The sequence below is a fragment of the Pleurodeles waltl genome, chromosome 5 (assembly GCF_031143425.1).
Source record: "Pleurodeles waltl isolate 20211129_DDA chromosome 5, aPleWal1.hap1.20221129, whole genome shotgun sequence".
Classification (NCBI taxonomy): domain Eukaryota; kingdom Metazoa; phylum Chordata; class Amphibia; order Caudata; family Salamandridae; genus Pleurodeles; species Pleurodeles waltl.
The window spans coordinates 1,825,076,882-1,825,221,060 of NC_090444.1; positions in this window are offsets into that span (position 1 = coordinate 1,825,076,882).

Here is a 144,179-nt window from a genome sequence, read left to right on the forward strand (position 1 = left end):
GGGAGTGACCACTCTCCTGACCTGTACCTCCCCTGGGAGGTGCCCAGAGCTCCTCCAGTGTGCTCCAGACCTCTGCCATCTTGGAAACAGAGGTGCTGCTGGCACACTGGACTGCTCTGAGTGGCCAGTGCCTCCAGGTGACGTCAGAGACTCCTTCTGATAGGCTCCTTCAGGTGTTGCTAGCCTATCCTCTCTCCTAGGTAGCCAAACCCTCTTTTCTGGCTATTTAGGGTCTCTGTCTCTTGGGATTCCTAAGATAACGAATGCAAGAGCTCATCCGAGTTCCTCTGCATCTCTCTCTTCACCTTCTGCCAAGGAATCGACTGCTGACCGCGCTGGAAGCCTGCAAAACTGCAACATAGTAGCAAAGACGACTACTGCAACTCTGTAACGCTGATCCAGCCGCCTTCTCGACTGCTTTCCTGGTGGTGCATGCTGTGGGGGTAGTCTGCCTCCTCTCTGCACTAGAAGCTCCGAAGAAATCTCCCGTGGGTCGACGGAATCGTCCCCCTGCAACCGCAGGCACCAAAGAACTGCATCACCGGTACCTTGGGTCTCCTCTCAGCACGACGAGTGAGGTCCCTTGAATCCAGCAACCCTGTCCAAGTGACTCCCACAGTCCAGTGACTCTTCAGTCCAAGTTTGGTGGAGGTAAGTCCTTGCCTCCCCATGCCAGACTGCATTGCTGGGAACCGCGACTTTTGCAGCTACTCCGGCTTCCGTGCACTTCCGGCGGAAATCCTTTGTGCACAGTCCAGCCTGGGTCCACGGCACTCTAACCTGCATTGCACGACCTCCTAAGTTGTTCTCCGGCGACGTGGGACTCCTTTGTGCGACTTCGGGTGAGCACCGTTTCACGCATCCTTGTAGTGCCTGTTTCTGGCACTTCTGTGGGTGCTGCCTGCTGCTGAGAGGGCTCCTTGTCTTGCTCGACGCCCCCTCTGTTCCCTGACGCAATTGGCGACATCCTGGTCCCTCCTGGGCCACAGCAGCATCCAAAAACTTTTACCGCACGATTTGCAGCTAGCAAGGCTTGTTGGCAGTCTTTCGGCGGGAAAACACTTCTGCATGACTCTCCATGGCGTGAGGGATCCGTCCTCCAAAGGGGAAGTCTCTAGCCCTTGTCGTTCTTGCAGAAACCTACGCTTCTACTGTCCAGTAGCAGCATCTTTGCACCCACAGCTGGCATTTCCTGGGCATCTGCCCATCTCCGACTTGCTTTTGACTTTTGGACTTGGTCCCCTTGTTCCACAGGTACCCTCGACTGGAAATCCATCATTGTTGCATTGCTGGTTTGTGTCTTTCCTGCAGAATTCCCCTATCACGACTTCTATGTCCTTTGGGGAACTTTAGTGCACTTTGCACTCACTTTTCAGGGTCTTGGGGTTGGGCTATTTTTCTAACCCTTACTATTTTCTAATAGTCCCAGCGACCCTCTACAAGGTCACATAGTTTTGGGGTCCATTCGTGGTTCGCATTCCACTTTTGGAGTATATGGTTTGTGTTGCCCCTATCCCTATGTGTCTCCATTGCATCCTATTGTAACTATACATTGTTTGCACTGTTTTCTAATACTATTACTGCATATTTTGGTATTGTGTACATATATCTTGTGTATATTTGCTATCCTCATACTGAGGGTACTCACTGAGATACTTTTGGCATATTGTCATAAAAATAAAGTACCTTTATTTTTAGTATATCTGTGTATTGTGTTTTCTTATGATATTGTGCATATGACACTAAGTGGTACTGTAGGAGCTTCACTCGTCTCCTAGTTCAGCCTAAGCTGCTCTGCTAAGCTACCATTATCTATCAGCCTATGCTGCTAGACACCCTATACACTAATAAGGGATAACTGGGCCTGGTGCAAGGTGTAAGTACCCCTTGGTACTCACTACAAGCCAGTCCAGCCTCCTACAGTGACCAAATGGGTCATACTGTTAATTGGATTGTGAAATTGATCTAACTCTCCTTTGGCACTCAGGCATCCTAAAACGATCTATCCAAGGAGTAATGATAAGAACAAGAGCCCAGTGTTCCATCAGAGGATAGTAGAGTGAGGCTGGTTAGGTCCAGAAGTAGGGGGATCTAGAAAAGTTCACTTTAGGTTAGTTCACTCCTAAAGCCCAGTCCCTGGAGCCCATGTGTTGGAGGATCAGCGGAGTTCTGGAGATTCATTAGAGAGTCATAATAGCAGAGAGTGAGTATTAATAGGGTTGCACATTGTAGTGGCTAATGCTTAGCTGGTGGTGTTTTGTGGAGATTGTATGGTGTTTTGCTGAGATATTTTGAATGATGTGTGTGTGTGGCTTTTCGTACAGAGAAGTTGAAGTTGTTATCGGGTCCAATGTGACCTAAGATTCGGGGATAGTATTAAAAAGTGTTAAAGACACTATATTGTAATTGTTTGCTAAGTTTGGTGGTGCTTGTCGTGAGGTGTCGTTGACAGCACAATTGAGATAGGGACATTTACCTTTGTGTGAATGTGAGGTGTGGTTGGTATAGTGGATCCTAATGTACAGCAGGAACCTGTACCAACCTGATTGATACCCTGCAGATCGAGGTTTTTATTCGAGTGCGTGGTTGCTTTGACCCATGTGTGAGTAAATACTGTTGATTCTTTAGTGGAGCAGACAGAACTCAGAACTTACTTGTGTTGTATTTTGTTAGGCATGTTTGATGCTGAGAAGAGTGTGTGCATGAAAACTGTAAAGGAGGGTTAGCTGCTGCAGGAAGAGAAGTTGACATCCTAGTGTGCTGGTATTGGTCAGTTGGTGTGGTGCTGTGCTGGTATTGGTTACCTATGTCACAGGGTGTTGCGTTGTTATTGGTTGTTGTTGCTGAATGAGAACTATGGGTAAAGAGGTATTTCCTGGTCCAGAACGAAAATTTATTTGTGAATTTTGGTATTTTGATGGGCAAAATGAAGTGTTTTAGGGCTATACAAGATCTAATTAGAGGCAATGTGACTATACCTGTTAGCGAGGGAGAAGAGGCACCACTTGAAGATGCTCCAGGTCATTATATGAGATCTAATTATAGGCGATGTGACTATACCTGTTGTATGATAATAAATGTAGGGCTCCATACAACTATGTGGCTTAGTCAGTGGCACAAGATCACAAACATAGAAGTTTCATTGAGGTTTCCACACTATGGGACATTTGATCTGCAATAATTGAAAATTTGAGGAGAACTTTATGAGGTGAAACCACCCCTAGACCTGCACAGTTTGAAGTGCTCAGTGCTTGGGAGCATGCATCTCATGCCACAGAAAAAGAAAAGTATCACGAAAGAGCCCCAAAGGCAGTGCAAACTTACAATTATGCTAAATAGGATGCTGAACAAAAGAAGTGGAGAACTGACACGATAGAGGAAGTTATGCTGTATCCAGCCTTGATAAGTGATGCATTTGAGAGGGAGAAGTAAAACAAAAAGAAGGGGAAAGCGAGAAAGACAAAGGAGCCAAATGATATGAGTAGGATCAGCGATAGTGATTTTTGGTGACAGCCTTTTGGATGTGTTGCTCAGAACGCCCACCTTTGTATAATGAGACCAGAGTTGAGGGAGGAAATAGTGCCAGTGTTGCTGGGATCTTTGGAGTACCTACTGCACCAGTAAATATTAATTCTGATCCGGTGGGAGTCATTCACAGTGAGAGTGAATCATAACTCGGGAGAGAGTTCAGGGATTTCTGCCCCTGTTAACTCCACAGGCCTTAATGCTCCAGATGCACTTACTGTCTAGGTTCCATTGGTCACGTGGTTCCTATGTACAAGCCTGATTGACCAGGAAAACAACTTAAAATTTGGCTGTCCCTAGTGCATTAAGGCCCATATTTATACTTTTTGACGCTAAACTGCGCTAACGCAGTTTAGCGTCAAAAAATTTAGCGCCGTCTAACGCCATTCTGAAGCGCCATGCGGGCGCCGTATTTATGGAATGGCGTTAGCCGGCGCTAGCAGACCGGCGCTGCCTGGTGTGCGTGGAAAAAAACCACGTAGACCAGGCAGCGCCGGCGTAGGGGGAAAATGGCGTTAGGGCGTCTTAAAATGGGGCAAGTCAGGTTGAGGCAAAAAAATCGCCTCAACCCGATTTGCGCCATTATTTTCGACGCCCAGACGCCTTAATATGACTCCTGTCTTAGTAAAGACAGGAGTCATGCCCCCTTGCCCAATGGCCATGCCCAGGGGACTTATGTCCCCTGGGCATGGTCATTGGGCATAGTGGCATGTAGGGGGGCACAAATAAGGCCCCCCTATGCCACCCAAAAAAAATTAAAAAATATACAAAATTATACTTACCTGAACTTACCTGAATGTCCCTGGGGTGGGTCCCTCCATCCTTGGGTGTCCTCCTGGGGTGGGCAGGGGTGGCAGGGGGGTCCCTAGGGGCAGGGGAGGGCACCTGTGGGCTCATTTTGAGCCCACAGGCCCCTTAACGCCTACCCTGACCCAGGCGTTAAATAGTGGCGCAAATGCGGGGTTTTTTGGCCCGCCACCTCCCGGGCGTGATTTTTGCCCGGGAGTATAAATACGACGCATTTGCGTCGCCGTAATTTTTTTAGACGGGAACGCCTTCCTTGCATCTCATTAACGCAAGGAAGGCGTTCACGCAAAAAAATGACGCTATTTGCCCATACTTTGGCGCTAGATGCGTCTAACGCCAAAGTATAAATATGGCGTTCGTTTCGCGCCGAATTTGCGTCGAAAAAAACGACACTAATTCGGCGCAAACGGAGTATAAATACGGGCCTAAGGCCCATATTTATACTTTTTGACGCTAAACTGCGCTAACGCAGTTTAGCATCAAAAAATTTAGCGCCGTCTAACGCCATTCTGAAGCGCCATGCGGGCGCCGTATTTATGGAATGGCGTTAGCCGGCGCTAGCAGACCGGCGCTGCCTGGTGTGCGTGGAAAAAAACCACGTAGACCAGTTAGCGCCGGCGTAGGGGGAAAATGGCGTTAGGGCGTCTTAAAATGGGGCAAGTCAGGTTGAGGCAAAAAAATCGCCTCAACCCGATTTGCGCCATTATTTTCGACGCCCAGACGCCATTTAAATGACTCCTGTCTTAGTAAAGACAGGAGTCATGCCCCCTTGCCCAATGGCCATGCCCAGGGGACTTATGTCCCCTGGGCATGGTCATTGGGCATAGTGGCATGTAGGGGGGCACAAATAAGGCCCCCCTATGCCACCCAAAATAAATTAAAAAATATAAAAAATTATACTTACCTGAACTTACCTGAATGTCCCTGGGGTGGGTCCCTCCATCCTTGGGTGTCCTCCTGGGGTGGGCAGGGGTGGCAGGGGGGGTCCCTGGGGGCAGGGGAGGGCACCTGTGGGCTCATTTTGAGCCCACAGGCCCCTTAACGCCTACCCTGACCCAGGCATTAAATAGTGGCGCAAATGCGGGGTTTTTTGACCCGCCACCTCCCGGGCGTGATTTTTGCCCGGGAGTATAAATACGACGCATTTGCGTCGCCGTAATTTTTTTAGACGGGAACGCCTTCCTTGCATCTCATTAACGCAAGGAAGGTGTTCACGCAAAAAAATTACGCTATTTGCCCATACTTTGGCGCTAGACGCGTCTAACGCCAAAGTATAAATATGGCGTTAGTTTTGCGCCGAATTTGCGTCGAAAAAAACGACGCTAATTCGGCGCAAACGGAGTATAAATACGGGCCTAAGTGCCTTAGGTAATGCTGCTGAAAGTCCCACTATAAGGGGATTTGTTCCTCTGATCCCAACAAACATAAATTCCCTGTGTGCAGCAAGTGCAGATTCGACTCCGAATCAGACAGGATGTGGTCCCACAAGAACATCCCGGGGGATGTCAAGTTCTGGCACACCAATATGGGAACCACCTTTAAATGCTACTATTAGTACTCATAGAGAAGGGAATATGCCCCTGTAGTGCAATGTAGTCTTAGCACTAAGGAAAGAGATAAGTGGGTAAATGCTTTTAATACTCCTTCGAGTGATAGCAAAAGCTCTGAGTTGAGTCATGGAGTGATTCAGTCACCAGTAAGAACAAATTTCTTGGATGTTGTTAAATTAAAATTGGAATCGGCTGAAATTATTAGTGGAATCTTGAATTGGCTCATTTACACTCCTATCAAGAAAATCTAATTATATTCTTATGTTAGGAATGTGACCAGATGTGCAGGGCAGGTTTATGACAGACTATCCGGGTTAGCCTAAAAATAGGTGGATTTGAATAAAACCAACACCTTGCAGAAGAGATACCGCATATGTTTCAATGAGGAAGATACAGCTGGTACGAGAGCTTCAGCAATGAAAATACAGATTAAAGAATGAATGCAACAAATTCAGAAATGGAATGAGCTAGACAAATGGTAAAGTAGATGGTCGCGAAAGAATAAACTGAAGAGTCAGATGGAGCAACCATCCCCTCCTGTAGAAGGAGAAGCGGGTGCTTAAAATTTTCCATTGTGAGAAGTACCCAGTGGAGGCTAAGTCCATGTGCCGTGGAGTAGGAGCGATTTTTCATCATTCACTAATGACTTTCTAAAATTGAGAGAAAAGCCAGTAGAATGGTACAAGCAGGTTGAGTGATTTGTGAGAAGGTTTGTGGGTTGATTTGAATACTTTGTTTGATATTGTGGTTCCAAGTCACTTCTGGACAGAATGTAAAATAGCCAAAACCTTGAAAACCAGTGACAAAAGGCCAGTCGCCTTTAGTGATGAAAATGTATCAGTAGGTGATGACATTTCTGAAATCTAAGGTGTCACCCAAAGATGTTGATTGGGTTACGTGTGACAGAGGAACTCAAGAACCCAACAAATTGATTCATGCTTACTATGAGAGATTGTTCCAGGAGTTCAAACATTGAAGAGGAATGGAAACGCTTGAGCCTAAGGATATGGGACATTTTGTGTAGAGGTTTGTGATAGGATTGAGACCTGAAATTAGCATGATTTTGTGTTGAGGGTTGTGGCAGGATTGAGACCTGTAATTAGCATGATGATCCAACAGCATTTCATTTGTTGCCTGAATAAATTGGTTGATGAGATCTTGAGATATGCAAAGTATTGTAGTGATGAAATAGAGATGAATCAGAAGACATTTAAGGATAAACTGATGGCTGCACAGATAAAAGTTTCACAGAGAAGTAGTCAGACTCAGCCTTTTGTAGAGAATTTCAGTCCTATCAAAGGAATGTATCAGCAGGGAGCTCCTACAATGCAAGGTAGGGGTCGACGTGTCCTGATTAACCCTAGAACTGGAATGGATGTGGTCAGTTTGAAGAACACCATCCCTTGCCACTATTGCAATAAATTGGGGCATTAGAAGCAAGAATGTCATCTTAATCTAGCTAATCAGATCCAAAATTCAGGATTTTCACAGCCCCAGAATAATAATTCCACACAGTCACAAAATGTGAAGAGATAGAGTGCAGAATTTCAATCAGCCACAAGCCCCAGTGATGCAGGTTCCACAACCTCCGATGCCACAGCGAAATGCATATGGCCCCAGACTGAACTTTAACCAAGTTCCACACATGAATCAGAATGCTTTCTAGGACAATAATCCATTCAATCTTGTGTTTGAGACACCCAAGAATTATGGCTTCAATCAGTCAGTCCGAAGGTGCCGGGGGGGGCGGGAGATTGCGTACTTGGCGCAGTCTTGGCAGTAGACCAGAGTGGTCCATTCATGGAGGTAAAGTGAATGGCCACCCTTGGTCATTATTGGTTGACACTGGTGCTACCTGCTCTACTCTGAGAGCAGTAGAAGTCCCAAACCTAGCCCTCTCAGGAAAAATGATCCAAGTTGTAGGAGTTGCGAATAAGCAAATGACAACCTCAGTAACAGCAGAAGTACCTGTAAAAATAGGGTATTTTAAAAAGAATCACCAATTTGTGGTTTGTGATTTCTGTTCAGCGAGTCTTTTGGGGAGAGACCTCTTTTGTGAGCTTAATTGTGTCATTTACTGCACTCCGAAAAGTGAAGCAATGCAAACTCATGATGAAGAGATTGCCTTTGAACTGGCGAGTGATAGACTTTACGCTGCATTGTTCATTATGATGACCATTGATGATCTGCCTCCAGACCTAAGAGAGACAGTTAAGTCTAAGGTTTGGAACTTTTCATAAAAGCCATAGGCTTCTTAAACGATGTTCAACCTGTCCATATTACAGTGAAACTAAACATTGAGTATCCAAGAACACCACAGTATAATTTGACACCCAAGATGATTGCTGGGATTACTCCAGTAATTGAATCCATGATTCAGCATGGCATTTTGAAGAAAATAATGGGGAATCTATGTAATTCACCTATATGGAGCTTGCAGAAGCCTAGCTGTAAGTACCGCATTATTCAGGATTTGAGAAAACATGAACAATATTGTTGTTCTCTCTTGTCCCCTGGTACCGAATCCAGCTGTGATTTTATTTCAGATTCCATGTGAGGTTGAGTGATTCACTGTCATTGACCTATGTCAGGCATTCTTTTCTAAACTGTTGCACAAGGAAAGCCAGTTCCACTTTGCATTTCAGTTCCATTATCATGTCTTGGCGCCAAGTCCCACAAAGATACATGGAGTGTACGGACATTTTCAGCCAGATTCTCAAAAAGAATCTGGAGTCCTTGTCATGTCCTGCAGTTCTGCCCTGGTGCAATACATTAACGACCTGTTGGTGGCGTTGAACACCCAAGAAGCGTGCAAACAAGATACCATTGCATTGTTGAACCACCTGGCTGAGAATGGACATAAAGGGGGTCATTATGACCCCGGAGGTAGGTGATAATGTGGTGGTAGTACCTCCAACAGGCTGGCGGTACATACAGCCACATTATGACATTGGCAGGTTGGCTGCAGCCAACCCGCCAATTTACCGTTCCTACCGCCATGGCGGTAGCAGCCGCCGGGCCCGAGATAACAATCTCCAGCCCGGCGGCCGCTATTGTGCTGCCGCTGGCATTTTTAGCCTGCCTACCGCCATGGTTTCCGTGGCGTTCGCAACACCACGAAAACCATGGCGGTAGGCCTACCAGTGACAGGGAATCCCTTCCCTGTCACTGGCAGGAGGCTCACCCACCCCCCCAAACAGTCCCCAGATGCCCCCTTATCCATGCTCCCCCCTTCCGATTCCCCACCCCCATTCACGCACACTCGCAGAAATGCACCATGCATACACACACTCACTCACACTGGCAAATGCGCATTCATTCACACATGCATCCATTCATTCTCGCACACATCCGTACACACATTCACACTGACACGCAGACATGCATTCACATTTCCATTTGTACACGCATTCTCACAAATGCATACACCCACGCAAACACACATTCGCATTCACGCACACACTCACACATTCATGCACACAACCCCAAACACACACACAACACCCTTCACCCCCTTCCCTGTCGGAAGCCCAGCTTACCTGCATCCAGGGGGTCTTCCGGCAGGGAATGGCACGGGCGGTGCTACCGCCAGCAGCGCCTGCCAGCAGAACACCGCCAAGCCGTATCATGTGTCATGATATGGCTGGCGGTGGTCTACTGGTGTGGCGGTGCTGGTGGTAGCAGCGCCACCTTACCACCATCTGCCAGTATGGCCACAGTCGGATTTCCGCCCTTCTTGTGGCGGAAGTCTGACTGTGGTCATAATTTGGCAGATGGATGGTAGCTGTTGCGACGGCCTTTTGGCGGCCGCCACCGAGGCAGTAGACAGCTTATACTGCCATTGTCATAATTAGGGCCAAAATGCCCCCAAGGAAGTTGCAATATAGTCAGAAAGAGTTATAATACCTTGGACACCACATTGAGAAGGGAGTGAGGAATGTGTCACGAGAGAGAATTTCGTCAATTCCAAAAATGAATCCGCCAACCTCCTGGGGGGGAAGTCAGGATGTTTCAGAAAATGGTAGGCTACTTTTGTGAGTGGATACCCAGACTTTCTTTAGTGGCCATGCCTTTACAAAGGCTGACACACATGGATGTGTATGATACACTACTTTGGGATAATGATTGCTTGATTGCCTTCCTAGAGCTGAGAGAAAGTCTCTGTCATGCGCAAGCATTGGGAATGCCTGGTTACAATAAGTAATTTGCACTTTTCTGCACTGAGAGGGAGGGCTGTGCTCTCTAAGTGCTTACACAGCTACACGGAAATGCCCAAAGACCAGTGGCCTACTTCTCCGCTACTCTTGACCTCGTAGCATCTGCACTACCAGGCTACCTTAAAACAGTGGCTGTGACTAGTGTCAGCATAGAGAGGTGTGACAAGGTTGTTATGAGTCACCCACTGACTGTCTTTGTTCCACATTCTCTTGAATAGTTGTTAACGAGAACTAGAACACAGCACTTGACTAACACCTGCCTTAGCAGGTATGAACAATTTATCCTTGCGGCTGAGAACGTTACTGGAATCCTGCTACTTTGTTCCCTATACCAGACAATGAAAATGATGATTGTGAAGTGGAGCATGACTGCCTTATTGTCACTGAACTATGTAACAAGCCAAGACCAGATATACAAGACGAGCCACTATCTGAATTTGATGTTGTATTGTTTGTGGATGGCTCATGTTTAAGAGCCAATGGAGGAAGTTTAAAAGCTGCGTACGCAGTGTTTACATTTTCAAGGGTTACTTGAAGCTTCCTGGCTTCAAGGAATAGTTTCCACAAAAGAGGCTGAATTGATCATTCTTACTAGAGCCTGCTGTGTTTCAGACCAGCTGAAAGTGACAGTTTTCACTGATAGTGAGTATGGCTTTGGTGTTGTGCAATGGCTTTGGACAGTTATAGTCTCAGACGGGGTTAATGACCTCTTCAGGATCATTAACCCGTAATGGTGAGCAAGTGAGACAGCTCCTTGACGCATTACAGATGCCTGCTCAAGTTGAGGTGGCAAAGTGCTCTGCACACCGCATTGGAAATGACTATGTAACATCAGCAATAGGTATGCTGATGAAGTGTCAAAGTATTGTGTTCACAATGTCTGTATTCTTAATGGAGAATACATAAATGAGGGAATGGATGAGATCAACTACAACCTTGTGTTAAGAACTGCAGATACATGGGAGGAGGTGAAGAGGCTCCAGGAAGACGTGTCAGGGGAAGTACAGCAAAATTGGGTCAGAGCAGGTTGTGTTAGGAAAGATGATGACATTTGGGTTTCGGTGGATGGAAAACCTGTGTTGCCAAATAGTATGCTGCCCTCAGTGACTAGACATTTCCAAAGTCCTGCTCATGTAGGGAGAGATGCCATGGTTTGACTGTTTATGCAAAATTAGTTTAATCCCAAATTCAGCTTGATGGCTGAAGTGCTGTGTCACAGATGTGCTGTGTCATAGATGTGTTGTGTGTCAGCAGAACAAGGACGGAAAGAGAACTGCAGTAAGACTCAGTCACATAGGAAGATCAGGAAGTCACTCCAACATGGTGTAGCTGAACTGCATCAAGATGCCTGTGTGCAACGGGCTGAGATATGTCCTGCTGGTTGTGTGCATCTCCTTGCATTGGGTTGAGGCATACCCAATCGGATGAATTGACAGTCCCACAGTAGCCGAACTATTGTAAAGAAAACTTACCCCTTGTTTGGGTGTCCCAACTTTTCTAGACTCAGACTGAGGGACCTATTTTAACAATGAGGTCCTGAAACTATTGTGCGCAGCATTGCAAGTGGAACAAAGACTGCATTGCAGCTTTTGGCAAGAAGCCTCTGGCATTGTGGATGAAGTGAAAGCCACGCTGAAATCCAGGCTAGCTAAAACGTGTGCTTCGATATCTCTGAAATGGCCTGATGCTTTGCCTCGTGCGTTGAAAAGTCTTCATAGTGTGCCTGATTGGTGGACAGGACTGCGGCTCAATGAAATAATCATGGGCAGAGCAATGAGACTGCCAGCTTTACCTACAAATACACTTGTGAACATTACAAATGATATGATCCTGTATTGCTGCAAAGGACTAGTTGACAGGGTGCGTTCTGTTTCTCATCTGGTGACTGGGTCTTGGTGAAGAAACATGTGAGGAAAACATGTTTGTAGCCTCGTTGGCATTGGCCATATCAAGCCATCCTAGTGACAACAACAGCAGTTAAGTGTGGTGGTCTCCCCAACTTGAAACATGCTTTCCATACTTGCAGAGTCAAGTGTCCCCTTGATGTCACAGCACCTCACCCAGACATTCTGGTCATGACAGAGAGACAGTGGGAGCAGGTTATTCAAGCTTGGGGACTAGGGAGAGCCTGAAACAGCACATGCCCTGTCTGAGGGAGGGGTCTGGAGAAATCCACAGCCAAAGCTGAGACAGAAGAGTCTCCTCCTGTAGTAGTAAATAAGTCAGATTCAGATTCAGGCCCTGATGAAGGATCAAGTGCTGCGAGAGAGCAAGTGGGAGCTAGAGACCATTGGGTCATGAGACAAGAAAGGGAGAAGCTGAATTTGTTCCAAAGAACATGTACCTCAGACTGCCCAAAGGACACTGAGAAATCTGGTCTGAGCAAAAGTGAGGATGATTGGCTTGCACCAAGGAGATCAAAAAGAACTAGGATGCCCTGCCAGAGGTACTCTTCACCTGAATGGACATCCTTGGCTGCCAATGACGGAGAGAGAGAGAGTTTTGGAAATTTTGGGATACGTTACAGATCCAACTGAACCTCCTTGAACCGAACATTTTGTTTGAACTTCATTTGAATTTCCTTTACTATTTGATAGGTTGAGACATTTCATCCTCAAAGTAATCATTAGTGAATTCAAACTGTGTCTTATTTAGAGACATTTGCATTGACTTTGTTAGAGAATTAAGAAGTGTACCGAGGCCCGAGTCTGCTGAAGGAGCATAAGGTTGCCTCTTGGAAGAACACAGAGTAGGGCTAGTGAAGACTCACAAAGATCTTGTAAATAACATTGTTGCATTTCAATGCAAGGACTTTGTTTTGCCGTTCGCACAAGTGGAAATCGACAGAGAAGACTCTGCTGCTGCTGTGTTCCACTCAACGGTCTGATTCTAGCGAAGGATGGAAACTAATTCTAGTAATAGTGAAAATCACAATAGGCATAGGTACATAATAGTAGATACATTTATCATTGTAGTTATATTGCTGATTGTTCTTCTTGTAGGATTATCCTCACCTACATCTTCCACAATAGTTTATCCTCTGCATAGTGAAACCCCTTTAAAATGAATCCTGTAAATAAAAGATTGCACACATTAGATGATAAATAATTATATGTAAATGCATCTAGAGGAGGCTTTTCTTTAAATGCTTATTTTAACTTGCTTTATGAATACATTGACATGATGGAGGCGAGGAATTGCTATGTGTGCACGCAATCGCCAGCATCAGCTACAGAAGGTATAACATATCACCATATTCCTTTGACATATGGTGTCACTTGTTGTCTTTTGCTGAGCTTGTTGTATGGAACAGGATATTTACCATACTATTTTTCAAATTATGGCCCTCAATATGAACATGGCGGTCCGTTCCGCTCTGCCAGCGGTGGCAGTAGAAACCACCAACAGAGAAGCTGGCCGGACCGCCAAATAATGAACCAAATGAAACACAGGCATCCCACCCACCGTCAGGAGAGGAGTGCCACCGACCACGGCAGAGTCCGCTCACAGGCTGTCGGAAAGGCCCAACCCACCCATCAAATTATGAAGCAACCTTCCGCCGCCAGTTCCGGGGCGGGAACCACCACCACACAAAGCCAGGAGGAAATGAACCAAATATAAGTAACCACGCACTTGAGTCCCCAAGAACGCGCTGCGGCAGCCGTGGATAGAGAGCTGCAGATCATGCCAGCCCTGCTCCTTGCCATGTACCTCCATGACCGAGACCGCAAACGAAGATGACGACGGTAAGTACTGCAACCTACGAAACAAGGGAGGAAAAGGCACAGTTACATACCCACCCACGCCACCCACCCTGCAGCGCCCCCCAACCTTTCACAGCAGCACAAGTCATACACCCCACAGCAAGAGGTACCTACCTGACACAAGGCCAATCCAACATGACCATAGTACATATAAATGCCCCACACCCATAACAAATGAAACAAAAGACCAGGGTTCAATGGCGTGCAGCCCAAACACAGGCCACACAGAAACTTTAATATGAAGCTAAACGAGCCAAAAAGTCTAAACAGGGCCAATGGCCAGTCTGTATGTCGACAATTGCAATGGGCCCAACCTGACTCCCACAAGTGCATGGTACTCCACCTCATGGGGCACCATATGGGCATCCAGGCACCTCACGGAAGGGGGTGGGGGTGGTGGGGAAGGGGATTTTCGACGGGGTGGGCCTTAGACTTTCGATTGGAAGGTGGAGGGGGTGGGCTTCTCCTTTGAAGGGGGTGGGGGCTGTTTGGAACGGGTGGAGCCAGATGGCCTTGGTTCAGTCCGGGCCTTTTTACTATCTGGGGAAGGGGCACAGGAATGTGAAGGGCAGACAGGGGTGGGCTGTGATGTGGAAGGAGCGGAAAGGGCAAGGAGGTGGGCACATTTGGGGACAGGACGGGGTGAGCCAGCGGGTTGGAAGAGGTCAGCACAGGAGAGGAATAGTTTAGGGGTGGGCCTGGATGAGGGCGTGGGAGTGGAGGCAGAGGGAGTGGATGTATGTGGTGTAGGGGTGCTTGTAGTGGGTGCAGGTGACTGCTCAGTGTGCTGTTGTGTGGTGGATGTCTGATGGGTGGGTGTCTTGGTGCGTTTGTGTGTTTTTGGAGGAGGGGGGTGGACACAGTGGGAGAAGACAGACAGCTGTTGTGGATGTATGTTGTGTGGGTGTCTGCAAGTCTAGTGAGTGTGCTGCATGTGTCGACTACAGTAGTTGTGGTGAGTGCAGGTGTGGTGTCTGGGGTGCATGTATGGATGTCTGCTGTTGTGGTGAATGCAGGAATAGGCTCAGCAACAGTGACTTAAGGTGCAGTGCCTAGGGTGTGCATGTAGAGGGGACAGACAGGGAGGCGGAAGAGGTGGGCACACTGGGGGAAGTGGACGTTGTTGTGTGTGCAGGTGTCTGTTGGCTGTGTGATTGCTTGTGGTGTGAGGTGTGGTGCTTGTGTTTTGAAGTGTGCTTCTTGTGTGTTGAGTGGGTGCTTAGCCGGTTGTAGACCCCCAATGTCCGCACCTCCTTGGCGATGGCATGCCAAAGTGCCCTCTTCTGGTGGGCACTGACCTAAAAGGGTGACACAGAAATGGAACACAGAGGTTAGGCACTTGCACAATAGGAACAGCTGGCTAATCGTCCACTATGGGACGGACTGTACTCTCAGACTTACAGGACAGTCGCACGCAGCATGCCATGAACCATGGCCCATGCAGACTCAGAGGTGCACACATATGTCCAATCAACACCATCCATCACACACACTCAGTGCCCTCCCAACCCAGACTCACCTGTACCTCTGGCCATCCGTACAGTTTCACATACAGGGGCAGGGCCCCGTCAACCAGCTTCTCCAGCTCCTCCTGGGTGAAGGCAGGGGCCCTTTCCCCTGCAACACGAGGCACTTCCATAGCCAGAGGCAGGCCACAGCAGTACACAGAGTGGAGTACCTGTCCGCGCGAGATCAGGGAGTCAAGTGATCAAACGATGACGAACGTGCGTACGTTCCGCGGCGGTATGTACCGTCACTGCCGGCGACGATCATGCTACACCAGGATTCCCCATTGGCACCCATGTTAGCCAATGAGGTTGCGAACAGCGGTAAACACCTCCTTACGCTGTGACGTCAACAGCTGGCGGTATGAGGTCACTTCCACAATGAAAGGGCCGATCCACAGTCGGCAGACATTTTGCCATCACCTACGCATCTAGAATTAATTACTACTCACAATGCAGGCCCTACTAGCCACATGAAGCACCTAGGCCTCTGTCCATTCAGTATAGTAGCACACATTAATTACTCTGTTCCCTCCTTGTGATGCACATGTATATCTGTCGGGTAGCAGTTATTGTCGAGACACTACAATGAACAATGCAGTGCACAAATGATGACATGTGTGCCTATGTATGTGTGTCCATCACTTCTTTTTGTAACCCCTCGTAGGTACCGACCCTTGAGGCGCGGAAGGTCACCATCTGTATACAGACCACTTGTGGATATTGTGGAGCGTCACATCATAATCACTTACAGACTCACATGTGCAACTATTCAGGACCTTTGTGCATTACTGGATCCTGCACTAACTCCGGTAAATCGTAATCAGCATGCCATTCCAACTGAAGTGCAGGTGCTCTCCACACTCCATTTCCTGGCCACGGACTCATTTCATGGGTGTTGGTTTTTCACAGGCAATGTTCAGCATGGTACTGCCAAGATTTCTGAATGCATTTGTCCGACATCTGCAGTCCTATGTGAGGTTTTCCAAAGTGCTGACCTACCTGCCATCAAGTCTGAATTCTATGCCTTTGCCAACATACCTCATGTGATAGGTGCCATAGATAGCACCCGCACACCGATCATCCCCCCAAAAGTGAGTGAACAAAACAGGAAGAACTTTCACTCCATGAACATCCAATTGGTATGTACTGCAGACCAGTACATTTCACATGTGAATGCCATGTTCCCAGGCTCAGTCCATGATTCCTTTGTGTTGAGGAACAGTAGTGTGCCACAGAAGATGGAACAACTACAAGAGGACAGAGGGTGGATCATAGGTAAGTGTGCCTGTCAGTAACTAACACATTGTAGATAAACAGCCTGTCTGACTAAGGGTCATTCCAATGACTTCTCTGTATTGCAACATTTTCTAGGTGATTCTAGCTATCCAAACTTGCGTTGGCTCCTGACACCAGTGAGGAATCCCAGGACGGATGGACAAAGGAATTACAATGAGGTCTATGTAAGTATTAGGAGGGTAATAGAGCAAACTATAGGTTTCCTGAAGGCTAGATTCAGGTGTCTACATATCTCTGGGGGTTCCCTGGCCTATGGGCCTGATAATGTGTGTAGAATAGTGGTGGCCTGCTGCATGCTCCACAACGTGGCAGTGAGACATTCTAGCCCCCTCCTGGAGGTGGAGGGTGCTGTAGGTCCTGATCGGCTACCTCAGAGAGGGAGATTTCAGGAACCAACTGATACAACTCTACTTCCAGTAACTGTGTGGGACTTAGGCCTGTCATTGGGGTTAGTGACTACTACTGTCAGTGTGATCAGTCATATAGGGTGGAGTTGGCAATGATAGGCAAAACATGGCCCACTTCTGCATGGTACTGACTGAAAATATACGCATTTCCTCCTTGCCACCATATGGGCACACAGGACTCCCATCATGCACAGATTCAACAATAAAGTTGTTCTCTGACAGTTGCATCCATACTCTACTTGGTTCACAATTTAACACAGGCGACAGTGTTACAGGTGTGAAATGTGTTTTATTGGTTGAGGTGAGTGATTTGTGCAATTTACAGTGATGTGAAGTCGTAAGGGTGGGGTGTCCTCAAGACCAACATGGTGGCAGCCTTGATGGGTCCATCTTGTCTAGCAGTATTTCATCTTGCCTCTCAGCAATGTGTGGTTGGTGATTGGGTGGGATGGTTGCTTTGCAGTTGTTGCAGAGTTAATTGTTGGAGGGGGCCTTGTTCTTAGCTGGGGTTCCTGTGCCATAACGTGGCCCGAGGGTCCGTTTGGGTGCCTGCTGTTGAGCTTCATAGGGTGACATGGTGGGACATTGTGTTTCCTGTGTGGGTAGTTCCTGGGATGTTTCTGCTGATGGGGTGATCTGATGCTGGTTGTCCGGTGCTGTTGTGGGGGCCTCTTGTCCTGTGTGGGTGTCAGACTGGGTTTTGACCAGCTGCAGCAGGGCTCCTGCTATGGTGGCCATTGTGGCATTGAGGTCTTTACATTGCTCCATGGCCTGTTGGTGTTGGTCCTGCTGCATCCTCTGACTGTGCTCCAGGGTGGACACAATCTGTGCCAAACTGTCATGGGTATGTTGGTAGGCCCCCATTACCTCAGACATCACGTCCTGGGCTGCTGCATCCATCCTGTGGCCTCCCCCTGGCCCACTGCGACCCTTGCACTTGCCCTAGCCCCCTGTGCCTGTGTCCCCTGCACAGGTCTGGCAGTACCACTTGTACTGGGACCCTCGCCTTCCTGCATGTTGGGAGTGGGAGACTGTGGCCTTTGTACCTGTGTTCCACCAGTCTGTGCCCTGGGTAAACTGGTGTGGGTACGCCTGCCCTGGGATGCTGGTCTTGACTGGGTGGTAGGGGTGACAGTGGTTTCCTGGGTGGGGCTGCTGCATGGTGAGAGTCCAGGACTGTGTGAGGGGCCTGCCTGCTCATCGGTGTCCAGGGATCCTTCACCAGTGTCCTTTGAGGTGCCTCTGTCTCCAGGGGGGGCACTGGCACTCCTTGTCCCGTCCGTGAGGGTGGCATAGGTGGATGTGCCTGTTGGGGGACATAGACATGTATGTTACATCTGCATGAACGTTTGAGGTGTACAGAACTGGGCTATTTTGTGCTGCTGTTACTTTCAGTGGCCTGCCCGGGTGCCGTTGTGAGGTTGACGTTGCATCCTTAACTCCCTTTCGGTGAAGCGTGGATGTTTGGGGGGGGACAAGTTGTGTGTGGGGAATAGTGTTGGCCCTGGAAGGAGGTAGGGGTGCTCTTCTGTGGGTCGGTGTGCGTGTCCTGTATGCTGGCGTTTGCTGTCTGGCTCTGGTGCTCTCCGTCTTCTTTCATTCTGCTTTCGTTGCAAGGGATTGTGGTGTGTGTCTGGGGGTGTCTTATGGGGTTCTGGATGTGTGTCAGGTGTGTGGGTCATACGCCTATCCAATGTGTGCACTTCTTGCTGTTGAGTCAACTTGCCGCCCATGGCAGTCGCAGCCGCCAATGATCGTCCAGCCTCCACTGTCTGCCGAGGTGATTTGTGCATCATTATTTGGAGGGCGGGATGTGGGTGTGCTTGGCGGTGGCAGGGTGGGGAGGTCTGGGATTCCCACCAACAGAGTCATGGCGGGGAGTAGTGGACTGGTGGTTTTTGGAGGGGTTGGGTTTTTCGTTCATTATATGGCGGGTTTCCATTCACCTCCAATGGCGGGATTCTGTTCACCACCGACACGGCGGTCGGCGGTCTTTCCCGCCGTGTTCATAATGACCGCCTATGTCTTGGTGTTTGTTGAAGTTTCTTTCTTGAAACATTTGAAAAATTATTTCCATGCTGACACGATGGAGACAGTTGATAGTTTCCTTAAATCACTTAAAACACCAGATGCAGCTTACACTCATAGACACAAAATTACATGTTCCTTAGCTGAAGTTGAGAAGAAATGTTTGGAGTCAGTAGAAGACAGAGAGAGCAATAGATGAAAGAGAAAAACTGGATGAGATCAAAAGTGTAAAGGACAGTTGGATGAAGAAGCGAAACACAGAGATTTAGGAGTCATGCCAATATTTCTTTTAGATTGGCAACATAAAGGGAAATTATGTGTGAATAGGATTTAATCTTTCCTTAACAAAATGTTCATCTGTAACAGTGAGTGTGACTATGATTTCAAATATGGAGATATTTGGCTTGACTTTTGGGAGTGCGTGATCCTGTTATTTCTGGAGTTTCTTTTGTTTGTGAGGATTGACTTTATTTCAAATTGCCCACAGAAAGTTATGTTAGATGTTATTTAGGTGTGGTTTCCCAAAGATATATCACGTGGTGAATCTGAATGATCCCGAATGGCAAATGGAACCCAGAACTAAATGAGGTGCAAGTGGTGCTGAAATTGTGGGAGATAATTTTGGTGCAGTGATTCCAAAAGTGGGTGTGATCTTGAATGAGCTCAAGTTTAGAAAGTTGTCCACCATAGTGGATAAGTTGCCCATGAGCACCGCAAGTTCATTTTTGGCTGTAGATACTGAAATGATAGCTATGAGATCTATTGTTTTGCAGAATCATCTTGCGTTAGGCATTCTGCTCGCCAAGGAGGGCGGAGCCTGCCAGATGCTGAAGGTTCAGCAGTGTTGTACCTACATACCTGATAACAGTAAGGATCTGAAGGCATATATTAAGAACATATCTGGGTTGAAGGAGGATTTGAATGAGTTGGAAGCAGCTGGTGCTTGTGAAGCAAATAGAAATGGGTTTGCTAGTTGGCAAATGGTTTGGAAACCTAGGAAGTGGAATACTGGGTTTTGTCATGAGACTATTGTTGTTAATTGCCCTCTGTGCAATATCTTTGGCTGTGGCCTTTCAGGTATTCAAGAGAGTGAAAGCCAGATGGGGAATGAAAAGAAGAAAAGGAGGAGAATGGATGTGGAGTTGGAAGAGAATCAGTGTAGATACTATCATGACATGAAGCGCCTGAAGGAGTCTAGACGGAAAATGAGGAACACTACAAGGTTTTAACTGGCCCATCTGATAAGATCTTATCCTGACTTTGATGGCTTGATTCACCATCAGAGAGGGGATTGGAGTAGCGTAATTTTGGGTTTACCCTTGTATGCCATAGAAAGCATAACAACATGTAACTGACATCATATATTCTGTGTGCCTTAACATTTTTAATGTAAAGTGACGCACCAAAACAGATTATTAATAGTGCATTTACTGTAGAAGACCAGAGATTCATATATGAACGTGTTCTAATGTTTAACTTTAACATGCAATTTTGTAGTTCTCATTCACATTTACACTTAAGTTATATTGCTCGATTGAAGTTCCCATATATACTGATGTTTTCATTTATAATTGTTGCATTTATTTTGTATCTGTAAAGGTGTGCTTATAATCATATATTCTAAATGTGCATTGACTGTTTCACTAAGTAAATATGACCAAAGGCCTCAAGCATCTGGTTTCTTGTGTTTAACCTTCAACATGAAGTTTTGCTTATGCTGCAATCTCCCTTTCCTTGCAGGTGTGTGTATGTGATTCCACAGTTATTGAAAGGAATATTGTGTATTAGAGATACAGTATGAGGACTGGAAAGATACTTTGGCAAGGACAAGAGGCGCTAATGAACCAAGAATATAAGACTCCTTTGTGTGTATCAGAAGCACAGAGACACTCAAGGTCATCCTCGGAAGGGAGATGTGAACGGAGTTGCCAATTTTAGCTATGAGAAGATGGAAAACTACTGGTTTTGATGACATGAATTTCTCAGAGGTTCATACCTTTTTATTTTTATTCTCTTTGTGTGGCATTATGCTATGCAACCTTCTCTTGGAGAACTGCTACTGAAGTCTCCATTATGCTAACACCTTCTTATGTTCCCAGGACTAGCTAGGGTTTCCTAACTTTAGTTTAGTTTAGGCTTAAAGTTAGATTACTTTAGATTTACCCATGCTGCTTGTACACGGATCATCAGATTCTATTCCTTATATTTTGCATTGCCTCTACTGAGATTCTTGGATGCCTTATGCTATTGCGATTTAACCTTATTTGATGCTTTGGTTCACCTTTGGTGATTCTGTACTTTTATAGAAAGTTTTTTTGAGATTCACTTACATTAGTTTGGCCCTTAATTTGTAACAAAACCCATTTAATTTTACCTATTGTCTCTTGGTCCTTAATGAGTGACCAAAGTGGTCACACTTAATTGGATTGTGAAACTGAACTCTCCTTTACCACTCAGGAATCCCAAAAAGATCTATCCAAGAGATAATGGTAAGAACAAGAACCCAGTGCTCCATCAGGTCCTAAGCACGTTTGTGATGTGAAGTTTTCTGATATTTTTAGAGTGCCTAGAAATATGTCACTTTGGTGGTAGCACTGCTGTGACAATTCACGTATGAGCTGGAAATAACATCCCTGAAAGGATGGACTTATCACCGGCAGAGCTCTTTGGCTCTCTTTTAACAGTAATGCTACAGTTATAGCAATGATAATAATATCATCTCCAATTTAGACGCAGAAATGGTGTCTCCATGTGCTTGCTTTTTCCACATTAAAAGGCAAATATTTAGCACAACTCTTTCGGGGTGCTGAGAGATATCAGCGTACAGATACGGTATTAACATATTTATTGATGAGGTATAATCAATCTTCTGTGCATTTAAAACAATTCAAATGCATGGAAATCAACATTTAACATGATTTACTCACACAACAGCCTTCCAAAATGGGGGTGATGGTGTTCAAGCATCAGGAAATCTTTAAAACCATTTCTCTGTGTTTTCTGCCTATAGTTCTTCTCTGGTCTGTTGCATGTTCTAAGGTTAGATTGATGGAGGTCTTTTTTCTATGTTTACTTCTGAGTTTATTCTATGGCATATTTTGCCTGCGTTTTAGCACATACAGAGTGTGCACTCATGGAAAGATTTAAACACAGCTAACAAAAAAACAATATGTTATGTTACTTTGTTACTGCATATCACGCTTCTAGGATTTGTGCAGCATTTTAGCAATGTGGTAACACATGAAGGGGCGAAATACACTCATCACTGTCAATGGTTGTAGTCCAGCTGTGTTGGTTCTGGCGGTGGTGATGGTTTGTTTGCATTGGCGTTGGCGTTGGCGTTGGCGTTGACGTGGTGTCTGGTAGGATGGCTCCTAGACAAATGTCGGTATCTCTTACTTACGGTGCTTGTTCCTGGCATCTCTACTTGTTTTGTATGCTGTGACATACTGTTTTTTAAAAAAACAGTTTTTTTCTGGGAATGTTTTGAGAATTCGCATTGTGATATTTGTGGGACTTGTGTCCTTTTGTTCATTTTTAGGGTCGAGCTTGTGCTAGCATGCGCTTGTGCTTGCGTATCGCTTGTGAGACACTGTAGTAGTTAGAAAAGGGCTCGGAGCCCCGACCATATCACGTCAGTGTCTTTCATTGGTTCGTGGGCTTGCCTTTTTTAAATCTGCTTGCGTTCATTAGTGGAAGGCATGCATATATCATGCCTTTTCCAGTGGCTAGCCCTCCTCGAGTGCAGCAACCAAGTACTGAAAACATGCGAGGCTCGCTGTTTCCCGTCCGGTTTGTGGACTACATTTTATCTTTTTTCGCAACGCGATCTCGCTTAGGCAGAAGTCGCGCGCTCTGCATGACATCGACCCTGTTACATAGTTAATTGCACTTTTGCCGGTTACGTTTACAATTGCAGTTTTGCCGATAAATTTCACTATTAGTGAACTGTAGCAGCGCGATTGTGCTTTTTTTTCCATTTAATGTGGCAAGAAAAGTCCGGTTGGGAGTTTATAGCTGCTAATAGCTCTATCTCAGAGAAGTGCTGCTACCTCACCTTTGGTGGCCATTTTGGTGGTGCTGTCAGACTTCGCTGATTAGCGGTCTATCTCTAAGTATCACGGCCCTATTTAGGATAGCCAGGGAGCATCCGTGTAGCGCCTAGGTTGAGTGCTTGTTTCTGGCATCACTACATGTAATGTGTGTTGTGCTTTTATCCGGGAATCTGTTTTGGGCTGAAGGAAAACACACGCGTAAGTGCTGCTTCCTTGCTATTGGCGGCCATTTTGGTGGTGCTGTCAGTGTTTGCTGATTAGTGGTCTAGCTATAACTACTACGGCCCTATTTGGGATGACAGAGGAGAGGACGTGTGCCAAAGGCAAGCCTGTCCACGCCCCTGCATGTCCTGCCAGGCCGCTGGGCCAGGAACACTGGTCCTTTTTCAGCCAGAGAGGCAGATATACAGCTAACCAACGCTTGGCACTGCAACCTGCTTGCCCTATAAGTTGCTAGGTCCTTGATCTGCGGGTGAGTCCACTGATTTGTAATGGCTGTAATTACTTGTCAACCTTCTGCTTTCTTGATGCAGTGTTTGGAACTAATTGCCGTACTGCAATGTCATTGGTATAGACAGGTCATATTAATGAATTCCATTTCTTGAGCAATAATTGCTGGTCTCCTTCTAGGCACTGGAAACATCTATTCAATTGTTTTGTGTGATAACAATTCAGATGCCCTGTTCCCAACTGACATGAAGCATTACTAGCAGATATAATTACACTACTTCCTCAAACTACTCCATTATTGGTAAAGACAGACAAGATAGGACAGGTGGAGGGAATGCTATTTTATTTAAGAACGATTATAAGTGCAAAATCGAAGAACTCCCTTTCATGGCCTGTGAGGCCTTGCATTTTGCGCTCTCTCTCACACATAAATTCACACTATCGGGGGTTTTGATTTATCTGGTACGCTGTGAGTTGATGTGCTTCCACTCCTGATTTAGTAGGCCCTCACATCTTAAGATTTGCTACCTTCACTCTGCTTGGTGATATTAATATCCATCTGGAAGACCCCAGGCGTAGACAGGGTACTACTCTCATAGAGGATCTTGGCATCCTCAATTTGACTTTGTGTAATTCTGCTCCTATTCATGTGGCCGTCCATTTCATGCATCTATTCTTTTCCAACATGAAGGATCTGACCACAGACCCTCCCCTACCGTTACTTTGTTCAAATCATGTATCCGTACCATTTAAAGTCAGGATCCCGGCTTACCCCTCAACAGCACAGCCAATGCTGTTGATTAAATCCAGGAACCGGTCCAATGTGGACGTTCCAGACTTGAATGGGCAACTTCAAAGCACCAGCCTGCTTTAAAGCAAATGGCTGACCTGGATTAGGGTCAGATTCATTTCTGGCTTATGTAGGTCGTGTGGGTAATTGTAGTGGCCACAGTAAAATGTTCAGGTTCGTTCCGTCCACCAGCTCTCTGGTTTAATGACATGCTGAAGTATTAGAAAAAAACAATGCAAGGCCCTGGAAAGACTTTGGAGAAAGTCTTATGATGAGGAGGTTGAAGCCAATTCTAGACTATCTTAAAAAAAATATCATGGGCTCTGTAGATCTTCACGAGCAATGTTCTATTCTGATAAAATTTCTAATGCTGAAAACAGTACTAAGGCATTCTTCAAGCTGGTCAAAGAACTACCTGACCCCAGTAAATCGTCTCCCTCACCCTTGCTCTTTCTTTCATTGTAAGGATCTAGCCATCTTTTTCACCAAAAAGGTGGAAAATATGCATCTCCATCTTGTTAAAGATTACATGGAAGGAGTACATTCTGCTGACACTGGCACTCTGAATCTTACTCAAGCAGGGCATATTGACACTCTGATTAATCATGGTTCAGTACCTAAATGAAGTCATGGCCCCTTTTTGACACTTCTACCTTTAGGAAATTTTTCAATCTATTAAATCAGGATCTCTGTTGGATCACCTACCTCCCAGCAAGCTTAGGCTGCTGGATTCAAACCTTTTACTGGTAGTAATGGATCTTCTCAACTCCTCTCTGGGAGAGGGGTTTGTCCCACAGAAACGGAAGCATGCTATGGTTCTCCCACTTTTGAGAAAACCCAATCTGGATTCATTTGTTGAACTTTCATCCTATTTCTTTGTTACACACTTTCTACAAAATTTTGGTGAAACATGATAATGCTCAGCCTACTTCTTTTGTGGAGGCCCAAAACCTTCTACATCTTTCTCAGTTGGGGTTGAGGGCTGGACACAGTACTGAATCCCACCCCCGATGGCATTACTGAGCACCTGAGACCACACCTAGATGAGGGCAGAACAGCCACTATTACTCCGTCAGCCCAAAGGACTGCCACCCAAGCCCAAATCCTTTTTTTTTTTAAGAATTGCTCAGTTGTCAGTAGTGCGGTATCAAACAGTGTGAGATATTGTTCATCATATGGCACAGAAAACACCATTTGTACTATCGTTGCAATCATCAAAGCGTGGTACATGCAGTCTTTTGGCACATAATTTCTCCCAGGGGACACAGAGCATTATGGAGAACATATTTTATCCATGTTAGAAATAGGGTCTTTGGTTGGAAGTCATGTTACCCCCTGTCCAAGCAAGGATCCTCACTCTATTCGGGTAAAGGAGAATCACTTTTGGTTAACCCCCGCTCACCCCCTTGGTAGCTTGGCACGTGCAGGCGGGCTTAACTTCAGAGACCAGGTGTAAAGTATTTGTACCAACACACACAGTAATAAATTAAAAATACCACAAAATGACTCAACACAGGTTTAGAAAAATATCCAATATTTATCTAAACAAAACATGACCAACAATGACAAAACTCCAACATACACAAGTCAAGTTATGAATTTATAAAGATTAAACTCAAAAATAGCGCTTAGAAACACAAAATGCTTCGATGAGGTGTTAACACGGCATTGTGACGGAGTCGTTCCCAATAATCTGATGCCAATGGCGCCGGGAACGGATTCACACAGACCCTCAGGTACAATACCTTAGTAAAGTGTGAAAACAAACCGGTGCGCGAAGTCTGGAATCGTGGCGTCGCTGGATCTGACGTGGCATTGGTTCAGGTGCTGTGAGGCGAAGGAGCTGAGGCGTCACAAAGAGGTGTCTGGTCCTTGCTGCAGAGCGGTGGAGGTGAGACGGCATGGGTGCAAAGCATTGAATCTGCGCACTTCGGTCGGAGTCGATATCCGGTGGTCACAATGTGGTGGGGCCACTTCCACGGAGTCGTGGACTTCGGCGGGGCTGCAGCGATGCCGTGCCGGCGAGGGTCGTCGCACTCCAGGGAGGACCACGTAGTCAGTTGCAGGCGGCGTCACGGGATTTGGCAGCGGTGTCGGTCTGGAGTCGTCCGAAGTTGGTTTTCTTGGATTTTCACTAGCTTCTCCTTTCAAGGGCCCAGGGACTGAATAGGGCACCACTTGTCAGGGCACGAGTCTCAGCAGAGAGTCCAGGTGCTTGTAGAGGAAGTCTTTGATGGCCCTGAGATTTCAGAAAATGGGGCAAGCTCAGTCCAAGCCCTTGGAGATTCTTCTCAAGCAGGAATATACCATCAAGTCCAGTCTTTGTCCCCTTTCACAGGCAGAAGCAGCAACTGCAGAATAGCTCCACAAAGCATAGTCACAGGCTGGGCAGCACTTCTCAGCTCTTCAGCTCTTCTCCTTGGCCGCGGTTCCTCGAGTCCAGAAGTGATCTTAAGTCTGGGGTTTTGGGTGCTCTTCTTATACCTCTTACTGCCTTTGAAGTAGGCCTACTTCAAAGAAAAAGTCTCTCTTGTTTGTAAGGTCCTGCCTTGCCCAGGCCAGGCCCCAGACCCACACCAGGGGGTCAGAGACTGCATTGTGTGAGGGCAGACACAGACCTTTCAGGTGTGGGTGACCACTCCTCCCTTTCCCTCCAGCTCAGATGGCTCATCAGGATATGCGGTTACACCCCAGACCCCTTTGTGTCACTGTCTAGAGAGAGGTGCAAACAGCTCAACTGTCAAACTGACCCAGATAGGCAATCCACAAACAGGTAGAGTCACAGAACAGTTTAAGCCAGAAAATGCCTACTTTTTAAGAGTGGCATTTTCAAACTAACAATCTAAAAAACAACTTCACTAAAAGATGTATTTTTAAATTGTGAGTTCAGAGGCGTAAACTCCACATCTCTATCTGCTCTCAAAGGGAATCTGCATTTGAAAAACGTTTAAAGGCAGCCCCCATATTAACTTATGAGAGGGATAGGCCTTGCACAATGAAAACCGAATTTGGCAGTATTTCACTGTTAGGACATCTAAAACACATTAGTATATGTCCTACCTTAAACATACACTGCACCCTGCCCATGGGGCTACCTAGGGCCTACCTTAGGGGTGCCTTATATGTGAGAAAAGGGAAGGTTTAGGCCTGGCAGGTGGGTACACTTGCCAAGTCGAATTGCCAGTTTAAAACTGCCCACACAGACACTGCATTGGCAGGTCTGAGACATGATTACATGGCTACTAGTGTGGGTGGCACAACCAGTGCTGCAAACCCACTAGTAGCATTTGATTTACAAGCCCTGAGCACCTCTAGTGCACTTTACTAGGGACTTACTAGTAAATCAAATATAGCAATCATGGTAAAGCCAATCAACAGTACAATTTACACAGAGAGTATATGCACTTTAGCACTGTTTAGCAGTGGTAAAGTGCCCAGAGACCTAAAGCCAACAACAATATGTCAGAAAAAATAGGAGGAAGGAGGCAAAAAGATTGGAGATGACCCTGAAAAGGGAAAAAGTCCAACAATCTATGACAACATTTTTCCTGTGCACCACAGTAGTTGCTCCACCCCCCCCCCACGCCCAGACCTTTTCCCATTTGTGCAGACAGACCCTTCTGAGTTACACTGTGTGTTGAGCCCTTTGGCACCAATCAATATCCGCCTCCCAATCAGCCCCCCCCCCCAATGCTCATGCAATGTTGTATTTGCCATGCCCGCTCCTCCAAGCCCTAATCTTATCCAGATTAGACTATGTTAACATGTTGTAGTTGGGGACTGATAGACAATGATCCAGCCACTGCAGATAATTTAAAATGGCTGCACTTGGACACACTTACCTTTTTGCTCTGACCCGGGAAACCCTTATTTGCGTAGCTGTGTGCATTACATGACTATAATAATAATCATAATCATAATATTAATGTCTGTGTCTCATTGTGCTTTAGGGTCTAGTTGTGCTTGTGTCTGTGCATCAGTATTTTCTTCTCCTAGTTTGTCTGTTGGTGTGTCCTTCTCCAGTTGCCTATGTCTAAGTCTCCTCATCGCTTTATTCTGAGGTCCATATCATCCTGCCACAGGGGAGTTTTTAAGAGAAAGGACAGCCATGACTTCCCCATCATTGTCCCTTTGCCACTAAAGCTTTCTGTGTTGGTAGTAATTTCTTGGGTGCCGGATCCTGGAAAACCTATCAAATTGCAAAGTGGTGCTCTAATGGGTGTGCCTTTGGTGTATCCCAAAAAGGGAAATGCTCCAATGGTCGCATCTTCCTTTGGTCCAGACTCTCTCTGCGGATGCCCTGAATGGTGACAGCATAATATATGTGTGGATATGCCTTAAGTTCTCCCCAGGAACTGCCTCCTGGACTCCTCAAGGATATTAAGTCCAGTTGTGTGCTGCAGATGCTGGCCCTTTCAAGTCTATTTTATTATGTCTGGTGTAATCATAGGTTTCTCTGAGAATAAATTATTTTCATTTACACTCTATTGTTGATTGCATTAGCACACCTTAGCTTATTTTCCATCTTTGTGCAGTGAAGCTTACCACTGCCATAACTTGTCATAGCTTTAGTAGGAATGTAATCCTCAGGTCTATAATGTGGTGATTGTGATCTGTTAGGGATCACATTCATTATATGTCTGGTAACATTCTTGACCCATTCCAACATTCTGGCACAGTATGTGCTTTCATGCACTACACAATTCTGACTGAGGGTCAAATATATTAAAAGGTCATGCAGTACAATGCACCAAGACAACTTGCTGCACTGTGTGACAGGGAGATGGCAGGAATGCAAGAGTATTTACTAATATTAGTTCATTCCTTCTCTCTGTCTGCACTGGTGCACTGACTGCAGCCTTGAGCCAACACAAGCACCTTTGCACCATGGTGCAAGGGTGCCTGTATTATATCCAGGATTGTTTTTGATAATCAATCAATCAATCAGGATTTGGAGAGTGCAGCTTATCACCTGTGAGGATATCCAGGCATTAGGATCTTGCTGCGATCAGTCGGAGAGCCAGGTTTTGAGTCCCTTTCTGAATTCAGTGAGAGAGGATGCTGTTCGCAGATGGAAGGGTAGGTCATTCCAGGATTTGGCAGTGAGGTAGGAGAAGGAGCGGTCTTTGCTGTGGCATGATGGATGAGGGGAGTGTGAGTTCCTGAAGTGGGGATGGTGTGGGTCAATTTGGGGAGGTTGAGGATGAGTCTAGCAGCTGAGTTGTGCATCATCTAGAGTCTCTTCAGGAGTTGGATGGTGATTCCTGCATAGGGTGTGTTGCCGTAGTACAGTCAGCTGGTGACTAGGGCTTGGGTGACAGTTTCCCTGATGTTGACGGGGGGCCACCTGAAGTCCTTTCAGAGCATGGTCTGTTGGTGTGGTTGTGGGTCGGAGTTCTTAGGGCCACCAGATGTTGTTCCATGGGGAGGTGCTGTTTCCAAATATCAGCACTTCAGTCGTGTCTGTATTAAGCTTTAGGCTGTTGGTCTTCATCCATTCAGTGACGCTCATCATACAGCTGTGGAAGTTGGTCCTGGTATTGGAGGGGTCATCTGAGAGTGAGAGGATGAGCTGGGTGTCATCTGAGTAAAAAATATTGTTGAGGCCATGGGTTCTGCTGATGTTGGCCGGGGACGTAGTTGTTGAACAGGGTGGGGCTGAGGAATGAACCTTGCAGGATGCCACAGATGATGCTCTTGGGTTCTGACGTGAAGGGTGGTAGGCAAATTCTCTGGGTTTGTACTGTGAGGAAGGATGCAATCCATTTGAGGGGATCTTCCTGGATCCTGATGTGGCGGAGTCTCTTGATGAGGGTGTGGTGGGATACGGTGTCGAACGCTGCAGAGAGGTCAAGGAGAATCAGGGCTGATGTGTATCCCCGGTGGAGGAGGGTTCTGATGTCATCGGTGGCAGTGATCAGGGTGGTCTTGCTGCTGTAGTTGGCCTGAAATACGGTCTGGGAGGTGTCCAGCAGGTTGTTTTTCCCCAGGTGTTTGGTGAGTTGTTGGTTGATGGTCTTCTCGATGACTTTGGTGTGGGAACAAGAACTGAGAGATAGGGCAGTAGTTCTTGAGATCCCTGGGATCGGTGGAGGGTTTCTTGAGGAGGGGTCTGACCTCTGCCTGTTTCCATTGATCAGAGAAGGTGGGCGTGGTGATGGATGCTTTGAGAATGGAGGTGAGTTAGCTGCAGATTTCCTTGCTTCCAAGGTTGAAGAACTCGTTGGGGCAGGGGTCGTGAGTGCTCCAGAGTGGATGGAATTCATGATGGCTGAGGTGCTTTGTGTGGTGAGCTGTGCCCATGCAGTGACTGGGGGTGGCGTCAGTCAGTCAGTGTGAGGAGGTTGTGGAGGTCTGTGGACACCTCCTGCACAAAAACAATCCTCTGAGGCTTTTCCTCTTTCCTTTTCCTCTTTCCAGTGTGTTGCAGAATGCAGAACCCATAGAGGAGAAATAATTATATTTCTACTTGCTATGCCTCCACTGGGAACGCCTACCATTTTGACACATTCCCAGCTTTATTAGTGTTAGTAAATCTGGGAATGTGCCAAAATCCAGGGGTCGATGAAAGGAAACACCCCGGCTCCACCCATATGTGTGAACGCAGAGCCACGCAAGCCAGCTCTGAGTGGCATAGTAGCGCTCACTTAAGGGCTTGTGTTGCCTTCCATCACCTTGCATGTCACAATGGCAATGCAAGCCCTTGACAAATATGGCACTCGATTTCTCATAAGAAAAACAGCGTGGAAGTTTGTAGCAGGGGATGTATATTTCAAATGAAAATATGCAAACAGAGGGGTACTTGGAAGAGCAATTACATTTCAAAGCTACAAGAATAAGCAACTGTTGCAAAGAATATGCATCACTGAGGGAGGATTCATTTACAATTCCCCCAATTGAAGATCATTTATATTCATTTAATGAACTCGATCACACTCTAGCTACCAATGGTTATATGGCTCCTCTTGCCCATATTAGACTTAAATTCCTGAAGATTATTTGTGTAAATAATGCAGCTATTAGTATTTACATTTACCTATACTGGTCAAATCTGTTGTCCAATATCAATGAAAAGCAACATGAATCTGGTCCCTATTAGTGTTTAGAGGGCTGGCGAAGCATCACTGCTGACATGTTAAGTTTTTAATGCAGCATCTCATCCAGGCTGGCTTTGATGCTGGTGGCGCCCAGTGCTACAACCATTTTTGGCACCCTCCACCCCAAAGACCTCCTTCTCTTCTGATTCCCTCACTAGCATCCTCAAACAGCCCCCCACATGCATTTAATTTGTTCTATAGCGCTACTCATACCAGTGTAAGGTGTCAGAGCACTTTACATCACAATCATATTATACAGCGACAATAAATCACACATCTGTAAATCATTTTATATAAAATGTTACATAAAGCAATGGGGATTACAAGGTCTATACAAGCACATGTCATCCATACTAGTAGGCTGTATATTCTAAGAGTGTTTGGTCTTGAGGAGCACAAACTCAGGATTTAAAATGTAACAAAGTAGTTGGGGTTGGCTTTACTACATAACGTTCAAACCTATACCATGCAGGCTGTATGCAGGTCTTTGATGACAGTTCATAGAATAGCAAGTAACAAAATGATCTCTGTGCCAAAAGCAGTAACCCACTGAGCTATCCATATAAAATATAGCTCTGTGATTTGCATGCTATGTGTTCTCTGCAGCAAGCATATTAACCCTTTGTGCTACTTTATGATGAGTCAAAACTGCCACTAGACAAAAGTCCGTCTCTCTTCAGTAGAAACATACATCACCAGAGTTGCGTTTACATTTTTATTGTTGCCTGAAAACGGTTGGACATGCAAGGAACTCTGCCGCATGTGCTTTTAAACCCATAAGATATTTCTAAACCCAGTGTCCCCCCACCTCCCTAATTTCCCCTCCGACCTGCCCCCGGTTCAGCACCTGGTGTGGCTGCATCATTTGCATCACTTTAAAGCCGGCCCTGCCCTCATCCCATTGGTGAGTAATCTTACAGGGAAGGATCTCTCTTCCAATTTCTTCACTGGCCCCATTTTTGGGTCAACACATATTATGTTCAGCATCAGTGCAACTGTGACATATGAAAATATAGAACAGGTGAAATAATGGTCTAAGCAAGTGTCTACTGTTGCCTCAATATTAACTTGAACACCATGGGCTTAGGCGAGGGATTTGTAGAGCAGCTTGCCACCTGGTGCTCACTTGTTGACAGTAGAAGGCACCAGAAGCATTTTAACACAACACAACCTAATTCAGACATTGCTTGTGCAAATCATGGTATAAAGTAATTCAGATGCATAGTATTATTTTTGTTTTTAAGGGCTGAATTTAACTACCATAATATAGTATATCTAAGGTGAGCTTAATACGGCAGTAAAATTTCATTTGTATATTTGTGCATGCTGATTGACAAAATGTGTGCCTATGTTAGCTCTGCAATTTCGTGTATGCTTGTTGTTTGTGTGTGTATGCATGCTGGACATTCCTGCTTGTGTGACTTAGTTTTTTATGCACAGGTGCCTCCCAGAGCTTCAGCCTGTGTTTACATGGATGCATGCTGATATGTTTTACTGAGTGTGGATGGATGTTTCTGTGTGTGGAAATACATGGTTTATGTTTGTTTTGTAATTGTGTCTATGCTGGTGTGTGTGTGTGCGTATGTGTTGTGCATTCCTGTTTGTGTGACAGTTGTTTTTTGGTGCATAGGTGCCTCTCTGAGTTTTACCCTTTGTGTACATGAGGGCATCAATCAATCAATTAATAAGGATTTGTAAAGCGCAGCTAATCATCCAACAGGATAAACAGGTGCTTGCAGCTCCTGAAGAAACCAGTGAAAACGAGGGAAAGCAAGGAGAAGGCAAACAAAAAAGGGGGAACAAGCAAGGAGAAAGCAGTGAAAATTAGGGCTAAGCAGGGAGAAGGCACACAAAAAACTGGGGGGAGGAAGCAAGGAGAAAGCAGTGAAGAAGCAAGGAGAAGGCACATATAACAAAAGGGGAAATAGCACGGAGAAAGCAGTGAAAACTAGGGAAAGCAAGGAGAAATGGCACAAAAAACTGAGGAAAAACAAGGCGGAAGCAGTGAAAAAAAGGGGAAAGCAAGGAGAATGCACACCAAAACAGAGGTAAAAAGCAAGGAGAAAGCAGTGAAGATGAGGGAAATGCAAGAAGGCACTAGACAAACTGTGGAACAAGCAAGGAAAGAGCAGTGAGAACAAGGAAAAAGCAAGGGAAGGCACACAAAAAAAAAAACATGAGGAAAACAAAGAGAAAGCAGTGAAAAAGCAAGGAGAAGGCACTGATAAAAAGGAGGAAACAGCACGGAGAAATCAGTGAAAACTAGGGACAGCAAGGAGAAGTGACACAAAAATAAGGGGAAACACAAGGCGCAAGCAGTGAAAAGGAGGGAAAAGCAAGGAGAAGGTGCAAGCAACAGTGGAAAAAAATTGAGGAGAAAGCAGTGAAAACGAGGGAAATGCAAGAAGAAGGCATTTGAAAAACAGTCGAAAAGCAAGGAGAGAGCAGTGAGAACGAGGGAAAAGCAAGGAGAAGGCACACAAAGATTAGAGTAAAAAGCAAGGAAAAAGCAGTGCAAATGAGGAAAATGCAGGGAGAAAGCACTCAAAAAACGACAGGGGAAAAGCAAGAAGACAGGAAAGAGAGATGGAGCAGCACGGGGAGAGCTAAGCCTGGGACAGGTGCATGCTGATGTGTTTTACTGAGTGTGCATGGATGTTTCTGTGTGTTCAAATACTTGGTTTAAGTTTGTTCTGTAATTGTGTGTATGCTGATGTTTGTGTGTGTTGTGCATTCCTGCTTTTGTGACTGTTGCTTTTTGGTGCACAAGTGCCTCTCTGAGTTGTACCCCTTGTGTATATGAGGGCATGCTAATGTGGTTTACTTAGTGTGCAAGGATGTTTCTGGGTGTGCTGATACATGGTTTATGTTTGTGTTTCTTGGCGGATGCTCCATAAAAGGTAGGATTATTGCTAGTTTCAGTGTGGCACAGTTTGCCAGATGGGCCTGTCGCATTCCTGCAGTTTGACATTAGGAGTGTGAAGTATTTCTAGATTATTAAAGCTTCTCCTGGCGTGATTAGGCTGACAAGGTTTAGGATGCACTGAAAGATTTGTAGTGAAACTGACCTGAAAAAATACCGGACCCCATTCCAAGCGCCCCCCAAAAGCCCTGATATAATACTTCCTGCTGGAAAAAGAGCTTGAAAAAAGGCAACAACACACAAACATGTGTCCAGGAATGTACAGAAATATGAGCACTGCCTGCACCAGCTGACAGTGTACACTTCCTTACCCGTGAGTTACAGAAATTATCAGAAACTGCATTTACCAGAATGCAATGGGGACCTTTTGATGATATGCCATCAGTGTGTTCCTTCCCTATAGCACACATCTCTCAAGCAAACCTGCAGAGACCCACATACCCATTTATACTGCTGTTGATAAGCAACTATATAATAAAAGCCGATGACATCCTTAAGTAAAGTGCTGGATGCAAAATTATTGACTTGCATAAATTTGAATGAATTATTCCATAATTTGCATTTTTTAGTTTCAATTAAAGATATGTTGTTTTTCTCTGCACACAGTCCTGCTGCTCTCATTATCCATGTGCAGTCATCACTGATTGCAAGGGGGGCAGCAAGGACGTACCCTGTGGCAGAGGGCATTCAGAAGGCTCACAATGTCCCAAAGTCAATGTGAACTTTGGAAGGCCCATTGGATGGGCGCTTGGCACGACTCTCCACTCTGGAAATCCCAGGGAGATGGCATACTAAATATTCAATTTAATGACAGAGTCAAGCACCAGTACTCTACAGAGGCTGTCTAGCAGCTGAGGCTAACATTTTAGTGAACAGTTTGCATATTTATTTTGTAGAGACTATGGGCCTGATTTAGAACTCAGTGGACTGGTTACTCGGTCACACCGGTGATGGATATCCCGCCCACCGAAATCTAAATTCCAATATATTCTATAGGATTTAGATTTTATTTACCTTTTGTAACTGTTTAGCACTGAAATATAAATCTCGTAGGATATAATGGGATTTATATTTCAGTGGATGGCATATCCGTCACTGTTGTGACGGGGCAACATCTCTGAAAAGTTCTAAATCAGGCTCTATAGCATCTGATTTAGATCTGGGCAGATCAGTTACTCCGTCACAACGGTGACGGATATCCCATCCACTGAAATATAAATCCCATTATATCCTACGAGATTTATATTTCAGCGCTAAAATAGTTATAAAAGGTAAACGTTTATTTTTGGTTTGCATCATGTTAAACCAAGATATCTGTGACACCAAAGTCACCACAAAGGATGAAGATGCTAGCCAGATCTCTGAATTATTCCGGATGCTACCTGATATTGATGGGTATTTCCTGAGCATGCACACACCCTGAAATCAGGCCTGCCTCTGGAATTCTGTATCCAAGGTTGTGCTTGAAGATCTGAAAATAACACAACAAAGAATAGGATGTCATGTGCATTTTAGGGCGGTGTCATTCCTTTTATGAACCTTCCAACAGCCTCCCTGAGGTCAGGAGATGCTGCTCTTGCCCTTCCTTATATCACCAATGCTTTTCTTCCACATAACATTTGCAAATATTCGAGAATCCCTCACATTGCATAATGGTGGCAACATCCTAAGTGTTTTGTTCGCAAGGGCCATTCAGATGGCACTAAATTACCCCTTTCTTGACCAGATTTTATTATTTTGAAAAAAAAGTTGTACACTCATTTTCGCTTCCGATCTCTATTTCCAGATACTTTGGAAATTAAACAGAAAATTAACCATTTTAAGCTACTAAATACTTTTTGTAACTCAAATATCTAAAAACTACTGAACAGATTTACAACAAATAATTAAATGTATATTAAATCCACACTGTTAGTGTGTATGAACAGCATATTAAAATGTAAGAATCTGTGCCCTTATTTGACAGATTGACCAGCACATAATTATATTATTGTACAATATACATACCATGTATGGGTGAAATTGAAACTACGCTGATGTAGTCCCTGCAGTTAGTGGCAATTTGTAGTAAACATTTACTTTGAATGCACGGGAACAACAAAAGGCGAGTGGCTGTTGTTCGTGGTGCTTTGTTTAAATGCGTTGTTGCACTAAAATTCGACACAAGGACACATTTTGCACTTAAATGTGGCGCAAAATGATGGATTTGTATTTTGTGCAATTATCCATAATTTTGCCAAAATTTCACGTAATTACTCGAAACCAAATTACTCACATTTTGCGCACCCCTATATACATGTGTGTGTTAGCACATGAATTTAAGAACAAATTGAACAAAAACTATTTAAACATACAAATAACACATATCATGAGTTACAAAACATTGATTACCTGGATCTGATATTAGAGATGATAAATGGAGAATTGCTAAACACCTTGCGCTTGTTCCCTTGCGGGAAACAGCGGGGATAAGCCTATGACATGCCAGCAGCAATTATCTGGCATGTCTAAAATAGGGCAACCCATTTGAGGAGTTGCAATGGGCACACAGAAATTACACTGACTGACTGGCATTTTAGAAGGATAAACTGATCATGGTGCAAAGATTTGTAGACAAAGAATGTCCCAACAAGGCTATGTACTGAAGCGATCAGGAGGACCTGCCAAGTAAAAAGAGAAGATTTGCTCATACCTAAAGAAAAAGTTGATCATGAAACAAGGGAGACATTGAGATTAATGATTACTTATAGTCGTGAGGCTCATAGGATCAGGCAGATCTTCAAGAAAAATTGAAACATACTCAACCCAAAACCTGCTTTCAGAGCAAAACAGGGCCTATTCCTTTTGTAACATTCAGAAAGTCTGCACCCTAAGGGACTCCTTGGTGATACTTCACCTTGACAGACAAGTATATACTACATGGTTAGATACATCAGATGCCACAATTGCAAGGCATGTCAAAATAATAAGATGATGAGCATGTATGCGATCCCTGTAAAATGGAAGGGATAAAATCAATAGACATATTACATGCGCTACACCTAAATCCATATGTGTACTTGAAAGTTTGTTAGAAATGGTGTTTGGGAGTAACATTTTCTGAGGTAAAAAAGAATTTTGGAACCAAGAGCTATAAAAAAAATGAATATTCTGTATCCAGTTGCCAGGTACTCTGAGACTATTATGACAGGAAATGTCCCTGCATCCCACATATCGTTCGATAAGGAAAATCCCTAGCAATAATACCGGATAACAACTTCTCCATGCAGAACCACATCAGCGCCTCCACTAGAGGGACCAATCACCAACTTCATGCATTAAGGAAACTAAAATTATTCCTGCCCATTGCAGATCTCAAAATAGCAGTTCAAGCACTTGTGACCTCAAACTAGACTATGGCGATGCTACACTCGTGGGCCTACCGAAAATAAAACTTGCACCTATAAGGGCAACCTGAATGCGCCGGCTTGACTCATCACAGCCACCAAGAAAGTGATTATATCACCTCTGATCTTCAAACACTGATCTGGCTACCTTATGAGGCTATGATTCATCTAAAAACTGCCTGCATGATGCATAAAGACATTCACCACAACACTCCTTGCTACCTGGCCCAGAAACTGGTTTTATCTGGTGGAATAGATCTTCTCCTATCACAAGCTCTCTGTTGCTAAAACCCCAAAACTTCAACAAGAAGTAAACTTACAAGCAAACCTTCTAGGGAATTGCCCCACATATTTGGAACTCTCTTCCCCCAGAGACCTGGACCAACCCTTCAATCACCCTCTTTAAAAAAATAAGTAAAAATGAATATTCTGAACAGTTTCCTTCCTCTCTGATGTGATTAACCTTACCACTGGGAATCCTATTGTACCTGGCAATTTGTATTTATTTTGTTCCTTTCTCTCTGCTTCCCTTGTCTGTCTTTCTATCGTTTGTTTTTATAACACTGACAATTATGTTTTTTCCAACGTTCTGCTCCCCACAACTTATGCCTGCACTGCATTACAAAGCCCAGCTACCCAAACAAATCCTGCTTCTGGATATCACCCTGTGACTCTTTGTAATACTTGTGCACATTCTATGTTATTTTCCATTGTATAGCTCTCGGATACCACAAATAAAATAAATGAATACATCAAAATAAAATACAATATAATAAAATACAATAGAATAAAATAAAATAAAATAAAATAAAATAAAATAAAATAAAATAAAATAAAGTAAAATAAAATAAAATGTAAATTGTTAACCTACTTTGGAATTCATTGTGGTTGAACATAATGGGTGGGAACAGAAAATTACAACTGAGAAAATCGAAATCATTTTACATGATCACACTTGATACACCAACACCTTACGGCCTGAATGATGTTGATGAGGAAATACTGAACTGAGCTATAACTCATGCCCTGAAGTTACTATAACTCGTCCCATCACCCTGCACTGATAATTACCTCCACAATTACATCACTCATCACCTGTTCTGTGACACCATTAATAACATCACTGCAACATCCTAAATTACATTTGTGATGACAATACAGTGCATGGCGGTGTGAGTTACAGTTACTTTAGGGCACAAGTTATACTTCAGAATTTCAGTGGTTTTGCTCATTTAAAAGGGTATGTTTTAGATGACATTTCTACCTAACTATAAGGTCTCTTTAACCTTTGTTTTTTCAGGTAATTTTGTTTTTTTTAAATTAAAGTAAGATGTTAGCCATAATCAACTATGACGTCACATTATCCTTCCTTTTTTCAGTGAAAATATATATTTATTAGCAATAGTGATGGTGTATTTATTATTAACACTTGATTCCATTAAAAAGGTGTTATTCATTTTACAAATAACTTTAATTCAGTTTGAGGAATCAGTACAGGTACATCTGTGCATGTGTGGGGAGAGTTAAAGAGACGGGTCAACATAGTTATGTTTTCCATTCAACTACCCACTAGGCATTTGTAATTTCGATTACAGCTAGAACTGAAGATCAGAATTACACCAAACTTGGCATGAAACTAGAAGTTTGCTTAAACTAGGATCATTTTGTGCTTCGGTATGAATCCGCCCATTAGGTATTGAGTTACTTGAATTGCAAAATGTGTCGTTGTGACCTTTGAAGTGTTTCTCCATTGTACATCTTAACTGTTTGTTTTTAAGACGTCAGAGACTATGCACACATCAGGGTGAACTGTTTGGCTGGCAGCAAATGAATACGTTTGTGGCTGTGGTCATTGCTGGATGCCAAGCACCCAGCCAGCACCTGGAAGAAAGGTGTGAGGGTAGAATAAGGGGACATGGGTAGCCTCTCCTGACCCCAGGGAAGTATTTTGGGGGGTCCCAAACTAAAAAATACCTTATCTTGTTGTGGGGTTCATTCACTACAACTGTCTTCATACTTATATTTTTACATATATTCGTTTGGCGATTCATCCTAAAATTTCAATTAAAAAAGCATAATTCACAATTTAACTATGCACATCAAGATTCCGCAGTAAGCACTGTGGACAGGCGGTCTGGTGCCGGACCTGCCCCTGTGCGCAGAGCCCCCTCCCCATGCTCAAAAAGCTGTAAACATCTGGTTCTGTGATGCAGGAGCTGTTGCAGTGCTGGGCCACGCCCTCCACACGGAGTGCACGGCGCATGCCTCAAGGCCGTGTGCGGTTGGGTCAGTTCAGACCAAGAACAGGCTGACGAAGGGCTTGTTCACTGTCCAGGCCTTGAGCCCTGAGCTTGCTATGCAAAACTTTTCGTGTGAGCAGCTGGTTTGGTGGCACGGGCTGCTTTAATGGCAAGGCTCTGTGCCTGTCGCTCACCATGCGTGGGCACAGGCCAGACCCTGCTCCAAATGTCAGCTGTGAAAGGCTTGGGCATGTGTAGTCATCATACACTGTGTTCTGAGCTCTCTTTTCATGGTCAAATGCCATACACAGCACATTTGGTGGTTTGGTAGCTGACACAGGACATGGCTGCACATAAAACCATGATCCCATAACCCAATAGACACAGCCAACAGATTTAGATGTATAGGGCCAATGCACAGCTTTGGTAGGTCTTGTGCTCGGTCCCCACTGATCGCAGTGTGATCAAAGTCACCGGTGATGGCTCATGGCCTGGTTGTTGATGATGCCCAGAGTCTACTATTAAAGGCCAAGTACCGTGCACCCTAGGGTCTAGCACAAGCGAGGCTATGCGCCTACCGCCCCCTAAGAACAGTTGAAGGGTAGGCATAATACATTATCAACATGAAAGTTGCATATATTACAAAACCACAAAACAACTTTAGCAAAGATAAGTTCTAATTATGTTTTGCACAAAAAGCTACATTTTGTTAAAAAAAATATATTTTAAAAAATAGAGAAATTCCATAAAAATCACAGCTAATGTGACCGTAAAATACGGAATATGTATTTCCTGGGTATAAATCCCATTTTAGGACTTTTACAGACTCGGAAAATTGGATGTGAAATGGTTCTGATTTTGAAATCTCTATGGGCATCCCTTCAAAATAGTAAATCTGTATGCTATTTGTCAGTCCTTTGTGATCGGAATATAGGTCGCAACCATTGACAAGCTACCACCTCCCAAGTTGAGGTGGTCACCAATTTGCAAAAGGTCCCCGTTGGACACCATCCCCTTTGTAAAGTGGACGAAAAAAGTCTTAGGGGTGTAGGCAGTTATATTAAGGAATACTGCCAATTCTGAATGACACTTTAAAAAACACACAACAGTTTTTCTGTTTAAAAGCAGCCCAATTTATTTTAAGGAAATCAGCCTGCTCTCACTCTTAAAAAAAGCTTACCTTATTTAAAAACAATCACAGACATAAGGGTCAGCTTAACTTTGCAGACCACCATCTATGTGATTATGGCCAATAGGTCTGAGTTGCAACTTGTGTGAATAGTGATTAGGTGGGTCAGATTGCTAATCAATTTGAATCCTTATTTTGCAAACCAACCTATCAGTACACAGGTCGATTCACAAAATTGGTTTCTGAACGCAAAATGACCGGTCTCAAACTGAGATCACTTTATGCCACTAGGCGGATAGTCCTGTATTGTCACCTCAGGTTCAGGTGACATTTACAAGCCGCTCAGCCATGGGATCTGTCGTTTATGATGTCACCAGAACCTCTCAGTGGCAATAATGGAACACATCGCACCGTTGCCTGTCACAAACACAAAGTTCACATCTACAAGAAATTAAGAGGGAATCAGCTATGTAAATAAATCATGGGGACAGCTTCATAAATTTCTTGGGGTTATTCTCTATTGCACTGATCACAGGAGGAATGATCAGTGTCTGCCAGACTTGCTACTTGAGTCACAGTACCATTACTGTACCCTCAGGTCTTTGGCCCTGGAAGTAGCCCACCCCTGCCTAACTTCTTCGCCAACACCCCTTCAGAGGGCAGTGGAAAACAACTTTGCACTTTCCAGATCCATGTATCTGCTCTTTTCTGTTCTTATCAACTGTTTTCAATACTTGGCTTGAACATTTGATTGCAGTAATTAGTTAATCATATTCCAGCATAAATTTACACTGATTAATGCATTGAATAATCATTGCAGCTATTAATATTTGGATGCAACTCTGTTTTCAGAGTCACTTTGAAATCATCTTATGTAAAATATGTGCAGTGCGCCAGTTCTCATGATTATTCAGGGATTGACTTTACCTCAACGCTAAACTTCTCCAAACATCTGTGCTCCCCATCACCTTTTACATTCCTGGCCAAGGTTGGTGAGTGCCCTCCAAGGGACTCAGGTCTAAGGCGCATGGCAAACTCAGTCGGGCACAATTCCTTTATAAGCGAGCACTTCATAGTGCCACCCTACAGAAGGGTACAATGAAATTTACATTTGTTTATTGCTGTATAATGAGTCCCACATTCTTGCTATCCTGACAGTTCGATGCTCAAAACATGTCTCAAAACACACAAACGCCTTGAAAACATGCTCATATTTTTAGGAACTTGAAGTAATATTTCCTTGAGCAAGCGTTAGAACCAATGGATTCCAAGTCAGAAGTAGTTGACCCTTTGCAATCCTACAGCTCCTGGTGATCCCCCATCTCCTCCTGATGGATATTCTTGTCCATGTCTCTAGAATTCCCTTTGGGATGGTCAGTTCTACCATGAGGTTGATAAAATATATGAAGCAAAATCGGGTAGGCACATCAGAACAAAAATATAATATGGTTGATGCCCCAGAAGAATTTGAATAGGACTGAAACATGAGAAAAAGTGGAGTAAGGTTGACGCCCCAGAAGAAGTGGGATAAGGCTGGTGCACCAGAGGAAATTAAATGTGGCTGATGCAGTGGGAGAACTGGGATAAGTGTTTGATGTGCTAGAAAAACTAGAATAAGGCTGATGACCCAGAAGAAGTAAAATACACTTTACACCATAGAAATGATGTAGATGATCGAACCAGAAGATGCACTGGAAGGAGCTGGCTCAAAGAATATGTGGATGGGGACAGGGAGGATATACTAGACAGGAATAACCAATTAGGGTTGTTGCCCGAGGAGATGGTTCCCTCCGCTGTGTCTTTCACTGTACAGGCAGCAACCCGCCTGCATTTCAAAGGAGAACAGAGACTCCCCCTGCAAGCAGCTACAGTGAGGGACTAAACCCAGCTGTGTGAGGACTCCTCGGGGTCTATGCGACCCCCTTTTCACGTTTCCATGGGACACCCTTGGGTGGTCCTCTTTGTGGAACCCAGTCCGTGTGCCTCCTGGAGACCTCTTTGCCTCTGCATCACCACTATAAAATGGAGCAAAGTGTTGCCTCAGTTGCATAGAGTGGTGTCCACAGGCAAATGAGGCAACCCTCCACTGAGACTGCGCAGTGCCACATGTCTGCGGGTGCAATCTGTATTACAGAAGGGGGTCACACATGCACCTGCAGCTCATTCTGTAATCCTAAAGAGCCCCTTGGACGTGGAAAGCAGGAGTACACATCTATTGCACCCTATGGCACTTTGCAGAATACAGTCGCAGGTGAAAAACTCTGCATGTGTAAGTGATAAGCAAATGGCCACTATTTTTTTTGCTTAAGATATAGTATTTTTCTCCAGGTATAAAAACCCATCTCCTGTACTTTTATTGACTATAAAGCGTTCACTTGCATCTCTCACCCTGAAAAGGTACTTTCTTCCAGTCTCGAGGCAAGCAAATGTATGTGCATTTCCATGGTAAAGGCAGTGACTTAACATTAGCCCCCGCAGCCTCCGCGGTGCGGAGGGGCCCCTGAGCTCCAGGGAGCCCCCCTCCAGCACGGTGCATGAGCGGCACGCCCTGTCCTGAGAGCTCCTTACTAGGTCCGGAGCATATGGGGCCCCCTCCATGTATTTTGCACAAGGGGACCCCTCAAGTTCTCACCACTGGGGAGGGTCTACGGACAAGAGGTATGTGAATGTCCTCAGACTTATAGGGTTGTGAATGTTCTCCTACGGCAGCAAGGTGCCCCACCAGAAACATACAGCCACACCACTAACCCTACATTTGTGAATTCACTCCTAGTGCACCCCACAGATGGGCAATTCGACCAGACTCATTCATATGGATCAGTAGACTGAATGTAAATGTGTAAAATGGTTTACACCCATTTGTTGGAGTGCAACAGTCCATGAATCTGTCCCACACTTTAAAAGCTCAAAATACCAGTAGCAATGTCCTGTTGATAAAGCCGTGACAAAATCCTAGAAAAGTGAAAAGGAAAACACAGCTTTAGTGCTTAACAGAAGAACTGAGCAAAAGGAAAAACCACAGCAGAACGGTATGCCAGGATGAGTATTTTAAGTAGTGACGGGTTCGCAGATGCCACAGCAACACACACGAAAGAACATGCCACAAATTCTGAATTTCGAACACCTCTGCATTACGTGGTGAGGGTGACCTTTGGGAGAGGTCTTGTGCAGCCAACATAACACAAAATGCATATGAGTATATGGACTACATGGGGTAATGTTTGGGGTGGTTAGATGCTGAAAGCATTGCGCACAGACGCACACATTCCACCCCAGTCTACCCACCCAAGCTACTCTGTTCAAGAACTGAGAGTGCTTGAGGGTGCCGGCTATCTAGATAACTCAGGGCCCGATTCACAAAGCTAAGTTACAATTGTGCGTATGTTTATACTTTGTAGTAACTATACTACTTTCGATATTCACAAACTCCAAGTGTAAACTTCCCACAGAAGTGTAAGTTATAGGTCTCTTCCGCTAGAGGAATGCAATCACACCTTGCACAGTACCGGGCAGATTTACCACATGGAACATTTTATGGAACTTTAACATTACCATGTGGTAAGTCCGCCCAGTACCTTACAATTACGAGATAAACCCTACGGAATGCGAAATGACTGTAAGGCTGTTTTCTCCGCTGTAAAACCACATGGAACGTGCTATTCCACGGAGTTTCTCCACATACGTTTACCACCTCCCTCGAGCAGGTGGTAGATATACAGGGTGACCGGTGCACGGGGTGCGGGGGCTGCAGGAGGGTTGAGGGGCTATGGGAGGGAAAGGGGAGACAAAGTCTTATGCACATTTTCCAGCCAGTTTTATCGGCCAAAAAAATCTAGTCAGGTTCTTTACTACCCAGAACAAGATGTGGAAAAACCTAACAACTAGTAATCAGGTGGAACGCAATTAATGAGTGAAAGCGGGTGTTAATGTCATTCTGACGCATATTACAGCCCTTTGTCTGGTAAACTCTTTGGAATAGGGAATACTGTGCAAATAGCGCAGTAATTCCGTGTTCATACAGTTATTTTCCAGTCTAAGGGGGTTTGCTTGTAATTGCACAGTACTGGCAAGGAGTTACTGCATGGTAACGATAATTACCATATCATAGTAACAATAAATTATGTGGGTGGTGTTTGCATTCTGCCAGTTCTGTGCAACTTGTAATCCGGTACTCCAGACTGGGTTACTTTCATGGAGGCCAACTCACCAAAATGCCAGGGGTAGCAGACGTGACGTGACACACCCTTTGACCTCCACCTTCACTCACACACACATTCACACTTAAACATACACTCTCTCACACAGAAACACACCCGCAAGCATGCACACAACATACATTTAAAAGTAGTTTTTACTTACCTCCATCTGCCACGGAGGGCACATTCCAGCTAACTGTACCCCATGTTTACTACGCTAATAGTGAATAATATATTGTTGTCCACTATTGGTGTAATAAACAAAAATTGACAGAAAACAGAATGGAGCCCCACCAGGGGTCGCAAAGGCAGTGCCAGGGGTAGCAGCTGCGACACAGTTTCACTCCATCTTTAATAAGCATGAATAACCAGGACTGGAATTTCTGTTCTTGTTGACCGATAATATGAAATGATTGTATATTTAAAAGATCTGTAAACATGTCTTTCTTAAACATCATTCCTGATTTACAAATCACCATCACTCTTGAGTACTGTCTGCTAAAATAACACAACTGAGTCACATATTTTCCAACTTCACTCTGGAAACTTCCTAAATCACATGAATGGTTGATAAACATGTTTGTTGCAGTGTGTTGGATATACCCAGATGGGCGTCAGTGGAACTTAACCTGCTGAGTGAATTTCTCTCTCATCCCTGTCTCTGCTCCAGTTTGCCTTGTTTTTGTGGTTATTACACTGTTGCAAAAAGAACAGATGCTGGACGGAATGCTAAACAGTGTCAAACATTCACCCACCGGATTCTAGCTAGCCTGGCTGATGAGGAGTGATAGCTCAAAACCGGACCCAGGATGCTCATTTCTGGTCCAGGGAGGGCCTGGCTTGGAAGTTCGGGTAGGGTCAAGACTGATTTGCATAACTGGAGTGGTGTGGCAGGCAAAAAAATGATGGATTTAGAAACAGATCTGTGACTGGGGTGAATGTTTCACATTGTCCAGCATTCCTGGCATCATCTCTTCTTCTGCAGATAAAGTCACGCAAGAGGGCAGCTAAACTAAGTGCTAGTGTGATCCACTTACCTACTTAAAATGTACACACCGCATCAACATGTGCTCATTCTCACACTGATCGCGGTACCCACAAAAGAATCTGCTTCTTCTAATCCAGGATATCAAGGCCTAACTCATGCTCTTTTCTTGTGCCCCGAGTTAAAGCCACTTCCAGCCCAGGTGTTTAAAAAGATGCTATTACACCATAATGTTAGGACAGGCCAAGCAGCTTTTACATTTATCATTGCTCCACTGACTATACACGACTCATTGTTTTTTACATTTTTAAAATATTTATTAAACGTGTACTGATTTATTCCTTGAAACGATTGGAGGCTGTTATTGTGAAAATGCTATATGAATAAGTTAGCATGCTCTTTTTGGGTTTGCCTATGAATTGAAATAAAGTGAATGTGACTGTAAAAGTGAAACACACAGACATTGCCCACCCAATAACATTACATGGGACCTGCTGACCCTGGAGGTGTTCTGTGTAGCTCTCCTCTAACCAAAAGCAGCAACCACTGAAGAGTAGTGGTGATAAAACATCTCTTGCTGACTCAGGCTTGTCCCATCACATGCAGGTGTTGTCAGTCTTCCTTACACTCTCTAGTGATCGAAGACTACAGGAGCCCATCAGGGCCACTCCTCTTCCCGACTCACCAACACCAGCAACAATGTTGGGGTAGGGACTTTGTCTGGAGACCAACATCAGCTGGCAAAGCCTGAACCCAACCCCTGCTCAACTTCAGCTGTCACCTCTCCCTGTCCTCGGTCACCAGGCAGAGCCACAGAGCCAATCCAAACACTCACACCGCACTCAATGCGCACAATGACACCAGCCTCAGGGCCTGGTTTAGCGGTTGGCGGATGGGGTTACGCCATCACAAACGTGATGGATATCCCGTCTGCCGTATTACAATTCCATCATATCCTATGGGAATCGTAATACGGCAGACGGGATATCCGTCACGTTTGTGACTGAGTAATCCGTCCATCAAACTCCCAATCGGGCCTTAAATAATATAACACATCGGTAACACCCTGTCACCCGTACACGACATCGTCCATAGTGACTTCAATGCCTTTCCTCTACAAGCACCCAATAGCCAAAGTGATCGGAGACTGGGACTGTACGCGTGCATGCTGAGGAGTGAATGAGAGAGGCATTGATACATTTGTACTAATGTTTTATAATATACCCTACGTCAGTGGTTCCCAACCTTTTGACATCTGTGGACCCTCACTTTATCAGTACCCCCACTGAATCATTCTTGGAATCTGGGGACCCCCCCAATAAGGCATTACTGAAAGCTGGGGACCTAGTCTGGTTTAACATTATTCAATTTTCTCCCCTGAGGAGGCTTTGCAGACCCATAGGGGTCCTCGGACCACAGGTTAGGAACCACTGCCCTACTTCATCCATTGTGTAGAAGGAATAGGCACATATCTTCCAGGGAGGAAAATAGGTACAAGTTAGTTTTTAACAATTTTATATATTTTGTTCCCATAAACCACAGCAAGTTGACTAAGACAGACAAAATTCTGCTTTCATGTTACACCTCTTTAATGGCATTCAAAAGAAATATGAAGTGAGTCGGATCAGCAAGTCTACCTGACATTACATCAGCTAATTAAAGTAGGAATGAGCCGAAGGAAGGAACACATTGTGCATAGTGACAGACAGAAGGCAAGAGGATCCGGCTGTGCTTGTCTGCTTGAGGACACCACCACAGTCAGCATCATCTGAGAAGCTATTGAACAGCACTGAGGTTATTATTACACTGCACCGTACCAGATGAACCTGATCCTGATCTCAGGACTTGTCCCGCTGGATTATGACCTTCTGGACAAGTCAGATTAATCTGGCCTTCGAAATATCTATGTCTTGCCTTTGTGTAGAAAACATTTCCTATCCATAGTCCAAGTCCATTGACCAGCTGGGCGACAGTGGAAAGGCTCGCGAAGATTAGCTTCCAGGAGTTTCCTAAATATTTTTTACAAATTGAACTTCACCATTCAGGCTTTTCATACATATTAAAAAGAATTGTTGAATTATATTTGTACCTGTACTCTAATTGAGATAGCAAAATGAGCATTTAATATTGCTTTACATGTTGTTTGTGCACCAGCCTTCCGACAGTGGAAATGGCTTTTGGGTGCTAGTTACTGTAAGGACATGTTAGCATTAAATCTCCACATGTCTTTTTAAATACCATGCACCCTGCCTTGTAGGCTAGACGGCAACTCAGGGGTGACATTCATATTTAAAAGGAAAGTTTAGACCTGTCAGAAGGGTTTATTTTGACACGTCTATTTGCAGTTTTTACACTCCTCCAATGAAGCTGCAATGGTAGGCCTGAAGCCATGTTTGCACGGCTACTGTAGTGGGTGTCACAATAGGTGTGGCATTTCACTAGTAGCATTTAACTTCCAGGCCCTGGGTACACTTTGTACCTTATACTAGGTACTGAGAGGCAGGTAACATGTGCCAATTAGGAGAATTCCAATTCAATCTTATTAAAAGGGGAAGTATAGGCATTTCACCTCTGGTAGCAGGGGTGAAGTGCACCGAATTCTACAGCCAGAAAAAACAGATACACCACACAAAAGGAGACCATTTACTGCAACATGTGTTTGTGTGCATTGCTAGATGAACATTCAAATTGTTCTGTGTCTTGCCTAAATTTCCATAAAACAGAAATGTATTGGAATAACCCCCTTCTTAACTGGATGCACCACATTTTTTATTAATATTGGATCAGAGCACAATTCTTTTACTAGGATTAAAATTCAAATCAAATAAAATCTGGACATTAAGGACCACATGATTTTTGTGAGAAGAGCTGTATTTAATGTTGGGAGTTCACAACGAGCCCTTGGATGGTTCGTTTTGCTACCTCCTGATAAACCATCTTTGTTTTACCATGTATTACATTTTGATCTAGCATAATTGTGGACTGATAGAACCATACATTGGGGGATGGACGCTTCGGGAGGTGTTGACATTCATGAAACAAGGGAAGATTAAATTAAAAAGGGTGGAGGAATTCTGGAGAAATGAATGAAAAGTACACGCTGTTATTTAATCTTGCACAATATCTGAGCACCTTCATGAAGATACACCCGTCCCCATAAAAATGAGTGGATGTCTTTACACACTGCAGCTCACATCACTCAACAACTGGCTTTTCATAGCATCCTTGTACTAGAAGCATTCAATACCCTTAGTTTAATACTGGTATAAACAGGGTGGATGGGCCAAGTACCACACAGTCAATGTAACATTTCCAGCTCGTTTTCAATATTTATGCAACACAATACTGTACAGTAACTTCTGGAAATCTTGGGCACATAGTATCTGGGTACCAATGCACTGCTCCTTTGGTGCACTTTTGTTGGTTGCCATCCAGACGCATCCTGAAGGCTCGGGCAATCTCATACTATTCAATCACTGCAGGGGCTTAGAAGAAGCTCCTCAGCGCATTAGCACTTCACCGGCGGGTGGCCAACCGCAGGTGATGTGCACACTCTTCCACGCAGTGCTTTAAATGGTCCGGTACTGTCCGGTACTGAGTACCGGCACTTTTTTATTTTAAGAGGGAGAGTACCGGCACATCTCAAGAAAAACGTAATACTTTTAATTGGAGAGTACCGGCACTTCTCAGAAACAAGCAGGTACTCTGGCAGAGAGTACCTGCACTTTATTTTTTCCATTTCAAGCACTGCTTCCACGTCACGAGCAAAGCCTGGATCCACGGCAGATTTTCAATGCACACGTATGATAGATTTACATAGAACTGATGATCCTAATGGGAATAAATCACATAGGCAGTGGTTGTCTTGAAAACCTGGACTGGCTCCAGCTTTTTTTGCACCATTTGAGCCCAGATTAAAGCCCAGAGTCTTCATATTTAATACCGGAAATTACTAAACTTTGCTGTGAACTAAGTTGTTGTGTGAAGGTTCGGCCCGGTGCTGTGTTCGCTGCTGAAACAGCACATTTAAACGCACAAAAATAATATTATTAACAAACGTAGGACGGAGCACGACTCTGGAAGCGGCTTCTTCTGTATTGCACCAGGAAATCAATCAAACAATATTTTTACAAATCTTCAACCACATAAATGACATTTAATTAATTCACTGGCACGCGGTCACTATTCCTTTAATTGAGAGAAAGTTTATGGCTGACTTTATGATGAGTATGTGACATCAATGTCAAAGAGGAAAAGTGTTCTTTGCCAAAGAGGTGATATATTTAAATAAAGGTAATATCCGTTCTTGCAAAATGCCTTAAAGTCGGGTACAATTTTGAGTAAAAAATTAGCTTTGGATATGTGGGCACACAAATGTCACACTCGTAGGGCTGAATGTTCAAACAACGTGAAAGAATAGTAAAAGGCACGTAATGACAGAGGGGTCTGTGCACGTAGACGCGTTCAGCCAGAACGTAAGATTGCAGCCAAATTTGCCCCAGTTACGCCTGCGAGAAATTCGCAAGCAGATTAGTACGCATGCATATCCCATTCAAGGGGTGAATTTAAGGCGTTCTGGGGTCCTAAAATGATGTTAGAATGGGACAATTGTTAACGTCCACAAGTATGTTTGGGGGCATTTACAACCTACTAACATCCCCCTTTCCAGTCTGGGAAGGGCCGTATTTATACTTCAGTCAAGGTCTAACATGAACATCTCCCCAGAGGGGCAAGGGACTTGGATCAGCCCCAAAGTTGCTGAGAGTGTACAAGGCCGGACTTACCCTACCAGACACCGGGCATTGCCCTGGTAGGCTGGAGGGGGCGCTTTTGTTTCTGGGCTCCTGTTTTGTAGCAGTGCAGCAGGTTTAAAAGCACTGCAGAGTTGCTTGTATGTCCATCATTTTTCAGGCAACAATAAAAGTGCCAAGACAACTGTGATGATTAATTGTACCTGCTGGAGAGAGATGGGGTTTTGTCTAGTGGCAGTTTTGACTCATCTCAGATAGCGGAGAGGGTTAGTGCGCCTGCTGCAAAGAGCGTGGTCAGAGATCAGTATTTATGTGCATAGCTCTGTGGGATACTGATTTTGTCACAGGGATCCTCTTGTTACTGTGCAGCTCATAAATTGTGATCACACCCTAGCACAGTGAGCTATGACCTGCCACCAAGGACCTGCACGCAAAGTGCATGGCACAGGTTAGAAAGTTATGTTTTTCCCAGTCTTTGATGATCCTAATTTTGCTATAGGGGTTTGCTTGGATAGAAATAAATTCTTCTGAATCCTGAGTTTTTGCTTCCCCGGATCACGCACTCTTAAAAAACATGCCCACTAATATGGATGACATGTGAATCCCACACCTTGTAGTCACCTTTGTCAACATTTTCTATACACTGATTTCCAGAGGCGTTATGGAACAAATGAATTACATGTGAGAGAGGAGCTATGAGGAGATGAGAGGCACTGTTAGTGGGTGATGGTGAGGGAATCATTGAACAGCCCCAACAGGATTGCTATTTCGCAGTGCACTGTAAGGTAATAATTTACAGTGCTTTAAAAACTAATTCAATTGAATATACAATGAAGAATGTTGCAGAATGCGCCGTTTTCCATTTTGTTTCCACCAAAGAAAAAAAATGTCCATTTGCAAAGGGGAATTCATTCCCCATATTCAGAGTTCTCCACCACAGCAAACTCAGTACAGAGAGGCTGCATTTCCACACAAAAAAAGTCATGCGACTGACCAAGCAATCCAAATGGAAACATGTGCCTTCAGCCAGGAGTTAGTGCATCCAAAAAATATGAAATCAGGGGCCAGATGTAGCAAACGTTTTGCGACTCGCAAACGGCAAAATTTGCCGTTTGCGAGTCGCAAAACGCGTATCCCAATGCAGAAATGCATTTTGCGAGTCGTTACCGACTCGCAAAATGCATTTCAGACTCGCAAATAGGAAGGGGTGTTCCCTTCCTATTTGCGAGTCGCATTGGGATGCAATACCATTTGCGACCGCATATGCGGTCGCAAATGGCATCGCAGTTACCATCCACTTCAAGTGGATGGTAACCTAATCGCAAATTGGAAGGGGTCCCCATGGGACCCCTTCCAGTTTGTGACTGGACCCCAAACTATTTTTTCAGGGCAGGGAGTGGTCCAACGGACCACTCCCTGCCCTGAAAAAAACCGAAACTAAAGGTTTCGTTTTTTTTTTAAGTGCAGCTCGTTTTCCCTTAGGGAAAACGGGCTACACTTAAAAAAAAAAAAACTGCTTTATTTAAAAGCAGGTCGCTAACATGGAGGTCTGCTGACGTCAGCAGGCCTCCATGTTAGCGAGTGCCTATACTCGCAATGAGGCTGCAATTTGCGACCCACCTCATGAATATTCATGAGGTGGGTCATTGCGACCCCATTGCGAGTTGCAGTCGGTGTCTGAGACACCGTACTGCATAGCAATTTGCGACTTGCAAATTGCGAGTCGCAGGGACTCGCAATTTGCAAGTCGCAAATTGCTTTTTTCCTACATCTGGCCCCTACACTCGGATATAAATATACACATCTGAGAGTAGGTTTCCTACTTTTTTGAGACTAGAACTCCCTCCCCAAGTGTAATTTGTAGAGTGAGAAAACACAGGGTGACTATTCCCTTAACGGAATCCAGGTCTGCTTGTGTAACCTATTAACATCTACTGCTCCAGCCACGTGGGTGGAGCGATGGGGCCTATTTATGTTCAACAAGCTCTTGTTACTGCATTGATTGCACCACTAGGGGCAGCATTGGCCTTAAAGCCCCAGTGCAGGTCAATGCAATAATCTCTTTTGCCACCATTAAGTAAAGGTTAGAAATGCAAATGTAAACGTTAACAGGAGGGTACAAGAGCTTGTAGTGGAGGCAGGGAACAGATCTTCCCTCTGACTGCCTGGTCCCTCCACCTATGCATCCCTCTGTTAGTTCAGGACTAGTCTAAGAGCACTGAGGGAGCAGATCTCAGCTCTGTGAACCAATGAGAAGTTTTCTGCGTTTGCACAGGTTTGGCCCCGCCCTCACGCACGGATTACGTATCAGTGGCACTTGCAGACACACAGGGCACTAGGCAAGCACGTCATCATATATATGTACTTTTGAAACTATGTAACCCTAAAAGTATATATGTGAAAGGCATTTTAAAAGTGTTCGATTTAAACAGAATGCAATAATTAAATGTTAGCCACAAAGGAGACACATTAATTACTGAATTAATACAGATCCAGAATTAGCAGCAACTCAATGTGAGGAGAAAGAGAGAGAACAATTAATGTACAGCTGGCACAAAGTAAAAAAAAAATATATATATATATATATATATAACCACGCTCTCTTGCTTCACAGCTAGGCTCACACCATGGTGGGCCGCAGCACATCTACAACACAGACCTGTGCCTGTTTATCTCTTTCTAATCCTGCGGGGGTGAAGAGGGGGCTGGGGTATAGTTTATGGATCTTTCCCCTGCTAGCCTGGTGATTTCCTCGAAGGAGTCATTCCGCCTCACTCCTGACACGTATTAGGAGTCAGTAGTACATTCAGTCTGCATCACTCATTCTGAATCGGGCCCTGTGTGTCTTGCGAGGCTGGACAGGTCATTCTGCCACCTGGGCATTTCCTCGTAGGTTCAAGGCTAGGCTAGGAGGCTGCTTTCAGAGCAGGATGGGCTGCCCATTCCCCCGGCCTCGTTCATGCTCTTGCTGGTTTCGACGTCATTGCAAGGCTCCTTCTGGCTCCCAGCGCAGCCTGGTGTTTTGGAAATTGTTGTATTTCTTCATTTGTTTGTATTTCTTAATGGTCCGAATAGCTATTTTGGGCCGTTAAGAAATGCAAACTGGGCTTTTCCTATATAAAAGGTCTTTAAGAAATAGCAAATTGTGATTTCTACTATGTAGAAATCACAATTTGCGATGCCCAGAATAGGAAATCGCAAATACGGATTTCCTATTTGCAATTCCTGTTCTGATGTACCATGCATTTCCTAAAAGCGACTTGGGCATTTAGGAGATGCAATGACCATTGACTTTAAGTCAATGGTCACCAGGTTAAATTTCAAACTAGTATCCCAAAGTGTTTTTTTTTTTTATTACATTAGAGCGCACACATTCCCCTTAGGCATATGTGTGATATGTGTGTTCTACAGGAGGCCTCTTGCCCATTGCCATCCTTGGCTTTGCATTTCCTAAATAGCAATTTCCTAATATGAAATCGCTATTTAGGAAATGCAAAACCTGCCCATTGATTCAAATGCAATGAGATTTCTTAATAGCGATTTCCTAATACCAATTCCTACTTTTTAGGAATCGCTGCTAGGAAAACTGTATCTCAGTACATTGCATTTTGCATTTCTTAAATAGCGATTTCTATAAAGTCGCTATTTAAGAAATGCTGAATTGGGTTTTCATACACCTGGTCCTATATCACCAGCTATGGAATTTCCTAGGGCTGGGGTTAAATTTATTCTAATCCTAAAATTAAATTGGATAAAAGTGACAAATTAGAATAATCTGTAAAAACATCGACCAGTGCTGGTGAATTTATATAACACTCAGTTACTTCTGTACTCTGGATCTGCATTATTCAGTTGTTCTGCTCTGAATAGGAATTGTACCTTTTTTCTGTGAAAAAGGTGATACTGACCCTTTGACTAGAAAAAAGCCTCCAGTGACCTGGCACACAATGCCCACTTATCGGCCCTGGTCATACTGTAGGAAAAGGAGAGTACTGAACAGCCGTGGTAGGGACTTCTTGTAGAGCAGTAACATCTTGGACGTGGTAATGATAGCATTAGATTATGTGGCATCTAGTCTTTCCCCATTAGCAGATCTGTGGTGGTCTCCATGTATCCTTTATAGTAATCTCCTGAACAAGTTGGTTTGTAGAACCACAAGGCTCATTCCAATCATATACATTAAATGCCTCCCTCTTCCACCAAGTCAACATTTAAAACTATGTGGAGAACGCAAGTGAAGCCACCGTCTGAAGTAGCAACACATTAGAGTTACTTGAAAGATGTAGTAGTTGAACGGTCCATAAATCACTTGAATATGAATCCTACAAAGACCTAGTTTATGGCAGCAGGAGACCGAGGTACACCCTGACCCAAATCCATCTAGCAGGGTCGTCAGAGATCCTGCCTGAATGCATCACTCTTGTTAGAAACCTAGAGTCATCTTCGATTAAAAAATGTTACTAACACCACAATCACCAGGGTCCTTCTTTGTCCAGGTTGGGGCATCCCTAGTTTTATCAGAGGGTGACTAATCATAACCTGAACTTGCAGTGGTTACAGTGGATGCTCATCGAGTTGGTGATGGTACTACTGGCTTCTAAATGCAGAGTTCATGCATGCTCATCTTTACACATTACATTGGTTTCTGGTCTAGCAAGAGCCCACTTTGATGCCTTGTACATTTTTCAAAATTATATATTCATTTATATGGCACACATCCACCTGAGGACATTTTGACCCCAAATACTTGGAGGAATCTAACATGAGAGGTATATTTTTAAGCATCTGCAAAACTGTGGTCAATCCTGCATTGATGTGCCAGAGGCCATATTTTTTCCATACTAAATTTTAATTCTTACAGATTTGTTCAGTGCTGTGTTCAGCTCAGCCTAACATATTGATGATTTCAAAATTCAAGAAGTCGCGGTCAGGAGGCTGTATCTTCTCTGTATTGACATGAACAGGCTAGAATGCTATGTTACGCATATTTGTACAGCATACTATGACCTGTGAGGGTATCCTGGCACTGAACAGGTGTGTGTACCTAGCCCGGGGGCGTGGCCTGGGACCGATGGAGCTGCACGCGTAGTGCGGCGCTCTCGGACCACAATCCAGGCCCGAAGCTTAAATCCTGCCATAATAACGACCGGAGGTCTTAAAAATTGAAGAGAAGTGATCGGAGAATATACAGGATGAGTAGAGACCGCGGAGACCCACTTTGGGGCAGAGTTTACCAGGAAAACGCCCGACAACTTCGTGGCTGCCGCGATCCAAAATGGCGGCCGCAACAGAGCAGTGAACCCGTTGCAACCGCGGCCCTCGGCTGAGAGGATACGAAGGTCCCGTGGAGGTGAGGACCCCCCCACCAGCCATTGAGGGGCGCAAGGGGCTCAGACACCTTTGCCACCAACGGCGAGAGCAACAATACGAAGCGGAACATCAGCGAATTCGGAGGGAGTGGAGAGGAGCGGATGAGGAGCGAAGTCCCCGGAACTTCGAGTAAGAGAGAGACGGCTCCGATGAGTCGGATTACCAGCTGCCGCAAGGCCAGAGAGAACGCAGAGGTCACCTCCCGAGACGGGAACTAATACTGGCACACTGAGAGGAATCGGAGACCGCGGTCTCGTGCTGGAAGGGGAGTTCGGGAACACTGGCACAGAACTTCCCCCTGCTATCAGAACAGTACGCAAGTGCCGACATCCGAAGCCCGGCCAGAGGTGAGATTGTAACATTGTCTTTCGGCATTCACAAGCTGCCCTGGCCGACGACCAACGCGTGCATAGTTATGAGAGAACTCCCTCATGGTCAAACAGCTCAAAACGGTGAACTTCTAACAGTACTCTTCATGTGAGAGCTCCGGGACTGAGACAGGCGACATACAGGCTGGACGATGCTGACAAACTATACCACCTTCCACTAATACGAACGGACTTCGCCAACCTGAGACCTATTACAATGGTAAAACCCCCAAAACACGACAAATCACCAGCGGGGGACTCCTCGCCCACTGAGAATCCACCCCCAACGCCCGCCAGAAAATCACAAGCAGGGCACGAACAACAAGAAACTACTCTGGACACTGTGCTGCTGGCCATTAAAGATTCCCGCGAAGCGCTTGAGCGTAAAATCGATAACCTCACCGCAGACCTTTCCCTTTTACGAGACGACCACCGTAAATTAAAGGAAACGGTGGGTTTGCACAAGACTACGCTGACAGGGATATTAGCGATACACAAAGACTCATCCTCAGAAATTAAAGATCTGGCCACCCGGCTGAAAACATTGGAGGCAAGGGCGGAAGATGCCGAAAACCGAGCCCGACCGAACAACATTAGACTGGTGGGGGTTCCGGAGGGGGCAGAGACCACCGCAGCTAATACAGAAACATTCCTGGAACAGTGGCTAAGAGACACAATGGCATCAGAGGGCTTTTCACCATTTTTTGCAGTGGAACGAGCCCACAGGATCCCCGGCGGGCCGCCTCCACCAGGAGTTAGGCCACGGCCAATAATCGCTAGATTACTCCACCACAAAGATAGAGACTACGTACTGTCACAATCCCGCCAGCAAGGAGAGATTCAATTGGATGGCCAAAAGGTCATGATATTCCCAGACTTTACGAGAGAGACACAGACATAAAGGGCATCCTACATTGCAGTAAAACGTACCATGCGTGAGCATGGTATAAAATATGCCATGCTCTTTCCGGCAAAACTCCGAGTGGAATACGATAACAGGACCCATTTTTTTCTCACACCTCAGCTGGCGATGGAATGGCTCGAATCGCTGAACATCCACTGCAGATCAACCCGCGACCGAACATTTCGAAACCCCGGGAAGAAACGTAGTAGATCCCGGAAGAAGACTACAGAAGCGGCTCCATCGAAACATCAGTCACAACAGGAGATGCGTGATGCGGTGGAAACAGCAGCAGCGTTGAGCGGGGGAGACTTCCATACACGCCGGACCCCGGATGCTACATCGGATGTTGATTCAAACTGCGAACACTCCTCAATATCCTCCCAGGACACTCTCATCGGCTTGCCATTGATCACCCCAAGAACGGCGGACAAGATTATTTGACCTCGTTGAAAGAACAAGTTGGCAAGTGAGCTGACGATTGTGGGGAAACCTCACTCTGTTTGGGGACATTGCTGGGTCCCAACCGTGAATATAGAGCGATATGACTCTGGATGTCATTTCTTAACCGGTACATTGCACATGATCGGGCCTGGGGAAGGGTCCGGGGCGCTGCTTCTTGGTCTCTGGCATGCCTCCTTCCAATAGGTTGATAATTAAGATTACACTAGTTGTAATGGTTTGGACGGGGAGAGTTGTAGGTACTGGTCCTGGGGAGAGGGAGTTACAAAGGGGGTTTGATTTTGTTTGTGTTGTTTTCAGGGTATATCAGGCACATCTATCTTGCAGCCCAAACGGTTCACACCTTAGATTACGAAACTCAATAGGTTTGTCCAGTGGTAGTGATAGAGCGGCGTCAGTAGGCCGCCTCTACATCCCTCCTTAAATTATGACCACAGAATACAAGATAATCACATGGAATGTCAGGGGCCTAAATAACATGTCCTAGAGGTATAAGGTTCACAGTTTTCTTAAATGAAGGGGAGTGCACATAGCTATCTTACAAGAAACTCACTTGTTGGAACAGGAGATCAAGGCCTTGAAAAAGCGCTGGAGGGGACAAATATTCGCCACTACCCACTCAGCGTTTGCGAGGGGAGTGTTGATATGGATCAGACCAGGCGTTCCATTACAGGTTCTCCATACCTTGATCGACACTGAGGGGAGATATGTAGTGATTTCTGGTAGATTGGACGGGAGAGAGGTAACTCTTGCGGGACTATACGCCCCAAATCACAAACAGGGAAGATTCCTAGACAGACTATCACTGGTCATGAGCACACTTCTCACCAGCACCACATTAATAGGAGGAGACTTTAATTGTGTAATGGATACCGCAATGGATAGATCGCACCCACCATTGTCACAATCCGCAACCCATAAAACAGCACTGCACTTCCAGCATTGGCAAAAACACTGGCAACTAACGGATTGTTGGCGCAAACTTAATCCCCCCAATAGAGAATACTCTTTCTACTCAGCAGTTCACGACCTGCATGTATGACTGGACACCTTTCTGGCGTCCTCGGAGGTGCAATCTGTGGTCGCGAAGGCTGAGTATCTTGGCCGCACCATCTCAGATCATAATCCCTTATTGATTTCTTTGGCCTGGTACGGCGAGAGACCTTTGATTCCCACTTGGGGTCTGAGAGCAGAGTCACTTGAAGACGAGGCTTTTAGGGCTCAACTGAGTACGCAGATCACGGACTTCTTTGGGAACAATGCTGGAACTGCTTTGTCCAGATCTATCGAATGGGAATCCTTTAAAATAGTGATCAGGGGATATTGTATTAGCACAACTGTGGGAGTACGGAAGGTGTTAGAGACAGAACTAGGCGATCTCGAGAACTCCCTTAGGGATCTCGAACGTAAGCACCCGACACAACCCGACCTTTCAAAACAACTAGAAGAGGCAAGGGCTAGAATATCAGAAACTAACACTAGATTGTCTTGTTTCGATTACAAGCAATTCTTGCAGAAGCAACATGCAGAGGGTGATAGAGCAGGTGCCCTATTGGCCTGGTTGGCCAAACCACTCCAACATCAAACCATAGTGGTGGAGTTGGAGACCACCCCGGGTATTAAAGTATATGGGCAGAAGGAGATCAATGCCACCTTTCTTAAATATTACTCAGAGCTATATGCCCCTCCCACCGAAGTACTCAGCGACGCTCAATTACAAGATCTGGGAAGCCTCAACCTCCCAGCACTGAGAGGGGAAGATAGAATAGCACTGGCGACTCCCATATTGCTTACAGAAATAAAGACTGCAATCCAGAGTATGGCAAGGGGCAAGGTACCAGGAGCAGATGGTCTCCCCTTGGAGTTCTACCTTACGTATCAGGATTCATTCGCCCCCCCAGCTCAGCATACTATATGCAGAGGCATGGAATAACAACAGCTTGCCTCCCTACACTACAGAAGCCATAATGATTCCTCTTCTGAAACCCACCAAATCCCCCACAGAAGTTCGATCATACCGCCCACTATCAATGTTGAACTTAGATTATAAAATACTAAGCAGGGTGCTAGCTAACAGACTGTTACCGTACATGTCCTCCTTAATCCATCAGGACCAATCGGGATTCATCCCACAGCGAAGCACTGCCCAAACTATCAGTCGATTGATTTCACTCCTTCATGCCCTGCCCTCTGATGCAACTAGAGCAGTAATCATCTCGATAGATGTCGAGAAGGCTTTTGATAGCTTACGATGGGACTACCTAGAACGAGTCATGCTGCAGCTAGGACTAGGGGAAGGGTTTGTCAAATGGACGAGGCTTCTCTATACAAACCCCACAGCGAGAGTGCGCACTGGCCGTACAATATCCCCTTCCTTTGCTATAGGTAGGGGCACAAGACAGGGCTGCCCACTATCACCTTTGCTTTTTGCGTTGGCAGTTGAGCCTCTCGCCCAGTCAGCTAGGTCCCAGAGGTTCTATGAAGGCATTACAATCAATGCCTGGACACATCATAATGCTCTATATGCGGATGACATGTTACTCTTTCTCCGGAACGTAGAGGCCGACCTGCCAGGAGCAATGACAATGTTAGACAACTTTGGGGCTGCATCTGGGCTCCGGATAAACTGGGGGAAGTGGTCCATTTTTCCAGCTACTAGGGGAATCGAAGAACCAATGGACAATAGGGGCCTCCCGTGGTCCCTGTCCACATTCAAATACCTAGGGGTTAATATCTATCACTCCGCTGAGGATCTACTAGAAGGGAATATACAGAGCACGATTAGGAGTATCAAAAGCAGCATGATATTCTGGCAGACACTTCCACTAGTGGTCACTGGGAGAGTTGCACTGATCAAGATGATAGTATTACCTAGAGTGTTATATTACTTCGCAACCATCCCACTCATAATACCGAGGGTGGTATTTAAAACAATCTCGTCCTTGATTACGGGATTTGTATGGGGAACCAACAGACAAAGGATAGCATTGCGCACCCTCCAGAGAACAACAGCAGAGGGTGGTTTGGCTGTTCCTGACTTTGAATTATACTATTGGGCGAGCCAACTCCAATGGCTGGCGCGATTCATCAGAGCACCCCCAGTCGGGGAAGCACTGAGAGCCCCTCTCCACTGCTCCCGAGATAGAATTCTGGGCATACTACTAAACCCCAAGAAACAGAATAAACCGCTTCCGGTAGAATGGGAGGCATCGCGTCACTGCTGGGAACAATACCTAAAACAAACACACACCAGAACACCGTACTCACCAGAGGCCCCCCTGATCTGTGTGGGAGCTGTTGCATGAAATCATGTGATAGGGGGTATCATCCGATTCATGGCATTCCAGATCGACACCATAGGAGCTCTATATAATAATGGGAAACTGTGCTCCTATGCGGAACTGCAGGAAAGGTTCCAGCTACCGCCAGGGCTGTTCCTAACCTTTAACGCAATTGCCAGAACTCTTCATAGACAATGGGGCACAGGGCTGGAAGAACCCCCCAGACATACTACCTGTGACCAAATATGCACTATAGGAGACCAAGGGAGGTTGATATCAGGGATATATACATCTCTACTAACCAGCACATGTCTTCCCTTAAATAAACTTAGGACCAAATGGCAGGGGGAGCTGGATGTTACAATAGACGACGCACAGTGGACCAGAATAACCTCACACATATATACAGTTTCCAGAAATGCCAGGTTTAAATTAATAAACTTATATGTCTTTCATAGGGCCTATCTAACCCCCTATATGATATCAAAGATTTATGGTGTAGAAAATGCCAGTTGCCCTCGATGTGCAGAACTAGTAGCAGAGTTGCTGCACATGCTCTGGAGTTGCCCTCTAATCGGGGAATACTGGGCGGGGATATTTGAGGCACTCCCCACCTGCACGGGCAGAACATTACCCCGATCAGCCATGGTGGTGGTTTTGGGAGATTTCCCTCGCCCTAGCAAGCATAAAATTACAAACCGATTCATAGACCTGGCCCTGATACTAGCAAGGAGAGAAATAACCTCACACTGGAAAGACCCGAAGGGCCCACAGATAAATCGTTGGAGAAATGCATTAATTAAGTCTGCGGAAATTGAAGGGACAGTACTACTAAGAGAGGCGCTCAGGGGCCTATGAACTAGAGACAATGCTTAGCATTGGAACACGATACTGGACAATTATAGAACACCCAACACTTCTAACTCTGATGCAGAGGCTAATATATCAGAACCAGACCATGTATAGCTGACTAAGATATTCCTGTTGAAGATTGTACAAGAGACCAAATATGTAATTCATTTGTGAACCGTACAAACACCTTTATATAATTGATGGAATGTGCAAAAGGGAAGAGGGAAGGGGAGGGGGGGTCACAAAAAGATGGGAAGTTATTTTGTTCTGTATGCGTTTTCAAGCAATTATAAAGCAATAAAAGAGATCTTAAAAAAAAAAAAGGTGTGTGTACCTAGCCCTACATATGTTAGGTTAACTGAAAAGCCAGGTCTTCAGACTTTCACCCAATTCACAAAGGGAAGAGGAGGCTTTGATGTGAACTGGGAGGCTGTTCCACATTTTAGGAGCAATATAAGAGAACACTCATCCTCCTGATCTGGTTCTGTGCATGCATGAGATAGGTGTGAATAGAAGTCGTGCGGAATGGCGGCATCTGGGTGGTTGGTGGAAGGATATGTGACTGTTCAGGTAGAAGGGGCCTTGAATGTGTGTGTGAGGAGGCTGAAATGAGTACGTCAGTGTCAGGAACCAGTGGAGCTCCCTAAGGTGTGGTGTGATGGGAGTTCTGTGGGGGAGGTTGGGGATGAGACTGGTTGCTGCTCCTTGCACGTGTGATCTCTGTGTACAGGATGTCCCTGTACTTCAAATAGCTGATGACTTGGACATGAGTGACAGTTTTTCTAGTGTTGCTTGAGTTCGATTTGAAAATCTTTCTCAGCATGTTCAGGGTGTGGAAGCAGGATGCTGTAATGGCATTGACTTGTGCAGTCATGCTCAGTTTATTGTTGGTGGTTATTTACGCCTGGCAAGGGTTCTGGGTGTGGGTCCGAGTTCTGCCACCCCCCAGCTGCAGTCCCATGGTGAGGTGTTCTTGCTGAAGATTGCTACTTCTGTCTTGTCAGTGTTGCACTTCAGAGAGTTGGCTTTCATCCAGTTAGCAAATATAGTCATGCAGACGGCAAACTTATTTCTTGTGTTGGGGTCTCATTCGAGAGGGAAAGTATGAGTTGTGTGTTATAGGTGCAGGAGAGGATGTTGATGTGCATGGATGATGACAGCAAAAGGGGTCAAGTATGTTTTGAAGAGGCTGGGACTAAGCGATAAACCTTGAAGTAACCTGCAGATGAGTTTGCAGGCCTCCGAGGAGTATGGTGCCAGGCTGACGGCATGTGTTCTATCTGTTAAGAAGGAGAAAATCCAGTAAAGAACGGATCTTTGGATGCCAGTCTTGTGAAAGCATCTGGTCAGGATGGGGAGTGATTATGTGTCAAATGCTGCAGAGAGGTCCAAGAAAATGAGGGCTTCTGTGTCTCCTCTGTCAAGGATCATAAGGATGTTGTCTGTGGCAGTGATGAGGGCTGTAACTGTACTGTGGTTAGGCCTAAATTTGGACCGCATGCCATTGAGGATTTGGTGGTCACTGAGCTGGTCAGTGAGATGTCATTTGGTTAGTGTCCTTATGAGTATTTTTTGGTATTGTAGGAGGGAGATGGGTTTGTAGAAGTAAAGCGTGGCAGGGTCAGTGGATGGTTTCTTGAGCAGAGGCATGATGGTGGGATGTTTTCAAGTGTCTGGGAAAGTGGCTGAGTCGATGGTGGTGTTGAGGATGAATGTTAGTGCTTCTAAGACTGGCTGGAGTCCTTTGATGAAGGCGTGGTGTAAGCAAGGGTCAGATGGGGCACCCGAGTGGATGGTCTTCATGGTAGCAATGATTACAATGGTGGTGACAGAGGGCCAGAAGATCAGGGTTCATTCTTTTGCCATGATGGGAAGTTGAGTTGTGATAGGGATCGATTGAGAGTCGAGGTTGCTGTATATGGAGGTGATTTTGTTACAGAAGATTTCTGAGAGCTTGATTATAGCTTATTGATCATTATACCTTTTTAGGGCTCTTACTCATCTATTCCTCTCTTATCCGCAGTTCAGCAGCTTCTCCAGCGCACCGTGGTACTGCAGTACACTCGGCATTTAAAAAACAAACTAACCTAGTGTAACATAATTTATCAAAAATGGTAGGGGCACCCAGATATAGGGATGACAGTGACATAAAGTGCCTGAGGAAAATTAGAGTTTGGTTCCAAAAGACAGGTGGTGGATATGATGTACTCATGGACCATTTTCAATTTTGACAAAATAAGTTGCAGTCAACAGAGATGAAGAGGTGGCATGAAGGGATGTCTCATGGCGGGCCTTACGGCAGTGACCAATTTGGTATCAATTTTTAGGAGCTCCTGGTGCAATGTAACTGTCAAAGAGCCTTAATTGCCAACAAAAACTTGTGAATTTGTGTTTCTTTAACGCAAAAACTGATCAAAGACTGACCATACTTCTTAATGGAGTAAATGTTTCTAATGTTTTAAAGTGAATTACTGTTTGGTACCAAAACTTTGAATTGTTTTAGTGTTTTCCTTCTGAATGTTCTTCTCCTTCTCCAGACTTTGAATTAGAGGGTAGTAAGCCGTCACTAGACAACCTGTGTTTGGCTGGGTGGATGAAGCAGAATTATACAATATATGCCTTTCACAGCTAACTGGGCTCCTCTCCCACTTCTAAGCATCAAAGGCAGTGGAGCACATGGAGCTGGCAAACAACTCTGAACATGCAGTCAGCTGGCACAGAAACAAAAAGGCTGCCCATGTTGGTGTTTTGAGGGACTGGCTTCGGACTCGATCATCTTAGGTACATTCTATATTGATGCACCTTCAGCTGTGTCTATAGTTGGGTTTATGTGATTTGTAAATAATCCAAATCCTGCAGGGGTCAATGCCTTCTCTCGTGCTGTTTGTTGTGGTAAAGCAAGGCTCTCTAATAATTAAATGTATTTACTGTATTTACTTTTGATTCACTACTGTCAGGCGTAGAGAGTGCATGAACTGAAGCAACTGAGCCACTTACCCCATTTGAAACAAATGTTTAATACCTTCAAATGAGCAACTTCAAAGTTTTTGACTTATGAAGCAACATTTCATATGAATTCCCTTGTCTATGTTTAGATTGCGTAGTTTAAAAAGTCTTGACAATTTGTAAACTATAAAATTAACAGGTCTACTCAATTCTACGGAATTCCCTTCCGTTTTTATCTCATTCTGCTCGCGCATACTCTACTTAAAACCTATGAATCGGATGGACACATCTCTATAATCATCTAGAAACACATTGGCAAATCAGTCTATTCATTTTCCTTTCATAGCTTTCATATGGTTTATGATGACCTCAACTTCACTCCAGTAATGGCAATTGTACAAGATTGTCCAGTCCTCTTTTACTGCCCATCCTCCCTACCATGAGAACTAGGATCCTCACCTCCCAATCCTTTTAAATATATTTTTCAACCTCCACAGATTTCATACTACTCCTGCCTCTCCCACACCATGTATCACTTCCTGATACACTCCTGAAACTCACTCTTCCATTGTGTGTGAGAAACATATTTCTAATTAATAAATCAATGATTTGCATTCTGAATGATTCTGTTGAGCAGTAAAGAACTGTATTTTCCTGGGATTAGCTAAACTAGGTGTGATCTAAGCCCACACCCCATTTTGTATTTCAAAACATGAGCATGTTTTCATCCAGCTTGCCCCCACAAGCAGCACAATGTGCTCTGATATATTATTCAATGTAATGTGTATTGTAATTCTGTCATAATAAGGTGTTATCTTTGTTTGCTCTAGTGGAAGCTTCTCTCCCTCTCAAAATATTGCTGTTCAAGGCTCTTTCTGCTTTTCACCTCTGAAGCTCGGTGCCCCTCTTCATTTCATGCGACTGTCATTGTTTTGCGTATAACAAGAGTTGTACTGTCACATCCAATGACATTAGGACAAATGGGAACTAATTATTGTTCATTTAGCGAATGGTATTAGGTACTGTTGTATTGTATTCTCTATTCTCATTTGCTGAGCCTATGCATCATTAAATGCATTGTTTTTCTCACCTTAGTGTATGAATTTTACTGTGCATGTTTGCTATAAAGGTAGGCTCATCCTGGAAGTTCTGTTGTTCGGTTATAATGTGCTAATCACCCCTGAAAGTGTCCACGCAGTCTGCAGCAGGTGTGTGAGGCCAGCCCTGAGGTTAATTCAAAAAGCCAGGTCTTCAGCTTCTTGCAAAGGTCAGAAGAGTGGAGGATGCTCTGATGTGTTGCGAGGGTGGTTCCAGTCTTTAGAGGCGGTACAAGAAGGCGCGGTGCCGTGCTCTGCTTCCTGTTTACATTGTGTTACAGTGAGAGACCCAGAGCGGAGGTGTCTGGAAGGTTGGTGGAAATAGTTGTGGCTGTTCAGGTGGTGAGCTAGGGTTGTTTTCCTAATTCTTTGAGAGCAGACTCCTACTTGACACAACTCATGCTGCATCTAGTAGCCTATTGCTATGCCATGTTTGGTTTTAGCATATTTGGTTTCTCCATTTGGCTGACATTTATACCAATTCCCTGTATATGTCACTGATTGATTAATTACATTTTGCTTTCTACAATGAACTTTAGCTAAATAAAAACAATTCATGGCTTCTAACTTTCACCTTGTCAAGAACACTTATTTAATAGAGTATGCTACATTACTATGGCAATTTAAACCTATTCAAGGACACATTTCGTGGTTTGTGGGTCTTGAGATAACAGTCTCTTCTATTGTTGGTTTTCATCACTCAACCCTGTAAACGTGGCTATTTATGAACTCAGAGCTCAGGTGCTGCTGTTTAAGGTCTCACTAACACATGTGATTTGCAAAAAAGAAATATTTTATATCTTTAAAAAATGTGGTATCTACCCAAAATACTCTTTAAAATGTCTGATCGCCTCACTTAAAGGCCCCTCTCTGTACTCAAGAAGCTTAACATAAGTTACTACAACACAAGTCTCTCAGCTGCAAAACCATCTGGCAGAATCGCCAGTATCTCCCGATTATGGTCTCCAGAAAAATGTTCTCCTCCAGAAGCATCTTTGTAGACACTGACTGGATCCTGCTATTGACATGAGGATATCTTTGAGTGGATACAAATGTTTGGTGTGCGTTTACCACACATTATGGGGCATGTTTATGAGAGGCTTGCGCTGCCGAAAGATTTCTGCCATGATCGAGCCTTCCACAGACCAGTGCACCAGAACGTCTACTCACCGGCGCACTGTGTACTATTTCTCTGTTGCACCCTCTGCTGTCATTGGTTGCACACACACACAGAGATGCGTAATACAATGTTCAGAACCCTGTATTGTCTACAGTTTCTCCTGCATAACCTTCATACCCAAAATGCACTCCATGTTCTGCACCAGTAACCACTCATCACAAGTCAGGCCTGGTGGAGCTCAGATCTTCTGTACAGTTGGCATCCTGTGCTTCTTCTCCTTAGTGCACCGCAGCACACCCCGTATTTATCTGTATGTCTCTGTCGGATCTCGCTAGACTTTCCTTCCATACTGAAGTCTCCTGTTCTTCTGCAGCCCAAGAGTAAGGGCCTGATTTAGATTTTGGGGGACATGTTACTCCGTCATAGTGGTGATAGATAGCCAGTCCGCCGAAATATGAATCCCATAGGATATAACGGGATTTGTGTTTCGGCAGACGGTCTATCTGTCACCGTTATTGTATTATATTGTAATCGTATTTATATAGCGCTTACTACCCCTGATGAGGCGTCGAAGCGCTTTTCGATGAGTAGCACGCTACTCCGGAACCCAACAAGAATTAGTGATGGATTAGTATCATTTAATATTGAGTACAGTTTTAGTATTATTATGAGTTAATTTGAGCCGCGGATATGAGAGTTTGTTAGTTAGATTGACTGGAGGGGTGGAGGAGGAAAGAAATCCAGAAGTGTTAATTGGGAGTATATCCTTAATTTACTCAATCCAAAGGCTTGGGATGAATAAAGGGGGGCGGAGGGGGGAAGAGTGTGTGGAAGGGTTAGGGAGAGCATAGTAGCAGGGTGAGATGAATGCAGGAGAATTTAGTAGGGTTGTGTGGGAGGTCACAGAGGTAGAGTGAGGTTTGGTGAGTTAGATGTGGAGGTGGAGGGAAGAGCTTAGGCAGAGATATTTAGGAGATGAAAGTGGTCGAAGGGATTTGGGATGAGTCAGAGTGAGAATGGAGGATAGTTTGATAGAGACATGACATAAGAGTGATGAAAAATGAGAGCAGAAATTCATAGATATCCAGTATAACAACCCAAAAACCAGGAGCCATGCAATGATCCACAAACATGCCAAGCACAGAAACAACATATACACATACATACACATATATATACATATATATTTATACACACACACACATGAATACACACACATATGCACATACAATACATAATTAGAATCATGGGTAAAAAATACTTAGTGAGACAGGTTTAAAAAGAGTGTGTGTGTATTTTATTTTTATGACAGTAGCAATACATATTTTCCAAAGAAACTATAAATAAATAGAAATATACATATAATCTGAAAAAATATTTATCCACATAGGCATATGCAGTTCATAGTTGTTTGAAAAAGGTGGTTATGAAGGAAAGAGCCAACTCTTGAGTAGTTTTCTGAAAACAAGAAAGTTATCTGTGGCTCTTATAGTTGGGGGTAATGAATTCCATAGTTTGGCTGCTTGGACGGAGAAGGATGTACCACCTACAGTCTTTTTCTTGTATGGTGGTGTTCTAAGGCGGGGTGCCAGTCTTGAGCGGAGGGTTCTTTGTTGGATGTATTTGGTAATTTTCTTTCTGAGAAAAAGCGGTCCTGTTCCATGTACAGCTTTGTGGGTGATACAAAGCAGTTTGAAAGTGCATCTTCTGGCAACGGGTAACCAGTGTAGTGCTCTCAAGGCAGGGGAGATGTGGGCTTGTGGCTTTATACGTAGTAGTAGCCTGGCTGCGGAATTCTGGATACGTTGTAGTTTTTTCATAACAGATAGAGATGATCCATGGTAGAGGCTATTGGCATAATCCAGTTTGGATAATACAAGCGAGATAGTAGCTTGCACCTTGTGTGGAAATCCGAGGTGGGGGAAGATGCGTCGTAAAGTCTTTAAGGTGATGAAGCTTGTGCGTGCTAATTTGTCTACTTGGGCATTCATAGTTAGCTTGGAATCCATGGTGATTCCTAGGTTTTTCACTTCCTTGGATAATTGAGGAGGTGGTCTGAGATCTTCAGGCCAGACGCACAGAGGGTCATAATTTTTCCAGTCACCACATATGAGTATTTCTGTTTTGGCGGTATTTAGTTTGAGATGGCTCCAGGTCATCCACTGATCAACGGCTCTGAGGCAACTGAAGATTTGTGAGTTTTCAATGTTTTTGGGGTCTTCTAATTGAAGTAGTAATTGTGTGTCATCTGCATAGTTGTAGCATGTGAGATGGAAATCATTGATCAGTTCTGGTAAAGATATCATGTAGATGTTAAAAAGCAAAGGTGAGATGATTGACCCTTGGGGGACCCCTGTTTTTGTGAGGTAGGGTTCGGACGAGAAGGGGGGCGAGTGGATGATATTCGCTCTTTTTTGGAGATAGGAAGTAATCCAGTCGAGAGCAATCCCTTGTATGCCGGCTTCGTGGAGTCTTTGAGTTAGGGTGTCATGGTCAACCGTATCAAAGGCAGCTGAGAGGTCCAGGAGAAGTAGTGCAGCAACTCCATTTCGGTCGACTGTGTTTTTAAGATCGTCCCAGATTGCCATGAGTGCCGATTCAGTGCTTCTTCCTGGGCGGAATCCAGTTTGGAAGTCTGAAAGTATAGAATTGTCTTCAATGAATTGTGACATCTGGGCGAATGCTGCTCTTTCTATCAATTTGCCCAGGAAAGGTCCATTTGTGATAGGTCTGTAGTTGTTGGGGTCTTGCGGGTCTAGGTTTGTTTTCTTTAATAATGGTCATATGTATGCCTTTTTCAGGTCTGTAGGAAAAGTTCCTGAAGTTAAAGAGTTGTTGATGATTCTTCTTACAGGTGTGGCAGCAGAAGTAGATAGCAGGATGTTCTTGAAGATTTGTGGTGGGCAAGGGTCAGAAGGGCAACCAGAAGGTCTGCTTGCTTTGACCAAATCCATAAATTCATCCTGGGATATTTGTTTGAAAGACTGTAGAGGTTGGGATGGTTTATTCTTAAAGGGTATTTTAGTAAAGGGGTTGATGCTGATGGTTTTCTTCTGTTTTAAATAGGAGTCCAATGTGTCTGCCTTAGTTGTGTAGTGAGTTGCCAATTTGTTTGTGAAATCTTGAGTGGTGGGATGACTTCCTTCCATGCATGTGGGTTTTCGAAATTCATTGAGAATTTTATAAAATTCCTTGGTTGTAGATTGAGCATTTAGAATTCGGTCTGAGTAGTATCTTTTTTTAGCTTTTTTGATTGATGATTTGTATATCCTGTTAAGTTTGTGTAGCTGCAGTTTGTCTTGACTGTTGTTTGTTTTGAGCCAGGTCCGCTGCAACTTTCTGATTTGTTGCTTTATCTTTTTAAGTTCTGTGTTTCTCCAAGGTGTTGGTTTTCTTTTGTCATGTTTAGTTTTTCTGAGTGGTATTAGGACATCAAAAGCTTCCTGTAGCCACTCATAAAGTTTTGGTACAGAATTGATTGTATCTAGATCTGTGTTTGCTGTTAGTTGTGTTTCTAAGTGATCCAAATTGAGTTTGCTCCATGGTCGATAGGTGTATGTATGTAAGTGGTTGTGGGGTGTGTTGATTTGTGGAGTTGTCTGCCGGAAAGTTATCAGATGGTGGTCTGACCAGGTGGTTGGTGTGATGCTATGAATAGTAACGAGTTCAGGCTTAGCAAAAATGACATCTAGGATGTGACCAGCGATGTGTGTGGGATTGTGTACAATCTGATGTAGGTTCAATGCGAGTAGGCCAGTGGTGATAACTTTTGGATGGGGCATATTGGGTTTGTCAAACCAAATGTTTAGATCCCCAAGAATGCCTAGATTGGAGTATAGTGTAATAAGGTTTGAGACTGTGTCAAGAAAAGCATCAGGGAAAGTGGAATTGTTAGGTGGAGGTCTGTAAAGGAGGAGAAAGTTACAGGAGGAAGTTGGAGTAGGGTGGCATCTGGTATGGAGGGCTTCACAACCTTGTATGGAGATGTTGTCTGTTTTACTGAGCTTTATTGCCTGTTTGAATATAATAGCTAGTCCACCTCCTCTCTTGCCTATACGGTTTTGTGTGATGGTTTGATAGCCCGGAGGAAGGGCTTTGTGCAACACTGGTGCCATGTCATCTCCCAACCAGGATTCCGTAATGAATAGTATGTCAGGTTGTGTGTCTATGAGCAGGTCGTAGATGTGGTGCTTGTTTTTTTAGAGTGATCGAGCATTTATGAGCTGGCAGTTTAGATAGGGTGTGTTAGTGGTAGTGTTGTTTTGTTTAGTAGAAGGATAAGTAGTATAATGTGAGCTTGAAGCAGGAGTGTTGCTAGTTGTGAAAACTGTTTGAGGCTCACAATAGTCTTGCTTTTCAACATAGTGTTCCTCTTCCAGCAGGTTAAGGAGGCATTTTGTTGGGTCTGTGTGTGTGGGTGGTGAACTTGGTGGCTGAGAGAGCCATGAGGATTGTAGTGTTTTTTGTAGGGTAGTTTTATTATGTAACAAACAAGGAGATGCGAGGTTGCTATGAGTGGCATGTTTTTTTATTTTGTTTGTGTTTGTTTAGTGTGGATGGAGTATGGGTTAGGGGTGGTGGAGGAGCATGTGGATCATGATGTAAGGCCCTAAATTGTGCAATGGAGGAGAGGTGAGTGAATGAAGGTTGCTGGGATGGGGTGCTTGTGGTAGGTGTTTGTGAAGAGTGGGGGGGGTAGGGGTGGAGATAGGATGGAATTGGTATCCTTTGTGTAGTCCTGGGGGTGGGAGTGGGTATGATGATGAGTGTAATGTAAGTTTGTGTTGCTTTGATGTGCTGATGTTTGTGGTTGGTATTGTTTTTGTGGAAGAATGAGAGGGGATATTGGTGTAGTTGTTTTTGGTGAGGGATTTGTATGTGAGTTAGTGCTGCTAAGTGGAATTTGAGTGTTAGATGGGGTGTTGATGTGTTTTGGAGATGAATGTATGAGGTGTGTAAGAGGTGATGGGTGTGTGTCAGGGAAATAAGTATTGGTTGAGATGACCGGAAGGGGTAATATGTGTGGTGGAGTGAAAAGTGGGGATTGTATGGTTGTGTGTAATTGGTGAGGAGAGGGGAAGAGTGTTTGTAGATGATGTGTTTGAATGCAGGGTTTGGGCATTGTTATGAAGACAGGCGGTCTGTGTGGAGCGAACAGCGGATAGTGTTTTTGGTTAGTATGAGCAGAGAGTGTGTATCTGGGAGACTGAAACTGAGAGAATTGTATGTTGTAGTTTTGTATTGTGTGAGTGATGGCAGGTAGTGTTAGTGGGAGGGGACAGAGTAGTGTATGCTGTGAGAATGAAGGTGTTTGACTGTAGTAGTTATGGGGGGTATGTGTATATGTGTTGTATGTAGGGTATTGTGTTGGGTGGTGGGGCAATGCAATATGTCTGTGGTCAGTTTGTGATGCATGAGTTGGATATCTTTGCAGATAATGTGTTTGCATGTTGAGGGCTGTGTTGGGATAGTAACCATTCCTGGGGGAATATGAATTGGGCAGCATTTCTGGCCCTAGTCCCTAGTCCCTACCTGTCCCGAACAGACCCAAACAGACAGCTGCCCTTGTCCTCTCCGCCCTTTGCCTCTCCGCCCGGGCTCAGACGCCCTGAATCCTGGCCTTTTATAGCCCTACCGGCCTATAAGAAGCTCGTCCTAACCCTAGCCAATCCTGTTTTAAACCCTGATTTAGCCAACTAATGGAAGACCCAGCCCTATTCACCAGTCACAGCCCTTTTTCCTGACCACCAATCACAGCCCCAGCCCTAAAACCTACAGCCAATCAGAATCCTAGCCCTATCCACCAATCACAGCCCTAGAATCAACAGCCAATCAGAATCCTAGCCCTATCCACCAATCACAGCCCTAGAATCAACAGCCAATCAGAATCCTAGCCCTATCTACCAATCACAGCCCTAGAATCAACAGCCAATCAGAATCCCAGCCCTATCCACCAATCACAGCCCTAGTTATGACGAAGTAACCCGTCCGCCAAAATATAAATCAGGCCCAAAATCTTCAGACTGGTCATGACTGTAGTATCACAAATTTTGCCATTCCCAAAATACTGCAGGGTGCTAGAACAAGGGGTGTGGCAGGAACCACTGCGCCGCTGATGTGGGGATAATTCAAGAAGAAACTTGGAAAGAATCAGACCTTTCGTTCAGTTGCCTTCTCCAGAGCATTAGCAATTTGTTCAAATGCAAAGAAAGGCCAAAGGTACTAAGGACAGTCAAGAGAACAGGTTTTAACAAACCAGTGCACATTTTCTTGTCGTGTACATTCGAGTTAACATTGATTAACATTGTGTCCCTTTAAAGAGATGGCACTTATTAACAGAATCACTCTTGTGGTTGGAATCTACAGAGAATCAAGGAGCAAGGCATGGGAAAGGCACGGATGTAGTTGTTATCTCATTTTGAAAGTTTACAGATATAAAAAAAACTAGGTTCCTTTGGCCTATTAACTCTGAAATGTGGTGGTAGGAAAGTTTCTGAAGTAGAGTATGGAAACAAACCATGTGAATCAATGGTTAAAACCATAGTTTATTAATAGTCTCTTTTAAATAACTCTAATGTCTTAATAAAAATTAATATAATTTATTTATATGCGTAAGAATATTGATCAAGGGATGCACGTTTACAAAAAATGTCTCGAACTAATATCTCATCGCTTCTTCCACCCAACAAACACTTCCCACTTAACGTTGTTTGTTCATTTGCTGCACTCATATGTGCAGTAGCACCAGAGTGTTTAGATCCCTGTAACTGTAGTGGCGAACACTCCCAGTCAGAAATGGTTCCAGTGCCTCTTACTCCCTGCCTAGATACTGTCCAGTTGTCTCTTCTCTTTGCTAACATGCACGTGTCAGTGGAGGTTACAAGCGGGAGTTACTCTATATCATCTGGCCTATAATGTCAAATGTCCATTCAATTTTAAGCCACCACCAGGATCATCTTAAGCATTTCAGGGGCCCTGGGTCAAAAGCAATTTAGAGGCCCCTGTTCGGAACAGCTTTGAATTTATGATCCAATTTCAGCTCTTTCATGCCCTCCATGGTCAGGTCATTCACAGTGCACAGACACACCGGTCCAAATTCTAAAAATGTTTACATCTAATATTCAGGGACAGTGACGTGTTTTCAATATTCTTATACAACAGCAGCTCAATAATATCATTGGAAATAATCTTTGTGACCCCACCCATGAGTGGCTGGTACCCTATGAAACTGGTCAGGCGAGTGAAGTGTCCCATCACTTCCCAAACAAAAAAATAAAACACCCCTCCCTCCAAAACCTCAAAGTAAACCACCCCTCCCTAAAAAGCCTGAAATAAAATACCCCCTCCCTCCAAAAGCCCAAAGAAACACTAACTACAAAATAAACCCAACCACAACACATACATGCATTACGCACTTACCTGCATTACACATCCGAAATAAAATAAAATTAAACAACACTTACCTACAGGCTGTGCGTCCCCTTCGTGCTCTCCTGCTGTCCGAAGTAGGAAGAGCTCCCCCAACTAATCCAGGCACTTCTCTCATGCTGTTAAATACATGAGGTACTCTTTTGATCTAAAGGCAACTGCTAAGAAGGACTCCCATTCAGAATGGCTGTCATAAATCAATACCTGTACCCAATAGGCCCAAGTACTCCCTTGAATCCCTAGTTCAGGATACCAGTAAATACCCTCTGCCTAAGAGGCCCTGCATGCATTGTCTGCATTGTCCAGCTTCCTGCCAGTTACTAACCCGGGAGTGATCATAAGGCACCTTCAGCCCCACTTAGGGCAATAATTGTGTGACATCCATTCAGGTGGGGTTTACACCTGGTCATGTCACAGCTTAAAAGAGTCAGTGGTGGTGGTGTTACCATGCTTGTCATCTCAGACCATTCGACGTGGTTGGTCACTCCACAATGGCAGAACACCTGAGGGTTTTTGTTATTTTAATTGGTTTCAGCATTTTCTAGTGGAAAAGCTAATGTTGTATAATTCATAATTTGAAAAAACAAAGTTACAAATTTAAGTGATTACTAACATTTCACAATTTTGAAAGAGAAGATATATGAAAGTGTAAATGCAAATGTGAGCCCCTGATCTGGCAGTCTGTTCCCTGTTAATCTCGTAGGGAGTTTATCTTCTCTAAGACTGACACGCCCCTCAACCATGATTACCCTACACTGATTCTGATGCATACTTATCAAAATCGCTCCAAGTTATTTTGGACTTTATAATAGCCCCATTCCAGTTACTATTCCTATGTTAAATGTTCCTATTTCAAACTATGTTCTAAAGCCTCTGAGAGACCTCTGGGGGCCTCGCCTCTTCGTATCTCTATGTGATTAAGGAGCGAGCAGTTGACCTTCCCACACCAATCCATCGCCGTTTCCCTTATCCAGCCCTCCCATCCATAATAATCACGAAAATAGGGTTTGATTAGGCTCTCTGCAATGCTGGAATTAAACGTATACATTTCCAGCTGTGGGCCTGCCCAGACCATGTGGTAAGAACCCCCAACTTTGCTAGAGGGGTTGGTACTGGGTCAGCTGATTCTTCTCCCTCTTCGTCTGTGGGGGCAAATCTTCTGTGTCCTTCTTCTTCATAGGTAATCAGTATCTGAGTTCTAGGATTCAGGGGTGCCACCTAAATACTCAATTAGGGGCGTTACAGGGAGTGCCAGATGGTACCTAATGGCCTGACCACTTTTAGGGTGACGACACCCTTCTTATGACCACTTCCGCTGGGAAGTAGGCATTACTTTAACCCTAGTGGGCTAATTCCTTCCAAGCAAGATGGAGAAATTTCAAAAGTAGTGTCCACTTCAGCTCATCCATCTTAGGGGTGGGACTGGCATGAAGTGGGCACTCCTCCTAATTTAATCCCGCTTGTGCTGCTGCCAAAAGTGGGTTCAGGACAGGGAGGTTTGTCATCTCTGCCATTTGGAAAGCTCTGGGTTGCATTATAGCAGCGGCAAGGCCTTTGAAGGTCCCCGCCCTGGAATGTCCATCCTGCCTGGGAGAGGTGGTCACACCTCTGCCCAGTGCAGGCCTTTGTCTCAGGCCCTTGAGAGTACTGGCTCTCACTTTGGGGGCCCAGAAATGTGTCTGCGGTGGCTGAACTGGTCAGGACCAGTCAGTCAACATGCTGGTAGGGCTTTAGGAAGCACCGCTAAGGTGTGCCCTGGGCGCATTTTTTAACAAATCCATCACTAGGGCCTGTGAGAGTTTATTATTCTGACATGTTTGATATCAAACATCCCAGGATCCAGAAAAGCCATCATGTAGCTGCGGAACTCGTAATGACCAGTGTCCAGCAAATGCACTTAAAGTGGCTTCCCTGGACACTTAGAGCCATATTTATACTCTTTGCTGCAAACCTGTGCAAACGTAGTTTTGCAGCAAAAAGTAAAGTGCCCGCCAGCCGGGCGCCACTTTAAAGGAATGGTGCAAGCTGGTGCTAAATTTGGGTTAGCGTCTTAAAAAAAGACGCTAACTGGGTGGGGGTGGCGGTGGGGAAGGAGGGGGTTGTGCATCAAAAAAAGATGCTAGCCTGGTTAGAGGAAAAAAATGCCTCTAACCAGACTAGCACCATTTCCTGGCGCACAACCACCAAAACATGACTCCTGTCTTAAGAAAGACAGGAGTCATGCCCACCACCCCAATGGCCAGCACAGGGACAAGTGTCCCCTGGGCAAGGCCACTGCACCCTGTGCCATGCAGGGGTCCCCAAGTTAGGGCCCTTGATGGCAAAATAAAAATAAATTAGAAAATACTTACCCTACTTACCTAGGATGGGGTCCCCCATCCTCAGGTGTTCCTCTGGTGGGGGTGGGAGTGCTTCTGGGGTTTGGGGTGGGCACCTGTGGGCCCATTCCATGGTATTTAGCCATGGAAATGTGTCCCCAGGTCCCCTAACACCTGGTCTGACCCAGGAGTTAAATAATGGTGCAAAGCAAGCTTTTAGCCATCGAAATGGGTCCACAGGTCCCCTAACACCTGGTCTGACCCAGGCGTTAAATAATGGTGCAAATAGCCCCTCCTCCCACCTGTGCGTCATTTTAGCACGGGATAAATATGAGGCTAATGGGGATTGCACCATTTTTTAGATGGGAACGCCTACTTTGCATCTCATTGACGCAAGGTAGGTTCACGCATTCAATAAATGGTGCAAACTACAATATGTTTACGCTAGATGTGTCTAGCATCAAAATATAAATATGGAGTTAAGTTTGTGCCAAATTTGCGTCAAAGAAATCATGCAAATTCGATGCAAACAGAGTATAAATATGCCCTTTACTATGTATGAGAACCGACAAAGACATAGCAGGCGCATATCTGCTCAGGCAGATATGCCCTCACACGTAATATAATGCACCCTGCCTTAGGGCTATAAGGCCTTCTAGAGGGGTAACTTACATATATTGCATGCAGTGTTTAGGGAACATTTTTAGCAACACAAAAGGGTGATGGACAGAGTGCTGAACAATGCAAACACTCGTCCCCAGTCACAGATGTGGGTTTAATCCATTGTTCTTTTGCTCACCATGCCACCCCAGTTTGGACCCAGCCATCTGCAAATCAGTCTTGACCCTGTTCCCCATGGGAACAGTCCAGCCCGAACTGCCAGGCCAGGTCCTCCCTGGACACGAAACAAGCATCCTGGGGCTGGTTACAGGGTATCACCCTTCATCAGCCAGGCTAGCTTGAATCCAAGGGCACAGTGAGAACAGGACCCACGTCTGGGCATCCCCTTCCCACTTAGGGCAACTTCAGCACCACAAAAGGATGATGGACGGAGTGCTGAACAATGCAAACATTCACCCCCAGTCACAGATCTGGGTTCAATCCATCGTTGTTTTGCTCACCATGCCACCCCAGTTTGGACCCAGCCATGTGCAAATCAGTGTTGACCCTGTTCCTCACGGGAACAGTCCAGCCCGAACTGCAAGTTGTGTGCCATGTCATGTTTTCAATTTTGGAAGCACCTTGTCACGCAGCCTGCAATGGCAGTCCGCATAAATTTGGTTCTGGGTCTCTCAGAGTGGCACAAATGGTGCTGCAGCTCTGAGGGGCCCTCTTCATTACCCATGGCATAGGTACCAGTGGTACCATTTACTAGGGACTTTTAGTGGGCTGAAGGGCCTGGTCACTTGGAGATCAAGTGACCAGGTGTCTCGTTTTAGGGAAGGAACAATAGCACTGAGGTCCTGGTTAGCAGGAACTCAGTACACTTCAGTCGAAGCTGCATCTAAAAAACAGGCAAAACGTTGGGGGGGTACTGCAACCAGAACTCATCTCCATATAGTATGGGACTATCCAAGAGGCACCCAACCCACTGGCTAGTGCCAATCATAAATATGACACCTCAGTAGACCCTCCTCAGAACACCTTCTGGACCTGCAGAAGGTCAGGAGAAGACTGGACCTGTTTTCTATGATAAGAGAAGCCCTGAAGGGCTGGATCTGATCCCTCTTGTACCCAGGCGAAAGAAGTTGGCGCCAAGGATCACTTGGTAGATGTCCTTTGTGGCTACAGATGTACAGCAAGCTGAAAGAGTCATCTTTTCTGAAGTGGACATTTGAGCAGTACCAACTGGACCTGGAATGGACCTTGCTGGTTGCCTCTGTTGAAATCCTAGTTGTAAAAGTGATGGCCCTGAGGGCCTGGGAGCCTTTGAAGTGACCAAGAGGAGCTGCTCCAGTACCTCTGAATAGTACTTATAGCCTTTTCCAATTCTCAGTTAGCGACAAGAAATTTTAGGTGAACATGTGCTTCCTCAACCTAACATATCATAACATACAGCTTCAGGCTTGCCTTGCTACTGGATTTCGAATTCCAAAAAAGAACCTGCTTGGTACATCTGACCCGCGCTACATTGCATTGGACTAAAATCACGCCTGGGTCTCAGTTTAGTGCTTTCATTGATTACCACTGGAGCTTAGAGCTTTTTGATGCTATTTTTATTTAACTCTTTAAGAATTCATATCTCCTGTTCCCCTTTTTGGATTTTCGCCAGTTTTGTGTCACTCTTTGTCACAAAACGTACTCCATTTTTCTAATTCAGTTTGGGATTTATATTTTTGGGTGTTTTTACTTTTTTACTGTTTGGGTATGGGTACTGTACACATCTATGAAAAATTACCCCAAGTTAATCCTGGCTAGTTAGATATTCTAAAATCCCTTCCTGAGGTGCTTATCACAGACTTCATGATGGAAAACACCTTCCCACCGCCTTTGTCAGATTTCACAATGTGAAACCCTTTCCTACTGTGTTGGTCATAGAGTTACACTATAAAAAGCTCCTTCCTACTGGGTCTGCTCAAACATCTCTCAGTCATTTGTGAGCAATGTGACTTCTGGATAGGTGGGCTAACTCAACTGTGGCCAATCAAATGCCTCTAAAGAGGATCACTGAAACAACAGAATAGGGCTGACTCTATCTCTATTCTGCTTTTCCATATTCTTTTCTGTTTACAGTGTTTAGCGTACAGGTAAAGCTGTCTCTAGCCAGACCTAAAAATTGAATAAAAATGGCAGTTAAGACACTCCAGCTGCAGCCCCCTTTCCTGACGCATTTCCTTTTGCACAGCTCGCTCCCTCTGTGCAGCACTGTGAGCCTCAGAGTCCGCCACACGCAGCACTTACTTTGAAATATATAAAATATTCACTGCTTGTTAATACCTACTTCAAAGAATGTATTTTGTCGTTAGACTGGCTTTTTTTTCTTCAGGCATGCCATCTGTTCACTGTTCATTCACATCCTCCTTTTTCCATATGAAACCTTGCATGTCGGCAATGTTCGGAATGTTAAACTTCCTTCATAAACAAATGTCGCTCTTTGACGCTGCCGCTGCAGCCTCCAGCAGTTTCCATGCAGATGGGAGCCTCCCCAAGAGACTAGCATGGTTGCACAATTGAACACTATGGGCCTGATTACAACTTTGGCCCGCCGTATTAAGAGTCCATTATGTCCTATGGAACTCGTAATACGGTGGGCGGGAAATCCATCACATTTGGGACGGATTAACCCCTCTGCTAAAGTTGTAATCAGGCCCCATTCACCTTTGCCACTATTTAGTGTTTTTCACAGATATCCACAGGAGTTTGCTGTAATGCGGTTCAACAAAACGCGCATTCTCCTACATCACAGCCAAAGCCTGGAACGACCTCCCATTCCACCTCCAAACGGCACCCTCCTTGGCAGACTTCAGAAAGCAACTAAAGACCTCACTTTTAGACACAGACACATCAACCTCAGCGCCCAGATACCTCTAGGGGTGATAGGGTTGTGCTTTACAAAAATTGATTGATTGTTGTGTAGTTAATTTGTGGAGCCGTTCCTGGCCCCGTGGCACCTCTCAACATTTTCAAACTAGTAAGTGGAAGGTTTGAAACAAAATTGGGGTAGACAGTTTCCCAATTGGCTTATAGTGTAGCTGATGCAATTTTAGGTCGGAGATAGCTAAAAAAAAAAAAAAGGCCATTAATCACAATTAACTATGTCGATTGTAATGGAGGCCAATGAGTTTAACCCTCAGTTGGTTCACCAATGAAATGTGTAGTGTAAAAAGTGATATTTCTCTTTCTCTATTTTTCTTCTTCCAGCCTTCTCTAAAATGCTGGAAATCCTAGTAAATGACTAGTTTTATGGTTATCTCAAGCAAAGTAAACTATTACAACCTAGCAAATCTGGCTTTCGCCCCCGTCACAGTCCGGAATCAGCAGTACTGGAGATTTCCCACCATATCAAATGGTCGTTAGATTTTGGGGGAAATGCGGCCCTGATTCTTCTTGATCTACCTGACGCTCTTGACACCATCCCACACTCTATCATCCTGCACCGACCGCCTGCTGTGGGTGTGGGGGGTATTGCGTGGGACTGGGGCAAGTCATTTCTGGACTCTAGAGGCCAATCGGTTTCGCTCGACACTTTTTCTTCTGAGGTAAATGTAGTCAGTTAAGGGGTCCTGCAGGGAACCTTGTTATGCCCTAGGCCACCTCTGGCCTCTGTAGTAAATCCTCTTGGGTGTAAAATAATTTCAAACACCATTGATACCCAGTTGCCATTGACAGTTCCCATGCCTCAATTGCAGCATCTTTTACAAGCTGCACGCAAGCCATTCTTGGGTGGATGCAAGGTAGCCAATCCGAATGCAATGCACAGAGGATTGTTCCATTTGGATCACATATGTTAAACGGGTGGGAAGATCTCTGCCGCCTGCGTTGCCAGCCCCGCCCTCTCCATTTTTGGTGGTTAAAACCTTAGGGGTGAAGCTGGATACCATTCTGTCCATGCGACCGAGAATCTCTGCGGGGGTGGGCCAATGATTCACAATTCCCCACAATCTGAAAAAATTCCTTCCCCTCCTCCCTCTGGCCTTGTGACTAGTTGTGATTCATGCGCTGATCACCTCATGTGTGGGCTAGGGTAACGCTCTCTTCTCAGGAGTTGTGGAGGCTCTGGTGAACTGCCTGCAGGTGGGCCTAAATGCCACGGACAGGCTTCTGTTGCATTTGCCGAGGCGTCCTTCAGTCTTGTCGGCCTTGGAAGCCCTCCCTTGGCTGCCTGTCAGGAAATGGATCCTATTTGAAGCTCTGGTTCTGGTTCACAGGGCAGTGTATCTGTCCAGCCCTGGCTACATGGCAAAGAAATTGGTCTAGTATCTCCCCTTAAGATTCTTTGTTTCGCTTCCGTTGATCTCTCGCTTTAAGCATCTCTTAATACAGGTAAAGGCTTCTCTTTTTGTGCTGCCAATGTGTGGAGTGAGCTTCGACGCAAATTGCGTCGGACCCCCCTTGAGACCACATTCTGCGGAAAACTAAAAACTTGTCTCTGTGGGGCAGTAAAGTCTTGGTTTCTGGGTGCATACCATGGGCTCCTTCATTTAGCGTTGTGACACTCTGGAGTAGCTGCGCGCTTTATAAATCATTTATCAATTCAATCATTCATTCATTTGAGTTGACCAAAAAATCTATCAATCAATCAATCACATTTATAAAGCGCGCTACTCACCCGTAAGGGTCTCAAGGCGCTGGGGGGGGAGGAGGGGGGTCAGTGCTCAAAGAGCCAGGTCTTGAGCTGCCTTCTGAAGGAGAGGTGGTCCTGTATGGCGCGAAGATGGCTGGGAAGAGAGTTCCAGGTCTTCGCTGCCAGGAAAGAAAAGGATCTTCCTCCGGCGGTGGCTTTGCGGATGCGGGGTACGGCTGCCAGGGCTTGTTCGGTCGAGCGTAGGGTGCGCAGAGGAGTGTAGAAGGAGACGCGGTGGTTGATGAGTTTTGGTCCGAGGTTGTGCAGGGCTTTGTGTGCGTGGGTGAGGAGTCTGAAGGTGATCCTCTTGTTGACTGGTAGCCAGTGAAGTTTCTTCAGGTGTCCGGAGATGTGGTGGTGGCGGGGTATGTTCAGGATGAGTCGTGCGGCAGCGTTCTGGATTCGTTGAAGTTTCCTCTGCAGCTTGATGGTGATGCCGGCGTACAGAGCGTTCCCATAGTCCAAGCGACGGGTGACGGTCTTCCTGGTGTCGGTGGGGATCCAGCGGAAGATCTTGCGGAGAATGCGGAGGGTGTTGAAGCATGCCGAGGTCACCGAGTTGACCTGTCTGGTCATGGAGAGGGAAGAGTCCAGGATGAAGCCGAGGTTGCGTGCGTTGTCGGTGGGTTGGGGAGTGCTGCCTAGGGCGGGAGGCCACCAGGAGTCGTCCCAGGCGGTTGGTGTAAGGCCGAGGATGAGGACCTCCGTCTTCTCTGTATTCAGTTTAAGCCGGCTGTCTGTCATCCAGTTCGCTACTTCCTTCATGCCTTCGTGTAGTCTGGCTCTTGCTGAGGTGGGGTTGTTGGTGAGGGATAAGATGAGCTGGGTGTCGTCGGCGTAGGATATGAGGTTGAGTCCGTGTTTTCGTGCGATGTTCGCCAGGGGGGTCATGTAGATGTTGAAGAGGGTGGGGCTGAGGGAGGATCCTTGGGGGACGCCGCAGATGATCTCCGTGGCTGTGGATCTGAAGGGGGGGAGGCGGACTCTCTGAGTTTTTCCGGAGAGGAAGGAGATGATCCATTCCAGGGCCTTGCCTCTGATGCCGGCGTTGCTGAGGCGGCGTATCAGGGTACGGTGGCATACCGTGTCGAAGGCTGCAGAGAGGTCCAGGAGGATGAGGGCCACAGTTTCTCCTTTGTCGGTCAGGGATCTGATGTCGTCCGTGGCTGCAATGAGGGCGGTCTCGGTGCTGTGATTAGCTCTGAAGCCGAACTGTGAGGGGTCGAGAGAGTCGTTGGTTTCCAGGGCGGTGGTGAGTTGAGCGTTGACGATTTTCTCAATCACTTTGGCGGGGAACGGTAGGAGCGAGATGGGCTGGAAGCTTTTGAGTTCGGTGGGGTCTGCTGTTGTTTTTTTTAGGAGGGCATTGATTTCGGCGTGTTTCCAGTTCTCCGGGAAGGTGGCAGCGGTAAAGGACGCGTTGATGACGTCTCGGAGGTGGGGTGCGATGATGTTGTCGGCTTTGTTGAAGATGTGGTGCGGGCAGGGGTCGGATGGTGATCCTGAGTGGATGGAGTTCATGATGCGGGTGGTTTCCTCGGTGGTGGTTGGGTTCCAGGTGAGGATGGTGGTGTTGTCGGTGGCGGGTTCCAGTGGTGGGTTCGTGTTGGTGGTGGTGAAGCTGTTGTAGATGTCGGTGATCTTGTGGTGGAAGAAGGCTGCGAGGGAGTCGCAGAGGTCCTGTGAGGGAGGGATGGAGTTGTTTTCTGCGTCGGGGTTGGAGAGTTCTTTGACGATGCCAAATAGTTCCTTGCTGTTGTGGGCGTTGTTGTCTAGTCTGTTCTGGAAGGCTGATTTTCGTGCAGCGCGGAGGCGTTGGTGGTGTTGGCGGGTGGCGTTCTTGAGAGCAGACATGTTCTCTTCGGTCTGGTTGAGGCGCCAAGTCTTCTCGAGGGTGCGGCATTCTTTTTTGGAGTCCTTGAGGTCGGGGGTAAACCAGGAGTTTTTCTTGTGGTTCTTGGTGTTTGCTTGGGTCTTCAGGGGGGCCCGGAGGTTGGCGCAGTCGGAGATCCAGCTCGTGAGGTTGTTGGCGGCTTCGTTGGGGTCTGTGGTGCTGGTGGGTTGGTTCTGGGAGAGGGTCGATGTGAGTTGTTCCGTGGTGATTCGATTCCATTGTCTTCTTGGTGGTTGCTGGGTGTGGTGGCGCATGGTGGTCTTCTTGAAGCTGAAGTGGACACAGCTGTGGTCCGACCAGGCGAGTACGGTGGTGTGGCTGAAAGAGATGTGTTTGCTGGAGGAGAAGATGGGGTCGAGCGTGTGTCCGGCGTAGTGGGTGGGGGTGTTGACTAGCTGTTTCAGTCCCAGGTTGGCGAGGTTGTCCAGTAAGGCGGTGGTGTTGTTGTCGGTGTGGTTCTCCAGGTGGAAGTTGAGGTCCCCTAGGAGGATGTAGTCGGTGGACGGGAGTGCGTGTGGGCTGACGAAGTCTGCGATGTCTTCGCTGAACTTAGTGCGTGGTCCTGGTGGTCTGTACATGAGGGTGCCTCTGAGGGTGGTTTTGGGGTCGCTGTGGATTGCGAAGTGGAGGTGTTCGGCGTCGGGGAGTGAGTCGTCGACGTGGGTCGAGATGCGGATCGAGTTTTTGTGTGCGATGGCGATGCCTCCTCCGGTGCGGTTGGTGCGGTCTTTCCGGATGATTTTGTAGCCGTCGGGGATGGCTATGGCGATGTCGGGTGCCGAGGAGGGGTTCATCCAGGTCTCGGTGAGGAAGGCGATGTCCGAGTTTGTTGAGTCGATGAGGTTCCACAGTTCGGTGGCGTGCCTGTGGACGGATCGGGTGTTGATCAGGATGCAGTCGAGGTTGTTTCCGTGGGAGTCGTTCTTGATGGGTGCGATGTGTGTTCGTGGGCAGGTGAAGCGGCAGTTGCGGCAGGTGAAGGGTCCGTGGGTCCGCTTCGGGGTGGCGCGGTAGCAGCCCGGCGTGCGGCCGGGGTTGAGGGCGGTGAGGGTGGTGGTGTCGTAGGTCAGGCGGTGGTGGAGGGTGGGGTGGGGGTCGTGGGGACCAGGGGTTCGGGCACTGGGCGCGGTCCAGGCGCTGACGGGCGCAGACGGGCTTGCCTTAGGCACGCCTTTGGCGCGCCTAAGGCGCGCCCGCTGCGCGGCCTCGCAGCGGCCGCCATTTAAGGGGTAGCCGGGGAGGCGGGGTCAGCTGGGAGGCGGGAGGCGGGCGGGTAGGGAAAAAAGCGGGAAAAAAGCGGCGGGAGGTCTTGAGAACGGCGAGGAGGCCTGAAAAACTAAAAGTACCTCAAAAAGGTACGAAAAAAAGAGGAGAAAAACGGCGGAAGGACGAGGGGGACGGCGGGGGCACTCAGGCGAGCAGACACTCGGGAGACACGGAGTAAAGGGGAGCGCGATCACACACAGGCAGCAATCGGGGACAGACACTCGGGAAACAAGGAGAGAAGGGGAGCGCGATCACACACAGACAGGCACTCGGGAAGCAAGGATCACACACAGGCAGACAGCGAGGGGGAAGGCACAGAGGATCTGGTGGCGCTGTGAGGACAGGGGAGCGACCTACCCTGGGGTCAGGGGTCGCTACCACTGCCTCGCAGCGGCCGCCATTTAAGGGGTAGCCGGGGAGGCGGGGTAAGCTGGAAGGCGGGAGGCGGGCGGGTAGGGAAAAAAGCGGGAAAAAAAGCGGCGGGAGGTCTTGAGAACGGCGAGGAGGCCTGAAAAACGAAAAGTACCTCAAAAAGGTACGAAAAAGAGGAGAAAAACGGCGGAAGGACGAGGGGGACGGCGGGGGAACTCAGGCGAGCAGACACTCGGGAGACACGGAGTAAAGGGGAGCGCGATCACACACAGGCAGCAATCCGGGACAGACACTCGGGAAACAAGGAGAGAAGGGGAGCGCGATCACACACAGACAGGCACTCGGGAAGCAAGGATCACACACAGGCAGACAGCGAGGGGGAAGGCACGCAGGATCTGGTGGCGCTGTGAGGACAGGGGAGCGACCTACCCTGGGGTCAATATTTGATTTGCACACCAGGGCCCTGATTACGAGTTTAGAGCTAAATTCCGACCAGGAGCTTGCATAAAGGTAATTGTTATTTCATAGCTAATACACTCTCACATTGTACCCCGATACATTCTGGTATGTCATGCCTGCTGAAATTTATCGCTGGGGGAAAAGCCCTAAAAAAGGCAAAATATGCAAAAAGTGTTGTGTTAAGTACCAATTTTCAACTTGTTATTCCTAATTTCCAAGTTGAAACCACAGAATGTAAAGTATTTACCACACATGGTAAAGCCCTCACCCTGGGGTATTGGCATTTAACGGGTGTTGTTAATGCCCCACCAAATTCTACAACTTGTAACGAAGCCCCATGACTACAGAATGTGGCAGAGGCGCTAGCGTGCTGTACCTGTCCTCTCATAGAGAGAGAAGGCAGGCTAGAGTAATACTTTTGTAATTCGCTTAAGAAATATGGGTAGTTATTGAGTTACTTGTATTACACCAATGGTGGGTGATTTATTTTATTGATGTACAAAGAGACCCTTAATTGTGCCTCTGTCTTCTGAACTGGGGAATAATACTTTTTTCCTTGTGAGATAGGTGAGACAGGCTCTTTATAAGTCAAAAACATGAAAAGCATATTTAAATGTATTTTGCTCTTCTGTTATTTATTCTTTTAATCGCTATTGCCAAATATTCATTGGTGCCTTTCTGTTTCATGTCTTTGTTTACTGCAGAAGATAAGGAAGGGTTTGATGCTAATAATCTCAGTGTATTTCTCACAAATTCTTTGAAGTGAACAAAACAGAGTATGGGTAAGGTGAGAAAGGAGATTGCCATCAGGGTGTAATCAAACTGGAATTACTGTGTAAAGGTGAAGATTTCTAAGGAGCCTTGCAGCTACAAGTCCATGAAAGCAAGTTAGGGATGTGACGTGGCATTGGTGCACATGGGCATATTGACACTGCAAAGTTGCCAAAGTTGCCTAGAAGTATGGAAGCCTTTTGAGTAGACCTCGAGGAACTTTCCACTATGCCAGGGTAGTCTAAACTTACATAATTCTGTTACTCTGGTTACATGAAATTCTCAAAATGATGCTATTATGCCATGCTATTACGTAGGTACGACAAGACATGAGCCGCTGTGGTTTGCGCCATTTGTATTTTTGTGTTTTTTTTCGCAAAATGCATCCTTATGTCCACAAGGGCCAAACATAGCACTAAATGCCGGTTTTGCATTTCACGTAATTTTATATCATTTCATGTAGATTTTGCAGATTTTGCGTAATTACACTAATTTGAAAACAGTTGCTTGTGAACTGAAGTCAACATTACGCAAGATGATGCCAACTATTCTCAACACTGTCACATCATACCTGGCAAAGGGGTAGGTATTTTTTAGGATATTTCAAAATTGTCTTTAGAGCAAGGTGCTCGAACTTAATCCATGTAGGCCAGATCCTTGCCAGGATTCCTGAACACCAATCAGACAAATATTAATATTAATAATAATAATAATAATAATAATAATAATAATAATAATAATAATAATAATAATAATAATGAGATGATGATAATAATGATGATATTTCTAGAGCGAATGGTTACCCCAACGCTGGTATGCTGACTATGAAAAAGAGGTTGTACTGAGAGAAGGGCTTAACGGGGTCTAAAAAGCCAGGTTTTCAGTTTCTTCCTGAAGATAAATTTGGAGGGGGCTTTACTGAAGTTCCACGGGTAATGAATTCCAGATTTTAGAGCATGTATTTATTTTTATGCACTGAAGGTAAATGGGAATGATTAATCAAGTCAGGGGATATGCAGAAAAACAGACATAACACCACCTATTGAGGATCCGATCTGCATAACCTAGGTTTAGGGACCCTGGAGCAAGTTGGTGAAAAAAAAAAAAAAAGAACAGTCTCAACTAGCTTCCACATGATCACATTTGATTTGTGCAAATGCATCATGGAAGAGTGACATCAAGCAAATTGGAAAAGTCCATCCGGAACTGCCAAGCCAGGTCCTCCCCGAACCGGAACACAAGAAATCCAGGACCAGATTCACCTAGTTAAGGGCTCATCAGCTTTGTACAGCTTGGTTCCAGTGACACAGTGTGCACGGAACCCACGCCTCTTAGGGTGACACACTAAAGTATACCAAAAAGTGATGGATAGAATGCTTGAATTAATTTCAACCACTGGTAATTACCCGGGCTGCATTCCAATCCATCGTTATTTTGCACACCATGTCACCTTAGTTTGGACCCAACTATAAAGAAACCATCCTGACCTTGCTCCAATACAAACAGTCCAGCCTGAATTGCCAAGCCAGGCCCTCCCAGAACTGGGACACAAGCAACCAGGAACAGTTTCACCCTGGTTATGAGTGCATCAGCCGTCCACAGCTTGGTTCTAGTGACATAGGGGGTCATTCTGACCTCGGCGGTAAAAGGCCCTTACCGCCGGTCAGAAGTCCGCCATTCTACCGCCGCGGCTGCGGTAGACCGCCACGGTCATTCTGACCACCAACTGTGAAACCGCCAAAAATCCGACATCCAAGGAAGGCCGCCACATCAGCGGGCCGCGGAAAACTGGAGATGACCAAACCTCCACCGTCACGCCAACACAAACACGCCCATGCCATTCTGACCCACGAATCCACGCGGCGGTCTTTCAACCGCGGTATTCCATTGGCGGTACACACCGCCGCGCTCAAAATACACACACAGCTCCAAAACACTGCCACATTGGACATTTTGAAATACGCACATGAGACACATACAAACAACGCTCCCACACATCCAATCAACTATAAAACACACACCCACATCACCCACAAACCCCCACTAGTTGGAAATCGGAGCGAAGGCGAGAGCGAGAGAGATAGAGATAGCGAGCACAGCATTAGAAAACCCCAACACACACAGGAACACAACTTCATCACCCACACCACATCTACGCACACATCACCACATATCACCACGCACATCACCACAAACACCACCCCACACCTCATCCACACCACCCCATGGCACCCCAAAGACACCCAAGGTTTTCGGACCAAGAACTCCGGGTCATGGTGGAGGAAATCATGAGGGTTGAGCCCCAGCTCTTCGGCACACAGGTGCAGCACACCACCATAGCAAGGAAGGCTGAGCTATGGCAAAGGATCGTAGACAGGGTCAACGCTGTGGGACAGCATCCCAGAAATCGGGAAGATATCAGAAAGCGATGGAACGACCTACGGGGGAAGGTGCGCTCGATGATCTCCAGGCACAACATCGCTGTGCAGAAGACTGGCGGCGGACCCCCACCCACCCCACCCCAATTCACAGCATGGGAGCAAGAGGTGGTAAACATCCTGCATCCTGATGGCCTCGCTGGAGTACACGGAGGAATGGACTCTGGTAAGTCGAATCTCAACTGCTTCACCCCCCCAACCACCAGCATGCCAACCCCCCCCCACCCCCAATATCACCCCCCAGCACATAACCTCCTTGCCAATGTCTCACCAGCACAACCCACCCTAAACAACACCAACCCCTGAATGCCAACACAAACCATAGACAGCCACCACCAAAGCATGACCATTGCACATACCCATACACCCCCCCCAAACCCTCACAACACCTCCCACAAGGGAATGCCAGCACTGGGGGACAAGGGCACCCAAAATGCACGCCATGGCACACACAGAAACAATAACCATACTCCATCACCCCTGCAGGGCCCGAACGCCAACACACCGCCACGGAGGGTCCAGAGATGTCCATCCCACCCCCAGAACAGGCCCCCAGCGAGGACAGCAGCTCTGTCGACCTAGAACCTGACGACCAGCCCGGACCATCGGGGACCTCTGGACAGTCGGTTCCCCACACACAGACACAGGCCACAGCAGACCCAAACCCCTCTGGGAACACCAGCACAGCTCCCACCCAGCGGGCCCATGCCTCTGTCCCGCGGACGCGTCAATCAGCGGTGTGTCCGCCACTACAGGGCACCCAGGCTAACCCAACACCCCAACAACAACAGGGACCTGGGGGCAGTGGTAGTGGGCACACCGTCCAGGGTACAGAGGCCCGGGGAAACAGGGCAACTGGGAGGGCTGCTGTGCGACAGGGGGGGGAGGACAGGCCCAGGGAACCGACTCTCCAAGAGGCCCTCACCACCATCATGGGAGCCTACCATCACTCCCAGGAGACAATGGTGACGGTACTGGCCAGGTTCACCGAGATCCAGGCACAGCAGGAGGAACGGTACATGGGGTTCAGCAATGAACTCCGGGACATCGCTACCGCAATGGGGACCATAGTCCAGGCCCTCAACCGGATAGAAACCACATTGCGGGACCATGTGGCAACGCAAAGGGCCCCTGTCACTAGCCAGGAACAGCCTACCACCTCCGCCGGCGCTAGTGGTCAGGAGGCCCCCACAGAATGACGGGCCACCAGAACCCCACCTCCTGCTGAAGAACAACCACCCCGCAAGAGGAACCTGAGATCTCAAAGGAAGACAGAGTAGGATGCCAAGACCCCCGCCAGTCTAATATCCCCCCGGATGTCATTCCACTGTCCCACAGTGTCACCCTGTCCAACCTTGAACTGCCCCTGCTCCATCCTTCCACAGCCATATGAACAATGCACCTGTGCGACCGAGAACTGGACTCTGCCATGGACATAACTCCACCCTCACCCTTCACCGTTTTAATATCATGTACCAAAATATAGCACTAAAAATAAATCACTCATTGCACATAAATCATTCTGGAGTCAGCCTGTATTATTTACAAATGTATAACACATTACTTATCAATAATGTTCTGTTATTTATGTGTGGACCACATACCGATGTCAATAAGCATTAGTCCATGGGCTAACCAAGCAGAAGTCACGCAGTGGGTCATACAGCACTGAAAAGGGAAGGGAAAAGTAAACTTCAGTTTAAAAGAACTGGGGGGAAATACACAAAGTAAAGATGCAGGGGGCATTCAGTAAATGGTAAATGGCGTGGGTGATTCCTACCTGTGTGCTACTGAAAATACTGTTGGATAACTCTGTCCCTGTTGTCTGGGTCGTCCTCTTCGTCTTCCTCCTCTACACTTTCCGCAGGCTCCACAGCTGCTTCAACACCACCATCTGGACCATCCTCCTGCAGGAAGGGCACCTGACGTCGCAATGCCAGATTGTGAAGCATACAGCAGGCCACGATGATCTGGCACACCTTCTTTGGTGAGTACATCAGGGATCCCCCTGTCATATGTAGGCACCTAAACCTGGCCTTCAGGAGGCCAAAGGTTCTTTCAATGACCCTCCTAGTTCGCCCATGGGCCTCATTGTACCGTTCCTCTGCCCTGGTCCGGGGATTCCTCACTGGGGTCAATAGCCAAGGCAGGTTGGGGTAACCAGAGTCACCAATTAGCCACACACGTTGTCTCTGTAGCTGTTCCATCACATAAGGGATGCTGCTATTTCGCATCACATACGCGTCATGCACTGACCCAGGGAACTTGGCATTCACATGGGAGATGTACTGGTCAGCCAAACAGACCACCTGGACGTTCATCGAATGGTAACTTTTCCTGTTTCTGTACACCTGCTCATCGTCTTTTGGGGGTACTAAAGCCACATGGGTCCCATCAATGGCACCAATTATGTTGGGGATATGTCCAAGGGCATAAAAATCACCCTTCACAGTGGCCAAATCAACCTCCTCAGGGAATACAATGTAGCGCCGCATGTGTTTCGTCAGGGCAGACAACACTCTAGACAAGATTTTTGAAAACATAGGCTGAGACATTCCAGATGACATGGCCACTGTTGTCTGGAATGAGCCACTTGCCAAAAAATGGAGGACTGACAGAACCTGCACTAGAGGGGGAATTCCTGTGGGTTGGCGGATGGGGGACATCAGGTCTGGCTCCAGCTGGGCACACAGTTCATGTATAGTGGCTCAGTCAAGTCGGTATCGTAGTATGATGTGGTGTTCTTCCATTGTCGACAGGTCCACCAGCGGGCGGTACACGCGAGGATTCATCCTTCTCCTCGCAAGTCCCAGCGGACGGTGCCGAGGAAGGACAACATGGAGCACAGAGTCAAGCAAGTCACAGGTACGTTCACCACTGCATGCATAGCACACGATTATCTATGTATTGAAAGGCGTGTATGTGTGGCAATGCAAGGCCTAGGCCTGTGTGACGCAGTACAAATATTGCCATGTGGGCCCTTGAAATGGCGGCTGCCTGACCTGTGAAGTGGGACAATGGGATGTGAGGTCAATGCGCTGGCGTGGCACACCGTGGCGGTAGGCGGTCGAAGACCGCTATACGAAGCCGCATTGGCTAACATTGAAGCCTATGGGTTTCAGGAGCCAATAATGAGGTGCGCCGGCGGTCGCGGTACGCACCGCCGCGGTACGCACCGCCGCGGGCGTGACCGCCATTTTCTATCTGCTTAATCACTCGAGACCTGATCTTCCACAGGAGAGGACCTATACTGCAAGTGCTGCTGTGACCTCGGTCTGGAAGTGACAATGGCTGCTGCGACTGGGGAAAGGGCCCCCGCCTTCAGTTCCGAAGAGTTGGAGAAGCTCGTGGACGGGGTCCTCCCCCAGTATGCGTTACTCTACGGTCCTCCAGACCAACAGGTAAGTACACTGGGTGCATATTGAATGGGCTATGCCTGTGTGGAGTGGAGTGGGGTGGATGCTAAGTTGGTGGGGTGGGGGGCGAATGAGGAGTGCAACGCACGACAGATGAGAGCATGTGCCATATGGCAAGGTTGGGGAGGGGGGCCAATCGCATCTAACATGCAGGAATATGATGATTTCTCCTTCCCACCCTGTACATGTCAAGTAGGTCAGCGCCCATCAGAAAGTGGACATATGGCGTGCCATCGCCAAGGAAATCCGGGCCCTGGGGGTCCACGTCAGACGGGGCACCCACTGCCGCAAGAGGTGGGAGGACATCCGCCGCGGGACCAGGAAGACCGCCGAGTCACTGCTGGGGATGGCCTCCCAACCTAGGAGGGGTGCCAGTCGTACCCTGACCCCCCTGATGTCCCGGATCCTGGCGGTGGCCTACCCTGATTTGGATGGGCGCTTGAGGACATCACAGCAGACACAAGGGGGTGAGTATCAGCACATTCTGCTATCTCTCTGCGCAGTGGAGGCGTCTGGGTGAGGGAGGAGGGTTGGGGGTGACATTAGGCCAGGGCGCTTTCTGTTGTGTAGTCCGCTCCTTTAGGCATGGCCCTGTGCTCCCGGACCCCACCTCTGTAGGGTGACAAGTACAGCTATCGATGGTCCAGCATCACACATGTGCGCCTTTGGCATCTGTAGATCTGTAGTCCTAGTCCGAAGTACTGAGTAGTGTACCCCGAATGCGCGGCTTAGTGCATGAGGCTCCTGTGTCTGTCCTCTCCGCCAACGGTGTTGACATTGCATGCACTCAACCTGGTCTTCGTTTTTCTCCCCCCACCCTTCTTCTTCGTCTTCTTGTGCATCTGTGCATTAGCATCATCAGGCGGAGGAGAATTGGCATCGGAGCACGAGGGAGCTGCAAGTCACAAGGCCCCGGTGGGACCAGGAACAGACACCGAGGGCACCAGTGATCCGGAGGGCGAGGGGAGCACCACAACGGGGACCGGTGGTGACACCAGCGACAGCGACACGTCCTCGGATGTGAGCTCCCTAGCGGTGGCGGCAACATCCGGGCCCCCCGCCTCTCCAGGTACAGCCACCACCCAGCGCACCAGCCCCGCCCTCCCAGCAGCCCCTCAGCCTACGCTCCGTGCCCGCTCGCCCAGGAAGGCGGGCGTCTCCTTCGCCCCAGGCACCTCAGCCCCTGCCCCTGTTACCCCTGCTGCCCTCAGTGAGGAGGTCATTGATCTCCTCAGGACACTCATTGTTGGGCAGACTACCCTTTTGAATGCCATCCAGGGGGTAGAAAGGGAGGTGCATCGGAGCAATGCCTACCTGGAGGGCATTCATTCGGGTCAGGCTGCCCATCAACGATCGTTCAATGCTCTGGCCTCAGCACTGACGGCAGCCATTGTCCCTGTTTCCAGCCTCCCTCTTCTGACTGCCTCCAGCCTGTCTCTGTCTCCTGTTCCTCAGCCTATCCCATCCACACCATCAGACCAGCCTGCACACACCTCAACACCCAAGGGAAGCTCATCCAGACACAGGCACCACAGAAGCCACAAGCATTCACGCAAGCAACACCCAGATGCAGACATTCCAACAGTCACTACCACCTCTGTGTCCCCCACCTCCTCGTCTCCCTCCTCCCTCCCTGTTACGTCTACACTCACACCTGCATGCACACCACCATCAGCCAGTGCTTCCATCACCAGCACACCCTCCAGTCCAGTCCGCACACGTGCAGTCACCACCCCCACTACCATTTACACGTCCCCTGTGTCCTCTCCCACTGTGTCTGTCACCCCCTCTTCCAAGACACACAAACGCAGGCAGCCACCCACCCAACAGCCATCCACCTCACGACAGCCTCCAGCACATGCACCTGCACCCAAAGACAGCACACCTGACTCTCCTACAACCACATCCTCTTCCTCCACTTCCATCTCCACTTCTCCTACCTTTTACCTTGGTCCTAAGAAAGTTTTCCTTGCTAATCTTGACCTCTTTCCCTCCACTGACCCACCCCCTCCATCTGCAAAGAGTCCCAAGAGCACCTCAGCCACCACCAGCCCAGCTTCGAGTGTCACTGTGGTGCATGGGTTCTGGAGCCCTCCCTTTGCCAGCAGTGACACCTCAATCAGCAGCAAGGGGACAGCCAGCCCCCCACCAGGCAAGAAGACCAGGAAGGGAAAGGGCCGCCGTGAGAGGACTGACACGGCTGCCCCCAAGGAGCCAAGTTCTCCCACATCAACAGCCACAACAGCTAGGGGAGGCAAGGGCCCGAGAGCCCCATCTAAGAAGCGAAAGGGCAGCAGGGCGGAAAAGTCAGCCAGCAGGAGGGCGGAGCAGGAGGGGCCCACAAGCCCCATCCCGGGTGTTAGGAAGGACACCAAAGGGCCCAGGACTCCGTCACCGAAGGGTCCAGCAACAGCACGGTCGTGCAGAAGAGCACCGCTGAACAGGGCCCCGCCGTGCAGAAGAGCACCGCTGAAGAGGGCCCCGCCGTGCAGAAGAGCACCGCTGAACAGGGCCCCGCCGTGCAGAAGAGCACCGCTGAACAGGGCCCCGCCGTGCAGAGGAGCACCGCTGAAGAGGGCCCCGCCGTGCAGAAGAGCACCGCTGAACAGGGCCCCGCCGTGCAGAAGAGCACCGCTGAACAGGGCCCCGCCGTGCAGAAGAGCACCGCTGAACAGGGCCCCGCAGTGCAGAAGAGCACCGCTGAAGAGGGCCCCGCCGTGCAAAAGAGCACCACTGAAGAGGGCCCCGCCGTGCAGAAGAGCACCGCTGAACAGGGCCCCGCCGTGCAGAAGAGCACCGCTGAACAGGGCCCCGCCGTGCAGAAGAGCACCGCTGAAGAGGGCCCCGCCATCTCAAGCACCGCTCCGCTGGGCCCTTCCTGTCAAGCACCGCTCCGCTGGGCCCCGCCATCTCAAGCACCGCTCCGCTGGGCCCCGCCATCTCAAGCACCGCTCCGCTGGGCCCCGCCATCTCGAGCACCACTCCGCTGGGCCCCGCCATCACCGCTCCGATGGGCACCGCCGTCTCAAGCACCGCTCCACTGGGCCCCGCCATCTCAAGCACCGCTCCGCTGGGCCCCTTCATCTCAAGCACTGTTCCGCTGGGCCCTTCCTGTCAAGCACCGCTCCGCTGGGCCACGCCGTCTCAAGCACCGCTCCGCTGGGCCCTTCATCTCAAGCACCGCTCCGCTGGGCCCCGCCGTCTCAAGCACTGCTCCGCTGGGCCCTTCCTGTCAAGCACCGCTCCGCTGGGCCCTTCATCTCAAGCACCGCTCCGCTGGGCCCTTCATCTCAAGCACTGCTCCGCTGGGCCCCGGCATCTCAAGCACCGCTCCGCTGGGCCCTTCATCTCAATCACCGCTCCGCTGGGCCCTTCATCTCAAGCACCGCTCCGCTGGGCCCCGCCGTCTCAAGCACCGCTCCGCTGGGCCCTTCCTGTCAAGCACCGCTCCGCTGGGCCCCGCCATCTCAAGCACTGCTCCGCTGGGCCCCGCCATCTCAATCACCGCTCCGCTGGGCCCTTCATCTCAAGCTCCGCTGGGCTCCGCCGTCTCAAGCACCGCTCCGCTGGGCCCTTCCTGTCAAGCACCGCTCCGCTGGGCCCCGCCATCTCAAGCACCGCTCCGCTGGGCCCTTCATCTCAAGCACCGCTCCGCTGGGCCCTTCATCTCAAGCACCGCTCCGCTGGGCCCGCCGTCTCAAGCACCGCTCCGCTGGGCCCTTCCTGTCAAGCACCGCTCCGCTGGGCCCCGCCATCTCAAGCACCGCTCCGCTGGGCCCTTCATCTCAAGCACCGCTCCGCTGGGCCCTTCATCTCAAGCACCGCTCCGCTGGGCCCCGCCGTCTCAAGCACCGCTCCGCTGGGCCCTTCCTGTCATGCACAGTTAACGGTTCACTGTGCCCACCATGCCTCCTCCTTGACCAGTGGAGACTGTAATCCACCTGATGGACTGTGGCTTTGCACTTCCCAGGATGGAACAGTGGGCAAGCCACCCACTGTAGAGACTTGAGAGACTGTGGCTTTGCACTCCCCAGGATGGCCGAGTGGGCATCCCACCCACTGTAGAGACTTGAGACACTGTGGCTTTGCACTCCCCAGGATGGCCGAGTGGGCATGGTGGCCCCTTCGTGGATCTGGCGTCGTGGAATCATGTGGCTGTGGTGCCTCCCCCTTCCCTTCCCCCTGAGGTGCCTGTAGTTTTTTCATCAGATGCCCCTGCAGTGTTCCCTCCAAAGGACTCAGGTCTCCTGTGTGGGCTTTGCCCTTGTGTTGCTACACTTTGGCCCACGGACACTTTGAATCTCGTTAGTTGTGCAGGACTTATTGCCTCGGTATTTCGTATGCACTGGATATTGATTTTGGATATTTGAGTTGTTATTGCTATTTGACCGTGACTTATCAGTGGTTTTTCTTTCCCATAAATTTCAAGTCACTATTTAATTATGTCCTTGTTTTCTTTACGGGGGTTTGGGTGGTTTCACTGTGACTTGTTGCTCTGCATTGGTGTGTACATGGTTTGGGGGGATGGGTGTATCGCGTATGTGTGTGCATGTGACCTTTCGTCCTCCCCCCTCCCCCGTGTCGTAGGTGCAGTACTCACCGTTGTTGTCTGCGCCGGCGTTCGTACTCATGGTAGATGAGCAGGTAGACGAGAGCAGGTAGGATGTTTAATTCGGGTTCCATGCTGTCCTCCTTCCTCGTGGAGTGCGTAGAGGTGCGCATTTTCCCGTTCGTAGTCTGTTTCCGCCGTGTTTTTATCGGCGGTGCTCCCGCCCCGGAAAAGGTGGCGGATTGGCCGGTCATGATAGTGTGGGCGGAACATTGTCTGCCGCCTGGCTGTTGGCGGTGACCGCCGCGCTGTTTGTCGGTCCCGCCGTGGCAGTCGGAGTGTTAAGTTGGCGGGCTGTGTTGGTGGTTCCCGCCAGGGTCAGAATTCCATTTTTTGGACCGCCGGCCTGTTGGCGGGTTGGCCGCCGCTTTATCACCGACCGCCAGGGTTAGAATCACCCCCATAGTGTGCACGGGACCCAGGTCTAGCATTCCTGTACCACTAAGGGCAACACACTAAAGCAGTGGTTCCCAACCTTTTGATTTCTGTGGACCCCCACTTTAACCTCTTCGCTGCGGGCGTCGGCCACTGGCCGACGCCCACACACCCTCCCTGGTGCGGGTCACGACCAGTGGCCGACACCAGGAAGGGTATCAATAAATCCTCGGGTGCGTCGCACCCGAGGATTTATTATTTTTTTTAAACCCCCCCCGGGAGACACAGAAGCTTCCGTGTCTCCCCCCGCCCCCCCCCACCCGCCCCTTTGTGACGTCAGCGCGCCTCGCGGCGCGCTGACGTTGCAAAGGTGTTTTCCCCATCAAAGCAGGAAGCAGCCTTGCGGCCGCTTCCTGCTTTGATGGGGAAAACGGCCTTACCCACGTTCGGGAAGGCCTCGTAAGAAAGGGGAGTGTCTCCCCTTTCTTACGAGGCCTTCCTGAAAGTGTTTCCTGGCACCCGATCGCAGCTGTGCTGCGATCGGGGGCCAGGAAACACTTTCAGGTTTCCTGGCCCCCCGATCGCAGCAAAGCTGCGATCGGGGGGCCAGGAAACACTTTGAAAAGGCCTCGTAAGAAAGGGGAGACTCTCCCCTTTCTTACGAGGCCTTCTCAAACTGTTTCTGGCCCCCGATCGCAGCACAGCTGCGATCGGGGGCCAGAAACAGTTTGAGAAGGCCTCGTAAGAAAGGGGAGAGTCTCCCCTTTCTTACGAGGCCTTCTCAAACTGTTTCCTGGCCCCCGATCGCAGCACAGCTGCGATCGGGGGCCAGGAAACACCACTAGACGCCAGGGATTTCACTTTGGGGGGGCGGCCCCCTCGGAAAACGGGCCGCCCCCCCCGGGGGCATAATTAATTTTAAAAAAAAAAGGTAGGTGCCCCCTGGGGGGGGGGGGGGGGCGCGATCGCGCCCCCCCCCAGGGGATTGGTTTTTTTTCTTAAAAATAAATAAAATGACAGGGGGTCGCCCGTGGGCAGGGTGACCCCCTGTGGGGGCAATTTTTTTTTTAGATGTTGTAGGGTTTCCCTGGGGGGCATTTTGGCCCCCAAGGAAACCATACAACAACTAAAAAAAATAGATCTATATATAGATCTATATTTATATATCTATGTAGATAGATATATCTATGTACATGGATATATCTATAGATATATCCATGTACATAGATATATATATATATATAGAGGTAGATCTATATATACCAAAGAGATTTATAAAGTGTGCTACTCACCTGTGAGGGTCTCAAGGCGCTTGGGGGGGGGGGGCGGGGGGAGGGAAAGGGGCTGGGAGGTTCACTGTTCGAAAAGCCAGGTTTTGAGGCCCTTCCTGAAAAGAAGTAGGTTTTGGGTCTTGCGAAGGTGGGTTGTGAGGGCGTTCCAGGTTTTGGGTGCAAGGTAGGAGAAGGATCTGCCCCCGGTGGTGGTGTGTTTGATGCGGGGGACAGAGGCGAGAGAGAGGTCAGCTGAGCGGACGTTTCGTGTGGGGGTGTGGAAGGTGACTCTCGTTGAGGTAGGCAGGGCCTGTGTTGTGGAGTGATTTGTGTGCGAGGATGAGGATCTTGAAGGTGATCCTTTTGTCAATGGGGAGCCAGTGGAGGGATTTGAGGTGTGGAGAGATGTGTTCGTGTCGGCGGAGGTCGAGAATGAGTCGTGCTGCTGAGTTCTAGATGCGTGTAGTTTGCGCTTGAGTTTTAGAGTGGTGCCGGCGTAGAGGGCGTTTCCGTAATCAAGCCTGCTGCTGATGTGTGCGTGAGTGACAGTTTTTCTGGTCTCTGTGGGGATCCATTTGAATGTTTTTCAGTATACGGAGTGTGTTGAAGCATGAGGAGGTGAGAGCGTTGATTTGTTGGGTCATCGAGAGGGAGGAGTCTAGGATGATGCTGAGGTTGCGTGCGTGGTTGGCGGGGGTGGGTGCAGGGCCTAGCGTGGTGGGCCACCATGAGGGGTTCCAGGTGTTTTTGTGTGGGCCAAAGAGGATTATTTCGGTTTTGCTTGAGTTGAGTTTCAGGTGATTGGCTGTCATATATATATCACTTTTGTCAATATGTGTGTGGTTTCCCTGGGGGGAAAAGGGTCCGACTTGTCTAGTGGCAGTTTTAGTGCCATAAAGAAGCGCAGAAGGTTTATATGCCTACTGCAAAGAGCAAATCTGTATTTTATGTAAATAGCTGAGTACATTAGCAAAGTCTATGGAGAGATGAAGGGCACTTTTGCTGGGTGGTAATGAGGGAATCCGAGGAGGAGGGAGTGGGAGCACCAATAATGATTGTTGGACTGGGCGCAGGAGGTGCTAAAGACTGTGACGAATGGTATGTGACAAGGTGTTTTTTGAGTGTCTTGAAAGTACGTGCTGATTGAGGGAAGAAGCGCAGGTAAGGTGGCCTCTACTGTTGCACGTATCTCACACACCATCGATTTTGTGACTGTCTACGTAGGCTAGTGTTTTAGAGCAACAGTTTAGCCAATAGCAGAGATGGCATCTTGATGGATGACTGTTGCCTGCACTTGGGTTATAGAGGACCGCTCTGACATAGGATCAGAGACTGAGACATCAGATACTGAGACAGCATCTGAGGGATAGGACAATGGCGCAGACTCTAGGAGTGATCTTTCAGTCAGAGGAGTCCCATTCGATAACTCCTCTTCCAGTACATTATGAGGGAGGTGATGAGGACAGTCCTGCTGTCCCTTCGCAAGCTGTTTGTGCAACTGGGTAATAGTGGGTTAGGCCAACCCAGAGAGCAGGTGAATGCGGCGGCAAGCAGAGAGAGAGTGCTCTCTTGGGAGCTCCCCAATTTAGTTCAGCGCCAAATTCCACCACCCAAATCATATTGTGGAGACATCAAAATTATCCATGGCAAAACAAACTGGTTTTGTAAGGCAGGCACCTGTGTTTTTGGTCCTGGATTCTGCGGCCATATAGAGAAACACACTAAACCCAAACATTTCTGGAAACTAGACATTCGGGGGAGTCCACAGAGGTGTGACTTGTGTGGCTTCCCCAAAGTTTTCTTACCCAGAATACCCTGCAAAGCTGAAATGTTGAAAAAAAACTCAATTTTTCTCGCATTTCTGTCACACAAACTACAGGAATATGCTGGGATCCACAATATTCCTACCACCCAGTGACTCCTCACCTGTCCTGATAAAAACACTACCCCACCTGAGTGCCTACACCTAGTGTCTGTGTCAGGAATGGATCACCCCAGGGTCAACAGCTGCCTCACGTAAGGACCAACATTGACCGTTGTGTGATCTATTCCTGTCGCAGGCACCAGGCCTAACCACACAAGTGAGGTATCATTTTTATCAGGAGGCTTGGGGGAACGCTGGGTGGAAGGAAATTTGTGGCTCCTCTCAGATTCCAGAACTTTCTGTCACCGAAATGTGAGGAAAACTTGTTTTTTTAGCCACTTTTTGAGGTTTGCAAAGGATTCTGGGTAACAGAACCTGGTCCGAGCCCCGCAAGTCACCCCACCTTGGATTCCCCTAGGTCTCTAGTTTTCAGAAATGCACAGGTTTGGTAGGTTTCCCTAGGTGCCGGCTGAGCTAGAGGCCAAAATCTACAGGTAGGCACTTTGCAAAAAACAGCTCTGTTTTCTGTGATGTGTCCACGTTGTGTTTTGGGGCATTTCCTGTCGCGGGCGCTAGGCCTACCCACACAAGTGAGGTATCATTTTTATCGGGAGACTTGGGGGGAAGCTGGGTGGAAGGAAATTTGAGGCTCCTCTCAGATTCCAGAACTTTCTGTCACCGAAATGTGAGGAAAACTTGTTTTTTTAGCCACTTTTTGAGGTTTGCAAAGGATTCTGGGTAACAGAACCTGGTCAGAGCCCCGCGAGTCACCCCATCTTGGATTCCCCTAGGTCTCTAGTTTTCAAAAATGTACAGGTTTGGTAGGTTTCCCTAGGTGCCGGCTGAGCTAGAGGCCAAAATCTACAGGTAGGCACTTTGCAAAAAACAGCTCTGTTTTCTGTGATGTGTCCACGTTGTGTTTTGGGGCATTTCCTGTCGCGGGCGCTAGGCCTACCCACACAAGTGGGGTATCATTTTTATCGGGAGACTTGGGGGGACGCTGGGTGGAAGGAAATTTGAGGCTCCTCTCCGATTCCAGAACTTTCTGTCACCGAAATGTGAGGAAAACTTGTTTTTTTAGCCACTTTTTGAGGTTTGCAAAGGATTCTGGGTAACAGAACCTGGTCAGAGCCCCGCGAGTCACCCCATCTTGGATTCCCCTAGGTCTCTAGTTTTCAAAAATGTACAGGTTTGGTAGGTTTCCCTAGGTGCCGGCTGAGCTAGAGGCCAAAATCTACAGGTAGGCACTTTGCAAAAAACAGCTCTGTTTTCTGTGATGTGTCCACGTTGTGTTTTGGGGCATTTCCTGTCGCGGGCGCTAGGCCTACCCACACAAGTCAGGTATCATTTTTATCGGGAGACTTGGGGGGACGCTGGGTGGAAGGAAATTTGATGCTCCTCTCAGATTCCAGAACTTTCTGTCACCGAAATGTGAGGAAAACTTGTTTTTTTAGCCACTTTTTGAGGTTTGCAAAGGATTCTAGGTAACAGAACCTGGTCAGAGCCCCGCGAGTCACCCCATCTTGGATTCCCCTAGGTCTCTAGTTTTAAAAAATGTACAGGTTTGGTAGGTTTCCCTAGGTGCCGGCTGAGCTAGAGGCCAAAATCTACAGGTAGGCACTTTGCAAAAAACAGCTCTGTTTTCTGTGATGTGTCCACGTTGTGTTTTGGGGCATTTCCTGTCGCGGGCGCTAGGCCTACCCACACAAGTGAGGTATCATTTTTATCGGGAGACTTGGGGGGACGCTGGGTGGAAGGAAATTTGAGGATCCTCTCAGATTCCAGAACTTTCTGTCACCGAAATGTGAGGAAAACTTGTTTTTTTAGCCACTTTTTGAGGTTTGCAAAGGATTCTGGGTAACAGAACCTGGTCAGAGCCCCGCGAGTCACCCCATCTTGGATTCCCCTAGGTCTCTAGTTTTAAAAAATGTACAGGTTTGGTAGGTTTCCCTAGGTGCCGGCTGAGCTAGAGGCCAAAATCTACAGGTAGGCACTTTGCAAAAAACAGCTCTGTTTTCTGTGATGTGTCCACGTTGTGTTTTGGGGCATTTCCTGTCGCGGGCGCTAGGCCTACCCACACAAGTGAGGTATCATTTTTATCGGGAGACTTGGGGGGACGCTGGGTGGAAGGAAATTTGAGGCTCCTCTCCGATTCCAGAACTTTCTGTCACCGAAATGTGAGGAAAACTTGTTTTTTTAGCCACTTTTTGAGGTTTGCAAAGGATTCTGGGTAACAGAACCTGGTCAGAGCCCCGCGAGTCACCCCATCTTGGATTCCCCTAGGTCTCTAGTTTTCAAAAATGTACAGGTTTGGTAGGTTTCCCTAGGTGCTGGCTGAGCTAGAGGCCAAAATCTACAGGTAGGCACTTTGCAAAAAACAGCTCTGTTTTCTGTGATGTGTCCACGTTGTGTTTTGGGGCATTTCCTGTTGCGGGCGCTAGGCCTACCCACACAAGTAAGGTATCATTTTTATCGGGAGACTTGGGGGGACGCTGGGTGGAAGGAAATTTGAGGCTCCTCTCAGATTCCAGAACTTTCTGTCACCGAAATGTGAGGAAAACTTGTTTTTTTAGCCACTTTTTGAGGTTTGCAAAGGATTCTGGGTAACAGAACCTGGTCAGAGCCCCGCGAGTCACCCCATCTTGGATTCCCCTAGGTCTCTAGTTTTCAAAAATGTACAGGTTTGGTAGGTTTCCCTATGTGCCGGCTGAGCTAGAGGCCATAATCTACAGGTAGGCACTTTGCAAAAAAACAGCTCTGTATTTTGTGAAAAAATGGGATGTGTCCACGTTGTGTTTTGGGGCATTTCCTGTCGCGGGCGCTAGGCCTACCCACACAAGTGAGGTATCATTTTTATCGGGAGACTTGGGGGAACATAGAATAGCAAAACAAGTGTTATTGCCCCTTATCTTTCTCTACATTTTTTCCTTCCAAATATAAGAGAGTGTGTAAAAAAGACGTCTATTTGAGAAATGCCCTGCAATTCACATGCTAGTATGGGCACCTCGGAATTCAAAGATGTGCAAATAACCACTGCTCCTCAAAACCTTATCTTGATCCCATTTTGGAAATGCAAAGGTTTTCTTGATACCTCTTTTTCACTCCTCATATTTCAGCAAATTAATTGCTGTATACCCAGTATAGAATGAAAACCAACTGCAGGGTGCACCTCATTTATTGGCTCTGGGTACCTAGGGTTCTTGATGAACCTATAAGCCCTTTATATCCCCGTAACCAGAAGAGTCCAGCAGACAAAACGGTATATTGCTTTCAGAAATCTGACATCGCAGGAAAAAGTTACAGAGTAAAACATAAAGAAAAATGGCTGTTGTTTTCAGCTCAATTTCAATATTTTTTTATTTCAGCTGTTATTTTCTGTAGGAAAACCTTGTAGGATCTACACAAATGACCCCTTGCTGAATTCAGAATTTTGTCTAGTTTTCAGAAATGTTTAGCTTTCCGGGATCCAGCATTGGTTTCACACCCATTCCTGTCACTAACTGGAAGGAGGTTGAAAGCACCAAAAATAGTAAAAATGGGGTATGTCCCAGTAAAATGCCAAATTTGTGTTGGAAAATGTGGTTTTCTGATTCAAGTCTGCCCGTTCCTGAAAGGTGGGAAGATAGTGATTTCAGCACCAGAAACCCTTTGTTGATGGCATTTTCAGGGAAAAAACCACAAGCCTTCTTCGGCGGCCCTTTTTTTGGAAAAAACTAAATTTTCACTGTATTTTGGCTATTTTCTTGGTCTCCTCCAGGGTAAACCACAAACTCTGGGTACCATTAGAATCCCTAGGATGTTGGAAAAAAAGGACGCAAATTTGGCGTGGTTAGCTTATGTGGACAAAAAGTTATGAAGCCCTAAGCGCGAACTACCCCAAATAGCCAAAAAAGGGCTCAGCACTGGGGGGGAAAAGGCCCAGCAGCTAAGGGGTTAACAATAATGGAACCCAGGGACCCCCACTGAATCATCATGGGAATCCGGGGACCCCCACCTGAGTCATTACTGGAAGCCGGGGACCTAATTTGTCCATATATGTTAATATTTTTTAATTGTCTAGGCCCCCCTGAGAAGGCTTCGCGGACCCCCAGGGGTCCCCGGACCACAGGTTGGGAACCACTGCACAAAGTATACATAATAGTGATGGATGGAATGCTAGAATTTATCTCAGCCACTAATGATTACTCGTGCCGCATTGCAATCCATCGTTATTTTGCACATCATATCACCTGAGCTTAGACCCAGCAATGTGCAAATCAGTCCTGACCCTGCACCAATTCGAACTGTCCAGCCAAGCCGGGTCCTCCCCTAACCAGAACACAAGCAACCCAGGACCAGTTACGATGGATTGTGATGCGGCCTCGAGCGATTGCCAGTGGCTGAGATTAACTGAAGTATTCCAATCTCAACTTATTGTTCCCACAAATCACAACGCGAACTGCAGGAAGGAAGGTAGGGTGTCATCAGGAGGCCATCATTACCCCACCCCTTGTTGTGCCACAGTCAATAAATATGCAGTTAGCACAACCGACTGCTTAATACTCTGCAGGTGACCAAATGTGCAGCGGGCGCTTTCCATCCAGCCCCTATGGAGACCGTACATGCGTTTTCTAATGGTGAATTTCCGACATCAGGTCAAGTGCTTGCTGTGTATTCCTGCATGCCCAGATGGCCACCCTCCAGTACTCACGAAGTGGTTGCCTAGATGCATGTCACACTACTGATGAGCAAGACACCTACATCCTGTAAATTCGCCATGTTCAGCTTCATTAATTGGATCAGATTGTACACGTGTTTTGGAAGCAACGAGGCAAATGGATGTACACGATATCTTTCCAAATTTGTAGTCTACTTATTGACCTTTCAAAATTGTGATGCCGACGCAGAAGACAGGGATAACTATACTCCCACACATTTATTGCAATGATTGTAAGTTGGCTATTGGAAGATTCCTCTTGGTGGGGAATCCATCAGTAGAGCTGCCACCCTCATACTATCCCTATGGGTTTAGATTCAATCATTTCTTATCTGTACAAAGTGCTAAAAACCTTCCACAACTATAGGCACAGCAATGAACACATGTCTCGCAGTTCCTTTTATTTTTTTCTCCAAGGTGTGAATGATTTTCACATTAAAGATCGGTGCTGCTTGAGAAGGTTGTCTCTATGCCAAATACTAGTTTCTCTCCCTTTTCAACGTGTAGCTTGAGGTACCAGAGCAAGCCCAAATGCACATGTACCTAAACCCACTGGATCACCTCTACCCATGGTAACCACAACCACACCCGTCCTGGCTGAATTACTAGGGCCAATGTTAGCCTCAAATGTACACAAAACCATCCTGTGTGGATCAACAGATCATTGGCACAGCGCAGTGTCACAGACCTATCTCTGAGCAGACATGAGGCAAGTCTCTTGTCATCACTGACCAAGAGGGAGCCCAGAATTGCACTTGCATTCGTCCCAATAGTTAACGGAGCGTGTAACCTCGCTCTAGGGATGCTGACAATCTAGGTCTCCACATCCAATGACTCAAATCTCAGTCTGAGCTTTCAAACACTGAGCTGCAGTCCTGGGCCTAGCTGCCAGAAGAAGTGCAGTCTGCCCACCCTCGGATAAGTCCAAGACAATGTGCCTTACTAGTGTTAACTTTGTTTTTTTAAATAAATTCAGTGCACTAATAAAGGAATGAACTCTAGCTAACCACGTATGTTCCATTTTGTTAGTGGTTTGCTGGCAATGTTCTGTGTCACGTGGAGAAGCTCATATTTCCCTGCCTTAGTAAAATAATGTTTGAATATATTTTCACGGGGAAGAAAACAACCTTTCCAAAAATATTAAAATGTTTCAGCAGCATTGTTCGTGTTCAAAGTTTCGCCTGGCTGTCTTAGCTAAATCACAACAGGTGTATCAACAGGTGGTGTCTTTGAGACGTCCCATGCTGTAGAATTATGAGAGACTTTCAAATGTATTTTCCTGCAACTGTTTCACTGTAGTTAATTCTGATTGGTTCCTTCTGTGGAAATCATGTACAACTTTATTAAATGTATGAAATCCCTTGTTCAGAACCTTATAAATGTATGCTCATTTTTTTGGATATGTTAAGGAAGCCCTTTTTGTTACTGATCTTAGGAGGTGAATACATGCCAGATGCTCTCCCATTACATATTCCGTATTTTGCGGACCTAAACTTTACTGAGTTTGTTGATTCATTCTGTACTCTGGGCTTTGCACTCTGATTTATCAAATTTGACTATTGGCCTAAATTAGATCCTGCGGACGAACTACTCCATCACAACAGTGACTGATATCCCATTCGCTGAAATATAATGGGTTTTATATTTCGTCAGACGGGACATCTGTCACCGTTGTAATGGAGTAACTCGGCCACCAAGATCTCAATCATGCTCTATACTACTTGTTTTATGTATGACTTAGAATAGGCAAATATAACTTTAAGGATTAAACCTTCCCTGTATGTCATTCTAGTAGAACCAGGTGGGCTCTACATGTCTAAATTGAAGTTGTCATTTAGAGTGCTTTAATGAGAGACAGATCCAGCAAGGAGCCCCAAATTCTGAGAGGGTCTTAACACTGCTCCTGGAACATCAATCATGCAGGAGAACAAGAGGGAATGCAACATCACTAGAAATCCACTTGACTCTGGAGAATGCTAAGCCTGTTCTTTCTCTGATCATGGATATAACACCTGGAAGGACAAGCCCCCTGATGCCCTAAGGACTAAGGACTCTGCCCAGTTGACCCCGGGACCAGTGGATCTCTTTAAGGGACAGTGAGGCTAGCACCCATACCCCACTTGATGACCAGTTGGGGAAGATCTGGACTTCTACCCCCCAGAAAGAAGAAGAGCACCAGAGAGAAAAACCAGGAGGAAGGCCGTTGCAGGGAGCCAGTGAAACCAGCTCCCTGTAAAGTAAAGGAGGCCTGCTGGAACTGATCTTGGTGGATAGAGCTCACCACCAGGATTAAAAGTAGACCAGGATTGTATAAATCGGCCCAACAGGGCCCAAATTGTTGCCTTTTAAGATTGGTGACCCTCAGCGAGGATTGAAGCATGTTCATTTTCTCTCATCTCTGCTGCATTTTCAAGGATTACCCCAAGGGTGGGACAGGACCCCAAGTTCAGCGCAATCTCCCTAATGTATTGATTTGGAGTGAGAGGGTGTGCGTAGGGCCCCTTCCACATGAATGGATTGCCCCCAGAACTTCCATCTCCATAGGAGATGATGCAATCATGAGGGCTGGGACACCAACTCTGGGCCCCAGCACCCAGAGGAGAATGGGGGAGCACCGTCATGCCCCTCCAATGGCAGTTGCCTCACCCCTGCTGTCTGTGTCTGGAGGGAGGGGGGTGGCACAGCAGGATGCTGCACCATTCCTGCATTGAGTGGCCCGTATAATAAAGACTGGGATCCGGTGCCGGTGAGGATTAAGCTGGATGCCCGGGGAGCCAGAGGTTGATGCAGGAGTGAGCTCTCCACACCACCCGACACCATAGACAGCAGTTCACCCCTCTTGTAAATAAAAGAAAAGGAGGAGTGTAGCGAGAGATTGTGCACCAAATAGAAGTGAAAGTGGTTATCCCCAATGCAGCGGGAGAGCAGTTCACAGCATATTCGCTGCTTTCCAGCTGGGAGCGGTCCATAATTCCCCAGGAGAGGCTTATAGGAATATTTTTCGTGCCTTATTGTGACCACAGGTCAGCAGGGGTACGACCAATATTAAAAGGAGATTTTGATCTTTGGCTTGGCATGCAGTGTTCTCTAGGGACTGGTTCTATGACTGCATATTGTTTGACCTGAAGGTATATAAAAAACACACAGACAGCTGTTATGTTACATTGAATCCTTTATTAATCAATTATGTTTGCATGATAGGCTGATGATGGTTAACATGAGGGTTCTTAGCATGTTTATGTGGTGCACCTTTGATAAAGCCAATAGTCTTGCCGCATATATTACTGTGATGACCCCAGACAAAGCCAACAGGCTTGTTTTGTTTAAAGTGATACTCCCCTATATTGTGATGTCTGCCTAGTAAAGATGGGGGTACTATGATTTTGGGGCTCATAAACCTTTAGTGGTCAAATGTGATTGCAGAATGTCACCTAAGGTATTTCTATCTGCTTTATGTATATATTTGCAAATTAATGCATAATATTTGGTAGTGTGTATAATAAATGTACTTTTCCTTTTCTAAAGAAAAAGGTCTGATTAGACAATCATTTATTGAGTGTTAATATTGGGTGCAAGTGAATGGTCATTATTATCCCACACAACCGACACTGATTAGGCACTGGTCTGCTTCGCTACCCTGAGAATCAAGCACTACATTGGGGTGCTTGAATTCCAGTAAGTAGAAATTATGGACCAATTACTTGTGCAGGCCTCATACCCTGCATAACAAATAACCCAGTTTCCTACTGTGACCTTTACCTGAGTCTGCCATTTGACCTTTCTTGTGCGTTCCCAGTTTCCTCTTCTTTCCACTCTTTACTCTTGCCTCTTCTTTTTCCTACAAAGACCTGTTCTTTCCCTTCTCAGTTCTTACCAGAACTCTTGTTTTATTGATTAATCTTTTTTCCTCTTTCTTATGCCCAACTCTTATCTTTCTAATTTTCCTGTGTTCTCCCTTCTTATTTTCAACTGAATATTAAAAGAACTAATTGTCAAATATCTTTGAATTTGATATATTTTTGTAAGCAATTATCTAATTAGACGACTGTTAATACATTTTGAATTAAATCAAATCAAACTTTTACCCAATTTGTAACGTAGTTAAATCAGAAGAACAAAGAAGGTTGTATGTTTCTGGTTTAACTCTCCTAAGAGTAGTTGGAATCTATCTGGGACAAACATTATGTGAGTTTTAAGCTGCTCTTGATTATTTTTCTTGGGAGGTTTTTGGACACAAAAGATTTTTCAAGGTAGTGGAGGGAACAGAATGAAGTGGCATGAACCATGATTCATCTGAAGTATTTCAACCCCCTAACTTGTTCTTTTCCCCATGGTCACAGCTTCAGAGCAGAGCTTTATTGTTGACAAAAGTATATATTCCCTGATAAGCTGACCTTCTTAGTTTTGGCTGCAGCATCGCATACTACACCATAGGTATTTCCCAGCTGTTTGCTGGTGATCCATCACCTAATGGACGTACATCTCAGATCTGCTGTTCAATTAAAATTCTACTTGGTTAGCTCAGTACTATCTGATGTCCGTGAGGAGCTCCAGACTTCCTGTGAAAACCTATTTCATTTGTTGAATTTGGTTTCCTGTGCCTATCACTGCTTTAGGTTACAGCTAATCAGGCCATAAATCCATCAGTGGGTCTTAACACCCTTCCAAGCCCCCCCCCCCCGTTGAGCTCTCAATTGCCTCTTTACTGGCAAAACACAGACCTCCAGTCAGCCAAACTGATGTTCATCAAAGTTTTTTATTTTTTTCAGAATTCCTATTTACCAAATTGTAGTTTTGGGAGTAGTTGGTTTGTCAGATCAGCGCTATTCAAACTGGAGCATCATTGAAAGGCAAAAGATCTTCCTTGAGAATTGGAACACTGGAATTTGAAGTTGAATCTGACCTCATGAGACTAGGCGAGGCATTCTTGATTGGACTCCTCAAATGGGTTTGTTCTCAGCTGTGCATCTTCTCAACAGTAGTACTAAGATTGTAACCACTGGGCAGATTTATGAACTCCACTAATAAGGCCCATAATAGGCTCAGAAAGATGCAGAAGCATCCATTCTTCTACTGTTCCGTGACAAGCACTAGTAAAATCTCTTGTTGCCCACCTCCTCAAAGGCAACATATTATACCATTTCCAAGCCGAGCAGCTTCTGAACGTCTGCCAACAGCTCCCATTGAGAGTGGTAGAGAAAGAGGAGGAGAAAGTGGTGGAAGAGGCTACGTAAATTCTTTATCCAATTCCTGAAGCCAACCACTGACATTGATTGAAAACATTAGAGGCTAAAAGGATCCAAATACAGTTTTCTGCACCTTATTTTGCTTTGCATGACTCTTTCTTTTCACTTGCCCAGTGAATTAACCTTAAAATATAAATAGATCCTATTTTTTACATCCAAAGAAGGGTAAATCTATTGACAAAACAATTAACCCCAGGATATTTCCTTGACATCAAGGCATAGGAAATAAATCTATCACACTGGGAATGCTTGGTGGAGATTCATGAAAGTAATTTGCCCATCATTGGCTCTGTCTTGCACTGCTTTAGGTCTTTCTTATTGCAAAATCAACAATGGACCATTTGTGTGAAAAGGAAGGTCCCGCACCCTATGCAGTGTAACGGAGGCAAATAGCCAATCCAGTCTATTCACAGTGTTTTGCTGGATGCTCAAGAATATTAGACAGTGTGACCTTCCATCTCTACCCTCCCTCAAAATGTCTGTGGGATCTGGTAAGTAGCTGGGACTTTATTTGAACAGAAAGCCTTTTTACATCTTTTGGCATCAACGTTATCCATGTTTAATTTTGTCAGATGAAGTGAAGCATTTCCCCAGGTGAGACACTGGGTCCATATACTTGTAGATCACCTTTCTGGATATCATGAGGGCAAAATGCTAGGGTTGGGTGGAATGTTTTATTCTGTCTGCAGAATTGGGCAAATTTGGCAACTCTGCTTTACTCTGAGTTCCAGCCGAATTCCACCAATAGCCGAATTGTTTCCCGGAAGCTCCAGAAATGCGAGCTGCAGAGAACAATTGGATTTGGCATCACCTAGTGCAATTTTCTAACAGAGGCAGTCACTGTCAGAGGCTTGCTTTTTCAGTAGATTTACTGCCACGTAACTAGATTTTCTACTCGAGCAGCAGCAAAATCAACCCGATGGCCTGTGCAGTCTTGCGCAACACATGGTGCAGTTTGCACTGATTTATCAGTTCCAAATTGCAGTGCAAGCAGAGCAACATGCATATTTTTCACCTGTTGACTTACTGTGCAGAATCTGGCTGAATTTTTATTTAACTCTGCAGAATTTCTCAGAGTGAAACTTTGTGAGTTCCACCCAACCGTGCAAAATGCTACATCTAAAAAGCTGTATTGAAGAATTTCTCTCAATCATGAGAGGGACAAGGCTGTCCCTGTATAGGAAGATGTGGGCCAGAAATGGCTTTTCTAAAAGAGAAACTTTAGCTGCGTTATGTTGTGACGGTCATAAATCTCATGAAGTGTAGTTGAAGGAGGAAAGATGTATTAAGCAACAAAGCAGCAATACAGCACACAAGAACTCCCTGATGATTGCTCCAAGCTCCGCCTTATAACTGAATCAAGTCTGGAACAACCATCAAGAAATGCATTGGAATGTCACTTAAATGTAGACAAATGGCTTATGATGTGTTACCAGTGAACATTCCCTTCCCCATAAATATGCAGTAAAGTTATTAGTTGCTCACACACATGCTAATACCTCTCTCATGACAGTAATGTAATTTGTCTCTACTTTGGAAAGACTTCTTGTGCAAAGGCTACCATAGCCTCCATGCCACCAACCATTTGACATAAAAGCACGTTAAGGGGGTCATTACTACCCTGGTGGTCTTCGACCGCCAGGGCTGTTTTGGAGGAAGCACCGCCAACAGGGTGGTGGTGCATCCAGGGGAAAGGTCGCACCGCCGGTGCCAGCGGTGTCCCGCCACATTGGTCCCGGCGGTTTAAATCCCCCAGGGCAGGGCTGCCCAGGGGATTACGAGTCCCCCTCCCACCCGCCTCTTACCGCCATGAAAAGGCTGACGGAAAGGGGAGTCGTGGGGCCCCTGGGGATGGCATGGGCAGTGCAGGGGCCCCCTGCCACGGCCTCTTGGAGCTTTTCACTGTCTGCTATGCAGACAGCAAAAACCTCGACGGGTGCAACTGCACCCGTCGCACAGCCGCAACACCGCTGGCTCTATTTGGAGCCCGCTCCCCTGTTGCGGCCAAGATCCCCGCTGGGCCGGCGGGCGGAAACCAGGTTTCAACCCGCTGGCCCAGCGGGGATCTCATAATAGACCCTGCGGGAGTGCAGCCGCCTGGCGGTTCAACCTTGGCGGGCGAATGAGGGCCTAAATCCCACACCACTTGCATGAACAGTGACTATGGACTTGGCGCTATCATCAATAGCCAGAAGGGCAGGTGCATCTGTTATAAGATTTTTTCAATTTTTCGAACATAACTTTCTGCTCCTTTCCCCAACAATATTTAACACCATTCCTCAAGAGTTTTCCTAAAGGCTCTGGGGAAATGAAATATTTCTATAAATCTTGAATAATATCCACAAAGACCAAGAAATTATCTCAATAGGTCATTGATCTTGAGTGCAGCTGCTTATTTTATAGCTTGTAATAAATCTGCTTTGGGACCTTTACCATCAGAGGAAATGTAATGACCTAAATACTGTTCAGTCAAGAAATTGGCACTCACCTTTTTTACTGTTATGCCAACATCTCCTAGAATACTCAATACTTTATCAAAAGAACATGTGTTCCTCCTCTGAAATAGAATAAATTAAAATATCATCCTGACATTTTGCTCTCCACCAAGAATTTTATACATGAGTTTTTGGAAAACAAATGCGGTCGATGCTAGCCCGAATGGCATGTATAGGAAGCAAAATGAACCACAGGGTGTCCTAACTCCACTCAAAGGATGGGATTGTTCACTCAGTTCTGCTTCATGGTAGGCAGCCCTTAGATCAAGAGTGGTGAAAAACTTGCAAATGACAATTTGGGCCGACATCTTGTGCATTATTGAGGGAGAGAATTGGTTCACAAAAATGTACCTAATAAGAGATACAAGGCAGACACAGTGTTTCAACTCCCGTGATTTCTTTTTCATCACCACTATAGGGAAAATCTGCCAAAACCAATCAATAGGTTCTATGATTTTCTGATCAACCAGTGTGTCTACATTATTTTTTATTCAACTACTGAAACTCAGTTTCACACTACGCACCTTATGTACCAGTAGAATAGCATTAGTACAATTCTATGGTCAAAACCTTTGCTCCTAACACAGGTGATCTTCTAAAATGGCTTGATGTTTAACCAGTATTTTTTCAAAAGAACACCCTTGAGAAACACAGACTTCACCCAACGAGAATTGGGTGAACTGTGCCTGGTCTTAAAACCATTCCAAAAGTATCATGATTTCTCAACCCTACATTGTTGTTCCATGTTTTGGCAATGTAAAGTTTAGTATGAATAACTCAACCTTTGCAAAATATATTTTTTATAAAAAAATACCCCAACAAATTAATGACACCAATAAGGTGTGTGAGGGTCCATAAAGGATAAGCATAAGTGCTTTTCTTGAGAGAATGCAGACACACATTTATTAACACAAAGAAAAAAAGTGGGTGGTAATATTCTTTTAGTGATGTGATACGTTCCATTCCAGAGCTCCAACATCTTCATCTTACATTGAACGGCCAGACAGCTCCAAGCAGATGCCTACCAGTATACATAAAATATGGGTTTATCATAATGTGTATATCCTGAGGGCTCTAAACAGGGGTTCATACAAACAGCGAAGCTGCCGAATATGCCAATAAGATGTGTACAGCCCATAGACTCAGAATTCCTGTGAGAATTTAACCCATTGTTCCAATGAACATCAGATTACTGGAACCTATAAGTTTACTCTACAACTCAAGTCTCTTTGGAAAAAGTAAGCATATGAGAGATAGTTTAAGTCAGTAGGATGGAGTTACTGAAGGCAGGTCACGGTAAGAAAAATATTAGGTGCTTTCTCATACATGACCTGCTCCCTAGTAGCCACAGACTGGACGTACATTACACCATCATTCATAACTAGCTAGATGTACTGATCGTTATTGAAAAAAGGTTTGGAGAAGCATCTAGGCTGCATATGCAAGTAGCTATCCCTGCCTCACAAGCATGGCCAAGATGGACTGTTAATCAGGGTTAGGCTGAGTGTTGGCAGACTTTCTTGACAAAAACTTTCTAGATGCAATAATGTTCTACTCCCAGTAATGATTTTTGAAATTATTTTTGATTTTTGATTATAAGTCTCGGGCATGTCAGACACAGAATCTGAAACTCCTACGTATTTACTGGAGTAGGAATAGTAAATTTTACCCCTCCTGAATTTAACACTTTCCCTACTGTTGCACAGACTGGAGTGGGAATAGTACATTTTACCCATTCTGAGTCCAGTGCTTTCCCTACTGTTACCCCCACTGGAGTGGGAATAGTACATTTTACCCCTCCTGAGTCCAACACTTTCCCTACTGTTCCACATATTAGAGTGGGAATAGTAATTTTATCCTTCTTGAGACCAACACTTTCCCTACATTTGCATAGACTGGAATGGGAATAGTAAATTGTACCCCTTCTGAGTCCAACGCTTTTCCTACTGTTGCACAGACTGGAGTTTGAATAGTACACTTTACCCCTCCTGAGACCAGCGCTTTCCTTACTGTTACACAGACTGGAGTGGAATAGTACATTTTACCCCTCATGAGTCCAACGCTTTCCTTACTGTTGCACAGACTGGAGTGGGAATAGTAGATTTTGCCACTCCTGAGTCCAATGCTTTCCCTATTGTGCACTGACTGTAGTGGGATTAGTAAATTTTACCCCTCCTAAGTGTTGCGATTCCCTCACCTTTATCTGGTTCTTGTATTGTGCATAATAAACTACCACTAGGTTGTTGGCTTGATCATATTCACTTGGGGAAGTTATGTTAAGGTGTAGTGTTTGCAGTTAATTGGCCAAAGCTTGTTGCCTTTGTAGATTGAAAAGTATGTACACCATGTTTTCACCAAAGCTTGTTTACCCACCGCTGCTTGATTTTATCAAGGCTTGTTTACTCAATCTACATGAGGTTCTTTGGAGCATCTACGATGTTAATTAGAAACACCTGAGCCCCTGCACATTGTTGGACAGCTGCCTGCTCTGATTGTTAGGCAGCACTGGTGTTTTCAAGAGCCAATTGTTAATTGTGACTCATCACTCATGACTTCTGTTTCTGGAGCCATGTGCTAATCATGACTCATCACTCATGACTCATTACTGCACACGCTATAAAAAGCCTCACAATATTAGTCAGTCCTTGGCTATGTTATGGTTCTTCTTGAAGCTGACATTGAGAGCCTGCTCCTGGGAATTCCCAGCAAAGCTTCTATATCGTTGCTGGCAACAAGAGAGGAAACATCTTCTTCAGCCTCTGCCCGCTGGCAGCTGTTTACATAAGCTAAGTGGAGGAAGCACGCTCTGTTGAGCGAATGTTTTTTTTTTTTTTAGATTAAGAACTTCAGTGTGTAACTAAATGACTTTATTTTCCAGAAGGAACAAAAGTTTTGAGGTTGATTGAGAAGGTATATGGAAACACTTAAAGCTCTGACATTTATTGTGCATCTGTACCCTGTCTTGTTGACTCATTCTAAAATCTGAAAAGATATCAGCACACAAAGAGAGTGTTGTGAGATGAACAACCTTCATATGTATGTATCTTTGCTAATTACATGTATCGCTTGTTATGATCACGATCCTCACTTTGCAGGAACTCTTTTACTGTTGTCTAGAATTTATATTAGTGATTCCTCAAAAACAGAAAAAGCAGGCTTTCACTTGACTGTATAAATCAGTGTACGTTTATTCCTTTTTGGAAATAGTTTTTGTTGTGCGTTTGTGTGCTATAAGTTTTCAGTGTGAACAACTACACCAAGCAGTGTGAGACGGAAGATCCTGGCAATGATGGTGCATTCCTGTACGCCCAACTGAGTGGCGAGGAAGTGTGAGCAACCTGTTGAGTGACAGGTGATTAGCTGAGATAATAGACTGTGTGCATAAATACTGTAAAAGAGTGCTCTCAACACATCACTCATCCCTGTCCTTTCCTTTACATCTCCGGACACTCAACAACTAACGTTGGCAGGGATTACCTGCACCCCAAAGCATCGGAAGCCCAGCTGGACCAGGCAACAGAGACAATTTCTTTCTGCTCTCTCTCTCATCCGATCCCCCCACCCTTTTGGGGACACTTGCCGGGACTCCGGTATTACGTCTGCAGTGCCGAGAGGTGTCCTGAAAGGACGGGGGGAACAGTCATTTGCATTGCAGACAACCTGCATTTCAGGTAAGTGGTCAAGCTCTGAGTTCCAAAATGTTTCTACTGTTGTAGAATTTGGAGTGGAAATTGTATATTTATTATTTATATAGTTTAAATTTATTATTAATATTGTTTAAATATATGTTATTATTGTGTGTTTGAGTTTGTAAATTTATATTTTTACATATATAAATATGTGATTTTTAAAATATTTTTAGTAAAACGCATTTTTATATATTGTTTACTTTTTATGTATAATTGAATTGAAAATATTTTACATTTTTTGCAGTTTTTTTGTTGCACTTTTTAATTTTTTATGTGTGAATATATATATATATATATATATATACATAATTGTTATATTAGTCAATTTAAAAAACATATACAATTAGAATGTAAGTTAAAATTAATAATTTTTTTATAATAGTTTTACATTATATATGTGTAAATAACCATTCACGCTTTGATATAAAGGTGTGTGTGTTTCAATTAGTAAATATTTATGTATTTTTAAATAGTATTTAAGCATATTTATTTTACATTATATTGTTAAAATTTTAAATATTTACGTTTTACTTATTTGAACTACATTTAGTAAAATTTTTATTTTTGTATAGATTTTTCAATATTAGTGTAAAACGATATTTTTCCGATATTTTTGTGCTTACTATTATATGTATAAAAAAATGATATGTCTGTGATCGATATTTTTGACAGGATATTTCGGTATCACAATATTTTTGGTTTCAATACTGAATATTGTCAGTGAATCGCTCAAAGAAATCAGGAAAACCTATAAAAATGGTAAAGAAAGGGTGCTACTCTCAGAAGTTCATAGAAGCCTCAAGCTCCACTCAGAGTCTGCTCTAAGACTTGGGAGAGATGGCGAGTTCCACATCACTTACAGCAACTGCAGAGCATCCAAACAACTGGTGTAATTCTATACAAGAGCATTTCCAGAAGCAGATCAAGCTAATACCATAGCTGGACAAAGCAGCTTTGCCTGCAGTGTGCTCTGGTGGGGTTCCAGACCCACCGGGCCCAGTTCTTCCTTTTTAGTCCCACCAAGCCAAGCTCAAAATCTGGGACGCCCTGGCCCCCCTCATTTGGTGTGAGCCAGAGAACCTCCAGGGACACTCTATGGCTGCCCTCATCCCATATCAGTTCCCTAAGCAGGGTGTCCAATTGTCAAAACCAAGAAGCAGGCAGTCAATCGGCAGATTACTAAAAAAAAGTATAATAATCTCGGGAGCATAACCGGTTTGGACACCGAAATCCAGGTCATAATTGGCAGATCTCCAAAAGGTAAAGTACGTTTTAAGTGACCTAAGGGCCTTCCTTAAGTTGCCCTCCAGTAGGTCTTCCAGTGAGTGAAATAACTGGATTCCTAGGTAGTTAAAAGATGTGTGGGACCAAGTCAAGTCCTGGGGAATATCTGGTGGCTGCTGGATGCCCAGTGACAAGGGAAACAAACAAGTCTTGGTTTTATTGACCCTAAGGCCAAAAAGTGACTCAAATTCCCCCAGAAGGTGTAATGTGGCCTGAGCACCTGCAGGGCCTTCAGCCAAATAAAGCAGGAGGTCGCCCACGTACAGAGAAATAATATGCTCCAGGCCATCCACCAATACACTCATGCCCACCCATACCCGTCGAAAGAGCTCGGCCAGTGGCTCAAAGGCCAGAGCAAAGAGAATGGGGGATGTGAGGGGGTGCCCCTGGCTGGTGCCTCTATATACTCTGTATGTATTCCAAGGAGAGAGTAGTGCCCGTTCTGACCCGCATGGTTGGCACAGAATAGAGCAATTTAACCCAGTTAATCCAATGCTCCCCAAGTCCAATCCGATGCATAACCTCGAACAAGAAATCCCATGCACAGAATCAAAGGCCTTTTCAAGGCTCACTGATATAAGTGTGGCCCTCAACTGAGACTGCACTTCTGGATGGTAAGGGACATGGTATAGCTGCCAAAAATTAAGGTAAGTACTGGGGGCTGGAATGAAACCGTTTTGGTCCTCCTATATCAATGCGGGCAGATAGGGGAGTAGCTGGAGAGCCAGAACCTTGCTACGAATTTTGAAGTTCATATTGAGCAAGGACAGAGGGCGAAACACCATGGTACGGGCACCCTAAACAATAGTCTTGGGTAGCGGAATCCAAACAGCATCCCATGTGGACTCAGACAGAGCTTGCTCCCTGCTTTAAAGAGTTAGAGTATAGTGACTCAGGCTTTGGGGGTAGGGTCCTTGTAAAAGTGGAGTAGAACTCCACAGGCAGGTGATTCGAACCTGGGGTTTTCTCTGTTGCCATTTCCTTGATTGTGAACTAAATCTCCTGTGTTGTTACTGGGCCTCCCAGGCTTTCCTAAGCTGTATAAGTGAGCTCTCTCAGTGGCAGTCATTGCAGGAAGGCAGCCCATACCCCTCGCAAGACAGCCAACTGACTCCTATACAATGTTTCTTCATATTCTTGAAACTAGGTGTTAATGGCCCTGGGAGAATAAAGTGTTGCACCATCTTCTATTAGGATTTGTGTGATAGGGGCTCATTGAGACTCCAACATACATAGGCAGTCACCCTCAAACTTGAACGTCCACAGACCCTCACCCAGCAGTGCAAAAGCTCCACACTTGACCCGCAACCACCAGTTAGCTATTTTGTCAGTACCCTAGCATTTCAGATCAGGTCATCCACTGAGTGCAGAGTCACCGAAGGCAAGGCAGCACCATCTACTAGTGAAGTCCCAGACTCCGAGACCATTGATTATCTGTCTGACGGGGTGTCAATTTCTGAGTCAGACTACCTTATCGCTGCAATCTCAGCTATAGCCTGGAGTGCAGCCGCCCGCTCCTGTTAGGTCTGTGAAGGGGAGGGTTTCTTCAGGGACCGGCCCCTTGGGACCCTTCGGGAACACTTCTGAGATCTACATCCAAGTACTCCTGTCCTAGTTCAGGCCATCAGCAGACTTGACCCCACTCTAGAAACCTCTACCAGCCCCATGCCATACCTGGATCATCACAGAAGTGAGTAACTCCATCCAGTATGATTCTGACTTTGGCAGGGAACATCAACAAATATGGCAAGCCTTCTTTTCTGAGGGCCTTCTTTACTTCCAGGAAGGATGCATGCTAAGTTTTCACTGCAGGCAAGGGGAACACCGATACTTTACTACTGTCCACTGTGAAAGGGTCCCCCGTTCGCATCCTTTGAAGTATAATATCCCTGTCTTTATAATGGAGTAGCCTAGCCACCACAAGGCATGGAAGACCACCGTTTTGAGATGTTACCATATCGTCTCCCTCCATACCTTCACGAAGTCCAAACACCCGCATATTGTTTTGCCAGTTGCGTCCCTCCGCATACTCTGCCCAATATTCCAAGATGTGCATCCTGTCAGTCAGCTCCGCCATTTGACGAGACAGCGTTTGGTGTTCTAGCTGCAGCAAACAACAAATAAAATCATCCCTCTGCGCTTTACAGTGTGGGCCTACACTGGGATTAGTGATTTACCATCGCTTCTAGGCAGTCCTCAGCCAGGCCCTTCAGTTGTCTCCAACACTACAACAGTAAATGGGAGGCTGATGGTCTGCCCTCAGTCACTCCCCACACAGAAACCCAGCTATGAGTCCCAGATACAAGTCCTGAGATATTCCTCTCCTTAAAATGCCAAGTTCGGTAGCGGGGTTAAATTCACCACTCAGCTGCACAGAATCTTCACACTCAGTCTCAGTGAAGAGCATGTACTCAAAATCCTATTACTCGCAGAGGCTGCACCGCTCGCGAATGTAGGCAAGCCGGTCTGGAAGGTGCAGCCCGTGGAAGTGAGCTCAGCCGCCAGGGCCACCAGAGTGTTGGGCCTCACTGAGAAAGGTACTCTCTGATTCACTACAGCCCTCAGACAGTCCCAAGTTGCTTCCTGGCCATGAGTCCTAGGCAAGCAGCCATCAATATTGTGATGATCGGGAGGTCAGTGGATGATGGAGGGTATGGAATGGACCAGAGCGGAGCAACAGGCTCACGTTTCTGCCATTTTTGGCTCACAAACCAATTGCCAATACTCATATACACCAAGTACTATGGGAAATCTATTCCACCAATGTTTGCTCAGCTGACAGCTTGAACACCTGAGCCACTTTCCTTGAAAGGAGTCGATTCACAAGAGATGTCGCAAACCTTGCATTTCCTAGATACTGATGACATTTTTCAGTATATATACTCATCCTTCTCTTCAGTGGGCACTGAATCAACTGTGAGTGGTCGAGCTGCTGTTCTACTAAATGCTCTGGCTTCCATGGCATCAACTAGGGAATTCAGTAGAGGTTTTGTGACATCCTCATCAATTGGGAAAAAGTGAAAGTAATTTCAGTACAAGAAGGAAGAAAAACTGTTCTTGCTTTTGGAAAATAAAATGAAGAGAAGTGTGAAATGGGACAGTTCAAAAGTGAAACAATTTGTCTACTTCTTTTATCTTTCACTGCCCCTGTAGATTTTCACATATTCACATGAATGTTTAAAACATATTTATGTCAATTATCATTTGGGGATGCTGTAAACACTATGGCCCTCATGACGACCCTGGCAGTCGGTGATAAAGTGGCGGTAATACAGGCCAAATTATGACCCTGGCGGTTAGATCTCCGACAGACAGCCAATCTACCACACTGACTGCCAGGACGGAAACAACAGTCACCACTGTGGTAGCCGCCTACAGCCAGGAAGAAGACAAAGTTCTACCCACCATATTATGACAACACAATCTGCCACCTTTTCCGGGGCTGTACAAACACCATGAAAAACCTGGTGGAAACACATTACAGAAGTGAAAGGACTCACCATTGGAGACACAGCGAAGAACCACGCTGCCATGGAACCAGAACTGCAAGTATTTCCGATGTTCTTCTACGCTAGCACACAAGGGAGGGGGGAGTAAAACGAGAGTGACACACACACACACACACCCAATACACACACGCCATACACACAACCAGCTGCACAAGAAAACAATTTATCCCCGTAAATCGGCTGAATAATGCAAGGACAACAGGAATTGACTAAAGTGATTGCAGTAAGATCAACACAAAATTAATAATATGATTTGCCAATGCAATAGATATGTACAAATGTACAAAAAAGGGACATTGCATAGTCCTCAGTTCATAGGGGCCACATGGCCACAGGGCAAAGTCCAAGGGCCCACTCGTTACCTGCACCAATACAGACAGAACACTGCAGGTGCATCAATTGGCAAATAGGCAGGCACCTCAGGGGGAGAGGGGGCACCTCAGCCGGATGCGGAAACAAGACCACTGGTTCTGGAGGGGGCAACAAGCCTTGTGCTTTGTCCTGGGAAGTGCAAGGCCACAGTCTCTCAAGTGGGTGTCTTCCACATTGGTTCTGGAGGGGCCAACAAATCCTGTGCTAGGTCCTGGGGAGTGCAAAGCCACAGTCTCTCAAGTGGGTGTCTTCCACACTGGTTCTGGAGGGGGCAACAAGCCCTTTGCTTGGTCCTGGGGAGTGCAAGGCCACAGTCTCTCAAGTGGGTGACTTGCCCACTGGTCCTGGAGGGGGCACCATGCCCTGTGCTTGGTCCTGGGGAGTGCAGGCCACAGTCTCTCAAGTGGGTGTCTCCCACACTGGGTCTGGAGGGGGCAACAAGCCCTGTGCTTGGTCCTGGGGAGTGCAAGGCCACAGCCTCTCAAGTGTGTGAATACCCCACTGGTTCTGGAGGGAACAGGCCGCATAGCAGCCCATGGCGGCTGGATCACATGACGTCCGCCGGCGGTGACGGCTGCACTGTGGTAGGGGTGGTAGTGGGAGGCTCCTGCTCAACCCCTGCACCATCCGATGGCTGCACTGTGGTGGTGGTAGTGGGAGGCTCCTGCTCAGCCCCTGCACCCTGCAATGGCTGCACTGTGGTGGTAGTGGGAGGCTTCTGCTCAGCCCCTGCACCCTGCGATGGCTGCACTGTGGTGGTGGTGGTAGTGGAAGGCTCCTGCTCAGCCCCTGCACTCAATGATGGCTGCACAGCCACGGCTTGCGGTGGGGGCTCTGTGACAGCTGCTGGTGCAGGCTCCTTTCCCTTCCTGCTTGATGGTGCATCCTCCTTCCCCTTCTTGCTTGCTGGTGCAGGCTCCTTCCCCTTTCTGCTGGCTGGTGCAGGCTCCTTCCCCTTCTTGCTAGCAGTGCAGGCTCCTTCCCCTTTCTGCTGGCTGGTGCAGGCTCCTTCCCCTTTTTGATGGCTGGTGCAGGCTTCTTCCCCTTCAGTATTTGTGGCCTGGAATCCTTCCCACCACAAGTAGGTGCTGATGGAACTGGACCCGTGGACTGTTTGGCAGAGGTGCTTGGCTGGGTTCTTGATACCCTGGCCATACGTGCAGGACGGGGGGTAGGGAAGAGGTCAATGGTGGAAAGGAAAAGCTTTTTAGAGACATTGAGACGGAAAGAGGGAGAAGTAATGGGAGTGGAGGATGAGGGAGTGGTTGTTGGAGGTGCTTGTCTGCTGGATTTGGGTGCATGGGTTGTATGCTGTTGTGAGGTGGGTGGCTTTTGGGTGTCTGAGTGCTTGCGTTTGTGTACCTTAGGAGGGGGGCACAGACACGGTGGGAGAGGACACAGGGGACGTGTGCATGGATGTTGTGGAGGTGTCTGCCAGTGAGGTGTGTTCTGCTTGGTGTGGTGATGATGCAGGTAGTGGATGATGATGTAGTGCATGCAGGTGTGAGTGTGGATGTAACTGAGTGGGAGGTGGAGGAGGAGGGGGAGACAGTGGAAATAGTGGATGTTGTTGTGTCTGCAACTGGATGGTGTTTGTGTGAGTGCCTGTGGGATGAAGTGTAGTGCTTGTGTTTGCCTGTGACACTCTTGGGTGTTGTCCTGTGTGCATGCTCATCTGGCTGTGTGCTTGGGATGGGTTGGGGTTGGGAGAATGGGACTGGAAAGTGGAAGTTGGAGGGGGTGATAGAAACAGGGACAATGGCTGCCATCAGCGAGGAGGCCAGATCCTGGATCGATCTCTGTTGGGCTGCCAATCCAGTGTGAATGCATTAGATTGTTGCATCTGGGCTTCCAGCCCCTGGATGGCATTCACAATGGTTGACTGCCCTACAGAGATGGATCTCAGGAGGTCAATTGCCTCCTCACTCAGGGCAGCAGGGCTCACTGGGGCTGGGCCTGAGGTGCCTGGGGCGAAGGAGATGCCCACCCTGCCAACTCGCTGAGGGGCTGCTTGGAGGGTGGTGCTGGTACTGGGGTGGCGGCTGGTGCTCTCAGCATCGGTGGACTCTGCCTCCAGGGTCCTGTGGGATGCAGCTCCCTCCGTTGCCGGTGCCTCTGCTCCTCCGCCAGATGATGCTAATGCACATAAGGACAGGATTACAAAACAAGAAAGGGGGGGAGAGAGAGACAAAGGATACACTGGGTCAGTGACTGCACCAACAACAATGTTGGCATGCACAGCACCCTCACACACAGGGTGCAGGCCTACGCACTATGCATCGCTCTACCAGTGATATTGCTAGCCACCAAGGCATGAGGTGGAGCACACACTGCCAACTGCAGCACACCTGGGACCCACACAGCCCTGGTCAGTAGTGAATGCTAACAAGCTAGGTAGGCAGTATTTTCCCTTCAGACCCTTAGCCTGCAGAGGACCTAGGCTGCTATATCTGGCCTGGCCTCCGGGCACCCACTGACTCACAACCACCACCCGGATACCACCCCACCAGGCGTAGGTTGTACTCACCCCCTTGTGGCTGCTGTGTTGCCCTCAAGCGCCCATCCAGGTCTGGATAGGCCACCACCAGTATGCGGGTCATCGGGGGGTCAGGGTTCGACGGGCACCCCTTCTTTGTTGGGAGGCCATCCCCAGCTGGGCCTCTGCGGTCTTTCGTGCCCAGTGTCTCAGGTCCTCCCACTGTTTGCAACAGTGGGTGCTCCACCTGCCATAGACCCCCAGGGTCCGCACCTCCTTGGCGATGGCACGCCATATACCCTTCTTTTGATTGGCGCTGACCTGCAGAGACAATACAGACAGGAGAACACCATTAGACAAACAGTCCAGCCAGTTACACAAATGACCCACCAAACCTGTTTATAGCACTATTGGCACACACATAGCCCAGCATTCAATGTTTACCCAGCCAGGAGGACATCCCTCCCCCCTTACACAATGCCTTCACACACACCTCCATACATGCATGCCACATGCATCATGCCCACAGTTTACTCGACTGTTGGTCAGGAGGCCCATACAGCAGCCCGTACTGAGGTAGGACCCCATCCACCCGTCTCTCAATCTCCTCTGAAGTGAAGGCTGGGGCCCTTTCCCCGGTCATACAGGCCATGGTAGGTTCCAGACATAGGTCACAGCATCACAATGTCAGCGGCATTACCTCACTTCCACCTGTCCCTCCACACAGGACAGGCGTACGCCATTTCAGGGGGGTGCAGGCCTATGGAATATTGCGGCGTCACAGGAGAAATAGGCATATACTGTACAGATCACACTGACTTATTTCATGTATACAGATTGCAAACTACTGTTTTGGCTCCATTGTTCAGTTTGTGACTGGCTTCTCACTCTTTTCTCCCTTAGATTCCTACTGCTGCGGATGAATAGGAAATGGAGTCATACCCTTGTGTACAGACCCCTGGTGGACTTGGCTACACTGGAGGACAGGCACATAATACTCACCTATAGACTGGACAGGGTCACAATCACAGAGCTGTCTGCCCAATTGGAGCCTGACCTGATATCTGCTATCCATCACCCCATTGGGATACCCCCTCTTGTGCAAGTTCTATCAATGTTCTATTTCCTGGCAACTGGTTCTTTCCAAGTGACAGTGGGCTTGGCAGCAGAAACGTTACAGCCAATGTTCTCAATAGTGCTGACAAGAGTATTGTCTGCCCTGATAAAAACACATGTGCAGCTACATTGCATTTCCCCAGGTTGAGGATTTGGCCACTGTGAAGGCCGAGTTTTATGCAATGGGACATATCCCCAATATAATTGGGGCGAATGACGGAACACATAGGGGGTCATTACAACCCTGGCGGTCGGTGTTAAACCGGCGGTAAGACCGCCAACAGGCTGGTGGTCTTACTTTGGGGAATTATGACCATGGCGGTTACCGCCATGGTCATCCGCTGGTTCTCCGTTCTACCCGCCAGGGCGGAGACGACCACTGGGATGGAGACCTGGATCTCCAGCCCGGCGGCTGTCACTATACCGCCAGTGGTATTTGGACCCGGCTTATCGCCGTGGATTTCCAGCGGTTTGAACCGCCATGAAATCCATGGCGGTAAGCACTGCTAGGGGTCTCCCACACACCACACCCCCACCCGACTCCCTCCCCTACACCCCCCACCACCCCTGCCACCCCCCAAAGGTGGAAGGGCCCCCTCCCCACCCCGACCCCAAACATCACATCACCCATACCCACACGACACGCATGCAGGCACCACCTACACACTTACACGCACACACGCCGACATACATGCCTACATCTACACACACAGTCAGACACGCACACCCACATTCAAACATACAAGCACACATCCATACAGACATACCCATAGACATACACGCACTCATTCCCATACACACAACACCCCCGCAAGCATACACGCACTCACACAACCCCTTGACATACACACATGCACACCCCCATGCACCCACACAACACTCCCCCACCCCCCTCCCCTCACGGACGATCGACTTACCTGGTCCGACGATCCTCCGGGAGGGGACCGGAGCCATGGGGGCAGCTCCGCCGACACCACACCGCCAACAGAACACCGCCACGGCGAATCACAGGACGTGATTCGCTGGGCGGTGTTCTGTTGGCGTGGCGGTGGAGGTGGAGCAACCTCCACTTCCCTGCCTCCCGCCAGTATGGCGGGAGGCATAATAGGCCAACGGTCATAATAGGCCGAGCGGAAAACCGCCACCACTGGCGGTCTTCCGCACGGCGTCCCTCAGCGTTCTTCAAAAAAGACCGCAGAGGTTGTAATAACCCCCATATTAAATTTGTCCCCCCCCCACCAGAATGAACAGGTGTTCAGGAATCATAAGAGTTTCCACTCCATGAATGTGCAGATGGTGTGCTTGGCGGACCAGTACATCTCCCACGTCAATGCTAAGTATCCTGGTTCGGTGCATGATGCCTTTGTCCTGAGGACTAGCAGCATCCCAAATGTGATGGCCCAACTACAGAGGAACAGGGTGTGGCTAATAGGTAAACCCTGGTTCCCACCCAGTATATGTTGGTGTATGGGTATGGTGTGGGCCATACAGGATAGTGTGTGGCTAAATGTTGTCCTTCAATATTTTCAGGTGACTCTGGTTACCCAAACCTATCATGGCTGCTGACCCCTGTGAGGAATGCCAGGACAAGGGCAGAAGGATGTTAAAATAAGGCACCTGGGCGAACCAGAATGATTATTGAGAGAACATTTGGCCTCCTGAAGGCCAGGTTCCGGTGCCTCCATCTAACTGGTGGATCCCTGTGCTACTCACTCAAGAGGGTCTGCCAGATAGTAGTGGTATGATGCATGTTGCACAACCTGGCCCTCAGACGCCATGTCCCTTTTCTGCAGGAGGAGGAGTCAGGAGATGCTCCTGTGGCAGCAGTTGACCCTGTGGACAGTGAGGATGAGGAGGCAAAGGGCAAAGTTGAGTTCAACAGAACAGCTGTAATCCGTCAGTACTTCCAATGACACACAGGTGAGACAGTGTAACTTTACATTTTAATGACTTTGGTTGTATTCTGGGGGGCATTGGCATGCTGGTATTTCCCACTTCTATGCCTAATTACTTTTCTCTCTGGCTATTCATTTTGCAGATGTTGGTGATATGAAATATACTCCTGGTGTGATCACAACAGCCAGCTACAGATGATTAATTCTATGCTCAGTCTATGTACAGTTCAATTGTACTGGCTGTATAAAAAAAAATCAAAAATCTAAAAAATCAAAATCATTAACATTTATAAAGCGCGCTACTCACCCGTGCGGGTCTCAAGGCGCTAGGGGAAAGAGGGGGTTACTGCTGCTCGAAAAAGCCAGGTTTTTAGGAGTCTCCGGAAAGCGGAGTGGTCCTGGGTGGTCCTGAGGCTGGTGGGGAGGGAGTTCCAGGTTTTGGCCGCCAGGAAGGAGAAAGATCTCCCACCCGCCGTGGAGCGGCGGATGCGAGGGACGGCAGCGAGTGCGAGGCCAGAGGAACGGAGGAGGCGGGTGGGGACGTAGAAGCTGAGGCGTCGGTTGAGGTATTCCGGTCCCTTGTTGTGGAGGGCTTTGTGTGCGTGGGTGAGAAGTCGAAAGGTGATCCTTTTGCTGACTGGGAGCCAATGCAGGTGTCTCAGGTGTGCGGAGATGTGGCTGTTGCGGGGTACGTCGAGGATGAGGTGGGCCGAGGCGTTTTAAATGCGTTGCAGGAGATTTTGGAGTTTGGCTGTGGTCCCAGCATAGAGGGTGTTGCCTTAGCCTAGGCGGCTCGTGACAAGGGCGTGGGTCACGGTTTTTCTAGTGTCGGCGGGGATCCAGCGGAAGATCTTGCGGAGCATGCGGAGGGTGAGGAAGCAGGCGGAGGACACAGCGTTGACTTGCTTGGTCATGGTGAGAAGAGGGTCCAAGATGAAGCCGAGGTTGCGGGCGTGGTCTGTGGGGGTCGGTGCGTGCCGAGGGCCGTGGGCCACCAGGAGTCGTCCCAGGCGGACGGGGTGTTGCCGAGGATGAGGACTTCCGTTTTTTCAGAGTTCAGCTTTAGGCGGCTGAGCCTCATCCAATCTGCGACGTCCTTCCTACCCTCTTGTAGGTTGGTCTTGGCGCTGGCGGGGTCCTTGGTGAGGGAGAGTATAAGTTGGGTGTCGTCGGCGTAGGAGGTGATGATGATGTCGTGCTTGTGTACGATGTTGGCGAGGGGGCTCATGTAGACATTGAAGAGTGTCGGGCTGAGTGATGAGCCTTGAGGTACGCCGCAGATGATCTCAGTGGGTTCTGAGCGAAACGGAGGGAGGTAAACTCTTTGGGAACGGTTTGAGAGGAAGGAGGCGATCCAGTCCAGGGCCTGGCCTTGGATCCCGGTGGAGCGGAGGCGGGTGATTAGGGTGCGGTGACAGACGGTGTCGAAGGCAGCCGAGAGGTCGAGGAGAATGAGGGCGACTTTCACCGTTGTCAATCAGGGTTCTGATGTCGTCTGTGACTGAGATGAGGGCGGTTTCCGTGCTGTGGTTGGTACGGAATCCGGTTTGTGAAGGGTTGAGCAGGTTGTTGTTTTCCAGGAAGGTGGTCAGCTGTTTGTTGACGGTCTTCTCTATTACCTTGGCTGGGAAAGGCAGGAGAGAGATGGGGCGGAAGTTTTTCAGGTCGCTTGGGTCAGCCGTAGGTTTCTTTAGTAGGGCGTTGACTTCGGCGTGTTTCCAGCATTCGGGGAAGGTAGCAGAAGAAAAAGAAGAGTTGATGACGGCCTGGAGGTGCGGGGCGATGATGTCGTCGGCTTTGTTAAAGATGAAGTGAGGGCAGGGGTCCGAAGGGGCGCCGGAGAGGATAGAGTTCATGGTGGATTTGGTTTCTTCAGTGTTGATGTGGGTCCAGTTGTTGAGGGTGATGGCCGGGGGTGCGGGTTCGGTGGTGTTTGGTTGGGTCTGGTGTCCGAAGTTGTCGTGGAGGTCGCTGATCTTGCGATGGAAGAAGGTGGCGAGGGATTCGCACAAATCCTGTGAGGGCGTGACAGCGTTGGCGTTGGGGTTGAAGAACTCCTTGACGATGCTGAAGAGTTCTCTGCTGTTGTGGCTGTTTTTGTCCAGTCTGTCGGTGAAAAAGTTCCTTTTAGCAGCGCGGATCAGGTGGTGGTGTTCGCGGGTCGGCGTTCTTGAGGGCGGCCATGTTGTCAGCGGTGTGGTCCTTGCGCCAGGCCTTCTCGAGGGCGCGACAAGTTTTCTTTGATTCTTTGAGGGTGTCAGAGAACCAGAGAGGTTTTTTGGTGTTGGTCTGTCGATGCGTGCGTTTGAGGGGAGCAAGGTTGTCTGCGCAGTTGGAGATCCAGTTTGTGAGGCTGAGGGCTGCGTGGTTGGGGTCGGTGGTGAGGGTGGGTTGGTTGGCGGCGAGTGCGGAGAAGAGTTGCTCTTCGGGGATCTTGTTCCACTGTCGACGATGGATGGGTTGAGTGCGGAGGTGGCGGGTCTCACGTCGGAATGTGAAGTGGACACAGCTGTGGTCTGTCCAGTGTAGAGCGGAGGTGTGGCTGAAGAAGATGTGTTTGCTGGCGGAGAAGATAGGGTTGAGCGTGTGTCCAGCGATGTGGGTGGTGGTGTTCACCAGTTGTTTGAGGCCGAGGTTGGCGAGGTTGTCGAGCAGGGTGGTGGTGTTGGGGTCGTTGTTTTGTTCCAGATGAAAGTTGAGGTCGTCTAGGAGGATGTAGTCCGGTGAGGCGAGGGCGTGCGGGGAGATGAAGTCAGCGATGGCGTCGCTGAAAGGGGCGCGCGGTCCGGGAGGACGGTAGACGAGGGATCCTCTGAGGGTGGTCCTCGGGTCGATGCGAATCTGAAAATGCAGGTGTTCAGCGGCGAGAGGGGTGTCTTCGGTGGAGGTGGTGACGCTGATGGAGTCTTTGAAGACGATGGCGATACCTCCTCCTACTTGGTTGGTGCAGTCTTTTCTTTTCTTTTCTGTTTCAATCAGTACATATTTGAAATACATGACATACTCGAAATCGATTTTTATCAAAGGGTGTTTATTGAAGTGCTAACATATAGGGGAAAGTGCAATAGGACGGGGTGATGATGGAGGAATGTCCAGGGTAGTGCTCTAGTCTGTTTGTAGCACAGGTGCATTGTCCAAGGGGACATAGGAAGGGGAGAAATGGCAGTTCAAGGCGGACAAGGTGACTGTGTGGGACACAAGGGGGACAATCAGGAGAGTCTCATTTCCTGGCGGGGGTCTTGGCAAGTGTCTCTGGCTTCTGTCTGGATCGCAGGGAACGTTTGCGGGGTGATTCTCCTTCTGCAGAGGGTTGGGTGCTGGTGGCCTGTGTGTCCCGTGGCGGGGCATCCTGGCCACTACTGGCAGTGGAAGTTGAACGCTGTTTAGATGACGGGCTAGCGGTAGGGATCCGCTGGTGTGAGACTGCCTCCCTCATAATGTTGTCCATGTCTGCCAGCACCCCTGCTATGGAGATCAGGGTATTGCTGATGGTCTGCAAGTCCTCCCTGATCCCCTGGTACTGTCCCTCCTGCAGCCTCCTGTTCTCCTTCACATTGTCCAGGATCTGGCCCATCCTGTCCTGGGAATGTTGGATTCCATTCGAATCCCAGGATCTCGAACTGGAGAGTCGGTTCCCTGGGCCTGTCCTCCCCCTGGTGCACAGCAGTCCTCCCTGTGTCCCTGGTGGTCTGTGCCTCTGTCCCCTGAACCGTGTGCCCACTGCCACGGACCTCAGGTCCCTGATTATCTTGGGTGCGAGGTGTAGCCTGGGGTCCCTGCAGAAGTAGGGACACTGCTGATTGACGTGTCCTGGGGACAGAGGTTTGGGTATGCTGGGTGAGTGCTGTGGTGTTGTTTCCTGATGGGGAGGCTCTGTGGTGGTCTGTGACTGGGCTTGGGTAACCAGCTGTACAGTGGTCCCTGATGGGCAAGGTAGATCGTCCAGATCCTGAAGACCAGAGTTACTGTCATCATTGTGGGCCTCTTCTGTTGGGGGACTGGATAGTGCTGGCACCTCCTCTCCGGTGACATTGGCTGGAGTACCTGTGTGGATGTAAATGATGTGTTATGGTTAATGTGTATGACATATTGTACATCCCTGGCTTCCCCTCTATGGTTGGTGTTGCCCTGCCAGTTTTTACTTATGTATGTGGGTGTATGGTGGGATTGTTAGTTCTCTCTGCTGTGCATGCTTTAGTGAAGAGTGTCCATGCAGGGCTGTGAGGGGTGTCCATGCATTGGTACAGCACGCAGGGCTTGGCATTGGGATTGAAGAGATGTGATGGTGGAGTGTGTGGGATGTAGTGGAGTGATGGGAGTGAGGGTGAGGGTATGTGATGGCATTCAAGTATGGGGGGGTGATAATTGTTGAAAGTTGACTTACCAGAGTCCAGTCCTCCTCCAACTCCGGCCAGGCCCGCAGGATGCAGTATTGCCAAGACTTGTTCCTCCCATGCTGTGAGTTGTGGGGGAGCGGGTGGTGGTCCACCGCCAGTCCTCTGGATAGCGAGCTTGCGTCTTGTTATTATGGAAGTACCTTCCCTTGTAGGTCATTCCATCTCTTCCTGTCATCCCTTGTCCTTGGGTGCTGTCCCACGGCATTGACCTTGTCCACGAATCTCCACCATAGCTCTATCTTCCTTGCAATGGATATCTGCTGCACCTGTGCTCCAAACAGCTGTGGATCTACCCTGACAATTTCCTGCACCATGACCCTTTACTCCTCCTCTGTGAAACAGGGGTGTCTTTGTGGTGCCATGGGTGTGATGTGAGGTGTGTTGGTGAGGGTGCGTTGGGTAATGTTTTGGGGTGTGTGATGTGTTGTGTGTGAGTGGTGTGTGGCTCTAGTTGGCTAAGTGGTCTTGGTGTCAGTCTTGTACCAATGAATTGTAATTGTAAAGGGTTGTGGGTAATGTGGGTGTGTGTTTTCTAGTGGTGTGGGTGTGTGGGTGTGGTGTGTGTATGGGTGTCAGGTGGGTGTTGTTTGAATTGTCTAATGTGGTGTTGTTTTGTCTGTGGGTGTCCATTCTGGACACAATGGTATGTACCGCCAATGGTTTACCGCAGTTGAATGTCTGCCGTGGTGATTCATGGGTCATATTGGCGTGTGCGTTGTTCTGTTGGCGTAATGGTGTGGGTTTTGATACTCTAAAATGCAAGGGGCAGGTCTTTTCCACCACTGCCAGTTCAATGTGTCTGTTGGGACATATTAGGAACATTTAACGGTTGCTTTTTAGGGAGGCGTTAAAGACTCATTTACTTGTGCAATTTTCTTTAGCATCAAGTCTGAGTCAGTGTTTAGTCTCTCTGTTCTGGAGTTTTAAGTGCTATAAAAAAGTGGATTGGATTGGGTAAGGTTGGATACTGGTCTCTGTGCACAGGACCATATTCAAAATAAAGTTTAGAAGTACCCAATTCCCACCCTACATAGTGTATGAACTGGCCTTCAATGTATAAATAAATCCACAAGGAGTCAGAGTATTGAAGAGTCGGAGCTCTGCAATGCAAAGTTCCTTATTTGTACGTATGGATATATATGTATGGGCAGGAAACTATGCATTACTGTTTACCAAAGGGAGAGATTGGCCCACAAGAGGCATAAAATGTCCCAACCTATGGCTGAGGCTGCAGGAACTGAGATGGACCTCACCTTGGGATGAGTAATTCCTGAAAGAGGTGGGTGTGTTTGGTCAATTTCTGCATTTCAGGACCGATGGTCCAAGCCTGATGCCAGGGAGGGTAGTATTCCAGATGCTTGGTGTCTCAAGGTAGGAGGTTTCACTTCTAGGTTTCTCCATTATGCTCTTCTTGAGTTCAAGCCTCGCAGTGCCCCGACTCACTGTACTGTGTAGGGCGCCTGGGATGGTGAGGTTGGCTGCCAGCTATGCTGAGGTGCTAGTCTTTTCGGTTTGAAGGTGAACCAGACCTGATGAGCTGACATATTGGTAAGTGGAATAAGGTGGACTTGTAACGACAGTTCTTAGAGGCAGCATGCATTTTTTCTTGCAGCAAGCAGAAAGCAAAAACAAATTGCATCCAAAGTAAGCGAGCGAAATAACTCCCATCCATAAATATCAATCAGGCAGTCAATAGGCCCAAGGATCGATGGGAGTCCCTCCCCAGGAAGGGGGGCGGGGGGGTTCACTCATTAACAAAGACACACACAGCGGATCGCTTTCTGATTACGTTTACCAGACGCAGGCGATGGCTATTGGCAAGTGACCGCCTTTCTGAGCCTCAGTCTGAGAATCGATACAGTGGATGGAAAATGTCCGCGCGCGAGCTAAGCGTTTAGGGCAGCGTGTGTGGTAAGAGGCCCCACGAGGCTTTTAAACGCTGTATTGCTTCTCCTTCATACATGGTAATTCCTTTTCAAGCTCCTCTATTCCACCCGGGCCATGCGCAGGCCCATTCCAGGTCCCAACAGAGATGCGCCCAATTACAAACATGCCAGGAGCCAGTTAATTATGTAGGAGACGTAAAGCATGCTGACACCTGGGGCATTAGATGGCGGCCGTCACAGGAAGCAGAACGGAGATCAGGCCGGAAGATGATGACACTAGAGCCACAGTTAGGAGGAACCGAAGAAATCAACCTCCGAAAAGGTCACTCACGGCTCACACATAGCTAGTTTGCAGGGATGTCATCTGTGTGCATTGATTTGTACATCAGACACACAGAGCATAGTTCACGAATTTATTTTCGGCTGTTACCACAAGTATGCCTGAAGGCAGTAAATTGTCTTACTATTTCAAATTTCTCTGCCTCAGGCGTGAAGAAGGCCACGATTGTAAATGCCATGCAAGGGGCCAGCCAGTGAATATTACAAGCAGAGCTGCAAAGTTTTCCAGGTCCATGCGTGATGTGCTGATCCAGTACAGGTTATTTTTTCCATTGAATTCTTGGACTTGTTGTTCTATTTTATAATGGATAACTAAAACTACAAGTCCCAGAATTCAAAGGAAAAACCTGGACTGGAGCAGCACATAATGGATGGACCTGGAAAACCGGACAGAGCTGTACAAGGCATATGTTCCCTTGCAGGTTCGAGTACACTCACAAATATGTAGCTCTGTGAGAATTCATAAACTGAAATATAAACCTTTCGCAGTAGCCAGTGTGTCATGAGCCCTAGTGCAAGGAAAGACATAGGCTTGGTAGGTTCTGTTTGAATTAGAAAATACAGCAATAATCAAAATTCTGTGGGCCCCCCAGTCCTATGGGTCCTGGTGCCACTGCACCTTCTGCACCCCTGAAAGCTACACTCCTGAACTTTCCCACCCTTTGAGAGAAGGCGAACCATTCACCCAGGTATTTGCAGGTATTTGCTGGGAGTGTAGGTGAAATAGTATTTTGGCTACGGGCTGAATTGTAGGCTACATACAATTCCACAGAAGGGGAAACAAAGCCTTACAAAAGTCACAACACAGGTGCAACAGTACATGTGGGAACGAGCGCCTACAGTGACGCTTGCTTCGCGAATGGCAAGAAAGCCTAACAGTTCATTCAGACGGAGCTGCAGGACACTTGACTGCCCCCTACATGCAAGGGGCCCAGTGACTGTCTCTCTGTGTTAAAGAGACAGGTTTGCTTGCATTATTCAAGGTCAATACTTAGTTTGAAAAAAAGTTGCAAATTTTTAGGAGCCCACAAAGTAATCCTGGGGAAATTATTGCCGGTTTCTAGTAGTAAACTTTCACATGTTAAAAAACATAGGAATGTATAATTTCAAGCTCGTATATAACTTTTCAACATCATTAAAGAACTCACGAAACCCAAATCCTGCGCCATCGACCCTCCGCACTCTCAAGATCTCTGCAACTCCCTCTCCAGCTACTTCCACCGCAAAATCACAGACATACACGAAAGCTTCATATCAACGCCACCCACCATCACCACCAGCAACGCAGCCAACATCACTGCACCCTACCGCACCAACGTGCTGAACACCTGGACCCCCACCAACGATGAAGAAACCAGCAAAACCATGAGCTCCATCTACTCAGGCTCCCCAACAGACCCTTGCCCACACCACGTCTTCAACAAGGCTAGCCAAATCATCGCTCCCCAGTTCCGGGCCGTCATCAACAGCTCCTTTGGGACTGCAACCTTCCCAGATATTTGGAAACATGCCAAAGTCAACGCTCTGCTCAAAAAACCCACAGCAGACCCCGAAGACCTCACAAACTACCAACCTATCTCTCTACTCCCCTTCCCGCGAAGGTCATAGAGAAGATTGTAAACAAACAACTGTCCCGCTTCCTGGAGGACAACAACATACTCAACGTCTCCCAGTCTGGATTCCGCAAAAACCACAGCACCGAGACCGCCTTCATCGCCTGCACAGATGACATCAGGACCATATTGGACAAGGGTGAAACTGTCGCCCTCATCCTTCTAGACCTCTCCGCAGCATTCAACACCGTATGCTACCAAATCCTTCGCACACGCCTCTTCGATGCCGGAATTTGCCACAAAGCCCTGGACTGGCTCACCTCCTTCCTCTCCGAAAGAACCCAAAGAGTTCACCTCCCTCCATTCTGGTCTAAAGCCACCAAGACCATTTGTGGGGTCCACCGAGGATCCTCACTCATCCCCACCCTGATTAATATCTATATGGCTCCACTCGCCAGCATCGTCCGCCCCCACGGCCTCAACATCATTTCATATGCCGACGACACCCAGCTCATCCTCTCCCTCACGAGGAACCTATCTACCGCCAAGAACAACCTACACGCCGGACTCCTCGCCATCGCTAGCTGGATGACAGCAAGCCACTTCAAATTTAACTCAGGAAAAACCGAGATCATCATCTTCGGATCCAACAAGACAGCATGGAACGACTCTGGTGGCCTGCCACCCTAGGACCACCTCCAACACCCACCACCCGCGCACGCAATCTCAGCATCATTCTTGACTCGTCTCTCTCCATGACTCAGCAAATCAACGCCACATCATCCTCCTGCTTCAACACCCTCTGCATGCTATGCAAGACCTTCAAGTGGATTCCAATAGAAACCAGAAGAACGGTCACCCACGCGCTCATCAGCAGCAGACTGGACTACGGCAACGCCCTCTACGCAGGGACCACAGCCAAGCTTCAGAGAAATCTCCAGCGCATCCAGAACGCTGCCGCACGTCTCATTCTCAACCTACCTCGCCACGAGCACATCTCGGCCCACCTCAGATCCCTACACTGGCTGCCCATCAACAAAAGGATCGTCTTCAAAATCCTAATCCACGCTCACAAAGCCCTTCACGACACAAGACCAGCCTACCTCAACGAACGAATCAACTTCCACGTTCCGACCCGCCAGCTCCGCTCCACTGACCTCGCCCTCGCAACAGTCTCCCGCATCCAACGCACCACCTCCGGCAGCAGATCCTTCTCCCACCTCGCCGCCAAAACCCGGAACTCCCTCCCCACCAACCTATGCAAGACCCAGGACCCCCTAACTTTCAGGAAGTGCCTCAAAACATGGCTCTTCGAGCAGTAACCCACCTCCCCAGTGCCTTGAGACCCTACCGGGTGAGTAGCGCTTAAGAAATTTGATTGATTGATATATTTACAGTCTCTGTACATTTGCACTGAATATCTGTTTTTGACCAAACACTGCAGCTCCCGAATACAGGCACCATGTGGCAAGGATGCCATGGGCCCTGGTGCAAGCAACGAAAACAGCCATTTTCACAGCTGCTGGGGTACTAAAATACAGGAATTATCAGGAATCATGGCTCCGGGATCTGGTGCCACTGCACCTGCTGCACCAATGATAGCTACGCCTCTAAAGGCAGAAGCAAACCTATTACTGTTAACAGGGTACAAAACTTAATTCTGAATGGACCATGACTACATCTGTGTTTGTTCACCACCTTTTGCAGGTACCCTCACTCTACAAATGCCCACAATCTAACAACACAGAGTCATTTTACATGTGTATAAATCCGTTTACAGAAGTAAATTCAAGTTTTGTTCACCATTTTTAGGGTCGAGCGCAAACCGCTCCATCCCTGGTGTAATCTCTTTGTGGCCTTTTAACCACCCCCATGTCAAGCGCATCCGTTTTTTTGGTTTGTCGGCTTGCTTTTAAAAGTAACTTGGTTTAATTAGTGAAAGGCATGCATACGACATGCCTCTTCCAGTGTTTAGCCTGCCTTCAGCGCACCGGCCAACTACTGAAAACATACGAGGATCCATGTTTTCCATATGGTGTCTGCACTATTTTTTCTCTTTATTTCGTAGGCAGTGCGATCTCACTGGGCAGAAGTTGAGCGCTTTGCATGCCATCGACCCCTGCCGATAAATCTCACTACGAGCAGACTTCTGTTCCCTTTTGGTGTGTTTGCTTTGCGCTCATGGCGGCCGTCAATAGCTTTAGCTTGAGTAAAGGTGAGACCCATTGCATTGCAAATGCTTGTGAGATAGATCTTATCCGAGTACCATTGTTTTATAAGTCCCTAGTCTGCTGAGTAAAAAGGATGGTGCCCCTCAGGAAGGCGCTGTGCGGTACTCAGTTCATAGGTCCTTTTTCTTGCTGAGGAGGAAGTGGTTTAAAACATGTTCTTCAGGGAAGCGCGCTATAAACAGAAAATGTTTAAGCGTTATTCACATGCAAATGCAAGGAACATAGACCGAGGACCCAGCATTCAGCGTGTGTGAGCATGAAGGGTTGTATGCCACCCCCTAAAATACAATGGAGTAAAATGTAAAAAATGTAAATTAGCACTTGTATAGCGCACTACTCACCCGTTAGGGTCTCAAGGCGCTGTACTCATACCGCTATGGAACCCCTCCTGGCTTTTCCCTGTGAGGCGCCCACTCCTGAGCACCCCCAGGGTGAAGCCAGGCATCCAAGCGCTGTTGGGGCCGTTGTGGAGATTAAGCAAGCTATTGCCCAGAGTTGCAGAGTGGGACCCATGAATTAGATTAGGCACCGAGGCGAGAATTATCTGGTCAAGGGGAATTGAGCCCAAGACCTGCCGAAGCGGGACTTGAACCCTGGTCTTGAGACAGATCTCTGCTTCAGGGTCTGCCGCTCTAACATTGAGCCACACTTCTCCGTATATACCGTATATACCGCTACATAAAATCTACTACATTGAAATGAACCCCTCTGAGATTACCACTGAAAGGATTACCACTCTTGAGGTTACCACTGCTGTGATTACTACCCCTGAGATTACCAGTGCAAAGATTACGTCTGCTGAGATTACCACCTTTGAAATTACCACTGCTGAGATTACCACTTCTGTGATTACTTTCTCTGAAATTATTACTGCAGGGATTACCACTGCTGAATAACCACTATTGTGATTACTACTTCTGAGAGTACCACTGCAGGGATTACCACTGCTGTGATTACTACCTCTGAGATTACCCCTGCAGGGATTACCACTGCTGAATTAGCACTACTGCGATTACTACCTCTGAGAGTACCACTACTGATATTACCACTACTGTGATTACTACCATTAGTCCCACCCAGGCCCAGGCATAGACATGACTAGCATTTTCAAGTGGCAGGGACACCAAGCGCGTCATTTTCCTGCATCTATTCTTATGTTAAACCATTCTGTGCCCAGGCAAAGACACACTTTCATTTTCATAAAATAATATTTTTTACCCTGTTACAAGTCCAGCATTTCAGGATTTGTATTGAGTATTTCCCTGTTCTTTGCCCATGTACACAAGCATGCTATCAGTTTTAGGAGAACCAGCCCCTTTGGTATTTTAGTAGATGCTGCTTTGTTTCACTCTTTGCCTTTTTTTCGGTAGAACTCCAGAAATATGCTCCCATGAAATCGTCCCTGTTAATGGATATTTGCACTTTTTCCGGTTACTTGGATAATTTCACTTTTGCGGTTACATGGATAATTGCACTTTTGCCGATAAATTTCACTACGAGCGGACTTCTGTTTCCTTTGGTGTGTTTGCTTTGCGCTCTTGGTGGCCGTTGGCTCGTTTATGTGAAAGTGTTTTACTTTTCAGTTTATGTGTCAGGAAAAGTCCTGTTACGAGTTTACAGCACTGATTGCTTTAACTCGAGTAAACTAGAGACCCATTGCATTGCAAATGCTTGTTTAAATTTGCACTCGTACACTTTGCACAACTGCTACTTAGGTAGATGTAGAAAGAAATTTGTGAATCAGGCCCTTCACTTGAAAATACATGTGTAGTCAGTGTCATGCGTGATCAAAGTGATATTTGTAGTGGTCATCATTGTTGCTGCAAAGCACAGCATGCTGTAAGTGTGTGTATGTGTTGTCATACAGCAGGACTTACATACTGAAAACCCAGCTGCCAACACAACTGAACAGCGCATGCCATGTTTGACCAAGTGAGAGCTCAAAGCTGGGCCAGCACATTCACAAGGGCACAAAGAGGCATATTGAAGAGCATGTAGAGCACCATAGTGGCGCCATAGTGTAATTTGTTTGACGCTAAGGTGGCACTAAAGTGGCTTTTCTGCCGCGCCATATTTACAAAGTGGCACAATGCATGCATTGCACCACTTTGTAACCCCTTGTGCCGCAATGTGCCTGTGCCAGGCATAATGTATGGAAGGGGTGCGTTTGGCGCAAGGAGGCCCAGAAAATAGTGCAGTGAAATTTAAAAGATTTCACTGCGCCATTTTTGGTGTCATTTTTAATGCCTGCTCAGAATAGGTGTTAAAATGACACTACAAGGGAACATCACAAAACAAAATAAAATGATGGACGGAGTGTTCAAACTTTTCCAACACTCACCCCCAGTCATAGATCTGGTTTTAATCTGTTGTTGTTTTGCTCGCCACATCACCCTAGTTTGGACCCAGCCATACAATGACGCTCCCATAGTAACCTATGGACCTCCTTGCACTTTGCTGCACTAGCGTCAAGAATTTTGACAATAGTGTAGCAAAGCGCCACAAAAGCATCAACAATTTTTATGCTGTTGTGCTAACATGGTGCAACTATGATGTCATTAGGTGCTGGTAGGTAGGATGCAAAAAAAGTAGCGCATCATAGCAGATGTGGCACTTTTTCTTAAATATGGGCCAAAGTTCTTTCTTGTTGATATATGATGTATCCTTTAAATGGATGCATTGTTTATTCCTCTCTGCTAGAGAAGTGAAGGGGTGAGCCAAATCCTCTGGGGGACGTTATTACCCAGATCCATGCTCAGCAGACTGGGCCCAAAACACAATAAATAGGTTGGCCTGCAAGAAGAAACTTCTGCAAATTAATGGCTGGAAGGTAATGGTCTGTTTAGTATCCAATGCTTGTTGTCATATGTTGTGGTGTGTAGTGTGAATGGGTGAACTATTTATTCAGACTAGACAATAATTCACAAAGTAAATTCCCAAGATTGTTTTTTATTTATAATATTTATTTATGCATGTATTTATTTATTTTGTATGTTGGTGTAAGGGTAGTATAGGGTAGTATGTAGTGCCTCATTACAGCATTTGAGACTCAAATTACGGTTGAGGTTTTTTCTAGCATACAGGTTTGAGCAGCATGGTAAGTGAAAGCTTCTTATGGACCACACCAAAATCATATTTGGGCTTGGAGTTTGACTACTGCTTTCCATTAGTTAGCTTTCTGGTCACTCTGAATTACTTGCTTCTTATTCAATGGCTTGCCTTCCTTTTGTTGCGTTTGTCCCGCCCCTGGAGCTTATCCTCTTTGTCAGCCTCTCGACAGGCTAACTTGTATCATTCCACTGCTCATATTCAGGGAACAGTTTTTTTTCTTTTTCATTATGTACTACATGACATTGCACCTGATTTCTAGCTATTTCTCTTGTGTGATGCTTCCCCTGCTAACACACGCATCAAACTCCATGCACTCCATGTTTACCTCTCATCCGTCCGTCAAACTGTCATTTTCTTTCCCCATTCCTCTCTGCCTTTTGATTTTGTTATTTCTTTTTGGTCTCTGGCTGGCCCAGCTTCAAGCAACTCTGTTGTTTCCTTGCCCCCCCTTGCCCACTCCATATTTCTTCCTCCACATTAGCTGCCCAGCCTGTTCCTCTGCTGGCCTCTGAAACATTTGCGGTAACATTGCTATACATTGTTTTTGTGTTTTTTTAAGAGACTAGCAGATGCCATTTGCTATCAGGCTACCCCACAGCATAAAAGTACTTTTGAGAAATCTTATATACATATACTACCTTGTACTGTGAGTTTCTACGGCAGACTATGGGCCTGGTTTAGAACTCGGTGGACGGGTTACTCCGTCACAACGGTGATGGATATCCCATCCGCTAAAATCTAACTCTCATAGTATACAATGGTATTTAGATATTGGCGGATGGGACATCTGTCAATTTTGTGACGGAGTAACCCCTATGCCCAGTTCTAAATCAGGCCCTAAGTTTCTAACATCTTTATCATCTTCCTCATCATATGTTTAATTATCAGTTTGTTTGTGGCTATTTATACAATTGTCTGTTGTGATACAACAATTACTGTTTGGTAATAAAGTAGGTGGAAAATGAAGAAAACAACACCAAAGTTATAAAAATGCAACAATGTTCCAGCTGTATGAGGAAATGGCAGGACCCGGGGTAATGTAGGGTCACAAAGCATCATTTATGAGGGAAGATACTCCTATACAGACCAGGGAATACACGCCTCCTGCAGGTGTAGACTTAGTCCGAAGACCAGAAGTTATGGAAGTAAAGGAGGCAGGGAGTATACAAGCTAGAACCCAGGGGGAAGTGAACAATCTGCACTTTCTTTACTTGTGTGTTAATTGCATTCCAGAGGTATCCTTTGTGCAGGTTAAGTTGTAAAAGTTCTTGTTATACATCGAGGGTACTAATGTTTTCTTTGTAGTTAAATAAGCCTGGTTTTGTTTAGGAACAGAAGACCAGCCCTTGTGTCTGCACCGTGAGACTTATTGCAGCAACTATAATGTAAGGTGACCAGGGGTGCACTGCTGGTGATGGTTTAGTTTGGTCTTAGGGAAGATTGAATATAGCCCCCTAGGCATTACTTCGATTTTCATGTGTGCTCCAATGTGGGTCTTTGAACATGTGTGTGTGTGTGTGGGTGTGAGTGTGTGTGTGTGCGTGTGCGCGCGGTTCAGTCCTCATAGTGTGGGTAAACACTGTCAGTTCCAGACAAACACTACCCTCATGAGGATCGGTGCGTTAGGAGGACTGGTTCCCATAGTGTGTTTAGGTAGTTTCGAGCCAGTGCATCAAAGAACTAAAAGTGCAGTTATATTTGCCTTGGTCCGCTTTATTACCTTCCCTACTATCAAAGCGTTCATGGAGTTAGAATAATAAATACACTCTTCATTACGGTCAGTGGCTGGTCCTCAAATTTATAGGTATGTCATGGTGTGTGTGTGTGCATGCAAATGTGTGTGTGTGTCTAAAAATGTTTGTGCACATGTGTACACATGCTTGTGCGTGTGCACGTATTTTTATACTCGTATGTACACACAGGCGTTTGTGTGTGTGTGTACACATGTGTGTGCACGTGTGTGTGTGTTTATGTTTTTTTACTAGGCTATGTGGAAACTGGCAAGAACTGCGTCACTGGACAGTGCAATTGATTAGTAGCACCTGCTTCTCTGAACTGTGGGTAAATTGTGAAAACTTGTTGTTCTGTGATGGTATTTATGGGAACCGATATTACTTGCTTACTGATCGCCCTCCAAGATGCATTTTATGTCATATTTGTATTGACTTTTGCATTAAACACAACTGAAACTTGTACTGCCTAGCCACGCCATCTTTTATCTGGTACACACCCACCCACATTGGGGATAATAGACTTCATGAATGCCAAGAACATCACACCAAGTATTGATTTGTGTACCCTCCACACACACATGCTCACAGCAGTCGCGGCTCGCTTTGCTCAAAAGGAGCAAGGCTGGTGTGGTGCACGGGAGGAGTGCGGGGGTGCAGGGGGATCTAAAATTTAATTAAATTAAATTTTAAAAAAACACTTACCTTTTCAATGCTGTCCCGCGTCGCGCTCCCCTTCCCTGCTGGCCACACTCAGGCACAGGCTCCCAGCCTGCCCTGCGGCCAACCCTGACGCAGCAGACTGGGAGCCTGTGCATGCTCTCTCCATCCCGCAACTATGTTGCTGGGCTGGAGAGACCCTTCTGCGCATGTGTGTTTGACACTGCT